Source organism: Mytilus edulis, chromosome 2 (genome assembly GCF_963676685.1).
Source record: "Mytilus edulis chromosome 2, xbMytEdul2.2, whole genome shotgun sequence".
Classification (NCBI taxonomy): Eukaryota; Metazoa; Mollusca; class Bivalvia; order Mytilida; family Mytilidae; genus Mytilus; species Mytilus edulis.
In genome coordinates, this window is record NC_092345.1 from 90,288,132 (window position 1) to 90,432,310 (window position 144,179).

A 144,179-nucleotide genomic window follows, 5' to 3' on the forward strand; every position below is an offset into this window, starting at 1 on the left:
ATTTCTTTCATTACAAAAAAAGATAAGAACATTACTTTACTGAATTTTGTATATTTAAAAATTATTTAAAAAAAGGAGTTTAGTAAAGAGTTTATTTATTCAATGTTTATATATTATTATAGTTTGTTAAAAAAAAATTATACACTAGTTATCAGTTTTGCCTAAATACTTTGTATTCTCAATAGTGTATACATACAAAACGTTTAATAATGTTCAAGCATTATTATAGCAATATAAAAAATATTCAAAGCATATATAATCTGTATTTCAGTGTTCGGATTCTTGCTTCTCCTGGACCTCACAAACGCCACAGGAAACTCATTGACTAGCAGCTTGGGTTAAACTATGTAAGTATATTTAAATGTAAAATGTCCAGCAACCATAAAGTCTTTTTAAAATCAACCTACGTGTACATGTTTATTCACTTCCGAACAAAGAACTCCGAGATGTCCCAAACTTGTATCTCATTTCCACCTTTACCACATCTACTTTTCATTAATTGTAAATGAAAACTTAAAACCAAGATCTTTGGTTTCTTTTTTTTTTATTCTGTAAATCTTTTTTTGGGTTTTACTCATATAATTTATTTATCCATACATTGGTCTTATTTTTAACATTTTCAATATTGTTATTCTGGTAAAGAGCACATTCTTAGCGACGTGATTAGGAAGCACACCACAGTTATTTTTTTTTTCTCTCGCATTTTTGCCACCAAATGAGAATTAAATTCGGAAACTTCATTAATGTTCCCGGTGTTATAACTTAACCATTAATCGGTCATCAGAGAAATACCACGTGACCCACTTGCAAAAGTTTTTTTTCAATCAATTTTAATACGAAATTGCACCTTGTTCTTCGTCGGTTTTTTTTTTATCGTGAAATAATTAGCTGTCAAAAGTAAGTTAAAAGATTGTAACATTAGCACATTTTTACATATATATTTTATAATTGACCGTAGAAATCTTATCAACAAGCAAAAAGAGGGAAGACGTTATACTTCTGAGCTGTGAAATACAAAAAAATTTCATTATCGACAACAAATGTCCAGTGAACTCGTGATTCTAATAGGTGAACGAGTTGCGATAATGAACAAATTAAGGGGGACGGGAAGACAATAGTTTTGTTAAAACATAACACACAATTTTTTACTTTTTCGGATACACTGGACTCAAACATTGTTTAAATTTTATTTATATTTTTTTTTAGATGATGCTCACTACATATACAAAGTCTGCTTAAAGTGAAATGTTATAACAGGATAACCTGATTTGCCAGCTCGACCTACATTCGTCGTTTCCTGGTTTCAATGTTGTGTTTTCACAAGAGTAGAAAACAATAGTTTTACTGATTATTTAGTGTTTCAAGTCGATATGCAGAAGTTTATGTTAACAACTTGTATAATTTATTTTTACAATTACTAAAATAAAAAAAATGTATGAATTATTTTTTCACGTGTGTTTATTGATTATATGATGATATATAGAAGGTATGATTTAACAAGCGCAATATATCTAAGAATACAGCTGAGTCATTCTCTCGTTTTTTAAATTTTAATTTAAATGCATTTACCATTATATAAATATTCTTGCGATTCAAACAACCATCATAATCGTTGTTAAAAGACTATTCATGGAAATTACACGTTCATGCCAGTATTCAGTATTTGTAAAATTGAATCAATTCAAGGGGGGATATAATTTATTATAACATTAGATAAGGCAAATCAGACTAATTCAAAGGGAAACAACATTAGTTATAACATTATTTTTTGTGTGTTCACTCATCGATTTCAATATATTGGAATTTTATGCGACTGTCATACAAGTGAGATGTTTACCTAGCTAGAAAACAAGGTTTAATCTACCATTTTCTACACAAGGAAATTTCTGTGCGAAGTTAGAAATATAACATTTTTTTTTTCGATTCGTTTGATGTGTTTTAGCTTTTGATTTGATTACGGACTTACCGTTTCGAATTTTCTCTCTGAGTTCGGTATTTTTGTGATTTTACTTTTTTGAACACATACTTTTTGTTAAGTGTCATTAATTATTGATTACAACTCGGGGAGGGTGGTCCTTACTATGCAGTGGATGGTAGGAAACAACTGATAGGTTAGGTCTATTTTCAGGCTTACGATGCATGTTGAGGTCTTAAAATGACGATGCAATTATTGCAAGGTTGCTGATATGCAAATAAACTCATCACAGATACCAGGATTAAAATTTAGTGTTTGCGCCAGACGCACGTTTCGTCTACAAAAGACCCATCAGAGACGCTCGAATCAAAATAGGTTGACATGAATTATCGTTGATATGGTCATAATTATAAATTAACTGTTTACAAAATTTTGATTTTGATCGATTTTGAAATACTGAAGCTTTTCTACCTCAGAAATAGATTACTTAAGCTGTATTTGGCAAAATATATATGTATTTGACACTCAATGCTATTCAACTTCGTACTATTTGGTCTATGCAAGTGATCAGACATCGATATTTCTCATAGATTCGTATTTAAATATAAGCATAAACCGATGACATTTTTATCAGCAGATGACGTACATGTATCACGTGAAAAAAGTAATATCTACGGAAAAGTCGACAAAAAAGTCAACTTTTGAAAACGAGTAATTATAATATGCCGAGGAATTCATCTCTTAAAAAAGGAATGGGATGCATGGACTTTTGCAAATTGTTCTAAAAATATTGAGAAATAAAACGAAAACATTAATGATCCGATTTTTAAGGAACTGAATTTAGATATGTATGCAATTTAGGTACTCCACTTTACAGAGCTCGAATCTTTTAAAGGTCGGTTCAATCCTTTTATTATGATTCAGTGTGGATACATTCACAAAATTAACACAGAATAAAGTTTTATGTCTTCATCTGCAATAAACGTAGCTGAACAAAACTGTCAAGAGAGGTACAATGTGGATTTCATTTAAGCTTTAGATACAATCTTGTTATCAAAAATATAAAAGGGTATGCTTTGTTTTAATATTCAAAATAAACGAGCATGATTGGTAACTCGATGTCTCAGCTGCTCACCTCTTTTGTAAAAAAGATGGAAGTGTTACCCCGAGGATTATACAGCATACAAAAATGACTGAATTGGCGCAGTTTGCAGAATACACAACGTAATTAAAGCACAACTGATAAGTCTTATAAGTACCTAGTATATATATTTTTGACGTCAACAATTTGTAAATAAACGCATTTTCTAATGCGAATAGGGTGTATTTTCGACCTTACGTCAATACTGTCCATACTCTTGCTGTGTGCTATCTTTGAATTGCTAGACCTGAGACCTTTTCCATTTTGAGCTTCTCACAATTGGTTTATTACATAGGTAACCATAGGGAAGCATATGGGGGTCATAATCGCCACTTAACCATGCACTTCCTTTTGTATATAGTTTCAGGCAAAACGAAAAAAACCAAATAAGTTCATTCATCAAGTTGTTTTAAAATATTAATAGCCTCAGAGTTAATTGAACTGACGAATTCAGTCAAGTTGACTTCTTATTACCAGGAGGAATTGTACTACTGATCTTTTTTGTTGTTACCACTTCTTCTACGGGGATGTTTAACTACCTTGACTACCCATGTGATCTCGCATCGTCGGTGATATATTCGCCTATCTTAAGTAGTTTCATTCAAAAGAAGCATACACATGGGTAAAATTTGTACCCTAAAAGAAGTCGACTAATAATTACGGTCATGTTACTTAGTCGTAGAATCTGTCCTGCTGATGATTTTTGCTTTTTGCTTTATACACACACAGTTTCTTTTATCTACTTCAGTTCCTTAAAACACACAAACGTGTTTAATTCGTATTTTAAGGGCAATTACTTCTAAAAGGATTGTTGAACTCACTTATGGATAAATGATTTTTTTTAAAGGGCAACAACTCCTACAACAGTCAACTGAACATTTCGACCATGATGAGGGATTGCAGTTCTTGTCCTGCTGTTCATTTTTGCTACTTACAGTTTTACATATTCTGCAATCATAGTTTTAATGGTAATAGCTGAACAACACAAAATTAGTTAAAATCGCCATTTGAAAGTACCAGCTTCTTAAGAAAGACATTTTAGAGTTTTGATCTGTATACATATACTATAGGTAGATTTAAGCTTTCCTAAAATTTCAGGAAAAATTCATAAAATAACACAAACCGCCGGTCATCAGCAGCCAGATACATCAGGTGACACAAGTATTGAGGAACTACCTGATGACAGTCTTACTGGTCAAGTAGTTATGCTAAGTATAAAATATTTTTTTTTTAAAGTTATCGGACGACGGACAGCGGATGCCTTATGATTCCAAAAGCTCACCCTAGCCTTTTTTGTCCAGGTGAGTTAAAAGACGAGTGTTTGTGGATAATGCGAGTTTGTATCCTAAGCATGACTATTTTTCTTTACTTAGTATATGAATTTTTATCAAATTCCATAGAGATTAGTGCTTGTTCATGTGCTATATAATAGGAGCGTAAGCCACATTTCGATTACTTGCAGAACATGTTTTCACGAAGCTTACGGGTGCCACATGTGGAGCAGGATATGTTTACCCTTCAGGAGCACCTCAGATCCCATATTTTGGTGGAGTTTTTGTTGCTAAGTCTTTACTTTTCTATGTTGTGTCTTGTCAATGAGTATCATTATTTGTCTGTTTGTCTTTTTCATTTATAACCATGGCGTTGTCAGTTATTTTCGATCTATAAGTTTGAATTTCCCCCTGGTATTTTTTGCCCCTCTTTTACAACAACTTACGATTTGATATAAAATCAATATCGATCATACAATCATTATATAAAGGTAAAATTCTCTCCTCAGTCACCAAACCTTTTTTTTTGTAGAATTACAGATATTAGTTAATAAAATCTATCCATTTGTGTGTTTTCTTAAGGCGCCTTATATACTGAGTGCCCATGAAAACGCAACACTAAGTTTTTTTAGAAATAACATTTTTATAAAAAATAATATTTTGTGTACAGTAATTGTTGAAGACAGTTTAAGGGTTTATCTAAAGATAAAAGTCAAACAAAAATGTTCAATTACCACGATTCGAATGCAATATGTTAATGAAACACAACGCTACAATTCACTAACTCACAGTCTCAATAACGAATGTGCAACGCAAGCTCTACAACGATGTGGCATTAACCTGACCTGACGTGGGATACGGTGTTGTGGAATGTTTGTCCATTCTTCTCGCAATGCTATTTCGAGTTGGCGCTGCGTAACTGGTGGTGGCTGTCGTTGTCTTGCGGGTTATCCAATTTGATCCCATAAGTGTTCAATTGGACTCAAATCCAGCAAAAAGGCTGGCCATGGTAATGTCTGAACATGGTTGTTATTGATAAACGCAGCTGTGAGCGTTATCGTGCTTAAAAAGATTAACATCTTGATGTCCAGCCATAAACGGTATAAAGGTTGGCCGTAAAACTTCATCAATGTAGCGTTGTGCGTTTAAATTGCCATTGATAGTGATGAGCGGAGTTTTATGGTTGAATGATTTTCCTCCCCATACCATGACTCTACCACCACCCTAACGATCTATCTCTTGGATACACGAATCTGCATAGCGTTCTCCTCTTCGTCTCCACACACGAGTTCGTCCATCACTACGGCGAAATGGAATCTTGATTCGTCCGTACATAAGACAGTTGTCCATAGCCTGTGTGACCATCTCTGACACTGTTGTGTCCATCTTAAGCAATTTTGGCGTCGTACTGCTGTCAGCATGTTACCACGGAAAGGCCTCCGTGCCCTTAATCTACTGCTGCGCAAACGGCATCTTACCGTGTTTGCTCCAATTTGTCTCCTATGGACGCCGCCAGTCTTCTGTGCCGTTTGGACAGCCATACGGAACCGATCTCGCAGATGCTGAAGACGAATGTATCGGTCCTGTTGGGCAGTAGTTGCTCTCTGTCTTCCGGGACGTGGTCTATCATTCAAAGACCATGTTTGGTTGAATCTTTGGATGATCCTTGTAATTGTTGAGGCTGAACACTGCATTCTGCGTGCAATTTCACGTCTTGAAACGCCTCCTTGCACCATGCCCCTAACTTCATATCTCTGGTTATTTGAAAGTCTCGGCATCTACGGCTTAGTTTATTGCAGTGGCTTACAAAAAAGGATGGGAAAGTTCAATTTTTAAGCGAGGCTTTCCAAAACAACCGATATAGGTAATCATTTAAATTTTTTTTGTTATATATTTTTAAATATTTGAAATTTACCAGTGTTGCGTTTTTATTGGCACTCAAAATATATGTTCATAGATATCCAACAATTATAAAATGCAATGTTTAAAGTCTCGCCGGCCTTTAGCTGAATGTAAAACGAATCTAAAACGAAGTATTTGCGGATTTAAAAAGGATTGCATTGAATGAACTTTTTTAATTGCGCATTTTATTCTCAAACATTATTTTCAAGTTACTTACAAGAGTTTGTGTTTTAAATTCAAATCTGCGGATTTTCTGTGATGATAAACATATAAATAATCAGAAAGTAATCAATATTTAGACGTTGTTTATACCTGGGGGCATCTGTTGAATATGTCAATTTTTACTTTTATAATTATATAATAATGATATTATTGTAGCACTAAATTCAATATATCCAAGTGAACTTGAAATTAAAGATACTACCGCCACAGATAAATCTGCTTCATATTTAGACCTTTTTCTCGAAATGACTACGTATGGTAGGTTGAATACCCAAATTTAAGACAAACGCGATGATTTTGATTTCCCTATAGTCAACTTTCCATTTCTGTGTAGCAACATCCCAGCGGCACCAGCATATGGAATATATGTGTCTCTATTGATACGTTACTCTAGAGCTAGCTCAACATACGTTGATTTTGTTGAACGAGGAATACTGATTTCTCAAGAGTTGCTAAGACAAGGCTATGAATTTTACGGTCGCCATCATGAGCTGATTGGCCATTATGACAAAAGTGTGTCAGAAATCATATCTGATATTCTTCCTCAGTGATAATAACCTTCCATCATTACCGAACTGAGGTAGCAATACACAGTTAGAAGTTTAGTTTCGCGTTATAGCCCCTGTGAATGTTTTAAATATGAAAGTTTTTGTACAATAAAATTGATTTTTAGATACTTGAAGAATAATATAGCCTTCTTAGTGGGTTTATATGAACATTTATATTGTTTTAACATGCTTTATAGGCCATTTATATGATTGACAGTCCATATTTTCCATCCGTACCGTCCATAGGTACATAAATTATTGTAGTGTTTATCAACAAAGATTTTGCGCTCGATCTTTTCAATTCAATTTTATGGAAAAACGAGCAGAAAAGCATATGATTTTTTTTGACCACTTGAAAGATATAAACCTATAGATTCAGGAAAGGTATCACTGTAATTGATTGAAATTTTCCTTTAGACCAAATTTTGGAGACTTTTGTGACATGTTCACCCCCCTTTTTTGCTATATTTTGTATCTAAGAAATGCAGATTGTTGCCATGGTTACACCCAAAAAGGATTATATTTCACCCTTATGACCATTAGAAATCAAATCTATGGAAGATTCTATAAGTATATACATGCATAACACACATATAAAGCCTTCTTTGTTAGACCGGAGGGGAAAGAGGATGTTTAAAAATTATGAGTGTCAATTTTAAGTTTTTTTCCTAACTGTGTATTGCTACCTGAATAAAGAAATAACACGACGGGTGCCGTATACGGTGCAGGAAATGCTTACCCTTCCGGAGCACCTGATTTCACTCCAGGTTTTTAGTGGAGTTCGTGTTTTTTCTTATTTATTATTTATAACTGTTGATGTAAATGTCCTTTGGTTTTATGAGTCTTTGTTTACTCCTTGGTTTTGATTGTTATTGTTTTCAAGATGTACGTTGCCGGGTCTCTAGTCTGATAAGTGGCGATTATAACCCCCACCCCATATGCTTCCTTATTTTTATGGTCACCTGTGTAATAAACCAATTGAGGGAAAATCAAAATTGAAAGGGTCTCAAGTCTAGCCATTAAAATATTGCACACAACGAGAGAGTGGCAAGTATTGACATTAAGGTCGAAAATACACCATATCCGCATTAGCAAATGCGCTTATAAATAAATGGTTGACCTCACAAATATTCATAATAGGTACTTAGTTCAAAAGACATATCAGTTGTCTTTTAATAACGTTGTTCATTCTGGAATCTTCGTCAATTCAGTCCCCTTTTTATGCTATATAATCCTCTGGGTAACGCTTCCATCTTTATTGAGTAGAGGTGAGCAGCTGAGACATAGAGTAACCAATCAGGCTCGTGTATTTTGAATACAAAAACAAAACAGACCCTTTTATATATTTGATAACTAAAATGTATCTATAGCTTAAGTATTAGTGAAAGTATTCACATTGCACCTATCTTAACATTTTTTTTCACCTACGTTTATTGCAGATCTAGACACAAGTCTTTATTCTGTGTTATTTTTGTAAATGTATCCTCACTGAATCATAAAAAGGGGTTGAACCGATATCTAAACGATCCGAGCCTCTATAATGAGGAGTACCTAAAATGCTTAAATGCACTTCCGTAAACATGGGATCATTGATGTTTTGTTTTTATTTCTCCACATTTTTAAAACAATTTGCCAATAGTCAATGCTTCCTATTTCTTGTTTAAGAGATGAATTCCACGGCATATTATAATAACTCAGTTTAAAAAGTTGACATTTTTGTCAACGTTTCCGTAGATATTTCTTTTTTTTTCACGTGATACGTCATCTGCTGATACATAATATAACCGGTTTGTGTTTATCTAAATACATGTTGAAAGACGTTCATAACTGCAAAATATAAAAGTACATAACATTCAGTTTCTAAAAAAAAACTTGATCATTCCCGTTACTTTTTTTGGTCAAAACAGATACATATTTTCGATAATGATTTCAAACGAATCTATGAGAAAATATCGTTGTCTGATTACATATACACTTGCATATCAGCAACCTTGCATTTATTTCATCGTCATTTTGCGACCTTGACAAGAACCGTAAACCCGAAAATAGACCTATTCCAGCATTTCTGTCCTACCATCCTCTGCATAGTAAGTGCCAACCTCCCTTGAATTGTAATCCATAATTAATGACACTTAAAGTATGTCTTAAAAAAAATATCACAAAATTACCGAACATCGAGGAAAATTCAAAACGGTAAGTCCTAATCAACCAAAAGCTCAAACACATCAAACGAATCGAAAACAACTGTCATATTTCTGACTTCGTACATACATTTCCTTAGGTAGAAAATGGTGGACTAAATATTGTTTTGTAGCTAGGTAAACCTCTCACTTGTATGACAGTCGCATAAAATATCATTATATTGAAGTCGATGAGTGAACAAAACAAATCTAATGTTATAATAAATGTAGTTTCCCTTTGAATTAGTCTGATTTGTCATATCTTATGTAATAATAAATGTTGAGTCCCTTTGGATTGTTCCAGTTCGACAAATACTAAAGACTAGCATGAACGTGTAATTTCCATGGTATCATTTTTCAAATAATCTTTGAACAACGGTTATGATGGGTTTTTGAATCGTAATAATATTTGTATACTGGTAAATGCTTTAAAAGTGAAATTGACTCGGCTATTTCCTTAGATACATTGCGCTTGTTATATCATACCTTCTATATATTTTCATATAATTCATGTTCACACGTGACAACTTATTTCATAATTTTTTATTTTAGTATATGTGAAAATAAATTGTACAAGCTGTTAAAATAATTTTTTTCACATCGATTTGACACAGTTCACATAATCTGAAAAACAAGTGTTTTCTACTCTTGCGAAAACATTGGAACCAAGAAACGACGTAACTTAAGGGACTGCAGATCGAGCTGGCAAATCAAGTTATCCGGCAGTAACATCTTAGTTCAAACGGACTGTGTATATGTAGTGAGCGTCATCTAAAATAAAAAATAAAAATAAATTTTAAACAATGTTTGAGTCCAATGTATCTGAAAATTTCTAAATTTATATTATGTTTTTACTAACTATTATTCTTCCGTCCCCTTAATTCGTTCATTATCACAACTTTGTCACCTATTATAATCACGCTTTCACTGGATATTTGTTGTCGATGATGCATTTTTTCGTATTTCACAGGTCAGCATTATAACGCCTTCTTTTTACTTGTTGATAAATGTAAGTGAGCTTTTTACGGTCAATTATAATATCCAAAAAACAAAACTGTGTTTCAGTTACAATCTTTTAACGTACTTTTTACCGCTTATCATTACACGATAAAAAAATTGTTATTCCAATTCAAAAGTGATTCATAAAAATCTATCTCTTGGACAGCAAGTGGGTCACATGGTAATTTCCCTGTGGACCAATTTAAGGTTAGTTGTATAGAGTGTAATTGCAAAACACAAATGAATGACAAAAGTGCAACGTGTCGATATTTCACTGAGAACATTAATGAAGTATCCAAAATGTATTCTTATTTAGCGTTTTAAACAAATTATCTGCTAATCATGGTGCCGTGAATGTGCTTATTATCAGTACACAACTGTTAAAAAAAACCCTTATAGGACAAATATATGGAAAATATATTATATGAGTAAAACCCCAAAGAATATTTACAGAATGAAAAAAGAAGAAACCATATATCTCATCTTGGTTGAACGTTTTGATTAACAATTAATGAAAAACAGATGGGGTTAAGGTGGAAATGAGATACTGGTTTCGGATTGTGAATTCAAACATCGGCTTAGAAAAGTACAATAGAAGAAGGAATGGGCATTAAACCAATGACACCTGGTTTCTGAAAGGTAATTATTCATTGGGACATACATGTACTGGTAAACTGACTTTTAGCGTATATTCTATCTAAATTGGTGACACAATGAATGTTGTACTATGTTGACTTACAGAGTTTAACCCAAGCTACTGGTTAATGAGTTTCCTGTGGCGTTTGTGAGGTCCAGGAGAAGCAAGAATCCGAACACTGAAATTATACAGATTATATGATATCTTATATTTTTAAATTACTATAATAATGCAGAAATGTTGAACACATACGCCTGTTAGCAAACGATTCGTATTTACTAGTATAAGTATTTAGACAAGAGACCGAACACTGAAAGCAGATAAATAGTATATACTGATTTTTAACAAACTATAATAATATATAAACATTGAATATACAAGCTCCATACTAGTACCCGTTTTTTATAAATGATATTTAAGTATACAAAATTGAAATGACAATGTACAGTTTGTACTTATATTTTTTGCAATGAAAGAAATGATAATAAAAGAATATATGTATGTAAGATTCTTAATAACCGAAAATGTCCTTCAATGATTATTAACATATTTTGGTTTTAATTTTTAGACTTACAGTAATTAAGAAGTTTGGCTCCTTTGAGTTGAGCTGTGGCAGCGTTTCCATAGTTGTACAGTCCTCTCTGTTGTGTGTAAGCATTCAGTTGATTCTGGTAGTAAGCTGGGTATCCTGACTGGTATCCGGATTGGTATCCGTATTGCTGGGCCATGACGAAAGCAACAAGGCATGGGACCAGGACAAGGATGATGGATTTGTTCATTTTGATGGTATTTGGTGACTATAATTAAGAAATATTTAATTTTTCATTTATTATGACAATTAAGTGTGTGTTGAGAAAGTTATTCTTGCGAACGCTTAAATTAATAACACGAATTATACATTGACATGCACTGTAACAAAATTGACAAACAAATAAATAAAAAAAAAAAAAAAAAATAAACAATTAAAACTAACAAATTAATCTGTATGTTCTCATACTATATTTTTGTGCACCGATATCGCAATTTTCAATACTGTTGTACTAAATATCTATTGTAAAAAATCGTGTTAGCCTGCAACATCCATGAAAATAAAGATTTAAAATGTTCTAAATCATGCTTCGGATAGACTTCATAAGTAAACGTGTTGAAATCATAGAAAATGTAATCGATATGAAAAAAAGTAAAATCACAAAAATACTGAACTTAGAGGAAAACTAATTCGGAAATTCCATAATCACATGGCAAAATCAAATAACAAAACGCATCAAAAACGAATGGACAAGAACTGTCATATTCCTGACTTGGTACAGGCATTTTCAAATGTAGAAAATGGAGGATTAAACCTGGTTTTATAGCGCTAACCCTCTCACTTTGATGACAGTCTCATCAAATTCCGTTGTATTTAAATTGATGCGTTAACTAAACAATTTTATATGAAGCACGAATGAAACATTTTGTTTGATACGGATGGCATATAATTCAGCTTAAAGACTCACCTGAGATATCTTATTAAGAGTTATCAACCACCAAATTAATATATATTATTTCTTTTTTTATAAATTTCATGATAAAAATATAATGAATGGAAAGTTCAAATAGGTTTAATAGTTCTTCACCATGTCGATATTTGTGTAAGTTTAACAACAAAACAAGTCGTTGTTTTGAAATAAATTAAACATGATTCAGCTATGCAAGACTCACCTGAGATATCTAATTGAGAGTTATCTGTATGAAATAATTCTGAAGGTCTTTTTATACTACCAAGGTTTAAATTTTGAAAGTTTACATCATATACACTGGAAACACTTACATGTATTATATAGATAGACAGTATATGTAAGTCCATGTAATACATGTACATGTAGTTCTGCACTAGACAAGGAACTTGTTCTGTAAATACGTAGACTTATTATTAACAATTTCATATTTAGTAAGTTTTAGATTGATTTTATTCGAAGTATAAAAATAATTATCTTAATAGGTGTGGGATGCAAAATGTAGGTATACAGGACATTAATTTATTAAATGAACGCAAAAATTATACTGCATACTCAGATCTGAGTAATTTAAAAGTTTGAATTTCGAGCATTTAGGACAAAGTAAACACAAACACAATTAGGAGGTTCTCGAAAAAATAATTGTGAACTGTATTTTGTTAGACGGCTACTTATAGCATATCCGCTATTTATAAATTAAAACAATTAGCAAAGACATGAAGAATTCTTGTCTTGACGGGCTATTTCTATCTGTGACAAGAGAGTTTTTCAGATAGTTAAAAAATGAATAGAATGTTTTCTACAAACATTTTGCGTTAAATTTTGAAATCGGTTTTGATAAGGCTTATTTAAGTATTTACGGGACGGATACATGTTTTACGATATCAGTACACTTGTCAGGTTGCAAGACAAGAACTATCATAGCATGTTATTTTGTTATGCCTCACTTATATACATTATGTTTTTCGGTCTATGCGTTTGTTTGTCCGTCCGTCCGTCCGTCCGTGTGTCGTACTGTCCGTCTGTCCGTTTGTTCGTCCGTCTGTTCCGCTTCAGATTTAAAGTTTTTGGTCTAGGTAGTTTTTGATGAAGTTAAAGTCCAATTAACTTGAAACTTAATACACATGTTCCATAAGATATTATTGTCTTTCTATTTTTAAAGCCAAATTACAGTTTCGACCGGTTCACTGTATCCTTGTACCGGTATCCTTGTACTATGGACACTTTCTTATTTATTCTTTTATTTTATTGGTTATTTTACTCGCTTTCATAATTATTTTTAGTCTCTAAAAAGATTACGGCAAAGGTCTCAACTTGTTTTCTAGTTGACGGCTATTACAAAGAGCAATGTATATATACCACTGTATAACTAAGTAGATGTGTCAATTTGCTCTACAGTTTCTGTTCCATAGTTCTCTTGTATCTTTAGACTTTAGATGTGATGATTTTTGGTAGAATTGAGATAGAAAAAGACTAAATAAAGTAGAAATTTGATGAAATGATCGACAGTTCCAGCAAGAGCATTTTTTTTAATGATAACTATTTTGTTTCAAATATAACACAAAATGTTATTATGGGAAGCCTATTCCTAACAAGAAATATTTCTTTTTTGTTACACAAATTTACTGACACCGAACATTCAAAGTTGTCCCTTTAATTGCGTTTTTTTGGGGAATTCTATCGTGCAGTACTACTTATGTACGTTTCACTTTGAACCTTTTTTTGCAATATGTAACAACTTTGTACTCTAATATAATTGGATCTTTAAATGGAATTTTCGTTCAGATTATGGTACTATAGAAACCTACAAAAATAAAATTGTATATTGAATCACATGACAGGTACCTCAAAGTTGTAGTCCAAACCTAATACAGTACTGTAAAATAATGGTACTGACTAAGTTTTAGATTTAGTATTAAAATATTACAATATCTGCAATGTATGATTTCACTTTTTTTTCAAGTTTTATCACATTTTACCTGAAATATTGAATTCTTAGAGGAAAAGCCTTTATCATAATCGATACTTTGCAAAAACAGTATGATAATATTTCTCTATTTTAAAAAAAATTATTCTGTGATTATTTCGTAAAAGTAGCGAATATGAAATTTTGTATTTTCATATTGTATATCTATTTGAAAAATTCAAATGAAATATATCGAAAAGTAAACCATGAAAGTAACTATATTTGTCTGCATATTTCTTGATGTGTTTATAAACATTAACTTTGTATCAATATTTCACAGAAATTAATGTATTGTAAGTCGTTAGAGTTATACCCTACAATACATGTAACATTTTTGGACAAAGAAGACGGAAAATAGCATGTTTAACTTTATAACGACCCTATAATAAAGATTTCACGAAACAATGAGTTTCTGATGATAACAAAGTCATGAAAGTAGAAACACATACAAATTCAATGTATTAGAAAGGAAAAGAGAGCTATGGAGGTATTCACACAACGATAATACCATAAAGCGGATTATTTTCGCGGGGTGTACATTTTCGCTTATTTTCGCGAATTCCGCCAGTTTAAAAGTATACATGCAAAGTTATTCAAAAAAGTTTTGAATCCGCCAAAAAAATAACCGCCAAATTATTTCGTATACCTTATTCAATGTAAATCGCGAAATTTAACACCCGCGAAAATAACCCGCTATACGGTATATAGTCTTAATGAAGCAATTTTCAACATCCTTTGAACTATTCCAAATTAAAATAACAAAAATACCGAATTTAAAGTTATTATCTGAATTATTAAATTCAAAATTGACATATTCATCAGATGCCCTCAAGGTGTACATCGTCCATATGGTAATTACTTTGAGAAGATTTGAATGTATATCTCGACATGAAGTAAATAAACAAAAATTAACATAATTAAATTTGAAACGAAAATTCTTTGAAGCATCTTTAATGACAATGTTTAAGAATAAAAAAAAAAACAAATAGCAAATTTTCATTAAATGGAACCTGTTCAAATCTGAAAATACTTCGTACTGGATTTGTTTTCATGTTCAGTTCGAGACCGGTTCGACTTTACAAATTGTATTTATTCTGATAAATCCTTACGAAACAATATAATACACTGTAAATGTGAAAGATTCTGAAATAAAGAAAGTTGATTTTACTGATATTTGTCATTGAATGTATGTCGCCTCTTGCAAAAACACATGCAAAGACTCAGAGCAGATTTCGACCTTAATGATGATCGGTATTGGTTTTAAATCTAATCTTATAATGTAAGCACAATGAAAAGATTTTCTGTACATTATTCTCACATCATCACAATTGCGGATTGTTCTTTTATTATCAAAATTGTGTCTTACTCTCTAACTATTAAAATTATGGCGCATGACCAATAACTAATCATCTAAAAAAAAGAAACAAATGACATATACTGTATAACTTAAGGTATCTGTGCCTATTATACAAACTTGCGTTATTCACACACAATGCTCTACTTATTTCACCTGGCACAAAGGTCTAGTGTGAATTTGTTTAATATCATCATTAGGCGTCCGTTGTCCTTATTAAAAGAGGGACGAAAGATACCAAAGGGACAGTCAAACTCATAAATCTAAAACAAACTGACAACGCCATGGCCAAAAATGAAAAAGACAAACAGAAAAACAATAGTACACATGACACAACATAGAAAACTAAAGAATAAACAACACGAACCCCACCAAAAACTAGGGGTGATCTCAGGTGCTCCGGAAGGGTAAGCAGATCCTGCTCCACATGCGGCACCCGTCGTGTTGCTTATGTGATAACAAATCCGGTAAATAGTCTAATAATACGCACGTTTATAATTGTCTTATATTTTAAACTGTTAGAGTTAAACAAATATTGACCCGGAAAGAACTGCAAGGATTTACATTTTTTTGTATATATATCAAAACTGTTGGACAGCTTCCATTTATAGGAGTGTTGTCTTAAAATGATGCATTTTGAGATAACCATAACAAAATTAATTACACATAAAGTGAAAAAGAGTAAATAGCAAAACCACTTGATTTGGTCGTAATTGTCAGCCGAATCTTAAAGGAATAATTGCCCTTAGAAGACGATATTTAACCATTTTTGTGTTTTATTGGGAAAAGAGAGGGGAAAGATACAAGAGGAACAGCCAAACAAGAGAAGAATGGGAGAAAATATAAACATCAAAAATGATCGTCATGCCATCGTCATATAAGTCAACGCTCCTTTAAGGATTATTGCCCTTGAAATGCGGATAGATTTTACACAATTTTCTGTTTTTAAGGAACTAATGTATATAGAGATAGACTGTAAAAGCATGTGATGGCCAAGAGCTAAATACAGGTCAAAAGGTTCAACCCGATAGCAGACTTCTTTTGGACTTGTCGCAGTATAGTACACCGTGCAAGACACTCATGGGTAGTCAATGTCTTAATAACAACGCCGTGGTAATGTAAACAGAAAAAATTAACAGCACGACAACATCTTATCAGAAGTCAGTATTAGCGAAATTGACAGTTAACATTTGAAAGATGAATAGCTATTGAAAGATGAATGGTACCCACTTTTTTGTCTCTTGCCAAAAATTATCAGAAATATTCTTATTGCGTGGTACCGAATTTTAGCCAAAATGACATTTTAGCGATAAAGAATCCAAGACACTGTTATTCATAAGAAGCGAATATGCCGCCGCATTTGCTTCATTATATTTTGGTAAACGTACCTGTGTAATAAACCAGTTGAGGGTATATCAAAATAGAAAGTTTCCTTGGCTTCTAAAGCCTGGCAAGTTTAAAGATTTGATACAACTAAAGGATCTTAAATATCGAAGAAAGATCTGAAATACACGATCTTCTTAATTGAATTCATCAATTAACTGAAATATTTTGACAACATAAAGCTAGCATGCACATGTCTAAAAAACGAAAATTTTTGGCTGATGAAAGTTGTTCATTCTGCAGTATATAGACCCTTTATAATTGCATTAGTTTGATCTTAAAAGCTCAGATATGTATGGGAAACTGGGTGCTGTAAACTGAGTTTACTGAAGTGGACAATTCAGTTGTTTCAATTGTAATACAATTTTGTATAACAATAGATCAAACACGCATTCGTCAATTTTCAAGCGATATAGTTTTAGAGTGGTCAGGTTGTTCGTTCATTAGCGTTTATTTACCAATGTTTGACGTCACAAAATGAAATATTCGTACTAGATACTAAGTTGAAAAGACATATCAGTTCATTCAGTTGTAGATTACTGTTGTTTATTATGCAAACAAATGTCATCCCCACCTATTTGTATTCCGTTTAGTCCTCGAGAGTGGAGGGGGAATATCGATCCTTTTGTGATTGGGATGAGCAGCTGAGACATCGAGTAACCCGCCATGTTAGTATATTTGTAATATCAAAAACAAATATTCATCGTTATTACGTTTTTCACGGAAAGGTCAATAGAGTTGAGAAATATCTAATATATTTTCGACAGGGGTTTAATCGAATCTGTTCAAAGAATCGACGTCTAATCCTTTCATATACTAGAACTTGAAATTTTACTACCAATTTTGCATCACATTATCTTAACCTTATTATATATCATTAACCTGAAAAATAGTGATGACCTATTTTAGGGGCTCGTCCCTACCACACATTACATGAGTAGTATTCCTGGATTTGTAAGGACAATAGAATTAATAGAAAATAAAAAATGACTCAGCTGTACTCTTAAATATCTTGCGCGAGTTCCATCTTGTATAACATTTTCTAGTATACACACGATGTAATAAATACAAATATTTTATTTAAATATTTATTAACATGAATTGTAAAAGATGTTAACATAAACTACTGCACATCGGTTAAGACACACTTATTATTTAGTATAATTATTCTTCTCCAGACTTGTGAAAACACAAAATTGGAACGATGAAACGTCATATTTTCTAGATATACAGGTCGAGTGGGAAACTGAAGTTATCCTCAAGTAGCATCTAGGTTTTAGCTGAATATGCATGGATCATTTTCTGAAATAAAAACATTAATGAAGTTTAACAATGTTTGAGTCATACGCATTGGGAAACGATGAAAAATTGTTATTATCATAACCCTAACTCGATTACCTATTAGAACCACACTTTCACTGGATATTTGTTTTCTATAACATTTCTTCTTATTACCCAGTACATAATAAAACGTTCCATTTCTTGCAATATGTTTGTAGACAAATATAAATGAGATTTTAGCACTTATAAGTGTATACCATTGTTATTTTGTAACAAACTTTTAACCTACTTTTGACAGTCAATATTTCATGATAAAAAACACCGATGAATACAATTTCTAGTTAAAATCATTCTTTTGGACTGGAAATGCGCCATATGGTCATTTTACCGCTGACCAGTTTAAGGTTAAGTGTTTCGGGTGCCATTACAATATGCAAGTGAATGAAAAAGCACAAATTGTCGATATTTCACGTGGACAATTAATGAAGTTTCCTTAGTTTCATTCGTTTTTTGTATGTCTTAAAGTAGATAATAAGTATACACTTTTTGAGACAGAATTTTCTTATAATTTGCCAAAATGAAGAGATTACTATGCTTTTTTCAAACATATAATTAAAAAATATGGGTCACCATGCTATTTTTCAAGCTATGAGTCGTTCAAAATTGCCTAAATTCGGTTAGATTGATTGTTCATGAAAAAACACAGTGTGTGCATAACAAAAATTCAATGAGATAGAATTTTGATATAAGTTGTGAGAAGATAGGTTTTTATTATATGTTTTAAGAAAATAAAAAAAAAAATGGTGTCACCGAACTTCTTTTTTTTTGCAACAAGTAAAAAATAAAAAATTTCCCTATTAGTCCAGTATAATTTTTTGACTAAAATAGTTATCTCCCCTTAAATGGCTCATTTAAAAATAAATATGATTCTAAAAAAACCAACAAAATGATAATTGTTTGAATATTTTGAATAATACAATAAATCACCCAATTTTCTTTATACAAATAAACAGTTTTACCATTAATTGCAAATCTGGCTCCAAATTTGCAAATTGGGGCAAATAATTAGACCGATTTTGTACTGTGATTGTACAATGCAAGATGGAGGTATACCATAAATCTACCTTAAAGTAACTATAATGATAATTACGACTGTGCTCCTTATTATCACAACAATTCCGATAGGCCTTTTTATGACGCCAAAGATGTTTATAACGTTATTTCGATTTTACAATTAATGAAAAGGAGTTTGGTTCAGGTGCAAATGAGACTCGGTTTCCAAAAGGTTTTCAAAAAGCGAACTGTGAAAAGCATCATAGAATTTAAGTATGGAAAAGACATTAAACCACTTCAATAACGACACCTGGATTCGGACAGATTAGTGTTTATTAGAACACACATGTTCTGGAAGATTACATTTAATTCATTTTTTAAAGCAAACTTGTTTTACATTAATCTGTTCTATACACGGTTATATCTCGTATATATTTGTTAAGACGTGAATAAACATGTACTAATATATAAAAAAGAAGATGTGGTATGATTGCCAATGAGACAACTGTCCACAAAAGACCAAAATGACACAGACATTGACAACTACAGGTCACCGTACGGCCTTCAACAATGAGCAAAGCCCATACCGAATAGTCAGCTATAAAAGGCCCCGATAAGACATGGTAAAACAATTCAAACGAGAAAAACTAACGGCCTTATTTATAAAAAAAAAGAAGAATAAAAACCCTCATATGTTGATTTTTAAAAGCCTGAATGGATGTTATACATTCCACAATCAATTATACTTACATAGTTTAACCTAAGCTGCTGGTCAATGAGTTTCCTGTTGCGTTTGTAATGTCCAAGAGAAGCAAGAATCCGAACACTGAAACAAGCATATTATGTCATATTTATTATTGTTTTATATTGTATCATGACATATGAATATTTGAAATTTAGCTCTATTCTTATACTTATTAATTTATCAAATATTTTTGCAGTGTACAAAGATTTGTCATATATGATGTGATTGATTTAAACTTTGAGTTGGAAAAGACATAATAAAACAAAAGAGAAGTTGTGGAATCTATAAATTTCAACGGCGCACGTTTGTGTTTACTAATAACTAAATTAGACTTACAGTAGTTAAGGAGTTTGGCTCCTTTGAGTTGAGCTGTGGCAGCGTTTCCATAGTTGTACAGTCCTCTCTGTTGTGTGTATGCATTGAGTTGATTCTGGTAGTAAGCTGGGTATCCTGACTGGTATCCGGATTGGTATCCGTATTGCTGGGCCATGACGAAAGCAACAAGACATGGGACAAGGACAAGGATGATGGATTTGTTCATTTTGATAGTATTTGATGACTAGAATTAAGAAAAATTCAAATTTTCATTTATATGACAATATAATGTCTGTTGAGAAAGTTATTCTTGTGAACGCTTAAATAATAACACGAATAATGCACTGACAGGCACTGTAACACAATTGAAAGAAAAATAAATTTAAAAATAATAAATAAATAAACAATTAACTAACAAATAAATCTGTATATTCTCATACATGTTTTTTTTTGTGCACCAATATCTTAATGTTTAATACTTGTGTATGTATTGCAAAACATCGTGTTAGACTGCAACATCCATGAAAATAAAGATTCCGTGAAAATAATATAAAATATATTGAGATATCTTACAATATGAAAAAATGTTCTAAATGATGCTTCCTATAGACTTTATAAGTAAACGTGTTGAAAATCATAGAAAAGGTAATCGTTGGGAATTTTATATGAAGCAAACTGAAACATTTTGTTTGATACGGATGGCATATATAGCTTGAAGACTCACCTGCTATATCTGATTGATAGTTATCAACCACCAAACAAATATATCTTTCTTTTTTTTTATATAAATTTCATGATAAAAATATAATGAATGGCAAGTTCAAATTGGTTAAATGGTTCTTCACCATGTCGATATTTGTGTAAGTTTAACAACAAAGCAAGTGATTGTTTTGAAATAAATTAACCATGATTTAGCTATAAGACTCACCTGAGATATCTAATTGAGAGTTATCTGTATGAAATAATTCGAAAAGTCTTTATATACTACCGATGTTTAAATTTTGCAAGTTTACATCATATACATAGGAAACACTTACATGTATTATATAGATCGACAGTATGTATATGTAAGTCCATGTAATACATGTACATGTAGCTGTCCACTTGACAAGGAACTTGTTCTGTAAATAAGTAGACTTATTATTAACAATTTCATATTTAGTAAGATTTTATTTGATATGTAAAAATAATGATCTTAATAGGTGTTGGATGCAATATGTAGGTAAAACAGGACATTCATTTTCAAAAGAACGCAACATTTATACTGCATCATCAGATCTAAGTAATTCAAAAGATGGAACTTTGAGCGTTTAGGCCAAATAAACAAATACACAATTTGGAGGTTTAGAAAAATAGTTGTGAACTGTATTTAGTGAGATGTGCTACTTATAGCATATTCTCTTTTTTATATATAAAAATAGTCTTGAAGAAATTTCGTCTTCATGTCCGATTTCTACGGCAGTCAGAGGTTTATATAGCTATAAAACCAGGTTTAATCAACCATTTTCTACAAAGGAAAATGCATGTACCAAGTCAGGAATATAATCGTTGTTATCCATTCGTTTGAAATGTTTGAGCTTTTGATATTGCCATTTAATCAGGGACTTTCCGATTAGAATTCTCCTCATAGTTCGGTATTTTTGTTCTTTTACTGTTTCTATGAAATTTCTATTTTGCTTTGTCGGAACTTTTGCTTGTCAAAACTTTTGTTTTTACAAAATCCAAAGACGTCCGTGGTTGATTTTCTTCATTCCACCAAGAGGCTTATGGAAAACAAAATGAAGAGCAAATTGACACATTTATTATTCCACTACATGTACTACTTAGTAATCAAGTGATATATATACATCGTTCTCAATGATAGCCATAAACTAGGAAAAGAAGTCGAGACCTAGGCAGTTGCGTTCTATTATGTGTAGAACAAAACATAACTATAAAAGCGAGAAAAATCGCAAATAAAAACCCAATATAACATGATATGTAATAGTTGCAACTTGGTAACTGTCCTTATATCGAAGAACATATATCCATCACACGAAATAAATATGCCTAATGGAAACAAATTTACAAATTTATTGCAAAATGCTTGCAAAAGTAAAGCGAATGAATAGAATGTTTTCTGCAAGCATTTTGTAATAAATTTGTAAATTGGTTTCCATTAGGCATATTTATTTCGTTCGACGGATATATGTATGATAGTCGAAACCTCTAACTTGTATGACAGTCGCATGCAATTCCATTATATTGACAACGATGTGTAAACAAAACAAACAGACATGATATGTGTAGCAGTCAATATTGTGTTATAATCTTAATCAATACAAAAAACAAGCAAATATGTCAACAAAGACAAACAAAAAACATATAGACAAAGCACATTGGTCAAAATGAAAGACAAGAATACAAAAATTTACCAAAGCACAACACAAAGAGGGGTTGTACAAGTACCGAGCCACGTCAAATGAATACTTTTAAAAATAGACTAACTAAGTTGTTAATGTATGTGTCATTTTGGTCTCTTGTGGACATTTGTCTCATTGGCAATCATACCACATCTTCTTTTTTATATAAACAGTTGAAATTATTAATTACAAAGACAGATAAAAGAATACTATAACACGTTCTTAAGATAAAGATCGACAGTTTCAGCAAGTGCATTTTTTAATGATTAATATTGTGTTTCAACTAGTTCACTAAATTGTTATTGAGGAAGCATATTCCTAACAGGACATAATTACTTTTTTTGTCACAAACATTTTACGGACACTGGATGTTTACAATTTATACATTTAAACTGCGTTTTTTTTTTAAATTTCTATTGTGCTGTACTACTTCTGTACGTTTTACTATTCATCTTTTTTGCTACCAACGTTGTACTTATAATTGGATCTTCAAATGGTATTTCATTTCAGATTATGGTACTATAGAAACCTACAAAAAATAAAACTACATATTGAAGCCTATAAACTGAAAAACCTTTAAACTAATCGATACTTTGCAAAAAAAGTATGTAAATAGTTCTCTAATTTTGTTTTAGGGTTTTGAAATGAAATTTTGTATTTTCATATTGTATATATATGTTAAAATCCAAATGAAATATATTGAAAAGTAAACCATGAAAGTAATGTATTTGTCTATGCATATTACTGTGTGTTTTTGTTTATAAACATTGACTTTGTATCAATGTTTCAAGGAAAAATAAATAAAAATTGACATATTCATCAGATGCCCTAAAGGTGTACATCGTCCATAAATTGGTTACTTTGAGAATATTTTCATATATATCTCAACATTAAATAAAAACAAACATTTACAGAATTAAATTTGAAACAAAAATTCTTTGAAGCAGCTTGGATGTCAATGAATAAAATATCAAATTACAAATTTTCATTAAATGCAACCTGTTCAAATCTGTAAATACTTCGTTTTGGATTTGTTTTCATGTTCAGTTTGAGACCGGTAAGACTTCGCAAATTATATTAATTTTAAAAAATCATCACTAAACAAATAAAATTCTTGAGAAACATATTAAGGATTCAGAAATAAAGAAAGTTGCTTTTACTGATATTTATCCCTGTATGTATGTCGCCTTTTGAAAAAAATAATGCAAAGACTGAGCAGATTTCGACCTTTACATATGTATCGGTTGATTTGATATATAATCTTATATTGTAAGCACAATGGAAACATGTTCTGTATATTATCGAATTTGCGTTTTATTCTCACATAATCAACACTGTGTCTTATTCTCTATTTATTGAAATTATGGCTCATGGCTAAGAACTTGTCATCCTACAAAATGAAACAAATGGCATATACTGTATAACTTAAAATACCCATGCCTATGATACACTATCTCCACCCAATGATCTACTTATTTCACCTGGCCCAAAGGTCTAGGTAGAGCTTTTAATGGCATCACTAGGCGTCCGCTTTCACATCCTTATTGTATATAGTTTCAATAATATGTTTGGTGATCCTACCTGCCAATTGATATGGCCGCAAAGGCTAAACATAGTAATTATACCTAAAACGAAAATATTGTTGTTGATTATATTGTTACAAAAAATGTAACTTTTGAGGATAAGAAAATCCGACCCGAAATGAACTGAGAATTTGCCGTCTTTTTTTATATGAAAACTGTAAGACAGCTTCCTTTAGGAGTTATTATCGTAAAATGATGCATTTTAATTGGATCTTCAAATGGTATTTCATTTTAGATTATGGCACTATAGAAACCTACAAAAATAAAACTCCACATTGAAGCCTATAAACTGAAAAGCCTTTAAACTAATCGATACTTTGAAAAAAAAAGAATGGCAATAGTTCTCTATTTTTTTTTAAAGTATTGAAATATGAAATTTTGTATTTTCATATTGTATATATGTGAAAATCCAAATGAAATATTTCAAAAAGTAAACCATGAAAGTAACTGTATTTGTCTATGCATATGACTGTGTGTTTTTGTTTATAAACATTGACTTTGTATAAACATTTCAAGGAAAATAAATGTATTGTAAGCCAATAAAGTTTTACCCTACCATACATATAAAGACCGTTAGTTTTCTCGTTTGAAATGTTTTACATTGTCATATCGGGGCCTTTTATAGCTGACTATGTGGTATGGGCTTTGCTCATTGTTGAAGTCCGTGCGGTGACCTATAATTGTTAATGTCTGTGTTATTTTGGTCTCTTGTGGACAGTTGTCTTATTGGCAATCATATCACATCTTCTTTTTATATGTAGCATGTTTGGACAGAAAAGACGGAAAATAGCATGCTTAACTTTAAAAACAACCCTATTATAAAGTTTTCACGAAACAATGATTTTCTGATAATAACAAAGGCATGAGAGTAGAGAAACACATACAAATTCAACGTATTAGAAATGAAAAGAGAGCTATGAAGGTGTTCACACAACGATGATGTATAGTCTTAATGAAGCGATTCTTAGCATCCTTTGAACTATTAAAAAAAAAATTAAAAATTGAAAAAAAATAAAATTTAAAGTTATTATCTACACTATTAAACGAGAAGACCTCATTTTGTGTGTCGCTTCTCTTCTTTCCACAATAAATAAATCAACACGCATCTGTGTCCTATAGGTACAGTGCATAGTCGCATTTGTCATCCATTCATATGATTATTCAGATTGAGTAATTTGGGAGAAAACAAGAAAAAAGACTTCCGGTTTGCGTTTTTCTGTATACTTTGAACATACATATACAAAGAATAAAGTGTATTTTCAGAATTCTATCTGCTATCATTTTCAAGTTTACTATCTACGGCGGTCACAGAGTTTATTAAATAGAGAGAGTCTGTATACTATATCAATGACCACCATGGATCGATTAGTAAACTTAGAATTTACTATCTACGGCGGTCACATAGTTTATTAAAAATAGAGAGAGTCTGAGTGTATACTATATCAATGACCACCATGAATCGATTAGTAAACTTAGAATTGAAAGTAAATACACTATATTTATATAGTTACTGTAATGAATGTTCATAATATACAGATAAGCGCTAAAAATATTCATGTGAACTTTTGATACCTTTTCTGAAATTCTCCAGTCATTAAATCTTTTACTGAAGATGTGGTATGATTGCCATATTGAGACAACTCTCCACAAGAGACCAATATGACACAGAAATTAACAACTATAGAACACTGTACGACCTTCAACAACGAGCAAAGCCCATACCGCATACTCAGCTTTAAAAGGCCCCGAACTGACAATGTAAAACAATTCAAACCAGAAAACTAGCGCCCTATTTTATGCACAAAAAATGAACGAAAAACAAATATGTAACACATAAACAAACGACAACCACTGAAATACAGGCTCCTTACTTAATGTTCATAACATACTAAATGTATGTTCATATTGAAATTGATTGAAAACCAAAAATTGGGAATTTTGGAAATAAAGGAGGAGGGATAAAAAAAAACATTCTCCTGTCCCAATAACCTATGACTTATGATACTTTTGCTGAAATTCTCCAGTCATTCAATATTTTACAAAATTCTTCCAACAACACTTTACATACTTTAAACTACGATTTGAATGCCCGCGAGTTCGCGGGTGTGTCTAGTTAGAATTATAAAACAAAAAAATTGACATATTCATCAGATGCCCTCAAGGTGTACATCGTCAATATATTGAGTACTTTGAGAAGATTTGAATGTATATGTTACAGGGAATTTGTGAAATCAGGGATTTTGTAAAATCACTGAAATTTCAGGGAATTTGTAAAATCACTGAACTGATTAGTGATTTTATAAAATCCCTGATTTGGACTAGTGATTTTACAAAATCCCTGAAATAATTAAGATCTTTTTTACAGATTCACTGATTTAATTCAGGGAATTTGTAAAATAAATTCATTCACTTTTGAAAGAATTTCTGTAAAAAAATACATATCAGAGCAAGAGCATCGTGTTGTTGCATGAAAATTGATATATAAAAAGCAAATAAGTGTTGTATTATTAAACTTTGCTGTTTACAAAATAACAATTACATTCACAAAATATTAATATAAAAAGACAATAGAAAATATAGGTGAGAATACTTTGTTTTGTATTTGCAAGTTTATGAATAGGTTCTAACCAAGCAAAAATGAAAATAGTTTTACTTACTTTGGTCATATATCAGTTACATGTATTCTACCACAAAGTGAAGTATCTGTTAATAAGTTTCTAAACTATCTCAACTCTTTTTATCCAAATGAAAGTAGATAATTTGGTTAATGTAGATATGAAGTTCTTCAATGTGGAGATTTGAAAAATCGTTAAAAACGGTACAATTCATTACAGAAAGATGTCTTAAAAATATAATGTAAATAGATATAGGAAGATGTGGTGTGAGTGCCAATGAGACAACTCTCCATACAAATAACAATTTAAAAAGTAAACCATTATAGGTTAAAGTACGGCCTTCAACACGGAGCCTTAGCTCACACCGAACAACAAGCTATAAAGGGCCCCAAAATTACTAGTGTAAAACCATTCAAACGGGAAAACCAACGGTCTAATCTATATTAACAAAACGAGAAACGAGAAACACGTATATATTACATAAACAAACGACAACTACTGTACATCAGATTCCTGACTTAGGACAGGTGCAAACATTTGCAGCGGGATTAAACGTTTTAATGGATCCAAACCTTCTCCCTTTTTCTGAAACAATAGCATAACATCACAACAAAGAAAAACATACGATAAAATATCAATTGGCAGACTTAACTCAATCAAAAAACGTATGATTAAACAATGAACGAATAAATTTGATCTGCGATATCTGAATGCAAATGTACAGTTAATTAAATATTAGAGACAAACATTCATGACCAAAAAGCTAACAAACAAATTCAAAAACAGGACATGACTGAAAAATATTTAACCAATCAATGTTCACTTTAGAAAAAAAACGTTTTTTTTATAATCTTGAAGTTTATACAAATGTTGTAAGAATAAGTGAAGATATTACAAATAATCAAAGCTGGTGTACAGACAAGATCCGTATAAATAAAAAATGACAAAAAAGCATTATAAACAGTATCAACAGGTCGAATTAACAAGAAAATACGATTTGAGAGTACTCGCAGTTACTGACAGCTAGTTAAAAGCCAAAACCAATTAATAATAAAAAATCATGCATCAGAGACTAAGTCTTGAAGACATGTAAAGCATAGTTCAGAAAATTCACAAATCAATAGGTCATGGTGGTAGGGACAAAATGTTATTAAAAGTACGCAAATAGTAAGTGTGCAAATGTTTCAAACAAAGCTTTAGAACTTTTCAAAATTTTGAGAGCAAGCCAACTAAAAAAAAATGTAGAGCTGCTACAGTAGAGTTATTGTCGTTAAGTCTATAATAAGCAAAGAGTTCAATTTTCTGAAGGACAGGTTGATTTGATACAGACATGCATCGAAAAGCAGGGCAATGATGTAACAGTAGATGTCATCCAAACTTGCCATGCATAAATAATTAAATTCACAGTGGTCTAAATATCTGCTTATATGCCTTTTAGTCATCATTATACACTAGTTTTAGCTCACAGTGTTTATTAAACAAATATATTTCAAAATCATTAGTGATCATTAGTCTATTTTTATATTAAGAAAAACACATTCCTAAAAGCAAGTTATACTTAATTGTAATCAGGGATTTTACAAAATCCCTAGCCTTATTTTCAGTGATTTTGTAAAATCCCTAACAATTTCAGGGATTTTACAAAACCACTGAAACTGTTAGTGAGTTTACAAAATCACTGAATAGTCCAGTGATTTTACAAAATCCCTGGTTTTACAAATTCCCTGTAATATATATATCTCGACATGAAGTAAATAAAAACAAAAATTAACAGAATTAAATTTGAAACAAAAATTCTATGAAGCATCTTTAATGACAATGTTTAAGAATAAAAAAACTAAATAACAAATTTTCATTAAATGCAACCTGTTCAAATCTGAAAATACTTCGTACTGGATTTGTTTTCATGTTCAGTTCGAGACCGGTTCGACTTCACAAATTGTATTTATTCTGATAAATCCTTACAAAACAATATAATACACTGTAAATGTGAAAGATTCTGAAATAAAGAAAGTTGATTTTACTGATATTTGTCATTGTATGTATGTCGCCTCTTGCAAAAACACATGCAAAGACTGAGAGCAGATTTTGACCTTAATGATGATCGGTATTGGTTTTAAATCTAATCTTATAATGTAAGCACAATGAAAAGATTTTCTGTACATTATTCTCACATCATCACAATTGCGGATTGTTCTTTCATTATCAAAATTGTGTCTTACTCTCTAACTATTAAAATTATGGCGCATGACCAATAAGTAATCATCTAAAAAAAAGAAACAAATGACATATACTGTATAACTTAAGGTATATGTGCCTATGATACAAACTTGCGTTATTCACACACAATGCTCTACTTATTTCACCTGGCACAAAGGTCTAGTGTGAATTTGTTTAGTATCATCATTAGGCGTTCGTTGTCCTTATTAATACGGACGTTTATAATTGTCTTATATTTTAAACTGTTAGAGTTAAACAAATATTGACCCGGAAAGAACTGTAAGGATTTACATGTTTTTTGTATATATATCAAAACTGTTGGACAGCTTGCTTTTATAGGAGTGTTGTCTTAAAATGATGCATTTTGAGATTACCATAAAAAATTCAATTACTCATAAAGTGAAAGAGTAAATAGCAAAACCACTTTATTTGGTCGTAATTGTCAGCCGAATCTTAAAGGAGTAATTGCCATTAGAAGACGATATCTAACCATTTTTGTGGTTTTTTTTAGAAAAGAGAAGCGAAAGATACAAGAGGAGCAGCCTAACAAGAGAAGAATGGGAGAAAATGTAAACAGCAAAAATGATCGTCATGACATCGTCATATAAGTCAACGCTCCTGTAAGGATTATTGCCCTTGAAATGCGGATTGATTTTACACAATTTTATGTTTTAAGGAAGTAATGTATATAGAGATAGACTGTAAAAGCATGTGATGGTCAAGAGCTAAATACAGGTCAAAAGGTTCAACCCGATAGCAGACTTTTTTTGGACTTATCGCAGTAAAGTACACCGTGCAAGACACTCATGGGTAGTCAATGTATTTAATAACAACGCCGTGGTAATGTAAACAGAAAAATTTAACAGCACGACAACATCTTATCAGAAGTCAATATGACCGAAATTAACAGTTAACATTTAAAAGATCAATAGCTATTGAAAAATGAATGGTACCCACTTTTTTCTCTTGCCAAAATATTTCAGAAATATTCTTAACTTTATTACTAATCCTACTGACCACGGCCTTAACAATCAATATAATGATCAAGGTGTTAAAGGTAATACACAACCAGCAGACCCGTTAAATAATAATGACGTAACGGTAACAGTAAACAATTTACCTTTCACTGAAGGCGAAATCTCCAAGACAAAGTTCAACAGATAATTGACAGCTTAGGCGAAGTTTCTTCTCAAATATCAGTGGTTGCAACAAAACGCTTGACAACAAGATTTCACAACAAACCGGGTCTCGTTAAAATCAGTTTTCAAAGTTAGGATCAGAAAATACTTATACTCAGAAATAAACATAAGCTGAACGATGTTGGTTATTACAAACATGTTTACATCCAATCCTTTAAATCCCGCATTGAACGATTTTACGGGAATTACCACAAGGCAAATCGTACAGAGTTACCGGAAACGGGAAAATTCTTAAAAAATCGAATGAACCGGTTAGTGATACTGACAACACTGACATGGAAACTAAGAACGATTAGGGCAACACCCGGAACAGTGGTACTATTAGATTGGGACACTTAAATATTTGCGGATGGACTCAAAATAATAAGGAATTACGTACAGCAATTTTAAAGGAAGTAAATGCAGACATTTTTAGTATCTGTGAAACGCATTTGAAAGAAATCGATAAAATTGAAGTTGATGGTTATACTTGGAAAGGATTTAATAGACAATATATACATAGGAATGCCCCAAAGGCATCAGATGGTGTAGGACTCTTGATTAAAAACTGTATTTTTGAAGAATATAAATATGAAACGATTGACATAATACGAGATGGCGTTATGTGTGGTAAATTTCAATCAAAAAGCACAGATTTTAACTTTATTGTATTTTCGTGCTACCTACCTCCTGAAAACTCAGTTTGGGGAAGAGACTCTCAAGGATATTTTGCACATATCTTATCTGATATATACGAACAATGCGATACGGACGCCATTTTTCTCTGTGGCGATTTTAACTCAAGAATAGGATCACTGAAGGATTATTCTGATTTATATGAATTACCGTCACGATTATCGCTTGATAAAACCGTTAACTGACATGAAAACACCTTCTCGGAATTTTTGAACGAATCGAAAATTGTGCGTCTTGAATGGAAGATTCGATCAAGATAAAGATAACTTCACATTCATTTCAGGTAGAGGGAAATCCGTGGTAGATTACATTTATGTCCCGCAAGATTATCTAGACCAGTGTATTTCGTTTGAAACAATCACAACAAGATCTATTGTAGAAAAGGCAAATCTTTTTAACCTCCTTGGTGAACGTCCGGATCACTCAGTCTTGGTAACAGAATTTAGGTCTATAAAATCCATATTTACAGACAGCATTCCAGCCAGCCCTACTCAATCAACGAATAGATTTAAATTGAAATGAATGCCAAATGATATGTTTTCTTCCGATATGTGTAAAATTGCATTGAACAAACTAGAGAAACTCTAGAAAATATAGATAATATATACACGGAACTTTGTGATATAATAATACAGGAGATGAACGATAAAATTCCAGTTTTTAACACCAGTGGATCCTCGAAAAAACGGCTAAAGGTAAAAAAGCAATTTTGGAACGATGACCTACAAACGTTATGGAATGATATGCATTCAAAAGAAAAACAGTACTTGAAGTTCAAAGGACGTACCAATGTGAAAAATGAACTTAGAACAAAGTTTCAGTTAGCGCAAAAAACCTTTGAACGCAAGCTACGCCAGTATGAAAGGCAATATAAACAAAGTATGTGCACTGACATTGAAACTATGACGACGAATAATCCTACGGATTTTTGGAACAAAATCAAACTGCTAGGGCCTCGTAGACATTCCTCTATTCCAATGGAAATATATGACAAAGATAGTGAGATTGTTAGTGCTGAAAAGGTTGTTTTAGAAAAATGGAAAACAGATTTTGAAAATATATACAATATGGATAGTTCAGCGGACAATATCGATGGTAATTTTAAAAAATAAGACTCTAGTCATAAAGTCTTATTAGAAGAAAGAATACTCGATCCTTTGTTTATTGAAAATGAAGAGTTGAATTCAGCTATAACTATAGATGAAATTAGGCGACTTGTCTCAAGAACAAAGAACGGTAAGTCAGTTTGTTGTCGTGTGTTTCGAAGCTGTACAGTGGATTTATAAACAATAGAGTGTCTTCATACCTGGAGGAAAATGATTTACTTTCTGAGGAACAAAACGGCTTTCGTAAAAATCGTTCATGTGAGGATCATATATTCACCCTTAACAGCATAATAAAAAACAATCCTAATGTTATTGCCTCATTTATTGATCTAAAAAAGGCTTTTGATTTCGTAGATCGTGATATGTTGCTGTACAAACTGTTGCTTTATAATATTGATGGGAAAATATATAACTCTATTAAAAGTTTATATGTGCAAACAACCGCAAGTATTCGATTAAACAATAAAATGTCCGATTGGTTTTTATGTAACTCTGGTGTAAAACAAGATGATAATTTATCTCCGACATTATTTTCTGTTTTATTGATGATCTTGTAGATGAAATCAACCAACTTGGACTTGGTATTAATATTGGAGAATCGAAATTGTCTTTACTTTTATATGCGGACGATATTGTTTTGATGGCCGAGAATGAATGTGATATGCAAAAGATGCTAGATAAATTACATGATTGGTGTAAAAAATTGAGAGTCTTAATTAATACAGACAAGTTTAAAGTCGTTCACTTTAGAGCATCTCGCAAAAAACGGAGCGAATTTCAGTTCAGAATCGGAGGGAACATCTTGCAAATTACAGACAAATATAAATACCTTGGAGTTATTTTTAACGAGAAAAAAGATTATACATCGAATGCTAAAAATCTTTCTGCAGCTGGTGGAAGAGCACTCGGAGCTATTATATCGAAGGTACACAGTTTAAAAGAATTAGTTATAAAGACTTATGAAAAACTGTATGTCTCTTGTATTGTACCTATACTCGACTACTGTTCTTCAGTGTGGGGTTTTAAGGCCTTAAATTGTGTCGACGCTGTTCAAAACAAGGCCATAAGATACTTGTTGGGAGTTCACAAGTTTGCTCCAAAGCGGCTATCAACGGAGATGTTGGATGGTTACCTTCAAAAGAACGTCGCTGGTGTAATATGGTTAGATATTGAAACCGATTGATGGATATGGACAATAGTAGACTTTGTAAAAGGGTGTTCCTATGGGACTACGAATTATCTACGAACAATTGGTCAAATAGTGTAAAAAAACAATAATGTCTTTAGTTGGTATGGATGATAACTTTCAACAAATGCTAAAATGTGATGTTACTAGCGTCAGAAACAATCTTATGGATATATGTGCAACAAAATGGCATACGAACTTATCAAACTTTCCGAAACTTCGTACATATAGAACTTTTAAATTTACGTATTCAACAGAAACATATGTTAAACAAAATTTAAAACGTAGAGAAAGATCGGTACTGGCCCAGTTTAGATGTGGCATTCTTCCGCTAAGATTAGAAACAGGACGTTTTGTTGGTGAACCAGAATACCAACGGATATGTAGAATGTGCGATTCCGGACATGTTAAAAATGAACTACACTTTCTGATTGAATGCCGATTTTACAATGGACTACGTAATAAATTATTCTCTGGACTTAGTGAAACCGTATTAAATTTGAATAACAGTAAAAAGTTAAATTTATTATTGTCGGAATATCCTCGAAAAACAGCTCAATACTTAGAACATTCATTAACAAAACGCAGACAACAATTATATTTAAATAATTAACATGTATATATAATTCCTTATGACAATCTGAATAAATACTATAGTATCTATTTGAAGTGACTTATAGGTCCATTGGGCCGGGTGTAATTTAATTGAAATATTTCAATATTGTACATAATTAGTTATACACAATGTCACTATAATAAACATATTTGTATTGTATTGTGTTGTATTGTATTGCGTGTTACCGAATTTTAGCCAAAATGACATTTTAGCGATAAAGAATCCAAGACACTGTTATTCATAAGAAGCGAATATGCCGCCGCATTTGCTTCATTATATTTTGGTAAACGTACCTGTGTAATAAACCAGTTGAGGGTATATCAAAATAGAAAGTTTCCTTGGCTACTAAAGCCTGGCAAGTTTAAAGATTGATACAACGAAAGGATCTTAAATATCGAAGAAAGATCTGAAATACACGATCTTCTAAATTGAATTCATCAATTAACTGAAATATTTTGACAACATAAAGCTAGCATGCACATGTCTAAAAAACGAAAATTGAACATATGGTGGCTGATGAAAGTTGTTCATTCTGCATTATATAGACCCTTTATAATAACATTAGTTCGATCTTAAAAGCTAAGTAAGTATGGGAAACTGAGTGCTGTAAACTGAGTTTACTGAAGTGGACAATTCAGTTGTTTCAATTGTAATAATGAGTAATATACAATTTTGTATAACAATCGATGCAACACGCATTCGTCAATTTTTAAGAGATATAGTTTTAGAGTGGGCAGGTTGTTCGTTCCTTAGCGTTTATTTACCAATCTGTTCAAATAATCGACGTCTAATCCTTTCATATACTAGAACTTGAAATTTTACTACCAATTTTGCATCACATTATCTTGATCTTATTATATATTTTTAACCTGAAAAATAGTGATGACCTATTTTAGGGGCTCGTCCCTACCACACATTACATGAGTAGTATTCCTGGATTTGTAAGGACAATAGAATTAATAAAAAATAAAAAATGACTCAGCTGTACTCTTAAATATCTTGCGCGAGTTCCATCTTGTATCACATATTCTAGCATACACACGATGTAATAAATACAAATATTTCATTTAAATATTTATTAAAATAAATTGTAAAAGATGTTAACATAAACTACTGCACATCGGTTAAGACACACTTATTATTTAGTATAATTATTCTTCTCCAGACTTGTGAAAACACAAAATTGGAACGATGGAATGTCTTATTTTCTAGATATACAGGTCGAGAGGGAAACTGAAGTTATCCCCAAGTAGCATCTAGGCTTTAGCTGAATATGCATGGATCATTTTCTGAAATAAAAAACATTAATGAAGTTTAAACAATGTTTGAGTCATACGCATTGGGAAACGATGAAAAATTGTTATTATCATAACCCTAACTCGATTACCTATTAGAATCACACTTTCACTGGTTATTTGTTTTCTATAACATTTCTTCTTATTACCCAGTACAGAATAAAACGTTCTATTTCTTGCAATTTGTTTGTATAAAAATATAAATGAGATTTTAACACTTATGAGTGTATACCATTGTTATTTTGTAACAACCTTTTAACCTACTTTGGACAGTCAATATTTCATGATAAAAAACACCGATGAATGCAATTTCTAGTTAAAATCATTCTCTTAGACTGCAAATGCGCCATATGGTCATTTTACCGTTGAACAGTTTGAGGTTAAGTGTTTCGGGTGTCATTACAATGCACAAGTGAATAAAAAAGCACAAATTGGCGATATTTCACTGGGACAATTAATGAAGTTTCCTTAGTTTCATTCGTTTTTTGTATGTCTTAAGGTAGATAATAAGTATACACTTTTTGAGACCGAATTTTCTTATAATTTGGCAAAATGAAGAGATTACTATGCTTTTTTCAAACATATAATCAAAAATATGGGTCACCATGCTATTTTTCAAGCTACGAGTCGTTCAAAATTGCCTAAATTCGGTTAGATAGTTCATGAAAAAAATTCAATGAGATAGAATTTTGATATAAATTGTGAAAAGATAGGTTTTTATTATATATTTTAAGAAAATAAAAAGAAAAAATGGTGTCACCGAACTTGTTTTCTTGCAACAAGTACAAATAAAAAATTTCCCTATTAGTCCAGTATATTTTTTTGACTAAAGTAGTTATCTCCCCCTAAATGGCTCATTTAAAAAATAAAATTTTTAAAAAACCCAACAAAATGATAACAGTTTGAATATTTTGAATAATACAATTAATCACCCAGTTTTCTTTATACAAATAAACAGTCTTACCATTAATTGCAAATCTGGCTCCAAATTTGCAAATTGGGGCAAATAATTAGACCGATTTTGTACTGTGATTGTACAATCCAAGATGGCGGTATAGCATGAAACTACCTTAAAGTAACTATAATGATAATTACGACTGTGTTTCTTATTATCACAAAAATTCCGATAGGCCTTTATATGACGCCAAAGATGTTTATAACGTTATTTCGATTTTACAATTAATGAAAAGGAGTTTGGTTCAGGTGCAAATGAGACACTGGTTTCCAAAAGGTACAGCGAATTGTGAAAAGTATCATAGAATTTAGGTATGGAACAGACATTTAAAAACTACTTCAATAACGACACCTGGATTCGTACAGATTGGTGTTTAATAGAACAAACATGTTCTGGAAGATTACATTTAATTCATTTTTTAAAGCAAACTTGTTTTACATTAATCTGTTCTATACATGGTTATATCTCGTATCTATTTGTTAAGACGTGAATAAACATGTACTAATATATAAAAAAGAAGATTTGATGATTGCCAATGAGACAACTGTCCACAAGAGACCAAAATGACACAGACATTAACAACTATAGGTCACCGTACGGCCTTCAACAATGAGCAAAGCCCATACCGAATAGTCAGTTATAAAAGGCCCCGATAAGACATGGTAAAACAGACCTCATATGTTGATTTTTAAAAAGCCTTAATGGATGTTATACATTCCACATTCAATTATACTTACATAGTTTAACCTAAGCTGCTGGTCAATGAGTTTCCTGTTGCGTTTGTAATGTCCAAGAGAAGCAGGAATCCGAACACTGAAACAAGCATATTATGTCATATTTATTATTGTTTTATATTGTATCATGACATATGAATATTTGAAATTTAGCTCTATTCTTATACTTATTAATTTATCAAATATTTTTGCAGTGTACAAAGATTTTTCATATATGATGTGATTAATTTAAACTTTGAGTTGGAAAAGAGATAATAAAACTAAAGAGAATTTGTGGAACCTATAAATTTCAACGGTGCACGTTTGTGTTTACTAATAACTAAATTAGACTTACAGTAGTTAAGGAGTTTGGCTCCTTTGAGTTGAGCTGTGGCAGCGTTTCCATAGTTGTACAGTCCTCTCTGTTGTGTGTAGGCATTGAGTTGATTCTGGTAGTAAGCTGGGTATCCTGACTGGTATCCGGATTGGTATCCGTATTGCTGGGCCATGACGAAAGCAACAAGGCATGGGACCAGGACAAGGATGATGGATTTGTTCATTTTGATAGTATTTGGTGACTAAAATTAAGAAATATTTAAATTAAAGTTATTCTTGCGAACGCTTAAATAATAACGCGAATTATGCACTGACAGGCACTGTAACAAAATTTAAAGAAAAATGAATTTAAAAATAATAAATAAATAAACAATCAACTAACAAATAAATCTGTATGTTCTCATACATGTTTTTTTTGTGCACCAATATCTTAATGTTTAATACTGTTGTACTAAATATGTATTGCAAAACATCGTGTTAGACTGCAACATCCATGAAAATAAAGATTCCGTGAAAATAACATAAAATATATTGAGCTATTTTACAATATGAAAAAATGTTCTAAATGATGCTTCCGATAGATTTTATAAGTAAACGTGTTGAACATCATAGAAAAGGTAATCGTTGGGAATTTTATATGAAGCAAAATGAAACATTTTGTTTGATACGGATGGCATATATAGCTTGAAGACTCACCTGATATATCTGATTGAGAGTTATCAACCACCAAACAAATATATCTTTCTTTTTTTATATAAATTTCATGATAAAAATATAATGAATGGCAAGTTCAAATTGGTTAAATGGTTCTTCACCATGTCGATATTTGTGTAAGTTTAACAACAAAGCAAGTCGTTGTTTTGAAATAAATTAACCATGATTTAGCTATAAGACTCACCTGAGATATCTAATTGAGAGTTATCTGTATGAATTAATTCGAAAAGTCTTTATATACTACCGATGTTTAAATTTTGCAAGTTTTAATCATATACATAGGAAATACTTACATGTATTATATAGATCGACAGTATGTATATGTAAGTCCATGTAATACATGTCCATGTAGTTGTCCACTTGACAAGGAACTTGTTCTGTAAATAAGTAGACTTATTATTAACAATTTCATATTTAGTAAGTTTTAGATTGATTTTATTTTATATGTAAAAATAATGATCTTAATAGGTGTTGGATGCAATATGTAGGTAAAACAAGACATTCATGTTCAAAAGAACGCAACATTTATACTGCATCATCAGACCTAAGTAATTCAAAAGATTGAACTTTGAGCGTTTAGGCCAAATAAACAAATACACAATTTGGAGGTTTAGAAAAATAGTTGTGAACTGTATTTAGTGAGATGTGCTACTTATAGCATATTCTCTTTTTTATATATAAAAATAGTCTTGAAGAAATTTCGTCTTGACGTCCGATTTCTACGGCAGTCAGAGGTTTATGTAGCTATAAAACCAGGTTTAATCAACCATTTTCTACAAAGGAAAATGCATGTACCAAGTCAGGAATATAATCGTTGTTATCCATTCGTTTGAAGTGATTGAGCTTTTGATATTGCCATTTAATCAGGGACTTTCCATATAGAATTCTCCTCAGAGTTCGTTTTTTTTGTTCTTTTACTGTTACTATGAAATTTCTATTTTGCTTTGTCGGAACTTTTGCTTTGTCAAAACTTTTGTTTTTACAAAATCCAAAGACGTCCGTGGTTGCTTTTCTTCATTCCACCAAGAGGCTTATGGAAAACAAAATGAAGAGCAAATTGACACATTTATTTTTCCACTACATGCACTACTTAGTAATCAAGTGATATATATATACATCGTTCTCAATGATAGCCATAAACTAGGAAAAGAAGTCGAGACCTAGGCAGTTGCGTTCTATTATGTGTAGAACAAAACATAACTATAAAAGCGAGAAAAATCGCAAATAAAACTCCAATATAACATGATATGTAATAGTTGCAACTTGGTAACTGTCCTTATATCGAAGAACATATATCCATCACACGAAATAAATATGCCTAATGGAAACCAATTTACAAATTTATTGCAAAATGCTTGCAAAAGTAAAGCGAATGAATAGAATGTTTTCTGCAAGCATTTTGTAATAAATTTGTAAATTGGTTTCCATTAGGCATATTTATTTCGTGTGACGGATATATGTATGATAGTCGAAACCTCTCACTTGTATGACAGTCGCATACAATTCCATTATATTGACAACGATGTGTAAACAAAACAAACAGACATGATATGTGTAGCATTCAATATTGTGTTATAATCTTAATCAATACAAAAACAAGCAAATATGTCAACAAAGACAAACAAAAAACATATAGACAAAGCACATTGGTCAAAATGAAAGACAAGAATACAAAAATATACCGAAGCACAACACAATGACGGGTTGTACAAGTACCGAGCCACGTCAAATGAATACTTTTAAACATAGACTAACTAAGTTGTTAATGTATGTGTCATTTTGGTCTCTTGTGGACAGTTGTCTCATTGGCAATCATACCACATCTTTTTTTTTATATAAACAGTTGAAATTATTAATTACAAAGACAGATAAAAGAATACTAAAACACGTTCTTAAGATAATGATCGACAGTTTCAGCAAGTGCATTTTTTAATGACTAATATTGTGTTTCAACTAGTTCACTAAATTGTTATTGAGGAAGCATATTCCTAACAGGACATAATTACTTTTTTTGTCACAAACATTTTACGGACACTGGATGTTTACAATTGTCCCCTCATACAGTTTAACTGCGTTTTTTTTTTAAAATTTCTATTGTGCAGTACTACTTCTGTACGTTTTACTTTTCATCTTTTTTGCTACCAACGTTTTACTTATAATTAGATCTTCAAATGGTATTTCATTTCAGATTATGGTACTATAGAAACCTACAAAAAAATAAGACTACATATTGAAGCCTATAAACTGAAAAACCTTTAAACTAATCGATACTTTGCAAAGAAAAAGTATGTAAATAATTATCTAATTTTGATTTAGCTTTTTGAAATGAAATTTTGTATTTTCAATTTGTATATATATATTAAAATCCAAATGAAATATATCGAAAAGTAAACCATGAAAGTAATGTACTTGTCTATGCATATTACTGTGTGTTTTTGTTAATAAACATTGACTTTGTATCAATGTTGCAAGGAAAAATAAATGTATTGTAAGCCACTAAAGTTATAACTTACCATACATGTAACATGTTTGGACAGAGAAGACGGAAAATAGCATGCTTAACTTTGAAACGACCCTTTTATAAAGTTTTCACGAAACAAAGATTTTCTGATAATAACAAATTCATGAGCGTAGAAACACATACACATTCAATGTATTAGATATCACAAGAGAGCTATGAAGGTATTCACACAAGGCTGATAGTCTTAACGAAGCAATTTTTAACATCCATTTAACTATTCAAAAATAAAAAAAACAAAATATCGAATTTAAAGTTATTATTTGAATTATGAAACTAAAAATTGACATATTCATCAGATGCCCTAAAGGTGTACATCGTCCATAAATTGGTTACTTTGAGAAGATTTTAATATAGATCTCGACATTGAATAAAAACAAACATTTACAGAACTAAATTTAAACAAAAATTCTTTGAAGCATCTTGAATGTCAATGTTCAAGAATATAATATCAAATTACAAATTTTCATTAAATGCAACCTGTTCAAATCTGTAAATACTTCGTTTTGGATTTGTTTTCATGTTTAGTTTGAGACCTCACGATTTATATGTATTTTCATTAATCATCACTAAACAAATACTCTTGAGAAACATATTAAAAGGATTCAGAAATAAAGACAGTTGTTTTTACTGATATTTATCACTGTATGTATGTCGCCTCTTGAAAAACCTTTACATATGTATCGGTTGATTTGATATACAATCTTATATTGCAAGCACAATGAAAACATGTTCTGTAAATTATCGAATTTGCGTTTTATTCTCACATAATCAACATTGTGGATTATTATCTTATTATCAAAATTGTTTCTTATTCTCTAATTATTAGAATTATGGCTCATGGCTCAGAACTTGTCATCCTAAAAAATGAAACAAATAGCATATACTGTATAACTTAAAATACCCATGCCTATAATACACTATCTTCAGCTAATGATCTACTTATTTCACCTGTCCCAAAGGTGTAGTGAGAGCTTTTTAATGGCATCATTAGGCATCCGCTGTCTCTATATATTCCGTAAACTTTCATCATAAATCACTTGGCCGGATGGAAACCAAACTTGGTCATAAACATCCTTATGGTATTTAGTTTCAATAATATGTTGGGTGATCCTACCTGCCAGCCGATATGGCCACAAAGGCTAAACATAGTAATTATACTTATATTGTTACAAAAAATGTAACTTTTGAGGATAAGAAAATCCGACACGAAATGAACTGTAAGAATTTACAACCTTTTTTTATAAGAAAACTGCAATACAGCTTCCTTTAGGAGTTATTGTCGTAAAATGATGCATTTTGAGATAACCATTTAAATCTTTAATTACACATAAAGTGAAACTATCAATAGCAAAACGATAAGCAGGATCAGACCTATAACTTACTTAATTTTGTCGTTTTTTTCAATCGTATCCTAAAGGAGTAATTGCCCTCGAATGATGTTTTATCTATTTTCGTATTTTATTTGGAAACTAGAGTTGACAGGGAGAAACTATAAACAGCCAAAACGAGTGGTATGACAAATCTACACAAGTCAACGCTCCTTTTTAAGAAGTTGTTGCACTTGAAATACGCATTTTACCCATTGTTGTGTGTTTAAGGAACTGAACTATATATAGATAGATTGTAAAAACGAGTTACATACAGGTCAAATAATTTAACTCTTTTTGAGACTTATCGTCCTTTAAAGACAATGTATTTCCATGGTTTTTTTTTTACAGAACAATTATCTTAAGTAGACTGTGGAAGACACTCATTGGTCAAGTTGTTCAATACCTCCGTGGTAGAATTGTTTACAGAAAAAATAATCAGCACGACAATATCTACTCAGAGATCAATATGACCGAAATTGGCAGTCGACACTTGAAAGGAGTTATAGCTATTGAATGATGAATGTTTAATCCATTTTATTCTCTTACCAAAAAATCAGACACATTCTTAATGTGCATACCGATTTGTAGCCAATGTGAGCTATACAGAATCCTTGGAAAATCTTTATTTTAAGTAGCGAATATACCTTCGCATTTGATTCATTATACTTTGGTAAACGTACCTGCGAAATAAACCAGTTGAGAGTAGATCAAATTGAAAGTTTCCATAACTACCTACTCAAGCCTGGCAAGTTTAAAATTTAATACAATGAGAGGATGTTAAACTTTGACGAAAGATCTCAAATACACAATATCTTCTAAATTGAAATAATTGACAACACAAAGCAAACATGCACATGTCTCCTTCATAATTTCCTTAAAAGGTGGGATATGTATGGGGATCTGAGTGCTGAAAAACGAGTTTACTGTAGTGGTTAATTCAGTCAATTCTATTATTGTATATGCAATCTTGTATAAAAACAGATCAGACACTCGTTCTTCAATTTTTAAGAATTATAGTTTTAGAGTGGGCATGTTGTTCGTTCACTAGCGTTTATTTATCAATGCTTGGCGTCACAAATATTCGCATAGATACTTAGTTGAAAAGACACATCAGTTGTGGTTTATTGATGTTTATTCTGCAAATCATCTCATCCATACCCATTTGTATTCCGTATAATCCCCTAGATCGGATGGGGCATGTCGATCCTTTTGTGGTTGGGATGAGCAGCTGAGACATCCAGTAACCCGCCATGTAAGTGTATTTGTAATATCAAAAACCAATATTCAGCGGTGTTACGTTATTTCACGGATAAGGCAATAGAGTTGAGAAATATCTAATGCATTTTCGACAGGGGTTTTAATCGAATCAATTAAAAGAATCAACGTCTGATCACTTGCAATACTAGAGCTTAAGATTTGACTACCAATTTTGCATCTATACACATGGAAAAAAGTATTGCAACACCTTGATTTTTTAAAACTTGAAAAATCAGCCTTTTATTTTGGATTGAATTTGATAAAATATTTGTAAAATAATATTGAAACATACTTTATGATCACATTGGCATTTTAACGAACAAAAAGATTTTGAAAAAAAAAGATTTATCTAACCACAATCTTAGTAACAAAATGAAGTGTTTTTTGTACAAAAAACTGCATTTTACAACTTTTACTGTAGTCGAACTTTACAATGTCAGACATTTCAAAATTAATCTTAAGATGATTGTTCACATCATGGTTGATCGTTATACGCCAAAGAATTAGTACTTTTAGCGTAGCCTCCATTCAAACGGTTAACCGTCACTTAACGTCTTCTGATTCCTGCTATAAATCGACTAATTTGTTGCTAAGGTAGCAGCAACCATTTCTGATGAAGGGCATTGTTTATTTCATCACGTATTTGGACTGGGGTGTCCATTCGCGCACATTACGCCCAATAGTGTCCCATATATGCTCGATATGGGTCAAATCCGGGCTACGATCGGGCCAAGGAAGATAAACCGAATTCCATTGGAACAATGGATCTTCCTCCACGATGCTTATTTCCAACTTTGGCAAGCTCTCCACTACATTGGATACGGACAACTGTGTGTCTGTCGTAAGCAAAGGTCCCCGAAATGGTCTTATCGCACGATAACCAGTAACGATGAGTCGATCTCGAACAATTTTTGTTAAAAGGCTCCTGTATGCCCACCAATCTCTTTTTTTATGATTGTATTGTATGCAATGGGTTTCTTTCTGACCAAGCTTCATTATGCTTGATTTTCCCCAGCAGATGGCATAAGGGGTCTTTTTGATCTCGGATAATCTTTAACATCGTTTATTGCCTGATTTTTATTCTCAAAACGACTAATAATGGAATGGTGATGACCAACAATACGTGTGGTTATCACAGCAACATTCCTGCTTCTCTCATGCTTATAATCTACCACCTTGCTGCGGTTAAGAGTTGTCGAGAACTCATTACAAGATGTCAATCACCTAAATTTATAAACTTGGTTATTTAAAGTGTTGAAAACAATAAGGATAAAAACACCTGTTTTGCTGTTTACGGATACAGTAGCTGCATGTGCAGATAAGAACTTATCGAGTCGATAATTATTGATCAAACTCAGGTGATATTTAAATAATGTTTAACTGGTTCTATTTTAAAAAATTATATCACAAAAAAAATAAAGAGTGTTTTTTTAATTTCAATTTCAATTTGGTGTTGCAATACTTTTTTTCCATGTGTATATATCATCACAATATTTCGACCTTATCATATATCATTAACCTGAAAACCTAGTGATGACCTATTTCAGGGGCTCGTCCCTACTACACATTACATAGAATTCCTGCATTTGTAAGGACAATGGACAATTATCAAATTCGTATGATTTGCGATAACTTATGATTAATGTTGAAAACTGCATTTGAATCATAAGAATAAACTATATACAGGTGAGTTAATTCAACATAGAATTAATAGAAAACAAAAAATGACTTATCTGTACTCTCAAATATCTTGAGTGAGTCTTTTTAGCATCCCATATATACACACGAAGTAATTATTACAATTTTTTTATTTAAGTATTTATTAAAATAAATTGTACAAGATTTTAACATAAACTACTGCATATCGGTTTAGACACACTTATTATTCAGTATTATTAATTATTCTCCGCACTTGACAAAATTGGAACGATGAAACGTCATATTTTTTTTAGATATACAGGTCGAACAGGAAGCTGAAGTTATCCTCGAGTAGCATCTAAGCTTTAGCTGAATATGTATGTATCATCTTCTGAAATATAAAAAAACATTAATGAAGTGTAAACAATGTTTTAGGCATACGTATCCATAAAACTATGAACACTTGTTATTATGTTTATTGTATTATTATTATTACCCTAACTCGATCACCTATTAGAATCACACTTTCACTGGATATTTGTTATCTATAATAACATTTAATTCTTCTTATTTTCCAGTAAAGAATGAAAAGTTATATTTCTTGCAATTTGTTTGTAGACAATTATAAATGAGATTTTAGCACTTATAAGTGTATACCATTGTTATTTTGTAACAACCTTTTAACCTACTTTTGACAGTCAATATTTCATGATCAAAACACTAATGAACAACAATATAGACACAATTACAATCTAATATCATTCTCTTTGACTGCAAGTGCGGCATATATCATTTTGCTGTTGACCAGTTTAAGGTTAAGTGTTTCAGGCGAGGTTTCGGGTGCAATTGCAAACACGAAGGAATGAAAAAGCACAACGTGACGATATTTCATTGGGACAATTAATGAAGTTTTCGTAGTTTCTTTCTATTTTTGTATGTCTTAAAGTAACTATATTGATAATCACGCCGCTGAATGTGCTCCTTATAATCACAAGAATTTCAAAAAAGCTTTATGTGACGCCAAAGATGTTTATGACGTAAAAGGTTACCGATTTGTTTATAAAAATAAAACCTCAAAGATATTGTATAACGTAAAAAATGGAAACCAAAGAGTTCATCTATTTAATCGTAATTTCGATTTTACAATAAATGAAAATGAGATTAGTGCAGGTTCAAATAGGACACTGGTTTCGAAAAGGTATTCAAACAGCGACTTGTGAAAAGCATCATAGAATTTAAGTACAGAACAGATAGCTGTTTTCTAGAACATGCATGCAATGGTATATTACATTAATTCATATTTTTAAAGCATCTTGTTTTTCATTAATCTATTCTATACATGGTTATATCTCGTAACTATTTGTTAAGACATGAATAAACATGTACCTGTAGGTTGATTTAAAAAAAAAAGAATTTGGATGTTAGACAATTCACATTCAATTATACTTACATAGTTTAACCCAAGAAGTTGCTGCTCAATGAGTTTCCTGTTGCGTTTGTGAAGTCCAAGAGAAGCAAGAATCCGAACACTGAAACAAACATATTATGTCTTTGATTATTGTTTTACATTGTATCATGACAAAAAAATATGTGAAATATTAGCTCTATTCTTATACTTTTTAATTTACAAAATGTTTTTGCAATGTTCAAATATTTTTCATATATGATGTACTAGATTTAAACTTTGAGTTGGAAAAGAGACAATAACAATTATAACAATTTGTGGGATTAATAACTGAAGTAAATATATATCAACGGTGCACGTTTTTGTTTAACTAAATTAGACTTACAGTAGTTAAGAAGTTTGGCTCCTTGGAGTTGAGCTGTGGCAGCGTTTCCATAGTTATACAGTCCTCTCTGTTGTTTGTAGGCATTTAGTTGATTCTGGTAGTAAGCTGGGTATCCTGACTGGTATCCGGATTGGTATCCGTATTGCTGGGACATGACGAAAGCAACAAGACATGGGACCAGGACAAGGATGATGGATTTGTTCATTTTGATGGTTTTGGTGACTAGAATTAAGAAATATTTTGGTATTCACTTAATATGACAATGTAATGTGTGTTTAGAAAGACAATCTTGTGAAGAAATGTAACAAAATTGATAGAAAAATTATAATTAAAAAATTTTAAACAACCAGCAACCAAATAAATAAAATATGTTAAGGGATCTTTATTGTTAAGGATTATGTTTGCCTACCACAATGCCTTAAAATAAAGATTTATTGAAGATAAGATAGAAAATATTGAAATACCTTACAAATCTAAAAAACAAAAGCTGTAAAATATGCTTCATATAGACATTATTAAACAGTCAGCAGTTTTAAACAATAAAAAAAAGACAAGTTAAAATTTGGAGATTTTTTTTAATCTTAATACTGATAATTCAATTTAATCATAGGAAAATATTCTGTTTGATAAGGATGGCGCATGATTTAGTTATAAGACTCACCTGAGATATCTAATTGAGAGTGATCTGTACGAAATAATTCTGAAGGTCTTTATATACTACCAAGGTTTACATTTTGCAAGTTTACATCATATACATAGGAAGCACACACATGTATTATATAGACCGACAGTATGTGTAAGTCCATGTAATACATGTACATGTAGTTTTTACACAGACACGGAACTGGTTCTTTAAACATATCTATATATTATTAACTGTTATAGATTTAACGTGTTTTTAAATTTTATTCATTTGAAATGTAAAAAGAATGATCTTTATGAATGTGGTATTTAATTTGTTAGTCTAACATAACATTTATACAACATCTTCAGATCTAAGAAGTTCAAAAGTTTGGGTTTTCCTGCATTTAGGACAACATTAACACAAAATTAATATTATTCAAATACAACAAATCGAATCCTTCCAGTACATAAAAAATTTGAAGATATTTGAATGAAGGGAAAATATTATTTGATGAAACTACTACAGGTTGCATATCCCCTCGTATATCCTGACAATCTCAATCTCAGAGTTTTAGCTCATTTAAAAATTTGTGCATTATAAGTAAATTGTTAAATTTAATGAACAATGTACGGGGAATGGTTGTGAGCTCGTTAACATGCGTGATCCCGTCAGTCTTTGTATGTCCCTGTCTCAAACCTGTCATTCAGTTGTTGGTATTGTCTGTAATGCTATTTTTCGTGAATCGATTCTTGTTCTTGATTTTCCTTGTTTAAATTGTTTTACATTTTGAAATGTCAAAGCCTTCTAAGGTTGGTCATTTGTTCTATAAACAGTGCTTTGTATTTGTATTTTGATAAAATGGCATGGTTCTATTCAAGTTTATGTACCATTTGTTTTTTAATCGTAAAGATACAGTGAATGACAATGGCATGAATAATGTATAATTATAAAATTTACCCAATCTATTTAAAAAAGTACACACTCTGTATAAAATGGCTTAAAAAATACAAATTTTCTTTACAGACTTAAAATGCAACCAGTTCAATGATCAAAATGTGTGGAAAATAATGTCAGTGTTTATACAGCAATGACAAATAATGGGATATAAAACTAGTTGCTCATCTTTACTCATCTTATTTTTGAAGAACTAGAGCGGTATTCGAATTGCATCATATACTAAAGTGTTTTATTTTTGTATTTCGTCGGTATCTTGTTAGTCTTTTTCGTTATTATATCTATCATCAATTGTAATTCATTTGTTTATTGTCGATTAAAAGTCATAAAAGATGTAACAAATCAGAATAAAACAGTCTGATTTATGAAGACCTTCACAATTCACTTAGCTATATTTAGTGGTAAATTAATTACAATAATACAATACAATCATTTGGAAATGGGGAATGAGTAAAAGAGACAACATCCCAACAAAAGAACATAACACAACATAAGGCAACCAATGGGTCTTCAATACTGCGATAAAATACCGCACCCGGAGGATGTCTTCAGTTGGCCCCTAAACCATAACGTGTATTGGTTCAGTGAAAATGGACGTCATGCTAACCTCCAAAACATATTTAAATGAGCTATAATTTAAAATCATATAAGACTAAGAAAGGCCAGAAGCTCCTGACAGGCGCATACATGTAACAAGGGTTAAACATGTTTTAAGAGATATCAAACCTCCCCTTATACCTCAAGTCAATGTAGAGAGAGAAAACCCAAACATACAGCAATACGCACAGTAAAACAATACTATACCAAGTAAGGAATATGACAGCTGTTGTCCATTCGTTTGATGTGTTTGTGCTTTTGATTTTGCCATTTGCTTAGGGGCTTTCCGTTTTGAATTTTCTTCGGAGTTCAGTATTTTTGTGATTTTACTTTTTATTTTTTGTAGATGGTCAGCTATTGATTGACTATTCAGTTTCAATCATCAGACAATGAGAAAATACTTTTATAGCAATGCTGATTTGAAAAGACTATAAGGAAATAATTTAATAGTACTATCAATTATGTAACTAATTGATTTATTGTGTATCCAACCTAAATGAGAATAGAGGTTACAACATTTGCCATGTGTCTCTGTCTGCTATATGTACATTTTGTACCTTTTATTCTGATAAATCTTTGTCAATACAATGATATACAGAAGTTATACGTAATAGATAGTACAGATATAATTTACAAAGCTCTTCAAAGTTGAATTTTGTCCATTTATTTGTTGGTCTTTAATACTACCATAAATACTTGTATTTAAAAAAAAAAAACCCCAAGGACATGGGGTTTCATTCAGTACGAATATAAAATGGAGAATGTAAATAGAAAATGTGTCAAAGAGACAACAACCCGACCAATAGCAGAAAACCGCCAATAAGTCACCAATAAGTCTTTAACGCAGCGAGAAAATCCCGTAACCGGAGGCAGGCTTCAGCTGGCCCGGCCCCTAAACAAAAATGTTTACTATTTTAGTAAAAATAGACATCATACTAAACTCCAAAACATAAAGATGAACTAAAACTAAAAATCATACAAGACTAAACAAAAGGCTAGAAGCTCCAGACTTGGGACAGGCGAAAACATGCGGCGAGGTTAAACAAGTTTTGTGAGATCTCAACCCTCTCCTTACACTTCTAATTAGTGTAGAAAAAACATACAGTAATACGCACAGTTAAACTCAGTTAAAGAAGTCCGAGTCCGATGTCAGAATAAGTAACACAAGAAACTAAGCAAAATGATAATGATACATAGATTAACACAGGATTACTAGCAGTAAAGTAAGCAATGAATGAGGTTGTTGAATTTGTTGTTTGCCTGTTTGTGCTTCTTTATTAAATATTTGTTTGTTTTATTGTTATTACGATACTTGAGGTACAGCCTTTCATTATTATTTATGATATTCTCGTATTATTGTCTTTCATTTTTGCTAATTTGTTTTGTCTATATACCTTTTGGTGTTACTTCGAAAACGTGTTTGTTTCTTGTTTTTCATTTTGCTTAGTCTCGATCATCCAGCCGCTTTATTTTTCAAAGTAGAGCGTCTGGATGACAAGTGATATAAAAATGGTAATTTATGACATTCGGAATAGTATCGGCTTTTTTAGCTTGTTGTCAAAGATAATGTCCAAGACGAATAACCAAGAAGTTGGTTATTGACTTCGGAAGAAATGACATTACGATAATATTATTGAAAAGCCCGAGTGTACCGATTGTTGTTTAAAGCTATTTATATATTTTTATGACGACATACAATTTATGGAAAACACCATACAGCATGGCGTACATGGGCATGGACGCGAAGGAAAAACCAGCCGACATGATGTCATCCAACCTTGGTAAGATGTTATAACAACACACACTGTAACATAAATTGCAATGCAACCTGATACACCGAGTAGTTTTAATATATTCTTTCATGCATGTCCGTGCAACGAAAACGAACCGTTTATAATTGCTGGGACCACTCGAACAGTCGTATACGATATAAATACATTTTTACGTGTAGTATCGTTAACTTTATGAATACTTGATGTAAAACTGCTATGACTTCGAAATATCACCTTCATCCGAGATAAGTTTGTTGTATCTATCTAAATAAGGGAGCCTGCATCTTGATATGTGTAAAAAAGGGGGGGGGCGGAGAGATACACAATGTTTTACTCATTCAAAGACAAACAATCAAAGTGTTTCTAGAAGATGCCATTTTTTACATAGTACACTAAACGGTCAAAATGATTTATACATTCGATTTTCTGCAAAACAAAAGATAGTTGAACAATATTTTCAGCATCAATGAAAAGAGGTGTCAATGACTGCGACAGCAACCAGTGAACCCATCATCATGATTAAGAGTTTATCATGTAAACTAAAACAACAAGTGAAGATAAAATTACCAAAATCTCAGCATTACACAAATAAAAAGATGTGGTATGAATACCAATGAGAAATATCCACCCAAGTTCAAATTATTTGGATGTGAGTGGCCTTCAACAATGAGAAAAATCCATGCATGGTTTGGATAGAGCATACAAACAGGGAATGTGTCAAAGAGACACTGGGCAACCCGACCAAAAGAGCAGTAAACAGCCCAATGGGTCGGGTCTTTAACAAAGCAAGATAATCTTGCACCCTAAAGCGGGATTTAGCTTGCACCAGGACAATAGTTTATAAAATATATTTCTATTATGGGTTTTTTTAAACAATTTGTTTTTCATATATATGCTATGCTGGTGACTAAAATTTGATATGATTTTGATATTTACTTTCTTTTGTAGACAAACCAATGATGATTTATGGACACAGATTTTATGTGTAAAATGTGAAGAATTAAAACAAAAATGTAATATTCAGGATTTTGATTGTATCATAAACATGCTTCAATTTTATTAGAACAAGACTTAAACTGAAAGATTTATTTTTTAATTACTGAAGCATCAATCAGTATGAATAAATCACAGTACCAAAAATGTTATGTTGGGTATACATTATTTTGACAGCCACCACAAAGCGAAAAAAAATATACACAGACGTATATTGATTAAATGAAACAAATATCAAGAAACATTGTTGTGAGATATGTTAGGGAAATTAGATTTGTATTAACAAATTAAAAATCATACGAACAATTAAACATTTAGATTTTACGGTTGAATTGTATCTCATTTTCATGTCAGGCCCTTTTATAGTTGACTACATTGTATACGGTAGGGAGTTTCTTAATATTGAAGGTCATGCAGTGATCACATTTGCGTATATCCATGTCACTTGAACTCTGCTGGGTTGTTGCCTCGTCACAACATGTATAGCAATGATACCAATTTCCTTATTTTTATAATAAAGGTTCACAGGAGAAGTAATTGTTCTTGCTAAGTTGTCCTTTATTGCATGCTAATACATGATGGAATTTATAAGAGTTGGAGAAGTTAAATACACTTCCGAGTTTTTATGTTTTTTACAAGTTACTATGCCAAAAATCCCATTCCATCTTTTCCATGTGCATGATTCAAACATGCATTCAAAGAGTATTGAGTTTCATGACTGACTGGTTATGTTCTATATTTCTCCATGGAGACGGGCTACATTGGCAAAGTGGTTTTGTGTGAAGGTTGGTTCCTAAAAATTTTCTCCCAAAAGGATCAGGCGATTATTGGTGTAACAGCTAAGAAACATTCAGACTATTCTGTCGTTTGCAGTTTTAAGATCAGTTAATTTTGTAAATGAAAATTGAGTTGGCTCGTTGTGTGATCACGCTAAACTTCCAGTTATACTTGTTTTAAGGGAGTTTTCTACATATAAAATTGAGAATGGAAATGGGGAATGTGTCAAAGAGACAACAACCCGACCAAATAAAAAACAACAGCAGAGGGTCACCAACAGGTCTTCAATGTAGCGAGAAATTCCCGCACCCGGAGGCGTCCTTCAGCTGGCCACTAAACAAATATATACTAGTCCAGTGTTAATGAACGCCATACTAATTTCCAAATGCATTCTTAGTATTTGTATGAGACGTTTTTCTTTACATAGACGTAATTTGATGTGTGCCTTTTTGTAAGGTAAGTGCATAAGATATATATAAAAAAAAATAGGACAGCATAAATTATTACAGGAATTTATAGAAATGAGAATGATGAGACAAAACTAGGAAAAAATGGATAAAAAAATAAAGAATAAACTAACGGTGACAATATACTGATGGTTGGTTGCTTAACGTCCAGTGACAAATATTTCATGCATGTTTAGGACGATGTGATGCAATACAAAGAATAGAAAATAGTGGTATTTTATAGTATGAAGATAAAGAGAATAAAGTGGACAGATATGCAATAATATAAGAATAGTTTGATCTTGGGTTGCCTTTTCATCGTCTTGTGGTAAATAATGGTAATGTTCAGGACGAATAGAAATTAACAATAATTATAAAACGGAGGTCCTAATTTATAGCCCGTTCGGGAAGGTTGGAGAAATTATGACTCACTAAAAAATAAGGGCAATAATAATATTCTATAGAAGCAGAAATATAGATTAAAGCCGTATAACGATCCACCTACGGACACATTTTTAAGCGTGCAGAGAGCGTGGTATCCTCTATACACGAACAGTGGCGGATCCAGAACTTGTTATTAGGGAGGGGAACTACGCTCACTCATGCTACAGAGTTTCCCTACATAAGCAACCACATTTTTCATACGAAAAAAATGGGGGTGGGGTGGATCCGCCTATGACGAGTGCTGAAGTATTTACATAGGGCCGTAACTAAACCTCAGAATAAAAAGAGGCAGGCGTTTGGGTGTCGCTGTCTGCGGTACTCAGGTAACGGGGGAATCACGGCTGACACAACCGGCCGATAACTAGAAAAGTAGTTAATGATCAAGTCTTGGATAAAAACCATGACAAAAAAAAGAGTAAAACTTATATAAAATACTTTTTATCAAAGATGAAAATATCCGAAATTTGAATATAAAGTACGGCCAATTAAAGCTTAATTTTGACTCTAGATCTGTATTATATGTTAAACTTTATACATCACTCAGTTTCAGACAAGAACTCTGAGAACAGGAATACGTGTGAAATTGTTTGTGAGCAGTTTTATTTATTTTACTTCACGTTGATATTAAAATGTCCCATTCAGCAAGTTGGCCAACACAGAGTGAGCTACAGGAATGTCATGTACATTTACTACTACACTGTTGACTGTTGCTTTTTTTATTTAAATTATATTGGGGATAACGGAAAATCTATTTATAGATATGTTCTATATTTAATTATTTGTTACGCCCCCTATAAATTTTTGACCAGTCTGGTTAATCACCCCAGACGCTATATTTAAATATGCGTCTGGGTAATCGAGACTACATTTTGCTATGTGCTTTGTCTAATCCACCATTTTTAGAAAATGACTGTACCAAGTCAGGAATGTGACAGTTGTTATCCATTCGTTTGGTGTGTTTGAGCTTTTGATTTTGCCATTTGATTAGGGACTTTCCGTTTTGAATTTTCCTCGGAGTTCAGTATTTTTGTGATTTTACTTTTTACTGACAGGCCAGCTCCAGACCTCAATTTAACTGATTGAAAGATTATGTCTTCATCATATAAAAATCAAGTACAATCCCTCCCGTTAGGGGTTTAGTATCATATCATTATAAAATATATGAGAAGAACATAACCCGTATCGTGACAACAACTTGTTTCAGAATAGATTTGTTTATTTCCGATGAAAAGATCCTATGAGTGAATCAATGTTAATATCAAACTATGCAATCTTTAATGACCTGGGACCGGTTTTACGAAGCTATCTTAGACCTGTCATAGACATTCTAAGAAATTAATTAAGACATGTCTTATGATCATTTTGTGACTATCTTAGGACGTATCTCAGACATCGTCTCGGAGCTGTCTAATGGGAAGAATTATGTTTCCGTGCATTTTGAATTAATTTTTTATACGTTTGTGCTCGAGCTCTTGATAACATTTACGCGCATTTATTTTATAGGTAAAATCATGTTAAAAAAAGGTAGTTTAAATAAAGTTAATATGAAAAAATACAAATATGACCGTATAATTTGTTAATTTCCATACTAAATTAAAAAAAATTAATAAGTTCAGCTATCCAGTTTGATTTTGTTTTTTAGTTTATTTTAAAAACATATTATGTCTTGTGAAATTCAGGTCTTTTTCATCTATGATACTATTTACATAAATAAGATCGCTTTTAATCCATTTAAAAAAAAATATAGCTTTATTTTCAAATTTTAATAAATTTATTGTTCCATAATATTTTTTTTTACATCTGTAAATGTTTCAGGTTTTATCGTTAGACCTCCACCAGTTAATTTCCAACATTTAAGGATAATAAAACAATTTCTAAGTCGGAGTTAACAAAATCAAATTGAAGACTTTGGACTCGTCTATTATTACTTTCACACATTACGATATGAATTTGTAGCAATTGAATTTTTGGGGCTGATTTAGCCATTATTACAGTGTCGTCTGCGCAGAGGTTTACAATTTACAAACACTTTAGTCAGTAACTGCGAGTATTCTCAGATCTGTACATAGTGTCTTTTTAATGTGAGGATGTATAAGTACCCTGCCACGTCCACTATATGTTTTTTGTTATATGCATTTCTACTTGTATTACGCCTTTTCAACTGATTTTTATAGTTTGTGCTTATGTTGCACTGTTACACCCCTGTCCCAAGATTGCGCGAGGGTTGTGTATCTGGTAACATGTTTAGCTTCGTTGTGTTCGGCAACTGCCTGTCCTAAGTCAGAAGCCTGTAATTCAGTGGATGTGTATTTTTTTTTTTATGTATGTATCATATTTATCTTTAGTCCATTATTTTGTAAATATTCCACGCCTTCAAAGACTTTGTTATAAGTGCAAAGTTCTGGATGATGAATCCCGTTTCTTTCTTATGCGTAAAATAAATGATGATTTAAGACATGTCTTTTTTAATGATTTAAAAACTCAATCATGTGTCAATAAAAAGTATTTTCTGATAATAAAATGAAATATATATTAAATCCAACCACTAGCCAGCAAGTGAAATCTTTAGGCTCCTTTATTAAACAGTCTATGGAACTGAGGACAGGGGGCACTTGAGGTCATTTGTTGTGTTTAATGTTTTGGTTTGTTTTTATTTTTTAATGCAAATTTTAATGTCATCATTTTATTGTATATATATATATACACACATAGAATGAAAGGGGGGCCTAGATAAAATGTAAGTGTACTTGTATTGTTTAAATCTGTATTCTCATTGTTTGACCTCATGATGTAATTAATGAATCCAACGAATAAACTATAAATCAAAATCACTAAAGAAATTATGTTTTATTTGGCTGTAAATTTGTCATGGCATTTATTGCAAGAAAGAAACACATCAACTTGTCAATCAAAACTTGATGACGATTGAATTACTGAAGGGCGATCCAGCAGTAACAAAGTTATATCAGGAGCCACTGGGTAGTCCATAGCAGCTTAAAGTAAATTCCGCCTGTCCATTCACAATACAAAAAAGCTCCATTCTCAGTCTGTTATATATGCCATGACGCTGGTTCTATAATCATTCTTCCAAAACTGAAACGATAAATGAAAAGCAGCAGAAAATATTCATAATGGGGAAAAGGGAGGGCGGGTAAATTCTATAGCTTTGGTCAAGCTCCGTGTAAGGTTTGAATTCAAATGACCAAACCACACGAGGTAAATTGCACGGACTAACATTTCGCGGGCTAAACTAATTAGCATATTAAAGTGACCAGTATAAAATGAATCGAACACACCGTCAATTTAAATCAATAATAGGCATACCAAGTTATATAATTACAATAACTGAATTTAATTATTATTGAATTAAATTCTATTATTGTATATATATATATACACACATAGAATGAAAGGGGGGCCTAGATAAAATGTAAGTGTACTTGTATTGTTTAAATCTGTATTCTCATTGTTTGACCTCATGATGTAATTAATGAATCCAACGAATAAACTATAAATCAAAATCACTAAAGAAATTATGTTTTATTTGGCTGTAAATTTGTCATGGCATTTATTGCAAGAAAGAAACACATCAACTTGTCAATCAAAACTTGATGACGATTGAATTACTGAAGGGCGATCCAGCAGTAACAAAGTTATATCAGGAGCCACTGGGTAGTCCATAGCAGCTTAAAGTAAATTCCGCCAAAATTACAAGTTGAGTAACTAGTTGCACAACTTGTAATCCGCCATAAAATTTACCGCATGACAAATTTAACAGCAAGAATCAACATCAATCAACTTCAACATCATTATCAACTTCGATGTCATTATCAACATCATAATCAATTTCAACATCATTATCAACTCAACATCATTATCAACTTCAACATTATTATCAACTTCAATATTATCAACTTCAATATTATTATCAACTTCAATATTATCAACTACAACATTATTATCAACTACAACATTATTATCAACTTCAATATTATCAACTTCAATATTATCAACTTCAATATTATCAACTTCAACATTATTATCAACTTCAATATTATCAACTACAACATTATTATCAACTTCAACACAAACATCAAAAACTTCAATATCAACTTAAATTCAATACTTTGAACTTCATTAAATTGATATTCATGTGGCAACATCAACATAAACTTCAGCTAAAATGCAATACTGTCAACATCTAAGCTATGTTATTCATTGTAAGGGAAAACCAAACAATGAGGAAATTTAAAGAAAATATATACATAACATTTTCAGAGCTCCTTGAATCTGATTTAGGAATACACCCAACTATCTCTAATCCAAACGATGCACATATAAGCTTAATATGACAGCTCCTATAACAATAAAAGAGCCAATTACCCAAATATCATTCAGGTACCCTGAAATAAAGTGTTTCAACTATACAATGCAAGGTTTGTTTTTGCATAACCTTTTTTAAAGTGTATGAAAATGTCCATCGTCTTTGTGTCTCAGCAATGTAGTCCGACATCAACCGGACAGGACAAATTGAAGTAGTTTATTCTTTTCCAGAATTGTCGTTACTGAATTACCCAGCTGATCTGTTTGCTAAGAAGGAACTTGTATAATAACTTAAGTGACCCTGAATAAGCATCAAATTATATCTTGGATCGTTTTACAATAAGATTTTCATTAAAATTTGAATTTGCAATTACTCCAAAACTAAGAAACCCAAAATTCTAGCTGAAAATGAAGCTTTGAATAAACATGTTTCATATACTGAATAACAAACTAAATTAAGCGCATCTGAAAGTCTAGTTAATATACCAATAGTAATAGGCTTACGACAGACGTGTCGCTTATGTCACTGAGCATCTTTTGAACAATAAAAGAATGAGTGTTGTCCAATAAACCATTGATCCTATGATTAAACCTAATGCCTGAAAGGTACGTGGAATAAGAATATTCATCTTTAAACATGTCAGCTACTATTAACTAAATGTGAAACGGGGCATGGCCTTACGTCATACAGGTTTAGTTTATGTTTAAATTTTTGAAATTAATTTAGTCCATTTGATACGTAAGCCAAGTATTTGAATAACTCTTGCACTACCGATAAAGAGATTTAAAACAGAACTCGACAACCACTTGTCACTCAAAATATAAGAAATGCCATTATAATTTCTAAAATTATTTCCAAACACGTAGATTAGAAATAGGTCGATAATAAAAAGGCCCCGCAATTCTACCATTTCAATTCACTCATGATTTTTCCAAGCTAAATTTGGATCTTGTAAAACAGACTTTAATATTTTGCTTGTATGATGTGCTCGAAAACCATATTTAAAACCATTATATAATAAATTTGCCAACATTTTAACGGGGTAGTCGGTCAACATATTCCTTTAAACCGTAGTATTAACAGGGGAACAACCAAAAATACCAAATATCATACGGTGATTGCAAGCTGTAAACAAAATTATAAAATTTGAAATGATTAAATTGCATCCGTGGAACATTTGCCTGCTCACAGGGAAATCTTTAATTATTTATCGAAAAACGAGTATTTGGGTTAAAATTTCCATGTGTATTCAAAAACCTGTTTGACTGCTCTAGCACTGGACTGATACCTTGGTGCAAAATTGTTTGCATCAGGTGCCCTAGGGTAGTTTTAATACCTAGGAGCAGAATAGTCCGAAGTTACAGAACTTCGAGGATTATTCTTGTTATATGAATAATTTGTACAGTACAGCGAAGGATGGAACTGGCTACATCTTATACCTGAATTCATGGCTGTATACACAATTCATACGAGTACAAACGGCCTTAAAATTATAATCGTAGCAAGGACTAATAACTGTGTGAGAAGTATAAGAAGATGTCTGTGGAACATGATTTATGCCTACTACAATAAACTGAAGCCATAGCTGCCCATCAATGCCGTCCCATGTACGCATATGATCACGAGCTTTTCTAAGTCGAAATTGCATGTCAAATTTATAAACGTTCTCAAAAGGTACACCCCCTTATAATCGTCATGTAGCTAATCAATTCATTTGCCAATTCCGGGAATCTTTGCAATAAAATTTTCATATAATTTAAAAACCCTTCAGTCCACTCACTTAAGTTAGATAATGATTTACTTTTGAATATTTGTTTCTGTCAATTAAAATGTCTCCATCTTCATCAAAACCGAGCACTTTTTTCGGTTGATCAATTTTTGAAACAAAATGTTTTTGTAAAGTAATTGTGCCAAATCAACATATTCTAAATTTCATATTTGGTTTATAATTTTTTTTTGTGGTACAAACACATCAACATCATTACTAGTAGGTATAACTAAAATCTCACCGTTTTGTACAGAATTACGAGCTGTGGGCTGCCCTGGGTGTACACATCCCTGATCAGGAACTTGTTGTTCAGCGGGCTGCAGAGGAAGTTTGAAGTTCAAATGAGTTGTGGTTGTAGAATTGGCTGTAGTGGTACAAACGGCTGTTGTGGTAATAACTGCTGTTGTGGTAATAACTGCTGTTGTGGTTATAACTGATGTGGTGGCAATAACTGATGTGGTGGCAATAACTGATGTGGTGGCAATAACTGATGTGGTGGCAATAATGGCTGTTGTGGTGGCATTAATGGCTGTTGTGGTGGCATTAATGGCTATTGTGGTGGTATTAATGGCTGTTGTGGTGGTATTAACGGCTGTTGTGGAATGGTTATATTTTGTCTTACAATTTCAGCTCTCTTTGGGCGAAGCCTTCTGTTTACCGGTAGCTTTATTTGATTTTGCCTACGTACAGCACGATTTGGCAGCACCCTCTCCCCTTTTCCTCTCGGCATACTGGCTTAAACAAATAATTACAATGTTAGTCAATGCATTATTAAATATTATATCATTTGTCAATGTTATATCCCTTAATCAAACAATTCAATCAATATTGAAATACAAATATTTCAATTTTTACCATTGACTAATTAGTATTAAGATACAATGGCCATAACCAAAGTAGAAAAAGCCGCAAATGCTTGATTGTGGCTGTCAATGTCCAGTGGCAGATATTTCAAGTATACTCATAATGATAATATCATATTGATAACGAAAGTCATAAAATAAAATAATTAATGTATCTACCGAATATCAATTGAAGTGGCCTTCGTTAATGAGAAATATTCCTATCCTATAATCGACTATAATACATGAAAACTATGAAACAATTAAATCGAAAAGTATATATATTTAAATAGTCAACTAACATCCTTGATGGCTCGCAAAAGTTTACAAAAAGAAATGATTCATTAGGTACGGAAAGTGATTTTTTTTTTAAATCAACTGATCTAAGAAAACTTGACCTCATTTTAAAGGCATTGTGAAGTCAGACATTTTCAAAACAGTTTCACTTTTATCAATACACATAATAACAACGAAGAAATAGCAAATTTTCAAAATGGTAATTTTTTACTACTCTGGAAAAACTGTTGCCTCTTTAAAAATTAATAATATATATATATATATATATATATATTTTTTTTTTTTTATTATTTTTTTTAATCATTTGGGTTATAGCTTTTGTTTATTTTGCTTCTTTTACATCTTGTTAGTCAATTTCAATCCTCCATATTAAGTTTTTTGGTCAAAATAGAAGCTTAAAGCATGAAAATGTCAACCACTCTCATGAAATTCTATCGTCCAAAGTCACAGAACATGACGATTTTTGTTTATTCCTTTTTTCAGAGCATCAGTTGGTATATTGAAAATGTAAAGTAAAACTTTATTAACATTTGAATGTAAAGAAACAAAATATGAAATATTACTCTTTATATACAAATGTATATGTTTGTGTGTGTGTGTATAAAAAAGATGTGGTATGATTGCCAATGAGACAACTCTCCACAAGAGACCAAATGATACAGAAATTAACAACTATAGGTCACCGTATAGCCTTCAACAATGGGCAAAGCCCATACCGCATAGTCAGCTATAAAAGGCCCCGAAATGACAAATGTAAAACAATTCAAACGAGAAAACTAACGGCCTAATTTATGTACAAAAAATGAACGAAAAACAAATATTTAACACATCTACAAACGAAAACCACTGAATTACAGGCTCCTGACTTTGGACAGGCACATACATACAGAATGTGCATGGTGGGGTTAAACATGTTAGCAGGCGCCCAATCCCCCCCTTTGACCTGTGACAGTACAACATAAGAACAAACTATAAAAATCAGTTGTACCATGAGAGACAAGAAAAGTTTTGAAATATGTCATCTGTCTTTGTACTGTCATGATAGTTTTAGAATGTTCCCTTTTCATTAACATTTAATGAAATATTCTTATTCTTATATAGCTTGTATAGTAAATGCTTATAAATAAAGATAAACAACAACCTTTTAACAATTATTCTACTGGACTAAAATACCTTTTGCACTGAAAAACAATGAAAATAATATAACAATATTCTTATTCCAGAAATTTCAAACAAATAATTATGTCAGATAACTGTATTAAAATTCTTGTATGTATAAAAGTAAAGTAAACTCATCTGTATATCAGTTACAATATTTATGCAGTGAAATCTGTAAACCAATCTCATTCAGGACTGAAGTTCAAAATGCATTGAATGTGAATAGCATTCGTTGCAATACCTAGATTCATAGATTGTTTTTCTTTATGTCCAGTGGCACCTATTTCATGCATATTTAGGACTTAAAGAATTTATATATACATTTATGTTGAAATTAGTATGTGGCTTACTCACCGGTTACTTAGCGCTGCAAGATTTGGATTTGGATTAAGAATAAATAACATGGTAAATGTTCATTAGCGTATTAAGACAGTTAAACAATTAGATATAACAACTCGCACAATAAGTATAACCATCTACTCAATTTACAAATATAAATATAAAATAATATCCAAGAAAAGATTGACAATTTACACAATGATAGAATTTAAATTCAGTTATAACACCAAAGAAAAAGTTCACGACTATTTAAAGCATTTAACAAAGTTAAAATTATTTAAGAAAGAAAAACCAGATTAACAGTTCAAATTGTTGAGCTATTATTTTTTATAAAATGTTGCTTAATTCTAAAACTAAAAAAGAATACTCATCTTTTCTTCTGTGTTTTAAATTCTATAGCTTTGGTCAAGCTCCGTGTAAGGTTTGAATTCAAATGACCAAACCACACGAGGTAAATTGCACGGACTAACATTTCGCGGGCTAAACTAATTAGCATATTAAAGTGACCAGTATAAAATGAATCGAACACACCGTCAATTTAAATCAATAATAGGCATACCAAGTTATATAATTACAATAACTGAATTTAATTATTATTGAATTAAATTCTAATATTGTTGTTATTTAATGTAATTGTCATGCCTTTGGCCCTCTTATGAGTGTAATTTGTGCTTTAATAAAGTAAGATGATTTTGTACATACATTATGCGTTTAGTTTTGTTTTGTTTATCATTTGACATTTCGGGGCCTTTTTATAATTGGCTATGTGGTCTGGGTTTTGTTCCTTATTGAAGACCGTACAGTGACACCAGTTGTTAATTTCTCTGTTATTTTGGTTTCTTGTGGAGGGTTGTATCATTGATATCATACCACATATTCTTATCTTATATTATACATATAACCATTAATATCCTTGCTAGCATCTTATGCCATATAGTATTTCTCCTCACGGTATTAAACGAATTTTCGAATGCGACAAAGTCACAGAACATTTTTTGTTATCCTTTATTAATTTATGAATAAAAACATAAGAGTGGAATGTACAGATACAGTTCCACTGTTCCACATTGAGTTACTATTTCGAAATTCACACTGGTTTTCATTGAGTTGTAAATCTTCACCGGAGGACCTTGCAAGTCTTTTACTTAAAATAGCTGTAAATGATTTACAAACACAGGTTACAATGGTAATGGGTCGTTTTTTTTTTTATCAAACTTATTCACTTTTATTTTTTGTTTTAATAAAATGACTTGTTCGTCCCAATAACCCAAGATTTTGGTACTATTTCAAAACTAAAAATTAAGCGATGTAACATACACACCAATTAGAAATAGCTCGAAGTCTTTATATACTCATTAATAATATCATTTAGACTCTTGATTCATTTGAATATTTCTTCTTTCGTGATTGAACTATTCAGATTATCATTCAGTTCTATTAAACAGACAGGTGAGCGCTGTCCCTTGGTTGATACCTAAACTCAAATTGTAAAAAAATTGAGTTAAACCTAAAATTGATATTCGGTTGCTTTAAAAAATCTCAAATTGATTCAACATTTTCCAATACTCTTTGCAGTCTTGTCAGAAATATAAAATTTTCAAATTTCAGAGTCGTATCTTGTTAATTCCACTGCTCGATCTTGTGTAATTTAATCAATTATAGTTGTCCTCTGATGTAGTCCAATCTTTATTTATTATGTAGACTTTGCATCATGAATATGTGCTGAATTTAGCATGCCTCTGATAGAAAGTACATATCATGTAAATGTCTGCATCCATCCTCCGAGTGCGGAAGTTTCTCGCTACATTGAAGACCCATTGGTGGTCTTCGGTTGTTGTCGCTTTGACACATTCCCCATTTCCATTCTCAATTTTATATGTGGATCTTTGTGACATTCTCCTTGTACTTCAGTTACATTAATTAAAATATTTATGGAAAAGATTAAGTGTAGTTAGCTAAAAATTGTAGGTTTTTCTTAATTGTAACAGATTTTTTTTTATTGTAATGTATAAGCATTTTACATTCGTTTTCTTTTTTTTAATTATTTCAAATTTTGTAATCCTAGGACCTTTTTTATAGGTTATTTTACTGCACGGGTTAAGCTCATTGTCGAAGGCTTTATTGCACGGGTTAAGGTCATTGTTGAAGGCTATATTACACGGGTTAAGCTCATTGTCGAAGGCTATATTGCACGGGTTAAGCTCATTGTCGAAGACTATATTGCACGAGTAAAGCTCATTGTCGAAGGCTATATTGCACGGGTTAAGCTAATTGTCGAAGGCTATATTGCACGGGTTAAGCTAATTGTCGAAGGCTATATTACACGGGTTAAGCTTATTGGCGAAGGCTATATTGCACGGGTTCAGCTTATTGTCGAAGGCTATATTGCACGGGTTAAGCTTATTGTCGAAGGCTATATTGCACGAGTAAAGCTCATTGTCGAAGGCTATATTGCACAGGTTAAGCTCATTGTTGAAGGCTATATTGCACGAGTAAAGCTCATTGTCGAAGGCTATATTGCACGGGTTAAGCTAATTGTCGAAGGCTATATTGCACGGGTTAAGCTTATAGTCGAAGGCTATATTGCACGGGTTAAGCTTATTGTCGAAGGCTATATTAAACGAGTAGAGCTCATTGTCGAAGGCTATATCGCACGGGTTAGGCTCATTGTCGAAGGCTATATTGCACGAGTAAAGCTCATTGTCGAAGGCTATATTGCACGGGTTAATCTAATTGTCGAAGGCTATATTGCACGGGTTAAGCTAATTGTCGAAGGCTATATTACACGGGTTAAGCTTATTGTCGAAGGCTATATTGAACGGGTTAAGCTTATTGTCGAAGGCTATATTGCACGGGTTAAGCTTATTGTCTAAGGCTATATTGCACGAGTAAAGCTCATTGTCGAAGGCTATATTGCACGGGTTAAGCTCATTGTCGAAGGCTATATTGCACGAGTAAAGCTCATTGTCGAAGGCTATATTGCACGAGTAAAGCTCATTGTCGAAGGCTATATTGCACATTTAGCTGTTCACATCTATGTTCCTGTCTCTGGTGGATAGTTGTCTTTAAACCGTTAAAATATTTTACAACGATGTCAACGGTTAGTCGATTATCCGATAAACCGTCAGAGGTGCCTTATATATATATATATTACAGTTAATATTTATTTTGCACGGAATTTAAAAGCAAAATGAAATATGTAAAGGAATATTCTAGAATGCCCCACTGTTATGTTGACAAACGGACCAATGGACCAAGGTGATAATGCAAAGACATGATATCAGTAATATGTATTTTTATTTAAAAGCTAACTTTTACATGATTACAAAACTACTGTACATCCGTTTTGACACATTTGATTCTCTTATGTTCTCTTAGTTTGCCTAATAGTCATCATTAAGGAACGTCAAATGTTCTAGGTCTTTATTTCAAGCTGTCTACAAACGTATTCTTCGAGTAACATCTAATCAGTAGCTTAACATGTCTGGATCATTATCTAAAATAAAAACATAAAATACATTTAAACAAACTAGTTATAAATGATGAACGTATTATGTAGAAAATTTTAGGTCAAATGTGGAGTCGAAACATCGGACGATTCCTATAATGAGAAGGAAAATCCTAGAGATTGTTAAGCACTCTTTCTCATTGTGTTTTTAGATTAATTTAAAACTAAAGAAGTGGTTAAGGCGCAAATGATAAGTGAGTTGACATGCATTTAACCACAGGACTTTAGACAACTCATGTTTGACAGGCATCAAAGAATTTAACTACTTGAAACAGTTTCATTAACCACTGGACAAAAATATATGTTTTTCCAAAATATACTTTATTTCTAGTTCTATTATTTCATGTTAATAAATTTCAGATCTTTTTCTTTTTTTATATAAAACCGACCTCATACTGTAATAATATCCTATACATTGCTCATGTTATCACTTTGTTTCTTGGAGTATTATGTATTTTGTATTTCATCTTGCCCGACAAGGGCCAATAGTTGGTATCATCAATTAACACAAAATTAATGTCTAATATTATACTTTAATGATAATTTAACAACACAATTATAATCTTATTCATTTTAAATTGTGACAAAAGTAAAAACGTGTTTAACATTAATCTGTTCTATAGAAGGTTATATATCGTGAAACATGTACGCGTAGCTTAATTTTAAAAAGACTTAACTACAATTAAATATACTTACATAGTTTAACCCAAGAAGTTGCTGCTCAATGAGTTTCCTGTTGCGTTTGTCAAGTCCAAGAGAAGCAAGAATCCGAACACTGAAACAAGCATATTATGTCATATGATTATTGTTTTATATTGTATATTGACATATAAATACTTATTCAATTTATAAAATGGTTTGCAGTGTTCAAATAATTTTCGTATATAATGTACTAAATCTAAACTTTGAGTTGGAAAAGAGATAATAAAAATAAAGAGAATTTGTGGGATCTATAACTGAAGTAGGTATATATCAACGGTACACGTTTGTGTTTAACTAAATTAGACTTACAGTAGTTAAGAAGTTTGGCTCCTTTGAGTTGAGCTGTAGCAGCGTTTCCATAGTTGTACAGTCCTCTCTGTTGTGTGTAGGCATTAAGTTGATTCTGGTAGTAAGCTGGGTATCCTGACTGGTATCCGGATTGGTATCCGTATTGCTGGGCCATGACGAAAGCAACAAGGCATGGGACAAGGACAAGGATGATGGATTTGTTCATTTTGATGGAATTTGGTGACTACAATTGAAGAAATATCATTAATATCGAATTTTGATACAATTATGTAAAGGATAATAACGGTTCGTTTTAAACATTTTGTTTTGTGTGAAATAGTTTAATAGATCCATACAGATATACACACAATGTTAGAAAGTACAATCCTAAACAAATAAAAAAAAAAAACAACAAAAAAACAACAAAAAAACTGAGAAAACAAAATATACCTCCCGAATAAGAAAATAAACAAATAAAAAAACAAACAAGCACAATCTAGATGATATCTTTTTTGTTTTCTGTCCATCATTACTCAGTTAATCATTTAATTTGGAAGTGAGTTTGCACAAAGGACAACATTATGTATTTGTAGTAAACAACGTTCATTAAGTTCGGGATTCATCTACTTAATTTAACCAATCTAGGTTTGACAGTTCAAATTGAGAAAACTAATATATACAGATAGCATCAAGTTGTTATAAATTCTTTTAGAACTTTATTGTAAAAGGCATGTAAAAATTTATAAAATGATGTTTTACTATGTCGTTATTTGTTGACGTTTAAACATAAATGAAATCGTTGTTTTGAAATGAATTAAACCTTATTAGTTATAAGACTCACCTGAGATATCTAATTGAGAGTTATCTGTATGAAATAATTCTGAAGGCCTTTATATACTACCAAGGTTTCAATTTTGCAAGTTTACGTCATATACATATAGGAAACACTTACATGTATTATATAGATCGACAGTATATGTAAGTCCATGTAATAAATGTACATGTAGTTGTGGACCAGACCAGGAACTTTTCTGAATGGTTATATGTTGTTATAAAATGTTAAATATAACGTGTTCTGAGATTAATTATTCGAAGAGACATACACATATGAAGGATATAAGTAAATATAAATATATGAAGGGGTACTATTGGCAATGAGGCAAATATCAACTAAAAGACCAAGGGACAAAGATGTAAACATCTACAGGTTACTTCACACGTATTTGAAACATATAAGCAAATCCTTTAACACCCAGTAAGTTATGAAGGGCACGGATATCAACCTTTTAATTTACAGATTTATAACGATTGTAACAAACTGTTTTTAATCTATATATTTATATATATAACCATAATTATACCATATTATCAAATAACTCTATCATTGATTGTTTATGGAGTCTCTTTTTGTCTATTATTACATATTGTAATATTATAAGGTATGTGTATATACCTAGGCCTAACTATTCTTACTTTGTTTAGGGCGTGTAAACCCAAAAAGGGATGACAAATCGACGAGTAGATTAGTATTTTGGTATCTAGAATATGTTGCACCTATTTATTTTCGAAATCGCCTGGTAACTAAATGCAACACAGTTACATTTAATATTGAATAATTGCCATTAATCGATATCATCTATTGTCAAATAGAATGTACCGTCCCTTTTATACATTCCACATTAAAACGTGTAATTCACTTAAAAGTGATCAATCCATTAAAAAGTGTTCAGTCATCCGCCGTTTCAGAAATGCGAAATTCTCAAACGTATCTAGATGGAATGGGATGTGTTATACTTTAGTCTTGTAACGCATAATTTATCTATAAGTTGTAATTGGCTTTGGTTTTTCGCTTTCAGTATCTGCGAGTACTCTTAAATTGGTACTTTGTGTCTTATTTATATGTTTGTTGGCCGTTTATTTATGTTTCGATTTAGTGGTTTAAGCTGTGTGCAACTTATTTTTTATAGTTTGTTCTTATGTTGTGCTTTAACGCCACTGTAAAGGAGATATTGAGAATTTAACAACATATATATGTTTCAACCCGTCGCATACGTTATGTACCTGTCATACGTTTGAAGCCTGTAATTCAGTAGCTGTTGTAGGTTCATGTCTGTCATATTTATTTTTTGTAAATTGTATTGTATAAATTATGCCGTTAGATTTCTTGTTTGAATTATTTCACATTTTCCATGTCGGTGCCTTTTAAAGCTGCCTATACAAAATGAGTTTTTCTCATGGTTGAATGCCATACGATGACATATAACTGCTTTTACTACTTGAACTCTGATGGCTGTTCTCATTTTGAAATAATACCACATTTCCTTATTTTCTGTATTTCACTTACTTTCACCATTTTTGAAAACGACAAATTGTGTCCTTCTTAGACCACCAAAAAGACCTAACGTTATAATCGCAATAAGTTGTCATCACATCCAGACAAGTATAGGTTTAATGAGACATTATTTAAATTGTATTAATGTTTTACGTAAATTGCGGTTTTCCTGACTTTAACTCTTACATCCATAAAGCAAACATTTTCACTGAAATAGTACCTAGTTTTGTATTCTGCTCTAAGGTTGGGGTTTTGACTCTTTGACACAATTCTCCATTTCCATTTTCTATTTTATGTTCAATGATCTAGACACATTGCATACATTGTCTACACACACTGAAAAAGTTGATATATGAGTACTACTGCTACAATACTTAATTTCAAGATTATGATGCAGTCAGAGATATTTGCAAACACTTAACTGATCGAATTGGACATACCATCAGCTTATACTTTTATGCACAAAACAACGCGTGCCACATGGAGACATAATCTACTTACCCTTCCGCAGCATCTGAGATTTCCCGGTTTTGGTGTAGTTCGTGTTGCTAAGTCTTTAGCTTTCAATGTTTGGTTTTGCATACTGTTGTTTTTGTTTTGTTTTATTCTGTTATTGCCAAAACGATGTCAGGTTATTTACGACTGAGGAGTTTGAATGGTTTTATTTTTGGTATCTCTCTCCTCTCTTTTTTCAATTATAATGTTTTTTTTTGTGCATACACACATAATATAAGCAAACGTAGATAAAATCATTATTTTGTTTATAATGACAACATTATATGTGACGACTGTTTTAATGTTCACTGTAGTCAGTGTGCTTATAAGAAATGCCATTGGTGCAGTAATTTCCTGTGTTCAATGTTAGGGCATTGCATTAGAAGCGGCGAATCTACGAAATATATGTTGGATGTCATGTCAATACTGAATCACTTAACCACTCAGCTGGTGGTACTCTTGGGAAATAGTAGTCCACTATATTTATATAGAATTGTGTTAGTTATTGTGAAACTAACTATGTTAGCCTTTCTTCCAAATCATACAAATGAACTGGTTATTTTTATTTACCTAAAGTCAGATTTGCTATAAATTCTCGGAATGCTTTAGTTTCAGAGAAATATGATTAAACCTGCATTCAACGCATATGTTCTAACGGTTAAGCCATGTTGGTAGGCAAGCGAGGTTACTGAACATATTTTTGAAACTAGATACCATAATTATGATTGTAGCTAAGTTTGGTTAAATTATTCCCAGCAGTTATGTTGTACTAATACACCACTGTCCCAGTTTAGGGGGCGGTTTGGATCCCGCTTACTTGTTTAACCCCGCCACATTTTGTATGTATGTACATGTCCCAAGTCAGGAGCTTGTAATTCAGTGGTTGTCGTTTGTTTATGTGTTACATATTTGTTCTCGTTCATTTTTTGTACATAAATAAGGCCGTTAGTTTTTTCGTTTGAATTGATTTACATTGTCATTTCAGAGCCTTTTATAGCTGAATATGCGGTGTGGGTTTTGCTCATTGTCGAAGACCGTACGATGACCTATAGTTGTTAATTTCTGTGTAATTTGGTCTTGTGTGGAGAGTTTTCACATTGGCAATCATACCACATCTTTTTTTTTTTTTTTTATTTCAGAGGAGTAGACTTTTGTAAAAGCTATTGGTCGATGGACGACGGACGCCAAGTGACGAGAAAAGCTCACTTGGCCAAATGGGCCAGGTGAGCTTAAAGGGAAGGAAAGTTTTACGAGTGACATACTGTTTTTTTCGTAAGCCTCCAAAGATCTAGTCATTCCGTAGGTTTGTACCATAGGCACTTGTCTCAGATTTTTTTTTTTATATATATATACCTTAATAATAAAAAGAAACATCTCATGTGACAAGTGCCTGTAGTTTGTACGACTCCAACTCTTATAAAGTCTTGTTACTTATAATATAAATCCTTACATTTTTAAATATAAATTATCAACACACCGAACCGATAGAACTTTGTATTGAGTTTGAAGAGAATATAGATTTTAAGTATAAACCTTTTATGAGAAGAAAACCCAGTGATTGTCATGATTTTAACAATAATTGTCTGTTCATAACATCAATAAGAAGCTAAGAGAAATTTTTAACTCATATTTCATGATTTATATTATATGTCGTTCTTTTCAATAAATGTATGTATATGTTTCATAATGTATTTGTTACTATGACAACACGTATATTTGCTACTATTATACATTATAAATAATATCTCATTAAGGAATACATACTTTTAAAGCTCAATTAGTTTTAGATAAAAGCATTTTTACCAATGGTACATTATGAGAATATACTAACTGGAAATGAATATATCCGATATATTCATAATAGATTTGGCATTGTATGTTGTTTGTACAGAGCTAATTATGTTCAAAACGAGTACAATTATATGACACAACTGTGAAAGTTACTTTCCTCAATATAAGACATTGTTTGCTTTAAGTTTGTCTTTTTAAAGTATGTACTAGTACATAAAAATAAATAAGTGTAACTGTCAATGAGATTACTATATAAACATATACAATAAAGACCGAAGGAGGGGGATCTATAAACTATAGTCTCTCACCAGAACAATGATGTATGTTTGTTCTAAATTGCTTAAGTTCAAGAGAATGAAGTATAAGTTCGCGTGTCACACTGAATGGAGTATATATAGATAAGAAAATACGAAAAATGCGATATTTGGTTGGCCAGTTGTCTGGTCTATCTTGCTATACTTCAATGCAAAGTTGGCGAAAATATTTAACCAGAACTTTCTTTTTACCATAACAGAAATAAGCATTACAACTCAATCGTTTAGAAATCTATAAAAATATCATGTCTCATATATGAACAACGAATATAATATATAAATTAAAAACCAATTGTTCAGAGAACAATTGAAGGTCTTTCCACCAAAAACATGTATTCAAATATGAAAGAAGCAAAATTATGTTTAAAATGATAGCTTATTGTACACTGATTCAAAAAATATATGTTTTCTTTTCAATATTTTTTAGGAAGATAATTTGTTACTTCCGGTCTAAAAAATGTTACTTCCGATACTATTTGAATATTTACTTGACACTGATTCCAAACATATCTGATTCTATATACATTTCTTTTAATAAGGTATGAAAAATAGCTACTTCCGGTTTACACAAGGTCACTTCCGGTTGTTTTTTCAAGGTTAATTGGTTTGAAAGCTATTGCAAAAAGTCTCATGGCTTTATCATGTACACATATGAGATAAAAGCAAAGGTCAAAATCTATAACGTCAAATCAATATATGACCTACAAATCAATTTTAAGGTTATAAACCAAGGACCTCAAATCAAAAGACCATAGGTCTTAACTATATTTGGCTTATGAGTATACACGTATTTTTGAATACAACAGAGGAGAAAACTCCCTTTTGCTTTCAACGTACCCTTGCAATCAAAATTTACATGTTAGGACATGTCGCAACTGACAATTAAGTAAAAATAATTTGTCCATATCTTATACAATTTTTGGGTATAAGTGAAAATAAGCCAAAATCAAAATTTAGAATATGACCTTGACCTTATTTTCATTTTTTTTGACTAATGACCTTAAATCAAAAGATCCTAGGTCTCTGTCACTTGTCACTTATGGTTTACAAGATAGAAATGCATATCACTTATATCAAAGGCATAAGGGGAAATGACTCTTATTTGAAAGTTCATATCGCTTCGGTCAAAATACAACAAATCATGCGAAAGATATAACGAGCAATTTTATAAAATAAATTTGTTGTAATCTTTAACGGTTGCGAAGGAGTTGTGGACACAAGGAAAACAGTGTTTGGGGAGATTACTCCTACAAAGAAAAGTATTCGGTTACGCAGGGTAAATTTCAAAGGCGCATGAATTGTTCAATATCATATACCAAATATCTAAGCGAAATATTGCGAAACAAATATTTATTGCAAGAACAAAATTAGGCTGAAGAAAAAAAAATAATCAGAAGAAATACAATAGGTCTTTCCACAGAAAAGTGGAAAGACCTAAATATACAAAATTATTTCAATAGTTTACTATGACCTTTCTGTATTGAAGACAGATAAAGATTCTACCACTGCATCGAGTGTGATACGATATTTATCCACTCGAGACAGTTAAATTTTCAAATTTAAAACGCGAGGCTCGCCGAACGTTTTAAATATTAAAAAATTAACTGTCGAGAGTGGATAAATAGCGTTTTACACAAGATTTGGTGGTGGAATCTGTTTCTCTAATGACGATGTCGTCACGATGTTGGCGATGTCAACGATGTAGTCAGCAAGAAAAACGATGTAAACAATGTCGTCACGGTGTTATCAACATCACGATGTCGGCGATGTCAACAATTTAGACAGGAAAGGGGGACGATGTAGACTGTCGTCACGATGTTGTCAACATCACGATGTCGGCTATGTCAACGATGTAAACGGGAAAGGGGGCGATGTAGACAATATTGTGAGCTGGTATAAAATCATAAACGAAGTTGACAATATCGGCGATATCGTCACTACATCGTGCACTGGACATACCTCGTCACAATAGGAAATTCAGAGGAAAGCAAAAAATTGAACGTCATAATCGAATTTTAACCAATGAAGAACTGAGATCAAATGATCCACACGTTGATTAAATAAAATTAATTAACATGTCAGGAAAGTGATAAATCGTGTAAGAATTAGAGAAATAAATGTATAACAAAGGTGTGTGCAACTAATTTCGATGCACAAGACAATTGTTTCTAGAATAACACCCACCACATTCGCTATAGACACAATGTTTAAACAACAAATTACAAAAGGTTTGTAAGCATCAAAACAATAACGAGCTTTAGAAACTAAAAATAAGCATAATTTATGAGAACCAAGTATCTGATATCAATTGCCCCTTGTAAGATCAAATTTACCTTTTCTGATAAACACTCATTTAGGACCACCGATCAATAGACGTTTTTTTCTAAGAAATTTTCAATTTTTGAACAAAAGAGAAGGAAGATACCGTAATGAAAATAATAAAATCATCAGTTGAAAAGAAATAAAATCTCGTATGTTCTATAGTTTCCCTCTAGCAACTACACAAGATTTGTTCTTGGGTTGGTTGTATTTGTTTGTTGCTTGTGTTTCGACAACGATTGTCTGTTGCATAATCGCTTTAGTTGGTTCTTAACAAATATGATACAGAGTTCAGCTTCAAATGGGATCAGCTTCAATTTCACTAAAAATGTCCTTACACATTTAGAAAAAGGAACTGACAGAAGCTGTTGTACCCAAGAACAAATTTTACTTATAACAGTTATTGACAGTTCGAGCTAAAATTATATGCTTTCAGATACAATGGTGTATAACAGTTATATGACATATTATTCTGACAGTTCTGATGAAGAATCGTTTGTACTGATTTCATCATAGCTTACATAGGTAGATAGTACTAAGTAATCAAATGTTTTGTTCCACTACAAGTCCCGTATGACAACAATGTCCAAAGAGAGATAGACGATTATACATAAATGTAGTTATCTGTAACGAGATCAAGGCTCATGTCAACAACATTGTCTTAAGTTAGGACTAAAACATATCTTAGGATAGTCCTAAAACGAAGATTAGTAAAAGTCGAAATTTAATATAATTCAAAGCGAAAATAAATATTTTTTTTGTTTATTGAATTCAGCCAGCAGAGTTGGTTTTTGTTTCCGAAAATAATCGCACTTGAATAAAATCATTTTACTCATGCTAATCCAAGGAATATATTCGGGTATACGGGCAATGAAAACAAGTGGACCATAGTCTTGATATGGCACAAGAATGACAATAAAACTAAAAGCAAACTATGTTGTTTTTTTCTTAGCTTTTATTCAAATTTAACTTTCACCAACATTTTTGAATTTATTTTAGATTAAACACCAGATTGGTCAAACGCTCAATGTATCAATCTTTTCTATTACTTCTCAATTTGCAATAATTTTCTGTGTTGTAGTTCCAAAGCGGTATGTATAAAGATCAAATTCCATTTACAGCAAATCTATTAAAAAAAAGAGAATAAAAAGTAAATTATCATGTTTTGTCGTAAATTATACATTCATTTCATACAGCGTCACATCACATAAACATAGATACATATACCATAGCCGTACTCTTTATCAGTTATAGCTGCTTAAACATAGATACATATACCATAGCCGTACTCTTTATGGTTAAAAGGAAGTAAATATAGATCGCTGGCGCCACCTAGATTTAACATCCAAGATAATAGGTAGAAGTAAATTTATTTTCTGCTGCCTTGGTAATTAGAAATTAAAATTGAAATAGTGAGAAATGAGTGTTGGCCATTGGTGTAGAAATAGCGAGAAATTTAGAGAAAACTCTCTAAGACTAACAAGATTTTCTGTGCCAAATTAAGCAAGGGGTGTTCTTCATTCATACTATTTCGAAAATTCAGGAACCGTTGAGTACCCTTAAAAAATGCCATTTTTCTATCAAAAAAGCTGCGGCACCATATGTGTTTGACCATTGCAATTACACCCAAAGGTGTTGATAATTCAGAATTCGAAATTTTTTTTAATGGATCTTTGATAGTGAAAAGCAGGACCAAATAAGGCTACCATTGTCGCCTATGTAAATAATTACTTCCTTGTAACCTTATCAGTTATAGCTGCTTATACTTTTCATATAAATATTAATGAAAAATTTGGATGACGTATATGTGTGGATAATACAGTAATTATATCTATATATTTAATCCTACACAGTAGATTACCGCTAATGAATAATTATAATGCTAAGAAATATGATATAATACCCATGATATTCATAATGATGGCTATTCCTGGATTGACGCTATTTAAAAGTTCATGACCTTTGCTCGGAATTTATCCTTTTGGTGTGATGCTTTTCAATAAATCATATTGTGTAGCAAAAAAAATACAATTTATACGCAGGAAGTGATACCATCTTTAGTCAATTATCCTCAGACCACTGACTCCATATTTACTACTTTTTATATATACAATTAACTTCTGACCACTGATTCCATATTTACTATTTTATGATATATACTTACAAATCTTAACCGAGTGTTTTCAGGGAGTTTCCGGTGGCGTTGGTGACGTCCAAAAGGAGCAAGAAACCAAACACTGTAAGAAGACAAAACATGTGTAATAAAAATGTTCAATGTTTGACAGAAGAATTCTTAAGTCGATGGTTTATTGATAAGTTGATATTCGTCAATTGAAAAAATAAAGACAATAGTTGTAGAATATGGATAACAAAATTTACAAAGATCAACCAACAAAAGCCGCAAGATGACCTCTGAATGTGTTGATGATTGAGGATGTTTATTCCAAAAGAACATGTGTGAATAGTCATATTTTTTACACCTTCAAGAACACGAGCAACAAGTCTGTGGATGTGTCAAACGGTTTAGTGTTGTAGGTTAAATGGTTGGCCTTGTTGAACAAGTTTGTCTGTGGAAATCCAAATTATCAACCACTTGTCTTATTCATTTAATATGATTTCCTTTGAAATGTTATATTGTGAACTGTTTTTCGTCATGCAAACAATATTTTCTACATTGGACTTATGTATTTACAAGAAACACACATTTTTTCTTTTAAATTTACTCTTAAATGAAACAATTTTTGTAAATAAAGAATGTTCCTATTTAGTGTGTATAAAACCTTTATCATTGATTTACTTGTTATAATTATTTAAGTCAAACTTTTCGCAGAACATTATATCGCTGCAATCTCGAATAACTAAGGTACGTTTAATGGATAAAGTACGGACGAGTAGAATACATATATATAGGCAGTGACATATGTCTTCCCAAGATCTTTCCTATCGACACATGTTGGCATGCTACGTGTAATACATATATAGGCAGTGACATGTCTTCCCAATATCTTTCCTATCGACACATGTTGGCATGCTACGTGTAATATTCAAGAGAGTAAGACGTAAAAGGAGTAAAATTTAATTCAGAATTAGTACTAAAAATGATATATCTGCAAAATATTATGCCCTTATTAGTTCTTAGAAGCCATGATAGTTTGATATCGTGAACACATTTGTTTTTAAACATGAGATTTAAGCGTGTAACTTGTTTTATAATTAAAGTTATATGCTTACAGTAGTTAAGAAGTTTGGCTCCTTTGAGTTGAGCTGTGGCAGCGTTTCCATAGTTGTACAGTCTTCTCTGTTGTGTGTAAGCATTAAGTTGATTCTGGTAGTAAGCTGGGTATCCTCCTGACTGGTATCCGGATTGGTATCCGTATTGCTGGGCCATGACGAAAGCAACAAGGCATGGGACAAGGATCAGGATGATAGACTTGTTCATTTTGACGAGTGTGAGTGCTTGTTCTGGCTAAATATGACACAAAAAGGTTAAATTAGTTATCAAGTATATTCAATTTACACAAATTAGATAGACCGTGCTGTACTACAACGGAAAATAAAAGAAATTCTAAAAAGTTGCATATTCATTGGTAATATTAAACATTCCCCGGTATAGCTGTTACTTGTAAAAAGAAATCGGTGCAATTATATGGGGATTAACTACTATAAAAAAACTGCTGATATATGCTTTATCGAGAAACTTAACTTAATCATAAATTGCAATTTCGAAAACACAAGAAGAGATACTATTTTGTATTTCTCCATAGGTTTAACTGATGTATTTGTGTCTTTTAGATAAAGCTGATGAACATTGTTGACATTTTTGCTCTTTTTAGAATATAACATTGTCCCATACAAGTACAAGATAGACGTCTTTTTCTTTTGTATGAACTTTTATAGTACGTATTGATAACGCATAAATAATGATAAAAAAATCTATTATAAATCAATTTTGTAACTTATTTAACAGCTAATCTATGACCTTACCCGTGAGATTCTTTCTGAGAATGATCTGCTTTGGTATAGCGTATAAGTCGCTTATATACCATTTGAATGTTAAAATTTTTATAATTATGCATAATCTATCCGGAAAAGATGTTTTTTTGTATGTTGTTATCTGACATTGCGATTGACCGTTTAGGTATATACGGTCGTGTTATATAAAATTACACTGTTATGTTATAAGATGTCAGCTTTGATAACCAAAAATCAGGAAGTACATATTTACACTGGTCACATGTATTTGGTTTTGGTTTCTTCGTAAAGAAAGATTATTTTTTTATTTTATTTTTAATTTACTTATTAATAATATCAAGACAATTAATTTTTTTTATATGAAAGGCCAACATTTAGAGACATGCAAATAATAAAACAAATTGTACATTGTAGTTTAAAACGTTAAAATATTAAAATTCCTGATTTGAAAGAAGTAATTAATAGGTAAAAAAAATAGACTCTCAAATATCTTCTTTTTTTTAACAAATGAACACAAAATAAATTCAAAGTTTATTTTTGTGCGAACATTTTAAACGGGTTAAAAAAACTGGTTTGGAGTTATCATATTTATATTCTGTAGTACATAATGTAGCACGCAAATTGATAAATCGTTTTAATAAAACTTAGGAGGACTTGACTTGAAAGTCTGCAATTAAAACAAAAGTTTCTCAGTCCATTTTTAAAGTGGTTTTATTCATAGGAGTTACAAAGTTCATACTTCAAAAAGAACGGAAAATGCAGACTTCGTGAGGAGTGACTTATATATTCACTTCAACATATAGTTTTTAAAAAGTTAAACGGATGCCTTTCCAAAAAAAGACAATAGTTCAACAAAAGTAGGGAAATTGACAATATAGCATGTTCGATGATTTAATGTTGTTTTTTCGATTAAAAAAATTCAACAATACATAAACAAGTTTATCCCCTAGGCTTCATGTTTATGTATGTTAGAATTATGTTAATTTTATTAAAAAAAAAGACTTGTCATATTTATCTGATTTCTTTAAAAAGACATAAAAAAGGTTTACTAAGGTAATGGTTTCCAACATGTGATTGATCGATTTATTAATTTCTGGTTGTTTATCGTCCTGTGGCAAATATTTCAAACATGTTCATAACGAGAACACATTAACGCTGAATACAATAGATAAGTCCCATAATGGAGTGGTTAGTTCAGCAATATAAAACAGTCATAGACATTTGTATCAGAATAGTTTAAAGTCAACAGTGCTCTTAAACAAGGATGTCCATAAAGCCCCAGTCCCACTAGACCACGATCGTACCACGCTCACTGCGATCTAAAATAAATTCAGATCGTGGTGAGGTCGCGATATGAGCGGCATGAAAATTTTCGTTGCTTTCACGATGCTGCTACGTCCTCATTATGCTTCTACAACGACCCCGCTACGATTATACCACGTTCTCACCGCGATTATTCTGCGACCTCACTACGCTTATCAAGATCTTTCTACGCTCTTCACGTTCTCACTACAACCATACCATGAGTTATCCGATTGCAACACGATCTTACCATGCTTCTACTGCGATTATAGCACGTTCTTCTATTTCTGATTAATACCTAAATTTCTCGGAAACAATACAGTCATGCCATTAAAATCTATTAGAAGATTTGGGCGTGGTGATAGGGAATGTTGTAGAGGCAAAGGGAACTAAGTAACGAATCCTGATCAAGCAGAGATATCGGACCGACCAATCCAACCTAAATAACAACCTATTGCTGGTCCATAAAGCTCAAATGACGATATTTTAGTGAACGATAGCAGAGATGACACAGATGTGTCAATAGATATAGAAAGATGTGGTATGAGTGCCAATGTGATAACTCCATCCAAGTAACAATTATAAATGTAAACAATTATAGGCCAAGGTACGGCCTTCAACACGGAGCCTAGGCTCACACCGAACAGCAAGCTATAAAGGGCCCACAAAATTACTAGTGTAAAACCATTTAAACGGGAAAACCAATGGTCTAATCTATATAAAAGCATGGTTGAGCCGTTACAGCAAATGGATAATTACATATAGACAAACAGAATGTAGGGAGCTTTTTTTATATAATTTATGTGAAAATGACAATGAGAATGATGGTCGTAGTGTGAACGTAGTCAGGTCGTAAGAAGAGCGTGATGAGGACGGCAAGGGCGTGCTAGAATCGTACTATGGTTGTGAACAGCGTGGTATAGTCGTAGTGGAAGCGTAGTTTGGTCGCGGTGAGAACGTGATGGTAGTAGTGAGGTCGTAAAAACGTCGCTGTGATATCGAAGCGCAGTCTCTCCGAATAGAATCACGCTTTCGCTACGCTCTCGCTACGGTGGCACAGCGACTTTTGCGATTTTGTGCGCTCTCACTACGCTTCTACTGCGACCTGACTTCGCCACGACCGCACCACGATAGTTTTGAACATGTTCAAAGTTGCCCACGCTCATCACGATCTTGAAGACCTCACCACGACCGTGATACGACCTTACTGCGATATACACGATCGTACTAGTACTACGATCATTAAAATTAGCATTTTTTTCACAGATCGTAGTGCGATCGTGGCCTAGTGGGACTGCGGTATTATCTCCTACGCTATTTAACTCTATATAAATGACATAGCTTCGATGAAATCAGATGCATGTGGTATTGATATAAAAGAAGAAAAAGGTTGCATATACTTTATTTTAAAGATAATTATGGGCATTCTAACAAAGGACGAAAAAAATACAAACTATGTTAAACGCATTAGATACATTGTGTGAAGATGTCAGATGGCATGCTTCGAAGCCCTCTGTTTACAAGTCATAATTTTTATTTTAATATGGAAATAATTTCATAGTATACTATAATAGTTATACTTGTTAATGCCATACATTATACAGGTGGCAGATTTTTCTTGTAGATGGTAAATAAACTCTAAATGCTGAAGGATATCAAGTGGATACATATCTTCAAAACATTGGCCAAACACCAATAACCCCTTAGAGGGACGTCAATGCAAATTTAAGAACAACGTCACTTTCAGAACCTGTTTTTTCTATATAAAATGTATCTGGAGAATGTCATAAAAACTGGGACTGGCACCGCTAACAAAGAAAACAACAAAAGCATTGGTAAGATGTGCAGCAGTTCTTCACCTTCAACACCAGAGCTAGTTAAAGACGTATGATTACACACCAAATATAAATACAATCGACACGACAACTTTACCCCAATTAAGTTTATGTCCCATAATACTGTTTACAATTAAGTTTATGTCCCATAATACTGTTTACAATTAAGTTTATGTCACATAACACTGTTTACAATTAAGTTTATGTCACATAATACTGTTTACAATTAAGTTTATGTCATATAATACTGTTTACAATTAAGTTTATGTCACATAATACTGTTTACAATACAGTAATAATGTATTAACGTATCTCTCCATCAATAATACGGTATACACATTTCACATTGTAAAAGCAATTATAAAAAGAATTATTAGAGACGAATTAAAAAGGAACTAGTACTTACACATTCTCAAGTAGCTATTATAAAACAAAAGTAAATCATAAAACATAAAACATATTAAAATCTATTATCGGTATAAAAAACGTCTTCTGCGGTGTAAAATGAGTTTGCAGGTTTCGGCGAATTTTTGCATCACATTAATACTAGCATTCGCTTAAATAAATGAAAGCTTCACGGAATTCGGCCATACTTGATAGAAGAAAATAACCGTCAGATATGGAACCACTTCGATAACGAGAGGCCAAACACCGATAAGAAGGACGTCGATGCAAAGTTAAGAAACACACCCTTCAAAACAGATTGTCAACGAATAAAGGACGATTTCTGCAAGGAGGAGTAACTGTTTATGAGTATTTTGTCCCTCAATTTTCATGACTTAACAGTGCATTTTGTTCTCCTTTTGGAAGTAATACAATTTTCAAAAAGTTCATTTGTTCTATTACAAAAACAAACTATATTTATCAAATTTCATTTCCAAGGTATTAATGCTTTTATTTAGACTTGTTAATAAAAGAGGGGACAGATATATATTTGCCAAAACACATTAACTATAATTCTTTATCATGATTAAAATGCTTCTTTAAACGCAGTAATTGTGTCACGTGTCTGCAACTTACTTAAAATATCCTCCCGACTGTTAAAAATAAGATGTTTACATTTGCCTGGGATAAAACTATATGCCGCTTAGCATAAGTCAACATTACTATTTCACAACAGTAATGTACAAAACAAATCGATGGGTGTGCACACATGTATCATGCGGAAGCGTTAAAGCCTCGGTCACACCTTACCGGATATCTCGAACGGACGACTAACGGATAACTTTTTTTCAATCCGTTCATGTCCGTTAGACGTCCGTTCTTATCTGTTAGACGTCCGTCCATATCCGTTGCATGTCCGTTAAGCGCACGTTTTATCCGTCGACGTCCGTTCTGAACGGTGGAAATTTTTAAGCATGTTCAAAACTTTGAAAGGACGTTCAACGGATAAAATGTACGGTACTCGTCCGTTTCGTTTCCGTTTTGTATCCGTTACGTGTCCGTTATACATCTGTTGAAGGTCTGGAAGATAAATTCACCAACGAACTTCTACCGGACGTTTAACGGATAAAACGGATGTTGAACGGATGAGAAACGGATAAATGCCAATTGAAAATTTCACGTAAGAAATACCAATTATTGGTATGTCAGATTTCATAAGGTTCATGAATTCTTATTATTTATAATCGATCTTAGAGTATAGGCACGTCTTCACAATCAAGCAGTTCTTATTTAGGCCAGACACTGCCCTTTGGCGGAATTTTGAAGAACAAACCAAAACCAGTTACACAGAAACATTTTAAATATTTATGCGATTTACATGTATTATTATTGTCGCTTTTGATTTTTCCGTATATCTTGTTCATCCGTTTTATCCGGTACGCTTCCGTTAGGTGTCCGTTTTATGCGGTACTCGTCCGTTGGGTGTACGTTCGACATCTGTTCTGTCCGGTACGTGTCCGTTTCTCGTACGTTGCATATCCGGTGTGTGTCCGTTATGCATCCGTTACACGTCCGTTTTATTCGGTCAGTACATCAACAGACTCCCAACGGATAACAATTTTGTCAACGGACAACTTTTATTTTCATCCGTTAGGCGTCCGTTCGTGCTATCCGGTAAGGTATGACCGAGGCTTTAACGACGTACATTTTTTTTATTGTTCTTTCTATGTTTGCGTGGTACAAACTTTTGTGAAATAACCCAAGCTTTTGCGAATTGGCGTAAACCTTTGCGTCATACCGCAAACATTTTGATTTTAAGTATAAGAGCGGAGTACAAATCCGATTTATATTTTGAGACAAAGTCAATGCATGTTTGTTGTCTTCAAATTGCAACTCTTAATTTTTTATAAATGGAATATTCAGGTAGGAATCACCAATTTAAATCTGAAGTAGAATACATAATTACTCCGTAAAACCTGAATTATTTCACGAAGTCAAAAATAGGCTACTCAACGTCAATAAAAAAAGTTAAAAAACATTATGTCAGTGACTATAGAAAGCCCACCTTTATACAGTCAATGTAGTATGACCGCTCAAAAACTACTAGCTTGAAAAGCAATGCAATTACTAAACAGAATGTTTAAGCCTATGAATAGAATTGATGATCTCATTCTGAATACGAGACAATTACAATACATTATGATCCCGAGACTTTGATTATTATTGTTTTACACAAAGAAACGTAATATCAAATCCAGTTATATAAAACTATCTCCATATATACCTGTATATCTACAGTGGTGACGATGAACGACTGTTATACAATTAATCGATACATGTTGCCAAGGTAACACTTTGAGATTGAAACCAGAATAAGGAGTCAGAAGTGATAACTTTTTCGTGAAGTAAGTATCTTTTTCTTTTCCTTATATTTGTGTCTTATTGTTATTATAAATTTGTGCCTTTTAAAGGTAAATACTTCCATTTTTAGTCCATATCTATTTTTGAAGGATGAATGATGATGTGAAAAATGAAAAACAAAAATATTTTTCGGAGAAGAGGGAGGATTTTAGAAAATAATTTACAATTTGCCTAATAATCATAGTATTTTTTACAAAACAGGTTATGAATAAAAAAAAAAAAAAAGGATATATGCGCAACCGACATAATATTTTAAGAGAACAGCCGCCCCTTTTTTCTTTGTTGTTACTGAAAGGTCTTGAACAATGAACAGGGCATACATAAATCAAGCAAGAGCATGCACCTTAACCTATGCTAAAATGCAAAAACTATCCATTGATTGGCACAGATGCATAGTCTGCCAAGTATTTACTACATAGAAACTTTGTAGTTCAAAACTTAAATGAAGATACAGTTGTATTGCCGCAGTGTAAAAACGGAAAGACGAAGTTTACAGAAGTATGAAAAAAAATAAATGAAAGCATCCCATTTGAAAGTACAAAATATCATAAGAGTTGCTATAAATATTTCACAAGTAAGCACAACTTATAATCTTCTGTTTTGTCTGTACAAAGACTTTGTACTACAATTACCAATTTTACTGAGCCAGACTGAGTCTCTTCTCATATATCAACGAGGGCAGTAGATCTACAACTCATTCTGATTTGTTTATTTGTATATTTTGCAAATGTATAAAGCCTATAAGCAAGTTGCACAACTTCATAAGGTATCCTCTGAGGAGCAAACTCAAGCTGTATTGAGTGTTGCTACACATATCTCCTACAATTAAATGATTTACAAAATAACTCATGAAAATTTTACTTGTAAAGCTTTATACTATCGAGCTTGCATCACTAAATATTTACTACAAAATTTTAAATCAGAAAGTAAAGAGCTATTGAAACAGCTTTTCTAACGTTTCGACGATTAAAGATGACTTGACTGTACACACGAAAGTATTCTTGTTAACTTGATAATTAAACCGGACTTAATTTCTGCCAGAGTATTGCAGCCGAGAAAACTACACAACATATCAGCTTCAACAAAAGCTAAAAATATGTTTTGGTCAATTTAGAGTTACATGTTTACAGCCTCAACAAGGCCAAGGTACGTTCAATTTTGTATACCGTAGTTCTATAAAGTTGTCAGATGCCTTAAACATGTTAAAGACGGAAAATTAACCGTTTAAAATGACTTTGACATACAGTTTGTCAAATTTAAAGATCTGAGCAGTGACTGCAAAACTGGTTGCAAATACTTTATGCAGCTTCTTGTATTTCACGGAAGCAGACAGGTAAATATAAAAAAAGAAGATGTGGTATGATTGCCAATGAGACAACTATCCACAAAAGACTAAAATGACACAGACAATAACAACTATAGGTCACCGTACGGCCTTCAACAATGAGCAAAGCCCATACCGCATAGTCAGCTATAAAAGGCCCCGATAAGACAATGTAAAACAATTCAAACGAGAAAACTAACGGCCTTAATTATGTAAAAAAATGAACAAAAAACAAATATGTAACACATAAACAAACGACAACCACTGAATTACAGGCTCCTGACTTGGGACAGGCACATACATAAATGATGTGTCGGGGTTAAACATGTTAGCGGGATTCCAACCCTCCCCCTAACCTGGGACAGCGGTATAATAGTACAACATAAGAACGAACTATAAAAATCAGTTGAAAAAGGCTTAACTCATCAGATGGACAAAAATACAAGTGGTCGTGGACCGGTACTTATACATCCCGACACAAAAAGACACAATGAACAGATCTGAGAGTACTCGCTGTTATCTGACAGCTAGTTCAAAGCCACTAACAACTAATAAAAAAATCATGCATCTAAGACTAAACTATCAATCTGTACACATCCAACATCCAATGGATTTAGTGTAAAGACGTCATAAACAGCCAGAGAAAAACATGACCTTGTGCAATGCCAAGTTATAGGTATCGACAGATTGTAGATCCATGAATATGTATATGCATATAACATACTAGTAATATTTGTAATCCAATCAGATGAATATCCATTTTCTAAAGACGTTTCACTGGATCATTCAATTGAAATCATGCCACCTGATTTAAAAACATTTCTGCATTGTCTTTTGGATGATGACGTATACGCGGCAGTTAATAAAGAGTGCGATATATATACCTATTGACAAAGCTCGTAGATGTATGGCTTTAGCAGAATGTATATCATCTATAAAAAGACATTTTTTTTACTCCTTTTCATTTAGGTTTATCATTAAAAATGCACCGTATTATATGGACACACCTTTGATAACTATTAACAAGTTTGGCTGATCATGAGATTATAAAAACTGAAGATGGGGCATACGTTCTACATGTACATGGTATTATTTCTTTTTCTGGGGGTCAAACCTTATCCAAGACAACGTCGTCCTAACTACAGAATCAATAAAAGTTTTCTGTATGACTTTTTTTGGCTAAAAGGCAACATCGGTCCGATGCCAATTATATTTACTGGTATGATGGCATCCGACTTTCTACAAGATTTGATCTGTTCACACAAAGGTATAAGTATAGGGGGAGGGTTGAGATCTATAAGAAAAAACATGTTTAACCCCGCCGCACTTTTGCGCCTGTCCCAAGTCAGGAGCTTCTTGACTTTGTTAGTCTAGTCTGATTTTTTTATTTTAATTTCTTGTGTATATTTCGGAGTTTAGTATGACGTCAATTATTACTTCAAACTAGTATACATTTTTGTTTAGGGGCCAGCTGAAGAAGGCCTCCGGGTGTGGGAGTTTTTCGCTGCATTGATGACCCATTGGTGGTCTGCGGTTGTTATCTGCTTTTTGATCGGGTTGTTGTCTCTTTGACACATTCCTCGTGTCCATTCTCAATTTTAAAATCAATTTGTATCAGGTCTTAATTGTGTCCGCTTTGAGTAAAACCTCTGCTGTACTGATATATGTCCATGCCAAGGAAGTGGTCTTTGTATGAATATGTTGACCGATAAGAATGATGAGATTACAAGTGAAAATGAAGCTATGATATTCCGATATCGCAATATTCCGACACCTAAATGGTCTGACATCCCATTGGTCCGACGTTTCGATCATTTAATTATAATTATGATAACGGAATATTAACATAAGAAAGCCAAATAAAAGGTTCAAAATTAGGATAACCTTGTCTTTCGTTTGAAGCGGTGAAACAAGTTATACAAAAAGTAAGTATATTAGTGCCAAAGTAGCCAAACGTCACCACCAGCGTAATTACAAGTACATTTGTACTTTGTAAAGTGATGTTTGATTTTAAAATTAGATATCTCAAGATACACGGCGGCCGACCAAGGTAAAATCGAACATAGTTTGACGTACAATGAGTGATCAGATTTTTTATATCAAAATTGTCTATTGTTGATATAAATATACTAGTAGCACTTTACTCGTTTTAGTAATGTTAGTTAGTACTCTTATCATATCTGATATAGTGATGTAAACGAAACTGCGGTATAATCCAGACTCAACATTTTGCACTACAATAGTAATAAAAAAAAAAATGTCCTATGCTTGTCTGATGTTGACGCGGTTAGCAGGCTTTCAAACTAACAGGAGACCATACGTTTCCTCCATTTTATTGTACAGTTCATCATAGGACTTTTATATCAAATTAAACTTATGTCATATGTTATATTTTCCCCTTGCTTCAAATATTTTGTTTCGGATTATTTATATCAAATTTGCAGATATATGTTTGTAAACACGTGCAATCAGTTGATATGGAGGTCTGATAAGATTCAAATAATGCAAGGGCGACTACAGATACAGTTGTGTGACTTAATGTTTGATTTGCAAAGACTCCGAGAGAAAATGTTAGGTAATAAAATTAACGGTACCAATTTTCTTGCACCAGATACGTTACCGTTAAAATCGACCAAAATAAATTAATACTATGACAGAAATATATTTTCCCAACAGTAATACAGTATTCCTATAGTATTGTTTCGTTTTTACATTTGTTTTGACTCGATTTTTCTTCTGGAGGTATCCATGAATTGAATTGCACCCATGACCTTTGACCCCGATTTAAAAAAAAATACCCCATAATTTCTTTTGACGACCGGGATATTTACAAAGTACACATTTTCAGCTTTCCAGTGATTTATAATTTAGCCGTATGTTAGGTAGGTGCATTAAAAATGTAAATTTGGCTCTCATATCACTCGCCTAATATATTTCCAACTGTCGGTCATAATGATAATTTAGAATCGTCATTGAAGGTGGCGCACGAATTCGAGTCGTGTTTAATAATTCTTTTGATGTATCATTTGTATGCAAGAGTTGCATTCCTTTGTACTATGTTCAATTTAAAAAAAGTCAATGCTGATTGTCTACCTTGAACTGGTCATAATTTAATCTTTACGTCTAGTTATTTTATTGAGCTTTAAATTGTTACAAAATTTAAAAATGTACTAGATCTTAGTATTATTGGTTCATCAAAGACATTTATGAATATATATAATTTTATCTATTTGTTTTGTAATGTTTAGAATTAATTTATACAACCTTAAAGAAATATTTTATTTTATTATAAATACTATTTTGTTGCATAACTACTTTACGAATGTACAAGACCGTCATGAGAGTGCAAAGACTTGCTTTGAATTTATCGTGTGATCATTAAGTTTCTTAGTGTGATGAGACAAATTACTCTACAATTACAGCTAAACAATCTTCTTCCAAGAAATCATAAATCTGTTCTATTTTAAAGCCGTATTCTGGTAATAATTTAAAAAGAGTTTTTGTCTACATTTAATATGAGGTACAATATGCAGGTGGATAACACATGCTTCATTCTGCTGTCAACAATACAATGTTTCAAGTTGTGGTATGCATCATATAATCTCCAACAGCATTGATCCTGCTACTTGTAAAAATCATGTTGCTTTAATATTGTGTATACAATTATGTAAGAACTCAAATGAAGCAGACATGTCTTCAGCATTACTCGACCCCTAAAGACAAATGCATGAAAGAAGTGTAACACCCCTAACAAAAACACACATACGCACAAACACAAAAACAGCACACCACAGCCACAACTTTATTCCAGAAACTTTATAAACTTATGACAAATGCTTTAGTGAAAAATTATAATTGGAACGTACATGTACATTAAACAAATATAACTTTTTTTGAAAAAGACTATAAATGAAAACCGAATCATATTATCTCCCCCTAATGAAAGATTGATTGGGAAAATTGACCAGAGTTATCTTACATTAATCACAGAGAAAGTGTAGCAAACAATTTTTAATTATAGCTTCATTAACGTTAAAACAATTTTCCACTAAAAATGAATGTTACTTTATTCAAATATCAGGACTTCGTTAGCTTAATCTACTAATTTTAATAGATACTATGAATTTTTATGACAATAGATAAACATGCTAAAGAACGTTGGTTTTCTCGTTTGAATGGTTTTACACTAGTCTTTTTTAGGGGCATTGGCTACGTATTAAAGACCGTACTTTGACATATAATTGTTTACTTTTACATATTGTGACATGGATAGAGAGTTTTCTCTTTGGCTATCATTCCACATCTTCTTATATAATCTAATTATAATACTAAGATATAAACAACTAAAAGTTGTCAATGAGCAAATAATTATAGTATAGTAAGCTATAAAAGGCATGACAAGATGCGAATCAAATCAACACTCCATTGTAATCACACAGTAAGGGTGTCACTGATTATTGGATATATAGACAAGACAAGACAAATACTTTATTAAAGTCTCACCACTTGTTACATATAAAATATACAGCTTTTTAAAACACAAATTAACAACAAGAGCCACTCTATAAAGAGTTATGAGAGACTATAAAACATTTTTTTTTAAATTATAATACAAATACAACTTAAGTCAACTATCACGAATATAAAATACATTTTCGCTTTATTAAAATTTCATAGCAGATTTTGGCAGTATAAAATACCATATTTTCATTTGTAAAAAGAAATATAAATTTCTCATTATCAGACATATGTAAAAAATTCTCATCAACAATACTAGCATGGTTAAAAATAACATTACGAATCTCTGAATATACAGGACAGTTTAACAAAACATGTTTTTCATCTTCAACGTCATCAGTACAGTTAAAACATAATCTATTTTCAATATCAATATTCTCATAACGACCAGTTTCAATTCTGATGGGTGCTACACCGCATCTAAATTTTGCTAAAGCACTCCTGTATCTACCTGGTATATTAAAAATTAAATAATTTTCTACGCCATATACATTTTTAAACATTCTATATGTACGTAATTTATTTTTATCATCTGACATAATCTTGTCATACCATTCTCCCTTAAATTTTTCAAAACATACATTTTCAATATAGATGTGTTTTGGCTATACATCCGTAATTAGCCTATACATCCCATTTAAACGCTTTACCCATGTCATCTCTCTGTCCTTTGGTCTTCTGCCTTAAATGGAGGTTATATAATAAAAACGTATGTTTATTTTTTGTTGTTGAGAAAACACATCCGTGTGTCAGCTTTCAACTCTTGTTCACTTTTAATATCGTGTATTATATAATTATTGAAATACAGTTTGTTTATTGCATCCATCTGGACTTAATATTAACAAACGGCCTTGAAGTTGAACTGATTAATATGTAAATACTTCATTGTTGTACATTTTTTTTTTAATAATTGAAAAATCCTCGATTAGAAGTAAAAATAAAGATATATATGATACTTGTCATAGGTAATGCAACATCAAACGGACCTAAATAAAGTTTGCTTCTATGTTTAAACTATTGATTTCCGTTACATATTTTATACATTTTGTAATAAAGGTAATACATAAAATTTTGTTTTTGTAACATCATTCTTTTGATCGATTTCAATTGATATTTTATAGTGTGTCTTTCTGTGTTGTGATGTTACACTATTGTTTCAAATAATGGTGAAGGTTTTGTACCATTAAAACGTTAAAACCCGCTGCAATTGTTTGCACCTGTCCTAAGCCAGGAATCTGATTTTCAGTAGTTGTCGTTTGTTGATTTGGTTCATAAGTGTTTCTTGTTTCTAGTTTTTTTTTATATAGATGATACCGTTGATTTCCCCGTTTGAATGGTTTTACACTAGTATTTTGGGGGCCCTTTATAGTTTGCTATTCGGTGTGAGCCAAGGTTCCGTGTTGAAGACCGTACTTTGACCTAGAATGGTTATCTTTTATAGATTGTGACTTGGATGGAGAGTTGTCTCATTGGCACTCATACCACATCTTTTTATATCTACATAAATACCCTGTCAATAATCATCTGAACAGATATTAACTATAAAAGAAGTTAAATAGCTACATCCGTGATGTCATTTCGCTATCTAATGGTGAAATGGAAAAATGATCTTTTTTGAAATGAACAAAACTCAGAAAATATAATACTTTCTAGAATGAAAAGAAAACAAAAATAGCTACGAAAAAAAATATAATCTTGAATTGTAATTTTCTCAGGCAAAGCTGACCTTATATGAATGCTACTTTTCCTTTTAGGTCATTTTAATTATATTTATACAATCTTGGTTTTCAAATGTTCAGGTTTAGACGTCTCTTATAAAGGTAAATAAAAAAAAGCATTTCGGATGCACGAAATTTGAAATGTCTTATTTCATTGTCAACAGTTGCATGCTTTTTTCACCTTTTTTTATTTTTATTTCCACAGTATATATCTTGGTCAAAGAATAATTTCAGCTGAAATTAGTACCAAATGAGCAGAACATGTAAGTGATTTTTACTCCTCCTTTCAAGAGCATATTGCCAATGAATCAAATATTAATATCAATATATTATGAGTCCTTGAGACAGTTAACAACACTAAGAAACAAGATCTGTAATTTATTCTTTGAAGGAAACACATTCCTTCCATAAATCAAGAGTTATTATTTTCATTATAAGTTTCTTCTGCAGCGTTTCTCCTTCCTTTCAGTGTTTTTTTTCCAAATCTGTTATTGATTCTTAACATAAATTGCCTTTTTCATTTCCTGCAACGGTAGCATCTGAGTCTGAGAGAGAACACTCACGACAGTATCTGTAAGGCTATAATTTCAACGTTTTCTCGTACAACCAGCACGATCTACTTTTACAATCTAAACAATCGAACTGACAAGTGCGTGTTCGACAATAGCATACTTAATATCTACATGATCCATTATATAAATATAGAAAGATGTGGTATATAAAAAAACGAGATTATTATGTATGTTAATTTTCACTTCTTTTAAATTGTTAGATGCCCAAATATTACATATATGCCCTGTTTCCTACATGTAATATTTCATCTATCTATATGAAAAACGTTTTAAATTGTTTTTTTTTGTATCTTTCAGATAACCATGTTTAGCAGTAATGATTATTTTTCCGTGATCCTGGTATTCGTAATGCCATCTTCAATACTTAATTTTTCGTTTTTGTACATCATACTAACAAGACAGCATCTTCAGACGGTTCCAAATCTGTACCTAATATCTATTTTGATAGCAAACATTATTTCGGCAATATCGGTATCTGTACAAATGTCAGTTTACATATTTTCTCCCGAAACAGAAAATGTTTACTTTTTTTGTTCAATTATGGAATTCATTGACAAATGTTTGCATGTAGCTACTTCAGGATGTTTAGCTTGCATGGCCAATGAACGATTCAAATACTTTGTAAAGACAACTACATATATACCTAGTCACAGCGACACAAAAAAATCACTCATCTTAATATGGTTTATATCAGTTTTGTACTGTATTTTATCGTTTCTACTTATTTACATGGTTGGACGAACGTCTTTGTCAGTAGACACTAGCTCGTCATGTGACCACCAGCTCAATGTAGGCGATATTATAATTTTTACTCTAGACTTGATTGGTATTCAAATAACAACTGTGGTATTTTTTGTTATACAGTATGCACGAATAATCAAAAAGCTATGGTGCAATCCATACTCAAATATCATTCTTCACTACAAAAGAAAGAAGTCCGTGTACATGCTTCTTGGTATATCTATAGCAACATGGTGTCTGATGGCAATCGTTGACATTGCGAAAAAAGTAAACATGTTTTCCATTGTCACCAAAGTTGAATTTGTCATCCTACTCATACAAACACTTAGTTTATTTGTTCTTCCGGTTGTATATATTATTTTCTCTGAACAAACAAAACGTGAGTATAGGAGTATGCTAAAGCTCTGTACGTCTAACAGAGTAGAGAATGCCCCGATATGTGACCCAAATACATTCTTTGACCCCAATGAGCAGTACTTTTCCGAAATGTAATTAGGATTGGTCATCTCAAGAGAATAAATGTAATTGGATTGGTCATCTCAAGAAAATAAATGTAAATTTCTTCTTTATAAGACATGAACTGGTGGTACATCTATGGATAATTAAGTTTGAATCAAGAGTCTAGTAAGGGATATGTTCGTGTATATCCTAGACAACAGACGGAATGGGCTCTTGATATATCTCCTGTACAATAACATAAGATTGCTATAAAAAACTGTTCCTTCTATTTTTTTTAACCTGTTTGGATTCTTCTCATTTAAATAAATGTATATGTTTGTATTTTTTTGTGGTATCAATGAAAAGGATACCATATTGTACGTTTATTCCCTGTTTGTTTGGTCATAATTGTTGTTGAAAGTGTCAACAACACTTTGATAACAGCTTCAATCTTAATGACTATGTATTTTTTGGCGAAACTGGGCTATTGCAATTGTAGGTGAACGGATTATCTGAACCATGTATGCCAATAAACTTTATAAAAATACCAATTTTTGTTTTATTTCTTGTGTATTTATTTTTAAAGCTGAATTCTCTTGATGTTTGATGATCGACCGTGGTATACAAATATTACCCAGGCAGCTTGTTTCGCAGGGGAGTCCTCCATTGACTATGCATGGTGTGTAAATACGCAGCTTTTTTACTAACCCCATCATGCTTTGGTTTGCAGTTATAGAATATCTATAACATAGAAGACGATAAATCTGCTCAAGTGTCGTAACCAAAAACCTCGGTCTTCTTTTCCTTAAATGTGACCTCGACAAAGGGACTTATCACTCGGGATTTTATTTAACTAAGCCACATGACGGATGCCACATGTGAAGCAGTATCCACTTACTCTTCTAGCACACCTGAGATCACACTTTTTTTGTAGAGTCTTTACTTTTAAATGCGGAATTTTGTAGAATTGGTTGTCTTTTCGTTGTCTTTTCGTTTTTTGTCATGGTGTCGTCAGTGTGTCCTCGACCAATGAGTTTTTTGCCATGGTGTCGTCAGTGTGTCCTCGACCACTGAGGTTTTTTTTTTGCCATGGTGTCGTCAGTGTGTCCTCGACCAATGAGTTTTTTGCCATGATGTCGTCAGTGTGTCCTCGACCAATGAGTTTGAGCTCTATTTGTTATCTTCCGATTCTTTTTTTGAAGTGGAAGTGATCGCTATCATATGCACAATATGCAAAACGCAACATGAGTACTAGTAATAAAAGTAAAAGGAAAGGAAAACAGCATGTATATGGGTTCATCCAATCAGGAAAATAGATATGTACTAACAATTAAAACATTTCCTACAATGCAAACTGCAACGAACATTAGGACGTAAATACAACTTTACTTTCAGACACTCACTCTAAAATACAACTGTAAAACGTATTACAATAAACTGCTGAAAGTACAATATTCACTTTAAACAGTTGACTTCTAATTCATAACAATATCTTATATGCGCAATCTTTCATAGAAAGAAATTTACGTCACAGCAATAACTTAACTGTGAATTATAATGTAGATGCATGTATATATAGTTCAGTAAATTAAACATGTATACGTCTTATCAATATAAATCTGTTAGATGTCACGATTTTAGTCCAAGTTCCATCAGGAGGGATTACCATGATAGTTGTTTCCTACTGCACAAACTATTAAGATTGACAATAAATTCAAGCGCGTCCACTAAAATCTATATTACAGTATAGTACACCACATAAAATAAAAATATGCTTATATCGAGATTGAATTGATAACGATTCACCCTTCTTGACCCCAAGGACATATTGATAACTAGCAGTACGCAAAAGGTTATACACTACATTATACACTTCTATTCAAGATGTGGCATTGGCTCTATATTGTGTTAGCAATCAGTTTGTCTGAGGGTAAGTTAATTATGGAAGGCCGAAACCTCAATTTTCAAAGAATTGATTAAAGTCTACTTTTATCTTATTCTCTTTGAAAAATGAGAGTGAGTACTTATTTTCACTTTATCAAATTCCGTCGTACCATTTAGTTACAAATCAATATCGAAATTGACATTCTTGTATACGGCCTACATGTACAGAGCATAGAATAAACCAGAACATTTACCTACATGTTCATAAGATGATAATGTTCAAAGTCTCATCAATCATTCAAACATTGTCAAATGGTTCTGGTGGTACCGTTTTATTAGTTGCATACTTCCGTTGAGCATGACCTACAAAAACAGATGTCAACAATAACAACTTGTTAGGTTTAAATGTGTTTTATGCATTTATTTCAATACTAATCATCAATTTCTTCGTCTGTTGAAACCTTTACGATTTTTTCTCAGTGCCGTTTTGTTTTTATAAAGGGACTAACTACTAACCGTGTATGAAATAAGCCCCGCCTTCCTTCTAACCTAATTTGAAATATACACGGTCTGTACGCGGATGCTTTTAACCAATCACATTCCTAGAAATGTGTAGGAGGTAGGATAAGGTCATTTATACATGGCAGTAATGTACTATTCCTACAAAGTATAGACAGATATCAGAAATAGGGGATGCGGTATGTACATAGTGTCAAATCATTTGCGCAAAAATCGACAAATCTATCTAGCTAAAAAGCTTGAAAATCAACACATAATGACAAAAATCCAAACAGAGGATCCAGAAAAAGTTGTTCGAAAGAGAGATTAATACTCTTGTAAGCGTTTCAGGTCAATATTGCAATTAAATAGGATCAATTGCACATAATGACAAACAATTTGCAAATTAAAGAAAACTTTCGAGTATACAGTCCTAATTAGCGACCACAAGTGGTTGTTATGTTTTAGTATGGATTCGATGAGAACTATAAAAAATAAATGTCGAATCAAAATTGCGATAAATAAGTTACATGAAAAAATTGGTTGATTATATAGGGAATCACTGAAGCACGAATGGAGCGGGATCCCCCCTTATGAAAAGTTCTATATACACAGATCATATACAATTTGTGATCTGAATCCTCATAATCGAAAACAATCATAGCGGCTAATGCACAATCATAGCAAAAAGCAAGAGCGACATTTAGAATTCACATTTTTTTTTATCAATAACACAGCATATATCAATGTAATTTTTCTCATTATTTATTGTGGGCGATATAGTATATTGATTAAGCCAGCCTCTATACCCTTGTTGTTTTGCTTGGTTCTATGATGCTCACAGACAAGATAATGTTTACTGATATTTACACATTTCTGCATCATATATGAATGTGAGTTCCTAACTGCAGTCCTAACTATTTCGAACCATTTCACTGATTTTTTAATTCCTCGAAAAAAGTTTCTGTGAAACTGCAGACCTATGAATGACTTGCATTCACGGTTCAACAAACTTTCGATACCTATACTTTGGCACTGCACAAGGTATTGTTTTTCTCTGACTGTTAATGACGTCTTTACACTAAATCCATTGGAAGTTGTTTGTGAACTGATTAATATGTTTGTTTTAGATACATGGTTATGTAGTTGTTATTGCCTGCTATTACACCCATATCTGTACTTTCGTGTTTGTTTTAGGGGTTTAATGTGCTTAGTATCAATCTAATGAGTTTATCCCACTTCAACAGTTTTTTATAGAGTGTTATTATATCGTAATGCTACACAACTGTCCAAAGTACAACTATGAATTTTAGGGGGAGGATTTGGCGCCAGTAAACATGTTCAACCCCGCCACATTCTATATGTGCTGTCACAAAGTTAGGAACCTGTTATTCATATTTGTTTTCGTTCCTTGTTTTGTACATAAATCAAGTTTTCTCACATCAATAGTTTCACATTTGTTATTTCGGGCATTTTATAGATTACTATGCGGTTTATGTTTTCATTGCTGACGATCTTACCGTTAACTATAGTTGTTAACTTCTATGTCATTTAGTCCCTGGTGAAGAGTTGTTTTATTGGCAAACATCTTCATATTTTTACACTTTTATTAAATTTCACTGGTTACAGGTATATTAGCACAAAATGGTACCTGTGGAGTACAAGTCATAAAACCACACCAACATAGTAGCACGTCACGTGTATCGCGCATTGTTGGAGGTAGAGAGTCTATACCACATAGCTGGCCTTGGATGGTATGTTTATTATTCCGATTTCCAGGAAACATAAGTTATTCAATCTATCCGATCGGTACTGATTGTCGAATCGTCCAAGATACTGCTGAATATTTTGCACATATATGTCATTAACAACACAAACCTTTTAACTCTATACTACGTTTTGGAAGCTATATAATTCTGTTGCGAGCATCAACACAAATAGGACTAAATGGTGGTACATCCTGGAATAAAGTTGACCTTTGGTGGATTTTTCTGTTATAATTAAGTTTTTATTTGTACAGCAGGAGAATCCACATCAATACGTCTTTATTCGAAGATGTACCACCAAACTGTCTCAGTTTTACCTATGACATTGCCGAAGCATATGATATTAGGTTAAGCTTTGTTTGGATACTAACTATAGGTTAAAATAAGTCTGAAATCAATTTTAGAAAACATGAACCGCGTTTCTTTAATCAAGTTTAAGTACTAGTACACTCGTAAAAAATAATGCTTGGAAACAAACAAAAAATTAAAAGAGTAAAAACTAAAAGTACCAACAAACAAAAGCCTTTGCAATAAGAAGATTGTATTTGAAACGCTTGCAGTTGATGAACTGTTAAAGCATTTTTAAAATTCTGCCATGAAACGAATAAAAGTGAACAGGAAAAGATGCCATTGGGAAACATATTTGTTCGAGCTTGGGATTAGTTCTAGCTCAAACACTCCAAACGAACAGAAATCAATCAAATTACATACAAAAAGGTATATTGCAAAAAAAGGCAAAATATACTAAGGGGATATTTAAAACTCAAAAATTCAAAGAAAAACTATCAGCGCAATGGCAACATAACAACAAATAATGAATGCAAAATGACTTTTATTGCAGGTACTGCTTAGATTTAGAACAGCTACAATAACCTGCGGAGGATCGCTCGTTAGAGGTGCAGATGGAAATATTGTAATCGTTACAGCAGCACATTGTGTCGATGGGTATCTATATTTTAACGTTATCAGAATACACAACTTAAAAGGGATTTAACATAACTAGCATGTCATAAAAGGTACAGAACGATCTATAGGCCAATCGTTCTGTAAATACGGAAGAATTATTTCAGTGAACGTGCAAAAATCGTGCACAAATCGTTTTATACATATGAAATTATTTGTGTCATGAACAATGAAAATGGTTTACTCAAATTAATGTTGATTGTTTTTTTATTTCTGAAAAGAAATTTTCAATTACTAAATGAAATATGAAAATACTTTAACATTACCCCTCTAAAATACTTGACGTTCTTGTTGCTCAAGTTCAAAATAATTCATTATGTTTTGAAATGAAAACACTCAATATGTAATTTTCAAGGCTATTATCGTCGTTATAAAAGCGATGCTTGCTATAGATACATTGTAGCGTTGTCGTTTTTTGTATGGATTCGTGTTTGTCAATGTGTTATTTTGAGGTAGCGTAAATTACGTAAAATCCATGTTCAAATGGCACAAAGAAAACAAACCACAACTCAAAGTTTCAATTCAAATCACTATGTAATCTGTTAAATGTATATCAGTTTGACATAATAAAACAGTTGAACAATAATCCTAATTCACTAACACAATATTACTCTCAAGTCTTCTAGCTTACAATTTCAACTCTATATATATTCTCTCTCTGAACTCTCTCGCATCCCTTATATACATAATTACAGGCGGTACCCCGACGGTTCCAAAGATGGGGAACCGGGCGGTTCTGAAGATACCGGGCGGTACCTCAACGGTTCTAAAGAATGGCTACCGGGCGGTACGCTGACAGTTTCAAAGATGGGGTACCGTGCGGTTCTTAAGATACCGGGCGGTGAATTTTGAATGAATTAGATACCGTTCAAATAAATAAAAATACTGGGCATTGCCCTATAGAAATGTAATTTAACCAAAAAATATTAATAAAAATATATGTTACATAAAAATAAATCATACTGTCAAACTAAAATCGCTACACATTATAAATCCTTATCCATAAGTACTGTCTTATCCAGAATTTCATCAGTATAAAATACCAAACAATGAAAACAGATTAGTTTTATAACCATAACTGGCAATTAGCTATCTTTTTTCAAGAAGTGAAAAGGTGGTTTATAATGTTTTAGTTATGTGTAAACACCACAGACCTCAGATAAATAATAATGATACGGATTGTAATAAATTATAAGATTATGATTTTTCATATCATACCATACATGCCTTTATACACCCAAATATAACAGCTTGTAGTGTACCTGAATCAAGTAGGACTATACATGTATCTATATCATATGTTGTTCGTTCTTGTTTGTCTTTGTTTGCATGCTGTTTATTTCCTGATGAGTTGGGTGTTTGAGAGTGATGGTGTGTGTTGAAAAGTGTGATATTCGTGTACTTATTATTATTATTAGTCGATTATCCCTTTAAGGCAATTTTAAACCGCATGAAGAGCAAACTAGTCGACAAATCGCCATATGCAAAAAGTACGTACTTGTACCATAATTAAATGGAATAAGGATGCAAATGCTCCTTGTTATAAAAAATGTGGGTATGGCAGTGTTTTCATCAGCTAGTTTTTATTTCCAAATCAATATCATATATATGCATAATTTCCAACAGACAATACAACTAGATCTAAATGTAAAGGTCACTTCATGAATCCTGCTTACCATCTGAGCTCACAAATATCATCTTTGTATATAGATTTTCGAAAGAGTGTGTAAGATTACAAACATCCTCACATTCTGACGAATTTTTATATTAGTTCAGTAAGATGTCATTGATAAGGTAGATTAAAGATGTAATAATTGCTTATTACCATTCTGTAATTATCAATGAAATATTTTTCCCAGTGCAACAAATCCTGCAGACTGGAAAGCGGATGTTGGGGTTCACTCACGCGCTTCCATGGAGCCAAATCAAAAAGAATATGGTATTCAAGAAATAATTCAAAATCCTGGATTTAATTTTCAATTTCTGGACGATGACGTTGCAATTTTGAAAACGGCCTGGCCTATTGAATTGAACGACTATGTACAACCAATCTGCATGACGACTGAAAATTCTGAACTTAAGGTTGGACAAGAATGTGTTGTTATGGGATGGGGAGCTGATGTTCAAGGTAAATTTGTAACGATAAATGTATGTAGATAATAATGAAGTGAATAACGGTAATAGATTTTCTTAATATAGCAAAGGTTCATCAGAAGGAATTGAAAACTATGGTCATGTCTTTGAAACTGCTGCAAAAGTTATCAAAGGTACCAGGGTTATAATTTAGTACGCCAGACGCTCATATCAAAATATTTATAAAGCTAAACAAGTAAAACGTTGTGACAAATACAGCTAAGGCAAACCTATTAACTTGCAAAATTGAGAAGAAAGGTAGCAAGTAGACATTCTTATTAAAACCCTTTCTATATATAACGCCTCGTTTGTCTCGTACTCGCCTTCAGTGTGAAGAGTCGAAGTTCGAATGACTTACTAATCGGTTTTATCCCCATTTCCGTTAAGCACGTGGTGCTTCGAATATTTTGGAGTGAAGTAAAAGACTAGATTGATCGGATATATATTACTGCTGTAATCTATTAGTTCTCAAGCGCATTCAATGCTTTGGTACAATCATGCTTCATACAATAATGTTCTTAAATTGTCTGTTGATTTATAAATAATTAAGAAGTAAGGTTCCATATCCTTCAGGAATTAAACCTTAAGTATTGGCTATTAATTTAGGTCTGCTTTTGTCATACAGTTCTTCACGGGGTACTTATAACGATGATGAGTCTATGTACATCGTTGGCTTGCAAATACTTGGCGTTGATCTATTCGAATGGAGGTTAATCCAGAAAAGATTTTTATATGCATGAATTTACAAAGTGTTATGTTCATCTTTTAGTGTGTCTATAATACTGATTTATACGTATTACCTGATTCAATATTAATGCCTGATGCAAATGTTCTCCATCCTACATGTTATTACATTTCAATAGCTTTTAATTATTACACTGATTTTATAACCAATTATATTTAATGCACTTATCAAAATAAAGTAGATTACATCCGGTTATACGGCAAATATGTTTCATGGCTTCATAAATATTCCACATATCCGGATAAGGACATATTAGGCATGAAAAATAGTTTTGAATATTGTCGGCTATTTATAACACTTTGTGATGGCTGACAGGTGCAATAAAAGGAAATAAAATATTCAGGTGTGTGATTATGAATACAAATATTGGAAAATCACTTAAGATGGCGTATGGTGTATCAATTGGCTATTGTCTAGAAACATCTCAAAAAGCTGTAACTTAGTCAATGGCTTATTAATTTTTAAAAATATGCAGTCATTTTTTCAAGACCCATTTGGAATGTCTTGTTGATGAAGTGTAGTGTACAGAGTAGAAAAATCACAACTATGAACACAATTCAAAGGATGTTTAAAACACGTTATGTATCTTGTATAATTCATATACTCCAAAAGTAATTAATTCCATTGCATACTATTCATTATAAAATGTATTAGTAAGTTCTTTGATAATAGTAGTCGTTACATGGAACTAGTTTACAAGGCAAACAGAAAACTAACTAATTCGGATGTATTTGAAGTTTACCTCTAATCCTAGAAATGATCGTACAATAAAAAAATTCTAGTAATAAATGTTGGAAATATTTTTGAAGTGTGACATATCCATAATATTCCTGACATTATTTTGAACACATAGGAATAAAGCGAATTTTATCAGATGATATATGTGTTGACCAATGTTTACAATAAGAAGAAAGAACAAAGTTATAGGTCTGACTACAGTCTTATAAACATTCTTCGAAGTATTAAGGATTTTCTACCCAAGGAATAGATTACATAAGCTGTATTTGGCGAATCCATTTCGGTATTATTGGTCTTCTGTGATATTCAACTTTTTTTTGAAGCGTCATTGATAAGTATTTGATAAACCTGGTATCTTTGGCGAATTATTTTCTAATATTTTTTTAAGGATGTAATGTTTAAACTACAGATTTTCATCAACTTTCGAAAATTCAGTCTTTTAGTCATGATGTTTCGGTTTTTTTTCTTCGAAATAATCATTGACCCTTAAGTAACTTCTAACATGCTTAGACCGTGTTATTCACCAATGCATTCACCTCAGGTTTTCATCCTTGTTTTACTCTCAATGACATGAGCTTGTATCGATGAACCTAAAAAGGGTACACATCATTACTGATGACTATTTAACTTTCAAATAGTTTATAGTGGCATAAGATGTTGTAGATAGTCAATGAAAATAACACTGCAGTACGCAAAATGATATTTTTCTCTAACCCGTTTTGAAATTCAACTTTCTGTGAAGCATCTGTTCTAAATCGTGTGATCAGTTTCAATTGATTTGTAATTTTGATAATTCTGTTGGTAATATTACTGGTATATAATATGTATCTATATTTCTATCGCGTCTAATGTATAATGATTTCATTCTTGTATTTAATGATGTATATCTTAAGTTTCTTTTACCAAAATATTCCTGGAAATAGTATTGTTATTTTTTTTCGTTTAAGGGGGATCACCAGTTGATAGGCTTCATGAAGTTTACAAGCCTATAATCGCTGACGTTGACTGTGGAAATGCATTAAGTGTATTTGGTTATAATAACAATTCGATGTTGTGTGCTGGAAATTTGGTGACGGGTGGAGTTGATGCATGTAGTGTACGTATTTTATTTTTATATATTAATTCTTCTTTAAATTAAGCGCAAGCAATAATAAGTATGGAATAAAGTGGTACGAGAAAAAAAGGGAAATTACATAAATTGTTTTTTATGAAATTGCATAGCGGTCTGATTTATTGAATGAGAAAACCTAAATATAGGTGTTGTAGGCAATTTATTTAGGTTTTCCGAGAATATTGCTGTCTGATCTAGTACGGGTTATAATTTGGATCATGTCACACCAAGGTTTTAATTCCATGTTTAAAGGTAATATTATATATAACATATAATTGCCATGTCCGTAATAGGTAGCAGAAGTTACTGAAGTAAAGTGACAATCGAAAGTCGAAGAGTCACCGATAAAACGATTAAAAATCTGTAAAACCAGACTATCAACCACTACAAAGAAAAAAAAAACCAAATGAGCAACACGAACCCACAAAAATCTGGAATGATCTCCGGTGCTCCGACAGGGTAAGCAAGTCATGCTCCACAAATGACACCCGTCGGGTTACTCATGGTAAGTACATAATTTGTGCTAGATCTCATTCAATGAGGATTGGATTGTGACTACGACAATTGTAATATACCCTTGTTCATTTGTTACAAAAACAACCTACAACGGAATGTAGCATCAGCTTACTATTAGGCGGCAGATAACTTTAAAGAAAATCACGTTATGAAACACAAGCTCTGGGATATTGTATCAACTGGAAGATTTATATACTCCATATACATGCGCTGTTAAAATTTTGTACATAAAGAGGAAAAGTTTCTAATTTGAAACCTGAAATCATCTCTTTTGTGGTAAAATGTTTAGTTTACTACTGACCCCTATTGACAAATTAAGTCAAGACATGATTGTATATATACACCTGGAAAAAAGTATTGCAACACCAAATTGAAATTGAATTAAAAAAAACACTCATTATTTTTTTGTGATATAATTTGGTAAAATAGAACTAGTTAAACATTATTTAAGTATCACCTGAGTTTAATCAATAAATATCGACTCGATAAGTTTTTATCTGCACATGCAGCTACTGTACCCGTAAACAGCAAAAAAGATGTTTTGATCCTCATTGTTTTCAACACTTTAAATAAACAAGTTTTTTAAATTATGTGATTGACACCTTATAATGGGTCCTTGACAACTCTTAACTGCAGCAAGATGGCAGATTATCAGCATAAGAGAAGCAGGGATGTCGCTGTAACAACTGCACGCATTGTTGGTCATCACCATTCCACTATAGTCGTTTTGAGAATAAAAATCAGGCAATAAACGCTGTAAAAGACCTTCCGAGATAATGAAGACCCCCTATACCATTTGCTAGAGAAAATCAAGCATAATGAAGGTTGGTCAGAAGGAAACCCATTGCATACAAGACAATCCTAAAAAGAGAGTGGTGGCCATACAAGAGCCTTTTAACAAGAACTGTTCGAGATCAACTCATCGCTACTGGTTACCGTGCGATAATACCATTTCGGAGACCTTTGCTAACGAACAGACTTACAGTTTTCCGTATCCAATGTAGTGCAGAGCTCGCCAAAGTTGGAAATAAGCATCGTAGAGGAAGATCCAATGTTCAAATGGAATTTGGTTCATCTTCCTTGGCCCGATCGTAGCCCGGCTTTGAACCATATTGAGCTTATATGGGACACTATTGGGCGGAAAGTGAACGAAATGACACCCCAGTTCAAACACAACATGAAATAAACAATTCCCTTCATCAGAAATGGTTGCTGCTACCTTAGCAACAAATTAGTCGATTTATGGCAGGAATCAGAAGACGTTAAGATGCGGTTATCCGTTTGAATGGAGGCTGCGCACAAAGTACTAATTCTTTGGCGTATAACGATCAACCATGATGTGAACAGTCATCTGAAGATTAATTTTGAAATGTCTGACATTGTAAAGTTCGACTACAGTGAAAGTTGTAAAATGCGTTTTTTTGTACAAAAAACACTTCATTTTGTTATTAAAATTGTGGTTATATAAATCATTTTTTTTTTAAAACATTTTTTGTTCGTTTCAATGCCAATGTTATCATGAACTATGTTTCAATAATATTATACGCATATTTTATTATATTCCATCCAAAAAAAGAGGCTGATTTTTCAAATTTTAAAAAATCAAGGTGTTGCAATACTTTTTTCCATGTGTATATATGATGCACAGTGTTATAATCGACATTGAACCAGTAAAAGGAATACAAATATAGAATACAGTCTCGGTTGAATATAATAAACTCCCTTTGTATACCTGCATCTATTTGCCCTTCATGGTGGGCTCTTAATGAAAGACCAATTAATTATAATTGATATGGACATGATTATAAATCAACTGTTTACAATCCTTTGAGTTTTTCAAAAGTTTCTACGCCAGGAATAGATCACCCAATCTAGATTTTGCAAAATCTTTTGGAAATTTAGGTCCTTAATGCTCTTCACCTACGTACACTTGAACCAATGCTTTCCCTATTATTGGTTATCCATTTTTTGATGGTGATGTTCACTTGTCACCATCTTATTGTGTTTATATATATATATATCAACTTGTTCGATTCGCTCTTGTATGTAACAGCGTGTTTGATTTCAACGAGTGATATCTCTGCTGGAGGATTTTTACACCAGGGTTTTCGATATCACAGACTGGTCGAGACATTTGCTGGATTTTATCATCGGTACAAGGACATCATTCATAAATATAAATCAACCTGCAAACATCTTATACGTTTAGGTGTTTCACATCCAGTGTTTTGTGGTAGTGTTCTTTACAGGTCACAAACATGTTGGCATTCACATCAAAAGCTAACCAAACCTTTACACACTTATTCGGAAAGGATATGGTTACGATAGGTCATTAAGGATCGCATATTTTGGTATCAATATTGATTCACGCATAGGGTCTTTGCATCGGAGATAAACATATTTGTTCAAAGGCCAGTAGTTGGTATGATACGGGTTATGTTCTTCTCATATATTTACAGTATGAAAACTAGTAGAATATAAATCGATTTATGAATTTCGAACACCGGTATACTACTGTTGCCTTTATTTATAATTGTATGATACACCCCTAATAGGAGGGATTGTACTAGATTTTCATATGAAGAAGACATGTTTTTTCAATCAGTTTCATGAAGGTTTGGAGCTGGCATGTCAGTAACTGCTAGTAGTCCTTTGTTAGTTTATGTATCATTGTCATTTTTCTAAATTTCTTTTGTTACCTATTATGACATCGGACTCGGGTGTGAGATATTCTTGCTGCATTGAAGACCCGTTGGTGGCCTTCGGCTGTTGTCTGCTCTTTGGTCGGGTTGTTTCTACTAAAGTGTCACTTTAATAATGCCCGATTTCCATTCTCATTAAAAAAAAAAAATAATAGATTATTAAATATTCACGTTTTTGCTTCTTTTTCAGTTTGATTCTGGTGTACCATTTGCATGTAAAAATACCAATGGACAATGGGAATTAGTTGGTCTGTATATAGCAAAATATTTTAACAGATTTAAATGAACATAGTTAATTATACAAGTTCACACGTTTCTTATAAGGGATATATATAAGACATGATAATTCTAAATTATAAGGGCAGTTCTTTCACGATGTTTAAGAAGCTTGAAGAGCGAAAACACATTTATAACTAGCCATAATAATCGCATACGTTTTATTTATAAACACAGTGATTTTTAATTAATTGTCCCTTTTTATCAGTGAAATTAATAATTTCATAATTATTTAATAACATTCATTTAGTAGAAGTATAAACAAACATTAAAACAAAAACATCGCACTTTCGGTATATTGTATTTCGATTGGACGAGTATGAATCAGATGTTATCCTTACAGTGGACAAATGAATGATGAAGGTGTATTCAAAGTAATTTAATGGGAAATCATACGTTTATTATAGAGTTGATGATGACTTTGAATTCGGGTGTTTTGAAAAATATGAACCAGCGACATAAAATGGAAGTCTTTCTTAATGGAAGTCTTTCTTAATTCATAATATAAAAAATAAACCACTATATAACATATATCAAAAATAATTATTACATGTTATACTAGGAACACACTGTTATACATGAGATACTTTACTATTACATCTTTATAAAGAGTCGTTGATTGTAAACAAAACGAAAAAAAATCAAGGTCAATGAATAGGCTGACGTCTCAGAAACGATTAAACACTTTTAACACATATGTTAATTATTTTGAACAACTTCAGCTGGATATTATATTCTAATGTGAGAAAATATAATATAACTAGTATATATATATCATATCAGGTCGAATTATTCTGTTATTAGTATTACACGATGTTTTAGTCGGTATCGGTCAAATGTCTCTCAGATTACAGTTTTCTCTGTTTTAATTTCAGGTATAAGTAGTTGGGGATTTGGATGTGCACAACCAGGATACCCAGGTGTATACACTGAGGTTTACACGTTCCTGCAATGGATTCATGATAATACACATACTTCAGTTGGGGGACCAATCGTTGGATAACTCAAAAATAAACAGAAAATTGAAGAAAAAAAACATTTCTTGATTCTACATAATCGAAGATTTTATGTTTTTTTTAATCTTGAGAAGAAGATCTTTTCATTAAAGTTAGATAACGGAATTCGGATTTTGTATGCATCTATATATCGCTGAACTGCATTTGAACATAGAGAACAAATAGTAATAAATGTAGCATGTATTCTACATAAAAAGAGATGCAATCAACAAAAAAGTTCTAAAGATATATCTATGAAGGTATAGATGTTATAGACAACGTAAATTTTTCACTTAAAATTACGATGGCCAAGTAATCCGTTCACAAGTTAACAAACACATTTGATATTGCTGAACATTTCTGGTTTGATGATATGAAACACAAAGGTTACTGAAAAAGCCAACCATACATCAGACAGAACACTGTGGATTCATTATTAATCGATGAATACCATTTTTCGTGGGTTTCGTGGGTACCGGTGAAGCACAAATTTAAATGTTCAACGGAATACAAACTTATATAAAGTTGAATCCAGACTTCGACAGAACCACGAAATAACATATCCACGAAAATGCAAAGTTTCTGCAATCCACGAAAAGTGGTACACACGAAAATAAATGAATCCACAGTATATCAATAGGCAGAAATAACTTTTAACAAACATCCTGACTTTAAGGCCATATTAAGGTGTAATACCACCAAATCATGGTACGTCACATCCGGTTGTATACGAAAGTAGGTCGAAAAAAATATTCCCTTGAATTTGACAGTTGTAGGTAATTAATCCTACATTTTATTGCAGTAAAACCATTTCTGTGTCATAAACATATGTCTTGGGTATTTCAAAACACCATTATTTTTTATTTGGGATTTCTATAGAAAATTTTGAGGTTACATGGTGACTTAACCTTGTACACAGATAAAATAAGGGGAGAAATTTGATTGGTTAACTTCCAATGATGGTTATTTTCTTATATGCAATGAAATGTTATGTGTTTTTTTTCTATAGAACTGGACAGGATAAAACTTTACTCATGCCAAGGATTTCTTTATTTGAAACAAGGATAAATTCTGCACATTTTTTTTTGAAAAGTACAAATTTAACAAAGACTAATAGGGAAAAATCAATGGTGGTATTACACTTTAACAAGAGGGGGTTGATTACCTCTCTTATACACTCCCTATTATTTCGAACAGTCGAACTAAGAAGTAGTTACAATGGCTAAATTAAAACTAGTCAAAATTCTAAGGTATTGAATATAAACAGATAGCCAAGCAGTCCACTTTGCACTCATTTTGTTAAGTCTTCAAAACGATGTTAAGGAGACATTGTAAGCTACGTTCCTCCTTTTCTTCATTCTCCTCTTAACTGTTACAATGTTTTTCTGTCTCTTCAGCATTTCTCAGAAATCGTTTGTCGGATGTTCTCATGACTATAGAATATTCTATCTTGACTTTCATTTATAAAATTGACAAAAAGAGGCTAAACTTTGATCCAAAATAGATGACTTGAATTTACACACGGTAAACTTTTCTTTCCATTTTTGTGAATCAATGTACGTGCATATACAGTAAATATTTTCAAACTAAAATATAAACTAAAAGTTCAAAATTTTGGTTTCTGGAAGTTTGTTAGATCAATGATAACAAGAAAAAAAATCTAGCAGACACTGCATTATTTCTTGAAATGTACACAGGTGCAGTTATATCGGAAAAGTTGATGTTATTGTACATAACAACTATATAACTGGAAAACTTTGACATCAAACAATTGTATTTAGCAATGAAAAGCATAATCTGATTGCGACGTGTGTACTATTGTTTGTCTGTTTGTCTTTTTCATTTTTAGCCTTGGCGTTGTCGGTTTATTTTCGATTTATGAGTTTGACTGTCTCTATGGTATATTTCGTCCCTCTTTTTTGAGCATATCTAGACCAAATCCGGTTATTGGTTCGGGTTGTTGTTTCTCAATTTAGTTCTTTTTATTGTGCTTTGTAATCTTTTACAAAAGTCTTCTGAAAATAAAACACAAGTATAACAGTTGCATGATTTCATTTATTAATTGTTTGTTAAAAAATATCAGTTCAGCGACACAGGCATCTCTAGTTCGGATTTACCGCCACCCGGAAAGCTCATATTAAAAACAAAAACTGAAATCTAAATAAACACACCAAAAGTTATTTGACAAAAAAGAATCTCAAAGAAAAGCGGAATACATCAAAGAGCAGCTTTGCACCGGGAAGTTGAAAATGTTTTTTTTTTAATATCGATTTTGCCGAAATCTTGATGAATAAGAATTTGTCCATCGTGATTTGATTGAAATTACAATAAGAATATTTGACTGAGATACACAAAGGTGACAGTAGTATACCGCTGTTCAATAGTCATCAATCGTTTCAGAGAAAACAAATCCGGATCACAAACCAAAATTGAGAGAAACTACAAGAGGAAAACAACTGAACTACAACTAGTACAGACGTTAGCATTTTGAAGGGTTATGTCATAACCAAATATTGGATAGGTACATACAGCAATAAACGTATTTACACTTTTGGTATTTAGCTGTATCTTGCCTCCGAATGACCTTAGATCGACTCCGAATAACCTTTTGACGTCAAGCAACAATCACTTTTAAATGGGATTGCACAGTTATATTAACTTCCTAAGTTTACCGGAAGTTAAGTCCTTACAAATTCAATGGTCTGGGAAAAGGTCAATAATTGTCATCTCAAGTGTGTTATACTGTTTGAGGGTTATTCTCAAGGTACGTGAAAGTTGTTTCATTGTAAAGATAAATCAATTACCGACAGACTGGTGTACTTTTATTTGTGAAAAAATCAAGGGAAATTAAAAAAATATTGGTTGAAGCGAACACATTGAAAATTTTCGTTAGCTACCTTGTGTTTTTTTGTACTGGGTATGGATAGTAAACCCCATATTGACAGAAACAAGTGCATGTGCAACGGGACCTTAAAAGACAATCCAGTCTGCTTACTACATTTTATTCTGGTTCACAATCTAATCATAATATTTACAACATTTACAATACAGATCACATTACTTTTCCATCATAGTTATACATAAAATATTTCGTGATATAAATCGAACAATAATACAAAACCCGACAACAGTATACGCGCCATAAATGAACAGTCGTGTCATCTGTTATCTCCCCTTAATTCGTGTACTTTTAATGTTAAAATCAAGTATCAAAATAAGAATTGTATTTTTAAAAGTTATCTATATGAATAAGTTAAAATACCTTTTTTTATAAGTTAAGAATCTTATATTTAAATCATTTACCTTAATTCTATCTCAAACTTTGCATATAATTTATTTAATCTATATTACGATTTTACTTGTGAATATGAATAAAAATTACTTTACTGGAGAACATCTTTTAAATCTTAAACTCGTTTCTTTGAAATTTATAATACAAACTTTTAAATAATATTAACATATTGACTAACCTTAAAAGACAATCCCGTCTGCTTACTACATTTTATTCTGGTTCACAATCAAATCAACCAAATAGTTTTGCACGACTTTATATAGCAGAAAGGGACGTAATTTGACACGTGAATATTTTGTTACTCAATACTTAATAATAGCTTTCTTTGGTATCTTTTAATAAACAATGGACTATATCCTATAAAGGCAGAATTACTTAATCTTAATTGTTCAAGTCTATTAATTTTAAAAGTGTATACAATTATCTTTATGTCTTCGAAGCTGACACATTTATCAATTAGCTGGGGGACATTTTTTTAGATAACGTTATCAAATATGCTTAAAAGTTTAAACACTTTACATTTATATTTTTAGGAAATTGTTCTATAAACAAGTTAAACTTTCTTTAATTTGTTTTATTTACGTTTATTCTTCCCAATCTGTCATTTTATTTTACAATTAAATGATAAATATTCGCTTTAACTTCTGTGGAATTCTTCCATTATTTACCAAAGCTTTACTTGTAATTCATTAATAAATGTTATCTTTAAATATCATATCACGCATTTTTGCATCATTATATATATATATTCATTTAGTCAGATCATATCTGTAAAAAAGTAAGATGTTGTCTGATCTTTTTTTAAGTGAATGTTTAAATACTGGTACTTTTTATTGATTGATTATTCATTTAATTTTTAAAAGTACATCATGCATAATAAAAAAAAGAAGACATTGACAATTTATACGCAGACGAATTAACCATTTATAGATAAAAGGGTAGAAAACGTCTTATTTTGTTATGACGTTCTTTGATCTTACAATAAGTATTGTCAACAGGAAATCATAGAGTTCTTTTGCACTGATAAATGCATATAAATAAGATAAGGAAAGTGCATTAAAATCGTGTCTAGGTAGTGATATATATGTAGCGCTATAAATGAACACAGTAAGATGACATCCTCTTTCCATATAAAAAAATTAAATCACTTTAATACCGAATCCAGATGAAGATTCAAACGGAAAGTCCCTAATCAAACGGCAAAACATATCAAATGAATGCATAACAGCTGTCATTTTCCCGACTTGGAACAGGCATTTTCTTATGTACAAATATGGTGGATTAAACCAGGTTGAATTAGTCCAGTATTAAAGTGAAAGGTCCCTATTTGTTTATAGCAGAAATCTAGGGTTGCCCTATGGTAAACATTTATTATTTATTCTATATAAGTCAAAATTATACCATTATTAACCATGAAATACACAGATATATGCACATTTAGTTGTTAACAAAATATATCATCATGGAAAATATAGTTTCTGGAAAAGTTCATTATTTATTAGATCAATTATCTTGTATTGTTAAAAGAAAAATATCTTACTGGTTTGGAAAAGAGAGACGAAAGTCTCATTCGTTATGTCACATTCGTGCAAAAGAGAATGGGATTGTTAATACGACAATTTATAAAAACATATCTGTCGTTATCTGTGAAACAGATATTACATAAAGACCAATCAACTTCTGATGGCTTCCTTAAACTTTACACAGGGAGTATTTCAACTTTAAACTTTTGTGTTTACATTAGTTATCATTGATATGTTCATAATTATAAATTAACTGTTAACAAAATTTTGAATTTTGAAATACTAAGGCTTTTCTACCTCAGGAATAGATTACCTTAGCTGTATTTGGCAAAATTTTAGGAACTGTTGGTCCTCAATGCTCTTCAATGTCGTACTTTATTTGGCCTTTTTAATATGTTTTTATTCGAGCGTCACTGATGAGTCTTTGTAGACGAAACGCGCGTCTTGCGTATATACGAAATTTCAATCCTGGTACTGTGAAAGTACTTAAATTCGTGGGTATCAGTTTTCGTGGTTTCAGCAATATTTACATGTTTGTGGGTTTTTAAATTCGTGGATTTAAGTTTTCTAGAAAGAAAAAAAAGGAAGCATTTAGAAACTACGGTTACACTTAGTTTGGATTGAAGGAAATGGCTAAGTAAACATTGACCCGTATAAATCGTATAAATCGTAGTGACAACACTAATTAACCAAAGATAAAGTGATCAACGGATTAAAAACTGTCAAATGTGTTAATTAGGCCATAAACATGTCAACTTAGGAAAACAGTAACATAAACAAATGCTTTGAACGTATCTTGAATTGTAAAATAATTCTTATTAAAATCAAGCCCAGCATGACATTATTATTTCCCATATGTACGAGAACTATGAGGATATAAAATAAACTCTTTATCATACTAGCATATCAATACCGGAAATCTGACTTTTATCGATCAAAAATATTTTTTATGAGAATTAAAAGATCAAAAGTTGTACAGTTTAGGTTATCAAAGATTAAATGGATATTACCCTGCATGCAGTTGTAGTTCATAGTGCATTTGCCCTGTGACTACTATTATAGTATTCTCAGATTTGGCGTTATTCAATATATTCTCGAAATCATAACAGTAGTCCAACCTACATGGGTATCTTTCCATGTCATGATTTGGTCAATGGTTGTTTTATTTCGTTGGACACTTAAATTTGTGGATATAGTCATCCACGAAAACCACGAAAATTGGTACCCCACGAATAAAAGTCTCTATGATGAGTTTGTTTACTACCATGAACTCTTGGTTCAAAAGCTTAATTGGCAGCAACACTCTATCAAGTAAATCATGATAAGAAAAATACTCGAACATTCGAATATCTTATCAATGGGTAAAAATATACTCCGTATGCAGGCGCTGCAGGAAAGTAACTACATAAAATTGGAAACTTCACAATGTGGAAGCTTAAATCATCTCTTTAGTATGGGACAAACTTTACTGTAACTGTTGTATCCATTTTCTAGAAATAGATGGGATAGATAGTACGAGAACACTATCTTTATATCGGAAGTTTAAGAATACAGCTAACTTCTTTTCTTTCTTTTAAAGAAGCTGTTGTATGTAGACTGTCTCATTTGAATAAAATAAGAAGTATGAATGAAGAGAAACTCAATAAGTTACCATGTGAATCCCGATTGTTTGTTGAAAATTACGTCATTCAAAAGTTGTCAATAAAGAAATCAAGACACTGTTATAATCGTTTACAATAGAATAGACCTTAGATTATCCAGAATTTCTTTCTTGGTAAGTTTTGTTAGGGTATATGTTTCTTGATAATACCTAATTCATTCATCAAGCAGTTTATATGTTTCTTGATAATACCTAATTCATTCACCGAGCAGTTTATATGATGTGATCAACACACAAATGTTGTTTGGGGCTTCATCTGCGGAACATATTTGTCATAGGTGTTTTGTAACCTTTGAGCTTTGATTGTCGTATTATGGGTATTCATAAACCCGTTCAGTGTTTAATTCTGAGGTTCAGATCCTTTATTCATTCGGAAAGAGTATAAACGTTTTTGTTTTCACGAATTGCTTGATCTATACGATGTGGCTATATCTAAACCACGTACAGATTTTGTTTTATTTACCTTCTACGTTATCTTGTCTGCTAAGTACCGAACGTGGCCCATTCCCTAATATGACTGTTTTACCGAATTTGAAATCGCGTTTATATATATATATATATATATCCAACGTGTCTCGGTATTTATACATACAACATTCATGTACTTAGTTATAATATTTCTTTTGAAAGCCCAGTTGGATATTGTGTTATGTCTTATCGTTTGTGGTTAGAATTCTGTATTTGCGATACATTTCACATACTGTATGTCTTATTTCTCAGAATAGTCTCTTCATGTTTTTTTTCAATAATTTTACTGTTTGGTCTTACATGATCTTTTATTACAGTTATTCTATTTGCAACTATATTCACTGGATGTTTTTGTTAATCTGAAATTTTGATTTACAAGAAAAACCGACATGGTTAGGAAATACAAATAATCTAACCATTTTAAACACAATTCCATTAAAATATCCTTGTCATAGTTAAAATATACATAAAATATCATTACAAACACAATTCCAGTTTTATGTTCTTGTACGTGTCTAAAATAAAACAAAATTTTACGAAATTCCCCTGTGATAATATGAACGTCACAAAAAATACGTCACCTTGTGTGGCTATGATCCATTCATGTGACGATCGAATAATACTTCGTTTGTGGTGTTCTGGTATACTGTCGTAAATTCATTGAAGGTGTCTGTTGTTATTTAAGTGATAATTGATGCAAGCTATATGTTATTGTAGTTTTAACATCGGTTAGGCAGAATAATGGTGATTTGTTTTGCCCGAGCGATAGTGAGGGCTAAAATAACACGAATGTAATGCCTATTCATGTTAAAACTACAATAAAGTATAGCTTGAATCAATTATTTCGATTCTGATTAGGACAATTAAGGTAATTTCTCTTTCCGATGTTTATAAGTGTAGAGCGTTTGTGTAGGCTCTTCCATAAATCTCCCTTTTTTGTTAGTAAGAAACCAAACGACTGGCAATGTGATTTTTCAGAGGGAGGAGTTTTTAACAGCCAGCATGAACGGTTGTCGTATCTAGGTCAAATATGTCAATTTCGAATTGCAACACATTACAGTCATGATCAATAAATAAGTAACAACATGAGCATCATTTAAGATTTTGGCAGTGTTTTAGGTTAAGGAAATATATTATTAAGCGGTAGTCAAAATACGCATGTGCAAACAAATTTGATTTGATTTTGTTTATTCATAAAGCGAAAGAAGCACATCATATTATAATATGCGATTAATATGTGGTAAATGAACTCATCGTAGATACCAGACTCATAAGTAATGCTCAAATCGAAAAAAGTTGAAGAGCACTGAGGACCAAAATTCCGAACCTTTTGGCCAAATACAGCTATGGCCATCTATTTCTGAGGTAAAACGTATTACTGTTCAAAGATTCAAAGTTTTGTAAAAAGTTAATTTATGATTATTACCATGTCAATAATAATTCAGGTGAACACAGAGGTACTAACTACAGGACTGGTGATACCATCAGATAAATAAAACGTCTACCAGCAGTGGTAACGACCCATTCGCCTTTTCAGAATCCAAAGAATCTTGGGTAATTTCATTGTTCGTACCCCAAAATGAAAATAACGTCATGTCATTGGTTGGATTTCCATTTTTTGTGACATTTTTAACCAATCACGACGTTTTGGTGTACACTTGAAAATATATCCCAGGATACATTAGATTCTGAAACGGCGAATTGGTTGTAAATAAAATCATCATAGATACCAGGATTCAAATTGTGTATTTGCTAGACGTCTGTTTAGATCAAGCATCATTGTAAATATAACGGAATTTGATAAGACTGTTAAAAAAGTGAGAGGTTTAGCGCTATACAACTAGGTTTAATCCACCATTTTCTACAGTTGAAAATGCCTGTACCAAGTCAGGAATATGACAGTTCTTGTCCATTCGTTTTTTATGTGTTTTGTCGTTTGATTTTGCCATGTGATTATGGACTTTCCGATTGGATTTTCCTCTGAGTTCAGTATTTTTGTGATTTTACTTTTTACGTCGACAAAAGACTCATATGTGATGCACGAATCAAACAAATTTAAAAAGGCAAAATAGAAATCGCAGTTGAAGAGCATTGAATTTCAAAAATACCTTGTTTTGCCAAATACAGAAAAGGCTATCTATTCCTTGGGTAAATAAAAGAGGGACGAAAGATACCAAAGGGACAGTCAAACTCATAAATCTAAAACAAACCGACAACGCCATGGCTAAAAATGAAAAAGACAGTGGCATTGACCAAGTGATTGTAAATAAACTCATCATAGATACCATGATTGCAATTTTGTATTTGCGGTATCATATCATTTATTTGTGCGTTTTGCTGTGCTAAGTGTGCTAAGTATTCTTGTGTTTATTTTTACTGAATTTCCGTCACGTAGTGTTGTCATTAAAGCGGTATTTTTTAACATTACAAAATAAGCGGGATGTTAAGCTAGCTTTAAAACCAGTTTCAACCCACAATTATTTTTCTTGAAAATTTCCTGTTCCAAATCCGGAATATGGCAGTTGTTATTAAAAAGTCCGTTTTTATGTATGTTTGCGTTTGTTTTTGTTGCATTTTATTATGAACATTAATGATATACACATATATATCTCAGTAGCATGTGTTCGAATCCCGGCGAGGGACGAAAAATAATTTACAGATCTAACATTGTTGGGTTGATGTTTAGACGAGTTATATATATATATATATATAGATGCACGCTTGATTTTGGACCTTTTGGATTATAGCTCTTCATCTTTTATATAAGCTTTGGATTTCAAATATTTTGGCCACGAGCATCACTGAAGAGACATGTATTGTCTAAATGCGCATCTGGTGCAAGACAATTGGTACCGTTAATTTTATTGATAAAGCTAGTTGGTCTAGCGAAATATTGCGTTAAACATTTGTTTTCTACAAAAATAAAAATTTATTGTTGAAAAAAAAAGAAAAAAAACACTGCTTGAACAATTTTGGGCTTGTTTAAAGTGTACATCGTTATTTTAAATGCGCTTATAAATGCATTACCAAACAGTTTTGATCCATCTGTTGTCATATTTTTGTTCTACTGACTCACGTTTCATCCGTGTTCTTGTGTTCTTTTAAGAATGCACACATCAGTAACATGAAGTTCAGTTTCGAGATGATGTGCTTGTAAACACGATATTTCTGCCATTCCCAAAAATATTCTCGTGTAGAACTGCTTGAAATTGCTTTACGGTAGAAACGTATGAAACTGTCTAAGGGAAGAATTGTCCATCTCTGTTCTATAGTAAAAATTTCCTAGGGTAGAGCTGATTCTGCCAACAACTGTTATAAAGACTGTTTCGATTTTTCATTCAGACAATTGACAAGTGATCCCAACTGTATATTATCCATAAATCAAATTCGTAACTATTCAAAAGATTTACCGTGGAGATATGATACTAGTACTTATAAGAATTTGACGGAGTCTGGTGTCCACTTGCATTTAATATTTGACAAACTGACACTCTTGTATTGGCTTAAAAATAACAAATTAATTGAAGTAGGCTAAAGAAATCAAATCAAATGATTAGAATTGTCTCTCTTTGGTTGACATCAGATTTTATATATATGCGCTGGACATGAGGCTAAGCGAATGGTGCTGTAGTGTATCAAAGGTGTGAGTTCGAATCCCGCTGAGGGACGGACAAAAATTTGTCAGTATAAAATCTAACTCTAACACTGTTTGGTGTAATTTTCAGACTTATATATATATATCTATATATATATATATATCTATATAACTCGTCTAAACATCAACCCAACAATGTTAGATCTGTAAATTTGCTTTCGCAAATTTTTGGTTCTTCCCTCGCCGGGATTCGAACCCATGCTACTGTGATATCGTGACACCAAATCGCCTGCACTGCAGCCGTCCCGCTAGACCACACGACCACCTGGGCTCTCAAAAAAAGAGCTTTCGGTGGGCATGTGTTACCTTTCCACGTCAGTTTTAATCTAGCGGCGTACTACAGTACATGATATATAAGGCATGAAGATGTTCTTGTTACAGATCAGCTAAATTATCTATAGTAAAGGATCCTACAAATTAATGTAATATACAGTCACAGAAAATAATTATATTCATAAGTACGTCTGAGTCAGTGACAACTCTACAACAGATGTATCCATCGGATCGCCATCAATGATGGTGATACATGGCTGTGTACATAATGTATATACAACTCGTCTAAACATCAACCCAACAATGTTAGATCTGTAAATTTGCTTTCGCAAATTTTTGGTTCTTCCCTCGCCGGGATTCGAACAGCCATGTATCACCATCATTGATGGCGATCCGATGGATACATCTGTTGTAGGGTTGTCACTGACTCAGACGTACTTATGAATATACAACTCGTCTAATATATATATATATATAGATATATATCTATCAAAATGAATTTACAGCGTGGAATTTAGCGACAACTGTGTATTCAGTTAAATAAGTATCGTGATTAAAACGTATACCATATGTAAAGGGTTACCTTTGATAGAAATGTGAAACAGTACACCAGATATGTTTATACGGGCTACCTGACATATTAGCCCAATCAAGGTCTTGTTCATTTAGGAGACTTCTATCACGTATATACTGTGGTGCTGTTAGTATGCTAACATTATTTTGTTTTAATTGATGGATCTATTGTAATGATTCGCCTTTCTTCCTTATACGAGATTAAAGTCGGGATCTATACATCGCATAGCACATATTTGTGTCAAATGTTTTATGAACTGGTATTTAGATGGGAATTTTCAATTTCGTTATACCACACAAAGTAACTAATCAACTCATCATAGATACTAGGATTAAAATGTTGTATTTGCGCCAGACGCACGTTTCGTCTGCAAAAGACTCACAATTGACAGTTTTTAAAATTACCTTTAGATACGGTCTCCAATAAAACGTGATAATCTGAATAATCCCTGCGACCATCATATTGGTTGGTGGTACCTACGTTTTTCATGGTTTTGCTTGGTATACAAATGTCTGTTCTAATTTGCCCTATTAGGTATAACAATTTGTAAAGATGAAATCTTTTCTAAATTAGAATTTTTGGTAATATATTATGTACTACAGAGTTCGTTTGAATCATACTACTGCTATAGGTATCAATTGGTTGTATATACTTAGAAGAGGTATGATGGATTTAAAAAATATTGTACAGGGGCAAAGTCATCGTTTGTGTATCTAAGATATGTATTTTGATACTCATGTTTATCAATAGTTCTTCAGTTCATTTAAAACTTTTCTTTTGGTTGTTTTCTGGAGATTTTACCATTTTGCTATTGAGTTGCTGACCAAGGGCACGCATGCCCGACCTCAACCTTTGTACGTCTTCTTGATGGATAGTAGTTTTACCGTTACTTTTAGGTTTATATAATCTGTTCTATTCTTAGCTGAAGGACGCCTCCGGGTGCGGGAATTTCTCGCTACATTGAAGACCTGTTGGTGACCCTCTGCTGTTGTTTTTTATTTGGGCGGGTTGTTGTCTCTTTGACACATTCCCCATTTCCATTCTCAATTTTATTAGTGCCATACTACTTCGTGTCATCTTAATTTAGATGAGATTGAACTCCATATAGAGGTGGTGATAGACAACTTACTGAAATAAACTTATTTACCATTGCCTTATGTACTAGTACTTATTTTGTTTTAGATGTGAATATAAAATAACCAATACGGTATATCAAATTGAATATAATAAAGAAAATATACATAGGGTATAATAATACAATAGTATATGCACTGGTATTTTAATATTTCAACGTCGGACACCTTGAGAGTATGGTTAAGATTTCCAAACAAATATTCTTCAATTTTAAGCCTTGGTAGCAAGTAGGTCGAATTAACGGTATGAATTTAAACAATTTCAACATACTTTTTTCATGGTTAAACAGGTATACATTAAATCATAAGTAACATGGCTATCCCCTGCCAATCAGAAAATATTCAACAAATATCAAAGATTTATTGTTTTAAAACATTTACTAAACGATATTATCAATTTTTATTTAAAGTCATATGAAACGAGTGAGTGGTGAAAAATAATGTTTATCCAATTCTTGAACCAATGCATGTATATATATCATAAACTTAGTCCTCTGTGCACGATTTTATATTTTTTTTATGCAAATATATCGTATAATCGTCAATTTTTTTTTCTATCTGTCTGTTATGATTTAACAAATATGGCTGCTCATTAAATGCCGTATTTTGAAGCCGAAGTTTAACGATTGTCACCTTATAATAAACAAATAACAAAAATCATGGGTATTGAGCACGTGTTTAACATGTACAATCAGATAATTGTTTATTTTAATGACAGATCCATGTGTATTGCGACCACCGGATTTTTAAGAGAAGGGTTACGCTCAGGTCACCATGCATACGGAAAATATGTCGGCGAATTGCTTCCGGGAAGCAAGCAATCAAAACTAGGTAAACTTGTTCTAAATGTGGAAAAAAGTATATGTACATAAGTTGTATAATGAAAACTATCCATTTAGTTATAAAAAACATATGCATATTTTTGTTTAATTTGAGGTTTTTTATGACTTTCATAATAGATGTGCTTTTCCCCATCTAATTATTTTTCAGGAGGCATGTATCATTTACAACTGGGACAATGGCACAGGTAAGGTAACAATACATACATGTAGGTTGAAGGCTGTGTTGTGTGATGTAAATACCACACTCGCTTATTTTTTTTATTTTTTTTTATTTTTATATATTGTTTTTAATTTTTTTAATTCTTTCGCTTATTTATTTCAAGATTAGGTATTACTTCATAAACTGTATCATTTTACACATAAGAATACACAGAAGATACCAATATATTCTCTATATATCTTCTATATAACTATAAAGAAATCCTGTATGACTGTCAATGCGACAACTATCTATCATAGTACAAATGATGTGTAAAACAGGTATATGTCATCTAACGGCTATCGACTATGAACGAGAAAACTAGCTTCCTTATTTATAACAAAAGATAAATTGCGGTAACAAATATCACTTATATAAGCCCAGTAAGAAGTGCTGTCTAAATGAATGGAATTATCCTGTCTTGGATTCAGGAGGCGTGTCAATTTCGTAGTGAAAGTTGTTTATATTCGCAGTAACGCCTTGACATTAACACCAATGCCTCGTTTTCGGATAATAACACGATTTTACTAATTCTTCTAAGCTTTTTTTAGATGAAAATAGTGTCTGTGTTTTTATTTCTTTTTAGTGAACGATCATAACACCAAGGCGGCCATGTTAAATTTTGCTCATACACAAAACGAATTATAAACAAAAGAGACGTTTTTCTGACTCTTGAAAAACATAACCATAAATCGAAGTCTGTTTTTGTGTGAAATAAATTATATTATTAGCTTTTTTACTTGGTTTTTAATATACCATTCATAGGGTTTCTACCATAGCTGTATTTTGGCAAAATATTTCGGAATGTGTGGTACTTAATGCTCTTCAACTTGGTACTTTATTTGGCTTTTTTTTCCTTTCATTCCAGGTGCCTGGTTTTCGAAAGTATCTTATGACTAAGACATGTCTTATGATGGTCTTAGGACATGTCATAGTCGTAAGATATGTTTTCGAAAGTGTCATAAGTTACGATTTGTCATAACTTTTGTCGTAAACTTAAGACCTCTCGCGACATGACTTATGATGTCTTTTTCATTTTTAGCCATGGCGTTGTCAGTTTGTTTTAGATTTATGAGTTTGACTGTCCCTTTGGTATCTTTCGTCCCTCTTTTATGATGGTCTTGTGATTGTCAGCTAAAATTTTAATTACTTTTCATGACTTTTTTGGCATAATTTCATATTAATTGTAATAAAAATATTTGTTGCGTTTCTCGCGGATCGGTTAGCTAAATAGTAAAGAGTTTATTACTACGTCAATTGAAATTTGAATCTCCTGCGACATACAATTTGGAATTCTTTTCTAACTTATGGTTTTGTACAATAGATAATCATATTATTTCGTTCCTTGTACATTTAATAGTACTATATATACGTATGTGCACGGGCATTTCGTTAAGCGGGTACTTGATGTACCGAATCTAAAAAGTATTCACAGTTAAATAAAAATGCATGTATGATGATACACGAAAGCGAAGTTCAAGATTAAGCATATATTACAAACTAAATTTAAACAAATTATGATCTCATATTTCAATTCCTTTTAGTATAAAATTTCAGGTTCATTATAATGAAAAAATAAAATATTCGTAACTATTTAGAATAGTAATAACTAATATGTTCATACATACATTTTCATTCTTATATTTTATACTTTTTCAACATTATTTAAAATAATAGAAAATAATGTTCACTTATGACAGTCATAAGAGCATCATAGCTATGACTCTCTTAAGACAGCTTTGATTTACATCCTATGACATATCATATGATAGTCATAAGATGATCATAAAATATGTCCTCAGATATATCTTATGACATATCTTATGATACTTTCGAAAACCAGACCCCAGCATTATTGATGAGTTTTTGGTAGACGAAACGCTGTTATCTATGATAATTGAACCATGGTTATTCAGCTAAATGGCAATGTTTTTAAAATCATTTTCTACGTATTTCTGTAAACTGAAGACTCTCTTCGACTGTTTTTTAATTGCTTGCCATTTAATTTGTTTCCGCAAATGCACCAAAAGTGGTAGATTAATAACCGTTTATGCGTTCTTCTAAGATATTTTACCTTTATAAACAATTACATTTTAAGGAACTACCCTAATTCAGATTAAAGGCATGAATTTAAAAAAGGTGTATTGTCTTCCGTTACTCTCATAACGACAGCTAGGGGGACTCTGATAATGTATACGCAACAGATAAATATCGTAGTTACATTATGTCGAAGGCAGTTGCAATCTACGGTGTTTTTTTCTTCAAATTTACAAATATATTAGCTCATGCCCATAAAAGTAAAGTAAAAGTGATTAGATGTGATATAGAGTTCCTATATTCGGCCCCGATTTTATATATCATATTTAAAGGAGAAAGCTTTTTCTACTTTTATGTAGTAAAATTAAGCAAAGGCACGTTTCGAATTTTGTTATTTATGCAAGCTTAATGAGTAAAAATATTAACACAAAATAAAACAAAGCAACTTAAATGCACCTTGTTAGGAGCAATAAGATGAAGTGCATTGTTTAGAATGCGTTTGATGGAGCTTTTATTTTGATTAATAGTCTTAAAGAAATCCAAACTTAGTCTGACTTCTATTTAAGATGAATATTTACTTGAACTTCAAGGATGAATGGTATGATTAAAGATGGCATTTTATTGAATTTATTTGGAAAATCAGTAAATTTCACTTTATATTCATCTAAAGTAATAGAACAGAACTGTAACAATATATTCACTTGCAGTGGCGTGGTATTGATTTTGTCGCAAGGTCTGAATGGTCTTTCATATTATTCGATTGCAGAAATAAATTGCTTGTCTTTGGTAAATAAAATAGACAGCTGGTGCAGTATTTAATCAAAGTTTGACATCTTTTCTCTAAAACCATCGGAAATGTTTATTAAGAGAAAAAACGATGAAGTGTACTTACATTTTTCATTACCAAAATTGAATGTCGCCACTTTAGTCTGCAGACTTTTACGGTTGCTATTGATGAGGCTTCAACCATTAAATTGTGTACAATAGTCTGCGCTAGACATCAGCATATCCATTATGAAGTATGAAACACCAAACTTTTCGCTTAATGTATATAAACGAAAAGAGTGATTGATTAACTCGTCCAATTAAGACAGTAGTTTTTTTTTAATTCCACTTTTTATGTGAAATTAGAAGAATGAACAAGTAAGAAAAAATAAAAACTTACAATTGAAAAAGATTTATGATGACTTTTAAAAAAAAGGAGCACATCAAAACCGATATTGTCATTTTAATCGGAAAATTCTAAAAAATACCTTAGTCTTATTTAGTATGGAAGCGTATAACAGTTACAAATGATTAGTTACTAGTACTAAGGTTGCAGCTCTCTATTTGGTTATTCATGTAATGCTTTTAAGGTTTTCAAGTACTTATAACTGTTTGATTTCAATTGTAAGGTATCAGTGTTTCTCATGAAGGTTTATTCTGTGTCTCTTGTAGTGAGTTGCATAGGCAATCATACCACATTTTATTTTGAAGAACCAAATTCACTGACAACATTAGGTAACATAACTCAATTTCAACTAATTCACTAACAATAATTCAATTGAACACAATTTAAGTTGAGATTCCCTCCTTTCTCGTCCAGTTTGCGATAGCAGTTTTAAGAATCTTCTCAAATGATTGATAATAACGGTTGATCACTTGGCGTAAATCAAACACAATTTAACAGAAATTTTTTTAAGATTGACGTTTGTACAGATAAGTCTTTAAGTAGGACATTCAAAAGGAAATAAATATTCGTTACACATTATTTATTACCACTTGACTACTTTCATGAGATGAGGCAACATTATTGTATTTTATCATATATTTAGTACAAAATACAGCTATTTTGTATATCTAATAAAGGTTGTTTTTCCAGTCTGTATCACCTACCCTGTATCGCATACCCCGTATCGCATAGCTAAACCCGTATCGCATACCCCGTATCGCATGGTAAAACCCGTATCGCATACTTTTTTTTTTTTTTTTTGCTTAAGAAAAAATTTCCTCAAAATAGGTCATTTTTTTTAATGACGTCATTCTTTGGTATGTAACGTCACGAACGTCAAGTTTTCATATTGTATGTGACGTCGCGAACATCAAGTTTGCATATTTTTTGGCACACTAAATGCAACTATAAAAAATACAAAACACTCAAATAAATACAATAATAAACAAAATATTTTTAAAACAGCAGCAGGCAAATGGTAAGGTAACCCAGGTGCTTTGTATAAGCAGTTATTTTAAGGCTTTGAACCAAAACAAAAGCAGAACTGAAGGTAACCCAGTGCTAATCTATCGGGATCAGAAAACAGTTCATATAATATAATACTGTTCTGTTGAAATATATGATAAAGCGTATAATACATGGCAAAATCCGTATCACATGCCGTATCACCCTCGACCAATATCATCCCTCGGGCCTAAAGGCCCTTGGGCTGATATTGATGTCTCGGGATGATACGACATATGATACGGATTTTGCCATGTATTATCTATAATACTAAAATTACGAGGTCCAATTTGTCAGCCGTCATCGGGTAAAAACGACAAATCAAAGAATTCAACTCTATATATAACTAATATAGGACAATGGTGTAGATTAAAAATTACACCAATCCAGACCCTTTTGTTTTCCACATAATTAATGTTGCCAATAATTAACAAGTTCCGGGTCTAATCCGATACCGATACCAATAGTATATTTAAGAAATAATTCATGGGGGCTTGAATATATCGTTATTTTACCACGGGTTGGCCCTTTATGACAAATATTTTACCCTGAGCGATAGCGAGGGGTAAAATATCGGCATAAAGGAACAACCCGTGGTAAAATAACGATATATTCAAGCCCCCATGAATTATTTCGATTCTGATAAGACAAATATAGCAATTGTTTTGGTTCAAAGCGCACTAGATGGAGGCAAATATTTGCCGTTCCCATAAATAAACCCACTTTAAGATTGGCGGTAAAGAACGGAGCAAACAGATTTAGTGACATGCTCAAACTATTTACAATAATATATTTAGATAGATTTGGATGAATTTTAATGATAATTTACTTATATATCTTCTATGTATATAAAAAAGGGCTTATACCACATTTTAGTATTGTTTGTTTACGTTTCATTCTGGTGATGATTTTCGGTATCAGAAGCGTGTATTTACCCGAATAATGCTTAAACTATTACGTTATCATTCTATGACGTCGTGTACTCCATCCATAAACAATCATATGACGTGGGAGTACAATCAGAACAGCCCAACCAATATATTCATATTTTACCACGGGTGTGTACTCAAAGCGTTTGAAGGACGTCATGTTAGAATACCTTATCTGTACGTTCAGCATTTGACAGGCGCACCACCAAACGGTGTATTTAGGATTTTGCTATATACACGGGTCATAATCAAAGGGCTGACACTACTAAATTCAATCATTGTCAAATTGTTCCCTATTGTAGCTTTATTCAGCAATCAGCAAGACTTTCTAAGATAACTAATATAGGACAATGCTGTTGATTAAAAAATACCCCATTCCTGGATAGCCTGGACCTTTTGTTTTCCAAATAATTAATATTTCCAATAATTGATAAGTTCCAGGTCGACGGGTTCAAACAGAAAGATTTGAAAGCAGAGAAAACTGTGTATCTTATAATCGACATGACTTTATCAGATGACAATACCAATTACTAAAATAAGGCTTAGGCATAGTTATATACTTTAATTTAGTCAAGGACCCGCGATATCACGGGTGTGTACTTGTTCTCTATATATTAATTAATTTAGGTTAAATTATCCCTCGCCCTACTCGGCCGAATTTAAAGTATTTAATCTCTAAATTCAATAGGCTATAAACAAGACAAAAACATATATAGGATTAGTTGCTCGAAGTAACATCGTATTTTTCTCTTGCGATACAATATTTTATTTTACTTTATTGTATATTTTTCTTCATTGAAACAATCTATAAATACATAACATTGTTCCTTCTTTTTCCTCGGCTAATACCTCCAACGCCTGTACGTACAATAAACACAGCAGCAACTGCATATATACCTATGTGACCAACTTCAATTCGACGTAACTGCGAGCACCTTCGATACTAATACATTTAAATGCCAAACTTTATATAGTACCATTAAACCCCACGCGTATAAACCACGTATAAACCGCCAAAACTTTCCTCGTGCCTTATGCACCTAACATCAAATTTATAAATAGAACATACTGTTGCAGAACCAGTATCAGAACGAGTTATACTAGTTCCCATTTATAAATAATTACTACAAATAGCAAACGGGAAAACCCCAATTTCAAACGAAATAAAATAGTCATTGAATATAAGAAGACGAACTCACTAAAACGGTCTAATTTGAAGTTATAAAATTTGTTTAACATTTTTATCTTGACTGAAATGGTTTAATTTTTTCTAGAGAATGGAAAGTGTGCACGGTGCTAAAACGTCCAATTTATCGACAGTAATTTGCTCTCTGAGGAATAAAATCAATTATCGTAAGATCCTGTTAAATCTATTGAGCACAATGATTGGAGGATTATTAGGAAGAAGATAAATAACGTGTTTAGCTACCGAAAAATACTTTCAAATTTAGATGCCTTTAGGAAAATTATGGCAATGTGACAATATTTCATTGAACATTAATCAATTTGACGCCAAGTTTATGCAAGTTTGTGACTGCTGCGTTCTAATAATCAGATCACGATACTAAATGTATAGCACGACTCACATGTCTCAGAAACACGACAATAACTTGAAATATATTTAAAAATTATGTTTGTTTTTTAAAAATAATATCGAATTCCAAATGGAGTATAATACTTTGTTATGTTCATATTGATTATTGAGTATTGTACGTTGTCATGAAATTGACGGTCAATTAGTATCTTTTGAATAGTGTTGTCCTTAGAGTGTTTGTGGGATTTTTCTTTTGTGTTGTTTTAAGATTTTCAGAGGACTTGTTGATATTGGGAAATGCTAGCCGTTCTTCGGATGTCGGTGGATTTGTTGCACTTTAGTACTTTTGTCTAAAGGAAGTTCGCTACTCAGTTTCAAACTAACAAGCTTTTTAATAATACTAGGATATATTGATAGCGTTTTAATAAAGGAACGAAAAAAGCAAAAAACAAATATATAGGTCAATGTGCTTGTTTTAGAGATATCAGCCATTTTAATTTTGTCGGTCAAATGTTCTCACTTGATTTTTCATAGTATTATCATTGACAAGTTAAAGTTCCCAAACACTATTATAAAATAACAACGATGTTATAAGACTTTTACAGATGGCTTATAATTATACATATAAACTTGAGATTTATAAAAAGAAAAATAAGGTTTAATGAACAAAAAAATTTATGGATAAAACCAGAGGATTATGAAAATCTGACAAAAATCCCAAAACATGACAAGCGAACATCCTTAAGATTGTCAGTGGGTTTGTCGAGGAGCTTGAGTAGTTTTGATTTCAGATCGTCGGTGGGTTTGTCGAGCATGAGTAGTTTTGTTTCGATTGTCAGTGGGTTTATTGAGCTTGAGTAGTGTTTTTTTCGATTACCGGTAACTTCGATTTATTTTTATTGAGTATAGTGTCTGTTTGTTGATATTTAGTAGTGTTGGACTTGTTGATATTTTGGTTATTGTTCTGAGATATTTTGTTATTCTATTTTTAATGACATTTGGTTGGGGTTGCTTTTGAATCTTTATCTTGCTTGTTTTCTTACTTTAACTGGAATGTACGCACTAATCTCCAATGAAGAAAATGTTTTTTTTATTTCGTTTGAAATAGGATTTTTCCCCGTTTGCTATTTGTAATAATTATTATAGATGGAAACTAGTATAACTAGTTCGGATACTGGTTTTGTAACAGTATGTACTATTTATAAATTTGATGTTAGGTACATAAGGCACGAGGAAAGTTTTGGCGGTTTTTACGGTAGGGGTTAAATGGTACTATATAAAGTTTGGCATTTAAATGTATTAGTATCGAAGGTGCTCGCAGTTACGTCGAATTGAAGTTGGTCACATAGGTATATATGCAGTTGCTGCTGTGTTTATTGTACGTACAGGCGTTGGAGGTATTAGCCGAGGAAAAAGAAGGAACAATGTTATGTATTTATAGATTGTTTCAATGAAGAAAAATATACAATAAAGTAAAATAAAATATTGTATCGCAAGAGAAAAATACGATGTTACTTCGAGCAACTAATCCTATATATGTTTTTGTCTTGTTTATAGCCTATTGAATTTAGAGATTAAATACTTTAAATTCGGCCGAGTAGGGCGAGGGATAATTTAACCTAAATTAATTAATATATAGAGAACAAGTACACACCCGTGATATCGCGGGTCCTTGACTAAATTAAAGTATATAACTATGCCTAAGCCTTATTTTAGTAATTGGTATTGTCATCTGATAAAGTCATGTCGATTATAAGATACACAGTTTTCTCTGCTTTCAAATCTTTCTGTTTGAACCCGTCGACCTGGAACTTATCAATTATTTGAAATATTAATTATTTGGAAAACAAAAGGTCCAGGCTATCCAGGAATGGGGTATTTTTTAATCAACAGCATTGTCCTATATTAGTTATCTTAGAAAGTCTTGCTGATTGCTGAATAAAGCTACAATAGGGAACAATTTGACAATGATTGAATTTAGTAGTGTCAGCCCTTTGATTATGACCCGTGTATATAGCAAAATCCTAAATACACCGTTTGGTGGTGCGCCTGTCAAATGCTGAACGTACAGATAAGGTATTCTAACATGACGTCCTTCAAACGCTTTGAGTACACACCCGTGGTAAAATATGAATATATTGGTTGGGCTGTTCTGATTGTACTCCCACGTCATATGATTGTTTATGGATGGAGTACACGACGTCATAGAATGATAACGTAATAGTTTAAGCATTATTCGGGTAAATACACGCTTCTGATACCGAAAATCATCACCAGAATGAAACGTAAACAAACAATACTAAAATGTGGTATAAGCCCTTTTTTATATACATAGAAGATATATAAGTAAATTATCATTAAAATTCATCCAAATCTATCTAAATATATTATTGTAAATAGTTTGAGCATGTCACTAAATCTGTTTGCTCCGTTCTTTACCGCCAATCTTAAAGTGGGTTAATTTATGGGAACGGCAAAATTGATAAAAATGGTTTCAAAAAGTGTAATATTAAAGTAATATTAATTTCATCCAAGAATGATCGCATATATCATGTTGATTCTGTTTAATTGTCATGAATGACACAAAGGAGTAGGTCCGGTAAGGCCTGATTTCGGCCTCAATTTTCAAGTTCATCTAACAAAACATTTTAGACGCTTTTTAAACACTTAAGTGTCTATTTCAATTGATTCAATTAGTTTATGAAAAAGATTTTAACTGATTACGTCATTAAAAACGCTCCGATTCAAGCTTAAATATGAAAAATCTATCAAATATGCCAAAAATCGTCACTTTTCAGATGTTTTTTGTCAAAAATAAATGTGGCCGCATCCGTGTTCGTCCTCAACCTTTATATATATTATGTATTATCATAAAATACAACTTACATTTCAATATTATGGATGAACACGAATGCGGCCACTTTCATTTCAGACGGAAACCGTCTAAAATTTAACTAAAATGATCAAATTGTGAAGATTTCAGTAATTTAGCATGACTTAATGATGCTAGTACTCGATATATGTGCATTGTATTGTCAAAAACAGCCCATATTTATGTAGCAGAAGCATTTTACTTTTCAATAAATATCTTAATGATTACATATTCACAATTTTCTAAAACTGCTATATTTTGGGGCCAAAAATGGGTCTTACTGAACCTACTCCTTTGTCAACTTCATTGGTAACCAGTTTATAAATCAGAGATAAACGTCGTAATGTAACTAAACTAATCAGTAAGTAAAAAAATATTGGGATGACAAAATATGAAAAATAAAGAAAGAATAATGAGTAAGATAAATAAAATGTAGAAAAACAATGACATAACAATTTAAAGAATACAGAAATAAACAATGAAACATGAAACATGAAAACTAAATTTAACGCCTATTTCTACATATACAATATGTATTCAATGGCGTTGTACATAAATGACATATAAAATACAAAAATACTATACAAAAATACAATATGTATGTACTATACCAAAAATTGAAAATATACACTGTGACACACAAGAAAAAAGTCAGAAAAGTTCAAAATAATTTTCGAAATACAATGTTTTCAACCGACATTTAAAAGTATCCAAAGATTCAGAGTTTCTTACATTTGTACCTAGTTCATTCCACAATTTTGGCCCAATAGTACTAAAGCTTCTATCTGAAAAAGTTTTCTTTTTGTTATATGGGACTGCATAACAACCAATAGATGACTCTGACGACCTTAATGAACGTTTCGACACTTGAGGATTTAACAAATTGATCAAATATGACGGTGCATTACCTACATGACAGTTGTACATATATGTTAAGATTTTGAATGTAATTCTGGCTTTGATCGGAAGCCAGTGTAAGTCAAACAATGCCTGCTTGGCACTATCATACTTAGAACGGTTTAACACAAGTTTGGCACACATATTCTGTATACGTTGCAATTTATATAAATCAGTTTGTGAAATTCCAAAAAGTATAACATTGCAATAATCAATAAACAATCAGGACGCTCATGGTATACACGAGAATCTGGATGGAAAATCAGAATATAGAATAATATATAAGGACAGTAGAGAGTGATACATTGCTAAAAACGAGAGAAAAATAATACTTGTTTAAGAACACACACATGAAACAACGATGGCTGTTGAAACAGTAACGGATTGTGATGTACTTATATTGGTGACAAATTTTAGAAGTTTACATGCGGACAACTATGGTGACAGGTTAATGCCATCTTGCGTTTTAGCGCTTTAGCGGTTTCGCCTTATATATTTTATATGGCGATAACGCGAAATTGCGAAGTCGAAAACGCGAAAACGCGAAACCGATTTCTCGTTTTCGACTTCGCGATTTCGCCTTTTCGCGATTTCGCCCTATAGAATATGAAAGGCGAAATCGCGAAAACGCAAAATGGGCTTCACCATAAACAACTGTAGTTCTCCTCTGCACTTATTTAGAAAGGAGCTAAACGGAATAAAATTAATTGAAACTTAAAATAACCAAATGTAGCTGCATTCGCTCCTTTCCGTTTACTTCTTTAGAGTGATTTGTAAACAGCATATGATTAAGTAATAGAAGAAAAGAACCAATTGGATGATGCTAACGAATTAGGGTTTAATGTCCAGTGACAAATATCATGTTCATATGTGAACGAGAATACGTTATATGTACCCTGTGTTGTATTAGAAAGACACTTTCAGTCGGAATTGAGAACGTGCTACTTCGAACAGACACAAAAATTAAGGCTGATTGAAAACGTCAATAAAAAATTCATGCATATTCCAGAGGCCAATCCATATCACGCTATATTGAAGTGACACATCCTTCAATAAAATGCAAAGAAAGTCAAAATAAAAATGCTCTTTCTAGGATACTGTGGCACCGTATTGTCATTTTTGTTTACTCAGGAACATCTCATTCTTAAATTTTTCAAGGGAAAAAATAAAGGTAGCAAAATTATTGTCGTGGCTAAATAACTCTTAACTGACACAATTTTAATTGTTCAACCCATTAACAGACTTTATTCCCATAATTTTCACTAAAACGTGGTATTATTCACGTTATTTTACAATTATGAAATATTTACTAGTATCAATTTATTTTTTAGAACCAGAGTACTATTTTTTGTCCTTTAAGTGATATCTAAATTTGTTTGTTTCGCCTTTTATTAAAAAAATTGCTATGCGTATAAGCATAAATACTACATACTTGCGCGACGCCTTTTAGTTTTACTGAAAACTGTGGCAGACTAATACATGTTTTTACAAGTGCAAAACGTTTTATGGTACATATCATTTTGTCAGACACTTTTCTTTTTTTGATTTGCTTATTATAACATGCCAAAAATCTGTATATTTAATAGAGTTTAACATTAAATTAAGTGTTTTACTCTTAACAGACGTATAACCAACCCGATTAACAGACCAATCGCCCATATAGCCGCATACTCAATATAGATTAACCGACCAATCTCTCGGTTAGCCGAGTGTCGGACGTGTATAAGCAGAGGAAAAAGAAACGATGCGAAAGAGGAACAATGTTATATGTCATGCATTTATATGTTGTTTCAATCGAAGAAATCTGTACAATAAAGTAAAATAAAATATTGTATCGCAAGAGAAAATAATATGTTACTGCGAGCAACTAATCCTACATCTGTGTTTGTCTTGCTTATATCCTATTGAATTCAGAGATCAAATACTTTAAATTCGGACGAGTAGGACGAGGGATAATTTAAATTACAGTTTCAAGTGTCACAGACCAAACAATGTGACCTTATATTAACATTGCATTTAAACGTTGAGAATGAAACATTACATTAAAACTGTGAGAATAAAACATTACATTAAAACTGTGAGAATAAAACATTACATTAAAACTGTGGGAATTAACCATAACATGTAAAAAAAAAAAAAAAGAAGAGTTAAGAAAGGGCAACCTTGAAAAAAGAAAGACAAAAGTGTGGGGTGGAGGGGAGTGGCCCAAAAAATCGTTACTTTTATAAGTTTCCGTATCAAAGATGTTTTAGTGAAAAAGACTACAACATGTTCTACTGAAATTGTAAACACAAACTTTGTTTATGTAACTACGTTAACATGTAATCCAAAAGTAGTAGTCGATATAATTTTGCTTATTTTAAAAATGGATCCTCACAGCATGCTTCCGTTATCAACTTATCAACTAATATATTAAAGTAAGTCTCTAGTTAAGGACGCAGGGTCAATGTTGACATCAAGAGACGGAGCAACTTTTCAAAACAGGGGACTTGTCAGTTAAACATCGGCAGACTAGCCAAAGAAATTAGTTCAGAGCGTTGTTATGCCAATTTAAACAAAGCAATCACTAACTTGATTTTCGGTCAAAATTATGTATTCCGTATCTCAAAGGCGCATATCTTTCATGACGGTATTTCATATTTTCCCCCAATATAATAGTAGAAGTATTAATATTGATAAAATGTTTAGTGATACACTTAATGTGTTAAATAGTAGAACCTTTTCTAAATGTCTTAACTCAATTTGAAGTAAACGGAATTGCCCTTCAACAATAAGTTAACTTTAACACGGATAACTCATTATGTGCCAATAATGTGATACTTGTGTAATATGATGTGAAACATGATTTATAATAAGCCTTTCTTAAATTGTCCGTTTATCAATTTTGAAGTCATTAAAGAAACTTAGGTTTCAACTCCACCAGACAAAGTGTGTGGTCAATAAGATCTTCACGACGGGTGCCACATATGGAGCAGGATCTGCTTAAATTTCCAGAGTACCTGAGACCACCCCAGTTTTTGGTGGGATTTGTGCTGCTTAGTCTTTAGTTTTCTATGTTGTGTCTTTTGTACTTTTATTTTTCTGTTTGTCTTTTTTATTTTTTTAACTATGGCGTTGTCAGTTTATTTTCTATCTACGATTTTGACTGTCCCTCTGGTATCTTTCGCCCCTCTTCAACTGTTTCTGTTCTTATTTCTACTTGTTTTCAGATATTCGTGTTGTTTTTATCTTTTGTATAACTAAGAAGAATTACAGTCACGAACTTTTTCTAAATTTCACAAATAGTTTAAAAAAACATTAGATTAGATGTAACTTTTCCGTTTATCAATAAAATAGCAAAAGCATGTCTTTACATTTATTATCATTTCTAAACCAATGTTGTTTTTATTTCTATCTAAATGGACAATACTGTACACAAATATCTCTTCACCTGAAAAGTGTTTCAAAGAGGGATCTTAACTTTCCATTACAAATGATACTCATAAAACATAATGGTTATAAACATGAATGAGTTTTTCATGTATATATTAGTATAGATCATCTATTTTTCAATTTGATTGGTATATATATTTTTGGAGAGAGATAGTGATTGTTTGTTGTTTATTGTGTTGAAATTAAGTATGAACGGGGAAAAGGAATTTAAAAGTAACTTGTCATTATATACAAATAAAGTATTTGTAACAAAACACATAGCTGATTCACATTGAGATATCATATTTGTGCAATATCATGAAATCAAATAGGTCAATCCAATTATATCTCGAATTGCTTGATAATGGTCCAACTATTGTTTTATGTTCTGCATTTTTTATCATTTCGCAGACAGGTTTATCCATTCATTACGCACATCCTCTAATGATTATTGTCATTACACTTTATTTTTATAAACTGTCTATTTTTCATTCAGTTTTAATATTTTTAATAGATCTAAATGAATGTTAATGAGCATAGCGGTAAACTTAAATAAGTGTAGGAGTCTCTTTATGAAGTTATGTCAAAATACTATTTTCTGGTATACAATGACATCTACATTTTAACGTTTCCATTTGATATGATATATTTAAATCTACTGTTAAAATTTTGAAATTCATTTTCAGTTGAGGAAAATATCTCCCTCAATGCTGTCATTATAAAGTGTTTATGACTCGTCTCTTTTTAGACAAGTATTTTTAATTTCATTGCTAAGCAATTCTCGAATTTTATTAAAACGCAAGTGCTTGGACATCAACTTGCAGATACAGGCAGTACTGAAATGCATGCTGCTACATAGAAATGAAAAGTTAATGATTTATAGGTGCAATCATTTGTTTTGGTTTGTATTGTTTTCAACTGACCCTCATTGTCAGTTATGAGATGTTAATTAAGATATGAGGCAGACTTAACTGTTATTGCATTAACAAGTTATCAAGAAAAGGTACACGCTGATCGTTCCCATTAAAAAAATAAATATTATCAATATCGATAATTTAATAACATTTAAGTATCACATTAACATAAATAGGCATATACCAATTTTATTTCATGTTCAATTTGTTTTTAAGCTCACTTTTTTGCAATTGGTTTGCGAGATATCATTTGTCGCAAAGTTAATGTTGAATGGTAATTATATATTATAATAACAGACCTTTCTAAGATTGCATGTTTATAAATTTTGAAATTATAAAGAAATTAAGGTTGCAAGTCCATGAGGCAAAGTTGACCTTAGATTAAATTGGTTTTTTTTTTATACTTCTTCAACTGTTCCTGTTCTTATACATTCTTTGCTTTTAAGTACTTTAGTATTCGGCTTTAAACGTTCTTTATGAAAGTAAATCCAGGAAAGCGCTTCGGACGCATGAAAACTAATAACGTGTTTTTTTTTTTACAATATTGGTCAATACCTCTGCTGGTATACTATTAGTCTCCAAAGATATCATACACTCAGTAGTAAGTACTTCGGTACTACATGATTTATAGTAAACCTTTCTAAAATAGTTAGTTTTTTAATTTTAAAAAATGTGAAGAAAGTAAGGTGTCAATTCCCACAGGTTTAGTTGACCTCAGATGGATCCTTGTGATCCTTTGTGGTCATGTAGTTCTTCAACAGTGTCGGTTCTTATACATCCTAAGCTTTCAAATACTAGTATTCGGCTTTGAGCATTTTTGATAAAGGTAAACTCAGAAAAGCGCTTGGATCCATGAAAGTTATAACGTGTTGTTTTTGTATTTATATAGAATATAAGCGCGTCAATTTTCTCATTAAAAAAGGAAAATCACTTGTTATATTTTAAAAAAAAGTGTATTAAAATAATAAAAAAAATCAGAAAAATTAAAAAAGAAATATTTTATAAAAAATCGTCTATTACTGTACAACTTCAGAGTATAAACTAGAATAAAAATATTTAGGACAGCTTAAAAATTCATGGGTTTAGTCCATTCGTTTTCCAGTTTGAATGATGTTACAGGTTTGGATAGCCATAAAACCAGGATTCACTCACCATGTTTTCTTTAAATGTCATGTACCAAGTCAGGAATATGACAGTCGTTATCAAATAGTTGGTTTCTATTTATGTTGGCGTTTGTTTTTGTTGCACTACAGTGTTCATGTTGTTCTTTTGTTTTCCTCTTATATTTGATGTGTTTCCCTCTGTTTTAGTTTGTAAAAAGTAAAATCACAAAAATACTGAACTCCAGGGAAATTCAAATTGGAAAGTCCCTAATCAAATGGCAAATTCAAAAGCTCAAACACATCAAACAAATGGATAAACCAGATTTGTTTTCTTTCAATCGATTTATGACTTTTGAAAACCAGTTAACTACTGTTTTCTTTATTCACACCACTCATTTAGGCACCCCTTCTTTCTTGCTGTATGGTGTGAGCCAAGACCCCGTGTTGAATGCCGTATTTCTACCTATAATGGTTAACTTTTACACATTGTGACTTGAATGATGAGTTGCCTCATAGGCACTCATACCATATCTTCTTATATTTAAAAACAACAACAAAGGGTATAGGGAATATATCCATGACACAAACCCCTTTTGCAATCAATATACAAGTAAATAGTTTCGTTAAAGTTATAGAAAAAACTTGTGAAACCAAAACAGCATAGTCTTATACTTACTATTAAACTTTCAGGGGTAGAATAAATATGAATACGGCTCGTGAAAAAAATACATCTGAACAATCTTAATTTTATTGTTTTCTGTAAATCAAATGGAGATTATATTGATTTTTTCAGCCAAGTCAATTGTTTCAAAACATCAGAACAGAAAAGCTGTGTTTATTGAAATGTTACATGTATCAATATGGCATATGATAGTTAATTTAATGAAATAAATTTTAAACTAAGGTTTTTGTTTTACATATCTGTTATATGCCCCAACATCAAATTACGTGTTTTAGATGTAACGAACGACAAACGACGTTATGTGCAGATTTCTTTGGTATTTTGAAAACAAGAATCCAGCAATTAAGCCAACTTTCTCTTCTCTGTACAAAGCTTGTAACTCTGATTTGATTTCTCTCAATCGATGTATTGAGCAGCGGTATACTACTGTTGCCTTCATTTTGCAATAAGTTGAGATGGAGACGTTGACGACATTTAGGCAGGCCCTCCGGTTATTTTAAGAAGGTAGATTTGTTTCGTTTCATTATTTCCCGGCTCGGACAGTGTCATGGTTTACTGTATTATTGATACATGGATCCTATTCAGACCTCGAATTTTCTGCGTTCATGTAAAATTCATGTTAAATGTTATGAATGCTATTTAGAATCATATATACATGTGTATCTTAGACTTTTTGTACACGTTAGATTGAATAGATAATTCAGCATTATCAAGAGTTTTTGAACATTATTAATATTCAGTTTCAATTAACTTAATAAATCATGCATTAAAACGAAACAACGTTAAACGTTTTGTGTTATTTTGACCTTGTATGGAAAGGAAAGCATATGACAGCAAAACACTTTAATCTATTTAAATTCATTAGTAATTATAAATGGATACTGAAAACGATATATTGAAACATTCTGATAAGATCGAAATTAGTTGTTATGATGGTATGATACTAAACCCCTAAAGGGAAGGATCGTGCCTGATGTTCATATGATGAAATCAAAATCTTTCAGTCAGTTTAATTGAAGTCTGGAGCTGGCATGTCAGTTAACTGCTAGTAGTCTGTTGTTATTTATGTATTATTGTCATTTTGTTTATTTTCTTTGGTTACATCTTCTGACATCAGACTCGGACTTCTCTTGAACTGAATTTTAATGTACGTATTGTTATACGTTTACTTTTCTACATTGGCTAGAGGTATAGGGGGAGGGTTGAGATCTCACAAACATGTTTAACCCCGCCGCATTCTTGCGCCTGTCCCAAGTCAGGAGCCTCTGGCCTTTGTTAGTCTTGAATTATTTTAATTTTAGTTTCTTGTGTACAATTTGGAAATTAGTATGGCGTTCATTATCACTGAACTAGTATATATTTGTTTACGGGCCAGCTGAAGGACGCCTCCGGGTGCGGGAATTTCTCGCTACATTGAAGACCTGTTGGTGACCTTCTGTTGTTGTTTTTTCTATAGCCGTGTTGTTGTCTCTTTGGCACATTCCCCATTTCCATTCTCAATTTTATACACACTTTATCTACATTTGACATTTGGGTGCCGCCATCTGATACATATGTCGTGAATATTTACTATAACCCGGTGATATGCACAGCCATTTAAGTAAACGTTATCAGATAATGTGTGTTTTTATTAACTTTATTTTAAAAAGTAGAATCAACAGTGTTGTTATGGCAACAAAACATGTTTAAACAAGAAGATTTATTGTTCGATGAAATGTAAAAAGAATAATTGAAATGTTGTGTTTTAAGGTGTAAAACCATAATGTCGGTAAAGATATTGTATTTCAATGACCGAAATCCGATATTAAACCTTGATGACTATAGTTCGATTTCTTTTTATTTGAAAACCTCATAAAGTTTCATTTTAGATCAAACGAAGTAATTCCATAGTTTTATGTGAAAGTGACGTAAAACCGTTAAAAATCATTGATTGAATAACTTATATTGTGTAATAACCCTACTGAAGATTTTATTATCCACATAATGTTTGCACGAATGTGAAGTTTTGAAAGCAGCTGTCCTTTAACAGTTGTCAGTAAACACAGCTGAGTATATATAGATAAAAGTTTAATTTGAAATGATACTCTTACCATATTAAGTATATGTACATTTATGTCATACGACGTGTAGAAACGCCTGTGAATTATTATTATGTTTTTTTGCACATATCTTAATATACATATACACTGGTGTTGAAATGAATTCTCGAAATTAAGTGTTTGCGCTTCCATAATATTATCTATAATCGACCGCAAATGTCCCGGGTAAGGGAATCAGATGTTTGGGTGTATGTTTTAACCAGCAATGTTTTGTAGGTGGCTGTCCAAAATCAGGAAAGTAAAATGGGGTAGTTGTATATGATGGGTTTATGTCGTATTTTTATGTTTTTTTGGTCTGTGCGTCCGTCTGTTCGTTCGTTCGTCTGTCCGTTCGTCTGTCTGTGTACTTAGGACACATTCTTGTTTTTCGTTTTGTTTCACAATAAATCAGACCTTTGGTTTCCATGTTTGTAGTTTTAATTGTTTTAGAGTCTCTCATTCAGGTGCCTTTTATAGCATACTAAACATATTAGGTTTTGCTCGTTGTTTAAAGCCACACGGTCAACTACAGTTGCTTATATGCAAGCCATTTTTGTCAATCTGCTGAATAGCAATTCTACCACATCTCCATATTTATGCATTCATATAATTCGATTAGTACGGATACTTTCTGCCTTTTCTTGTTGTCAAATTTTACCTACCCTACGACATAAGTACACATTATTTTCCTCAATCGAACTGAATTGTATAGTACGCAAATAACTATTATAGTTGAATTGTGTACCCCTCAAGAATATATATTTTCACCGCGGAATAAAGAAATATGTAGAAATTTGTTGTTTTCTATGAAACCAATTGCTTCAAGTTATGCTTTATTATAACTGCCCTAGCACTTGTTTTACGGAACCACCTTAACTTGAGAGATCATCGGTTGGAAACACGGCTTGCTAAAACCAGACTGAATATTTTGAATATTTTGTATTTGCTGCTTTTTTGTGTGTTGCACTTATAACTAACTGGTCTGCTCATAGTCGGAATGTTGTAGCCAGAAAATTGCCAGGATTTCAAAAGATTGGGTATACAAAACAAGGTATATTGTATCACATAAATATGTAATCATCCTAGTATAATTGCGCGTGACATATTTACTGTTGACATATATAAATACACAGTCTTTGCTCAGCTGGTAACATCTTATCTATATTTCCTACGTTGTCTGTATGAAGATCTATTTATTTCAAAGTTTAAGCTGTTATATTAATCAGAAAACTTAAAACGTTGGATCATTTAACCAATGTTTTCACTATCTGATTTTGTTTTATATGTTACGTTCTTTTGCATACTTTTGATGTTATTCATGAATTTATGTCGTTTTATAAATTGGTTTTTTAATGTTCAACTCAAAATGACAAATATTTAATGTCACGAGAAGTTAACAAAATGTAAAGTTTGCGACCGGAAAAAAAGTCTTTTTTTTTTATACCGTATCACGGAATGCTCGCTTTTTCAATTAAATAAATCAGTCTGAGTATACACTCAGAAACAAATGACTCCTGCGTCAATAAAACCGTTGGCATTATAACACTCAAACGCATTTTAAATCTTCATACAAATAATTACATAAACGAACATACATACAGCAATACTTAATTATATCATATCATCTTTATAAATAGGAAAAGGCACAATAATACAGGGATGTAGACGGTTAAGACATGACTAGAGTTACACATGCTTTCATGACAACATAATCTCTGAGAACAGCCAAGTACTAGGTAACCATGGTCTTTTAACAAACATTCATTATATTCGTACAATGGAGTAGGTACACATTCTCCTGAGGAACAGGTTCTAATGACGGATTCATATCGCGTCTTGTTGTCATGCATTTGGTATAAAACTTTCTGAAACAAAATCATTGTGATAAGTATCGTCAAACAACAAAGATACCACAAAAACAACAGAACATATTTATTTTTACTAAACGTTTCTTAAAACTATTGGTTTATATGACCTATTTCAAATAGTGTCATGCAGAAAAGGCAATATCATTTTAAGGTTCTGCTTACCCTTCTGTCCAGCACCTGAGATCACCCCCAGGTTTTTGTGGTGTTCGTGTTGCTTAGTCTTTAGTTTTCTATGTTGTATTTGTGTACTTTTATTTTTCTGTTTTTTTTTTTTTTTCATTTTAGCCATGGCGTTGTCAGTTTATTTTCGATCTATGAGTTTGACTGTCCCTATAGTATCTTTCGCCCCTCTTTTACGCGAATGCATTACAATAGATTACTTTTTTTTAGATATAAAACAGAGGTATATTGAGACTTTTTAGTTCGATGCCAGCTAATGATGTCTACACTGTTTTATTGTTGTTGCTATTTCAAATCTCCAATATAATTGCCATAAAGACTATTTATTTCGGTATTGATAAGATGAACAGAAATATCACAAATAAATATCATCAAAACTAGTATTTCTAAAAGACCAAATAAGCCCATTGTATATAATTTTTCAATATAATGCAACTTTATTGTAGATTTACTTAATTTAAAAAAAACCAAAACAGGTCCAGTTTGTTTGAAATTGCAGACTGATACAAGTCAGAAATTTTATTTTTCGTGTTAGAAAATGTCAGCTATAATATATATTTCATTGTATTGATTATGCGATAAATTATTGAAACATTATTGAAAAAGTAAAGAAACGGTTTATCACAGAGTCAATGACGTGTGTATGTTCCTGAAAAAAAGCTCGAACTCCTTCGTTGGGTGTTTTTTTTGTTTTTTGTTTTTTTGTTTTTTTCATTTTGTTTTTTTTCATTTTGTTTTTTTTATTTTGTTTTTTTTTCATTTTGTTTTTTTCATCTGACAATGTTTTTTAATTATCTCATGTTTCGAGCACATTCAGAGCTTGTAATATATTGTATTAAAACGTTTACCTACATACATGTATTACCGAAAAACGTATGTTGAACTCCTAATGGAATTTATTTTTATGTCAATGAAACTCCGTCTAGTTAACACATTAGAAACTCATTTCGCAAAATATCTTACTCGAAAAAAATACTCTTAAGTCATAAATATTTCAGTAATTAAAAACTAGCGTCTACAATTGCTTCATGGTCGTGTTCTGGCCATACCATGATTAATCTTGGTAAACTATAATGTCGTTAGGGTGCTTTCTCATTAAATACAATGCTGATGTTTCGTCTTTTTTAATTATCTTTTCTCTTTTTAAACGAAGGTAACAGTAACTGTCAAACCAGAAATGTTTTCGGATAAATGAATGAACTCTGTACGGTTAGAATAAACTAATAAGTAAAGTAACAAGAGCCTAGCAGACGAATATATCTCCGAGGAAAAAATATTTGATGAATTTCTTGTAATTAAGATAATTGATGGAAAATCTATTTTATCTTACCAAACAACTTTCTCCTTGCTTACACGAGACCTTCTCCGCTTTATAATTATTCTCTGGGTCACCATCACAGTCATCAGAGATACATTTCCAACACTTTATACCATAGGTTCCATCTGAAAATAGTATGAATTATAAAGATTTGAAATAGTCAGAAAACAATCATTATACATTCTATTTAACCTGTCGGCTGCAATGACTATAACAAGTTTAATTACTTGAAATGTAAACCCTTTGATTACAAAACGTATTTTAAAGTTTTTGAATACATTTATTGAAAAATGCTATTATTATGAGTATTCAAACTATCAAAATATCTCGTGTTGGATAGCTTTGTTGGTTTAAAGGGCTGTTACGTGTAGCTCATAATTAGCTGTCAAATTCGTGTTCACCGAATGGACTCAAATTCTCGTTATAAAATTTCAAATGTAAATCAATATAACAAAAGTCTCAAAGAATTAACAATGCATGGACTCGTTCATTCCGAGTGTATTTTAGTCAAGAGTGTCGTGAATATAGGCCAAGAGACTTTACAGCGATATGTTATGTAATTGTTTCTCGTACTTTCGCGCACACTATTTTAATTAAACGTAACGTTATTGATACGTATCTATTTTTCTTACGACCATAAAGCATCTCAACTAGCAAGACGTTATTTTCTACCACAAGTAATACAAAGTTAATAACCCTCAAGATAAAGAGGAAATCTAACATTAACTATCGAGATGACCTCCGAAGACTAGTGATTGTCATACGGCATATTATAAATAGGTAAAGAAGCATGGTGAATCGTATAATGACTTTTTTGTAGGTCTGTCTGTCTAATTGTATTTCATTTATTAAAAAATGTGCACGTTATTGCTTTATATCTGTATAAGAGACTAGCAATTAAACAACCATCACGGCTTACAAACACTGGTCTGTAAATTGAATTGTTAACACATATGGTTTATTTATTATGCATTATACCGCAGTCCCACTAGGTCACGATTGCACTACGATCTGTGAAAAAAGTGCATATTTTGATGGTCGTAGTACGTTCATGTAGATCGCAGTAAGGTCGTATCACGGTCGTGGTGAGGTCTTCAAGATCGTGATGAGCGTGGCCAACTTTGAACATGTTCAAAACAATCGTGGTGCGGTCGTGGCGAAATCAGGTCGTGGTAGAAGCGTAGTAAGAGCGCACTAAGGTCGTAGTAAGATCGCACAGGTCGCTGTACCATCGTAGCGAGAGCGTACTAAAAGCGTGATTCTATATGAGACTGCACGACGTTCTC

General features: G+C 32.0%; 2 protein-coding genes and 6 long non-coding RNA genes across 8 annotated transcripts in view; 3 read left to right on the forward strand and 5 right to left on the reverse strand.

Moving 5' to 3' along the window:
• LOC139510709 (uncharacterized) overlaps positions 1-1,440 on the forward strand; it is a 2,631-nt gene extending 1,191 nt beyond the window's left edge. The window contains exons 3-4 of the long non-coding RNA XR_011661966.1: positions 272-347; positions 1,207-1,440. This is a non-coding gene — a long non-coding RNA (uncharacterized lncRNA). The remainder of the gene's footprint in view (positions 1-271; positions 348-1,206) is intronic.
• A 9,479-nt stretch (positions 1,441-10,919) lies between these two features.
• Positions 10,920-12,601, reverse strand: LOC139510710 (uncharacterized). The gene is made up of 3 exons (XR_011661967.1): positions 12,517-12,601; positions 11,390-11,612; positions 10,920-10,993 (listed from the first exon to the last, which is right to left on the reverse strand). It is a non-coding gene; the product is annotated as an uncharacterized lncRNA (long non-coding RNA).
• A 5,546-nt stretch (positions 12,602-18,147) lies between these two features.
• Positions 18,148-20,658, reverse strand: LOC139510711 (uncharacterized). Its single transcript, XR_011661968.1, has 3 exons — positions 20,430-20,658; positions 20,099-20,174; positions 18,148-18,316 (listed from the first exon to the last, which is right to left on the reverse strand). It is a non-coding gene; the product is annotated as an uncharacterized lncRNA (long non-coding RNA).
• A 14,443-nt stretch (positions 20,659-35,101) lies between these two features.
• LOC139510712 (uncharacterized) lies at positions 35,102-38,290 on the reverse strand. Its single transcript, XR_011661969.1, has 4 exons — positions 38,208-38,290; positions 37,329-37,551; positions 36,998-37,073; positions 35,102-35,299 (listed from the first exon to the last, which is right to left on the reverse strand). It is a non-coding gene; the product is annotated as an uncharacterized lncRNA (long non-coding RNA).
• Positions 38,291-44,973: 6,683 nt separating this feature from the next.
• Positions 44,974-47,370, reverse strand: LOC139513383 (uncharacterized). The gene is made up of 4 exons (XR_011662439.1): positions 47,261-47,370; positions 46,600-46,821; positions 46,260-46,338; positions 44,974-45,200 (listed from the first exon to the last, which is right to left on the reverse strand). It is a non-coding gene; the product is annotated as an uncharacterized lncRNA (long non-coding RNA).
• A 2,848-nt stretch (positions 47,371-50,218) lies between these two features.
• Positions 50,219-51,629, forward strand: LOC139510713 (uncharacterized). Its single transcript, XR_011661970.1, has 2 exons — positions 50,219-50,556; positions 51,496-51,629. It is a non-coding gene; the product is annotated as an uncharacterized lncRNA (long non-coding RNA).
• Positions 51,630-65,213: 13,584 nt separating this feature from the next.
• On the reverse strand, positions 65,214-77,692 carry LOC139513384 (uncharacterized). Its single transcript, XM_071301800.1, has 4 exons — positions 77,669-77,692; positions 76,916-77,150; positions 66,140-66,218; positions 65,214-65,431 (listed from the first exon to the last, which is right to left on the reverse strand). The coding sequence occupies exons 2-3, from the start codon at positions 77,121-77,123 to the stop codon at positions 66,145-66,147; spliced, it is 282 nt and encodes a 93-aa protein (XP_071157901.1). The 5' UTR covers positions 77,124-77,150; positions 77,669-77,692; the 3' UTR covers positions 65,214-65,431; positions 66,140-66,144.
• A 17,017-nt stretch (positions 77,693-94,709) lies between these two features.
• On the forward strand, positions 94,710-107,362 carry LOC139513385 (vitellin-degrading protease-like). The gene is made up of 7 exons (XM_071301802.1): positions 94,710-94,839; positions 96,921-97,045; positions 97,899-98,002; positions 99,880-100,148; positions 102,584-102,732; positions 106,156-106,213; positions 107,117-107,362. The coding sequence occupies exons 1-7, from the start codon at positions 94,794-94,796 to the stop codon at positions 107,242-107,244; spliced, it is 879 nt and encodes a 292-aa protein (XP_071157903.1). The 5' UTR covers positions 94,710-94,793; the 3' UTR covers positions 107,245-107,362.
• Positions 107,363-144,179: the final 36,817 nt, after the last annotated feature.

Coding starts and splice junctions, on each gene's coding strand:
- LOC139513385 (XM_071301802.1), top strand. CDS start 94,794: ATGTGGCATTGGCTCTATATTGTGTTAGCAATCAGTTTGTCTGAGG. Junction 97,046..97,898: donor CACATAGCTGGCCTTGGATG/GTATGTTTATTA, acceptor CTTTTATTGCAG/GTACTGCTTAGATTTAGAAC. Junction 106,214..107,116: donor TGGACAATGGGAATTAGTTG/GTCTGTATATAG, acceptor TTTTAATTTCAG/GTATAAGTAGTTGGGGATTT.
- LOC139513384 (XM_071301800.1), bottom strand. CDS start 77,123: ATGAACAAGTCTATCATCCTGATCCTTGTCCCATGCCTTGTTGCTTTC. Junction 66,219..76,915: donor AGCCAAACTTCTTAACTACT/GTAAGCATATAA, acceptor TGCTTGTTTCAG/TGTTCGGATTCTTGCTTCTC.